The sequence below is a fragment of the Marmota monax genome, unplaced genomic scaffold (assembly GCF_021218885.2).
Source record: "Marmota monax isolate L192 unplaced genomic scaffold, Marmota_monax_Labrador192_F-V1.1 WCK01_AAM20220418_F8-fsc00045, whole genome shotgun sequence".
Classification (NCBI taxonomy): Eukaryota; Metazoa; Chordata; class Mammalia; order Rodentia; family Sciuridae; genus Marmota; species Marmota monax.
The window spans coordinates 704836-849014 of record NW_026692132.1 but is presented as its reverse complement, the minus strand read 5'-3'; the positions used below and the strand labels follow the sequence as shown (position 1 = coordinate 849014).

Sequence of the window (144179 nt, the reverse complement as noted above, 5' to 3'; positions counted from 1 at the left end):
TAAGAGAAGTAAGCCAAGTCCAAAAAAATCAAAGGCCAAATGTTCTCTCTGATTCACAATGGAGGGTGGAGTATGGAAAAAATGGAGGAAACTTTGGGTAAAAGGGAGGGAGGGTTGGGGAAGGGATATGGGAGCAGGAAAGATGGTAGAATGAGATGGACATCATTACCCTAGGTACATGTATAATTGCACATATGGGGCAAAGCTACATCATGTACAACCAAAGAAATGAAAAGTTGTGCTGTAATTATGCACAATGAAAAAAATGCATTCTGCTGTCATATATACCTAATTAAAATTAATTTTTAAAACTTAAACTTATGAAGTAAATACTCAGTTGAATACGGACCAAGAACAATTCCCTTCACAGTGAGTCAGTGGTGTCGATACTGGACACACAAAACATTAAGACCAAAGGAGCAGCAAAAAGTATTAATCACATGGGGTTGATTAAAATAAATTCCTAAACTTCTGCTCTAGGTCAGTAAAAGCTGTCTAACATTTTAAATCAATGCTTAATGACTAACTTGAGTAAAAACCCTTTGTGACTCAGAGAAAAAAATTCCCTTTCTCCATGTACAACTTCTTTGATACCCACTTTTTCCCTTCTCTGGTCTTTTCTCTCTCCTCCAAGACTGGCTTTCATCTAGCATCCCAGGTCTTATGGATGCTGACTGCACATAGTGCAGGGGGGGGCACTGTACAAAGTACTCCACTCTCTTGGAATTCACAGTCTTAACTCAGGATACACACAAGCAAAACACAGAAACAACAAAATACCCCAATAATATGTCATATGGTAAATACAACATAAACAAAATCATAATTTTCTTCATATTTATACTAGCTTGTGCAGAGATGGCTCCTTTGAAGTTAGTTTGGTGTTCACGGCCATCCTAAAAGGTAAGCTAACTAGAGGTTTCTATAACCATTTGATTAGCATCCATACTAAGAGCAGAGGGGCTGATTTGCCTAAGTTGATACTAGTCTGTAAATGACAAATGTGCAGTGTTCTGACTGCACATCTAGAGTTCTCACACCCTCTCTAGGACTCACCCCCACAGGCCTGAAAGAAGGATGGGAGACTTATAAGGGCAATGTTCCCAGGAACAAGAAAATGTAGGACTAGGATTTAGCAGGACACAGGGAGAGGTTTGAAAAACCACACCCATCTGGATGTGTTGGGTGCAAGAAGCTGGCAAATCCAGTGCATGGGCCGTGGAGATTTTGTGGTGAAGGGGATTCTCAGGAGCATTTTAAATTTGGGCAGAGCTGAGCTCATAAGTGCAAGATGAGGAAAGGGGTGTGAAGTGCAGAGCCTTGCCTTTTACTCTGAGTTCTTTGATTTTATAACAGGCATCCAGAATAGAAAATCCTAAATACCTCTTCAGTTTCCCTCTTTTCCTGCCAGAACAGGAACAAAGTTCCCAGACCTCGGGCTACTTCAGGAATGTCTGGAATCAAGACGTGCTCTGCTCTCTGCCAGTCCATGAATCAGTTACGAGGCAGCTGTTCCAGTAACTTGGCTAATTAAATTAGAGTCCACTGAACGCTCTATTGACCTGAAGCTCACTCCAGTGAGCAGGCCCACTTTGAAGGTGACTATATTCACAGCTGTTTGTTAACAGATTAAATAAAATGGACAGACACAATAAGGTGCTATAGGAAAATGTTTGTCGAAGTAAACAAGGTGTCTAAAGCACAGCTGTTAGAGTGACTTGTAGGAGACTTTTGTTTGGTGTCTGGAGTTGAGTTGTACCTCCTACCTTGCCAATTCATAAGTTAAAGTCCTAACTCCAATACCTCAAATTCGACCTTTTTTGGAGATAGGATCTTTACAGAAGTTATCAAGTTTAAAAAGATCATTTTGATGGGCCCTAATCCAATGTGATTTATAAAAAGGAGAAATTTAGACACAGATACACACAAAGGGAAGACCATGTGGAAAGAGAGAGGGAGATCATTCATAAGCCAAGAAGAAGCATCTGGAACACATCCTTCCCTCAGAGCCTCCAGAAGGAATCAAACTTGCAGACCTTGATTTTGATCTTGTAGCCTCCAGAACTATGAAACAATACTTTGTTTTTAAGCCACCTGACCTGTAATATTTTGTCATAGCAGCCTAAACATTTAGAGACATGAAAGGCAGAAAGACACCTGCATGAGGAGAACTTTTCACAAGAACACCAAAAAGAGCATCAGTTCTGAAGCAAACAAACCTGGGTTAGGACCCTGACTTTGCCATTACCTGTAATTTATCTTCAATCAAGACACTTAACCTCTCTGTACCTTGATTACTCATCTATGAAACATGAACAATGATATCACCTCACAGGAGTGTTGTTAGGATTAAGTAAGAAAACATAGTCTTTGGCTTATATAGGCCCAGGTCCCCCACAGTCTATCAGCAAGCAGTCACCAATGTAAATTCTAACTACCTATCAAATATCACTGATAAGAAGTATAAGCACTGTAACCTGATATTGCAACACCCTCTATGCTTCCATTCAGCTCTTTCTGCTCCACTTAGTTCATCACATATTTGATCTTTTCCTCTATCTCTGACTACAGACCTCAGCTTTATGCTCAGAAATCCCTCTCCTTCATTTCCCCTGCTGGACTTGGGCCAGAAGGGAGCTCTTTTAGCAGGCCCTAGGCCTGCCTCACACCACCTCACTCTCATGCTCACTCCTCTGGACAACCTAATACCGCCTTCAAGAAAAAAAAAAAAAAAATTTACTTGTGTTTTTATTGCCAGGTTTAAAAAGTAAATAAATGTTAGTTAAACCCTCCCAAATCTACTAAAGAAAATAATCACGATCATAATAAAACCAAATAGAACCCCCTCCACTAAAAGTAATAATAGTAATCATATAATAGAGCCCCATTGGTCCAGAAATGTTGATAAATTGCCTGTTCTAATTAACTGCCCGTTCCATTTTACAAGTTACCCTATCAAAACTGAACAGAAACTTTCAAAGAATTAGAATCTAAACCAAACATATCAAACACCAAATGCACTGGTGGCTACTGGTTCAAAAGTCTTGCAGATTTGGCAGTGTTTCAGAGACACTGTCAGAGCCTCAATTACTGATGAAGGACTCTAAAAACAAGTGGAGGCAATTTTTACCACCAAGTGGCATGAATTCAAAACAAGTTTTATATGTGCATAAAAACACAAATATCCATATAGCCAAGAAAAGTTCTTCTGGGACCCTAAATCAAATGCTTCTTATGGTAGAGGAGTCACTGGTTACTTAGGAGGCTACTCCAGCTCATACTGCAAAGGGACCACCTCCCTTCTTCTCCTTTGGGCTGCATCACTCATACATTCTGTGAAGTTGACCTGACATCACTCCTAAGTGTTAAGCTTTTCCACTCAGCTCTAAGAACACAAGAAGCATTAAACACTATTCCTGCCTTCAAAGGAGGCAATTTAGTTGGAAAACTGTCTAATGTTATAGAATTCTAAATTACGTACATTGATTTTGAAGTGCTTAACACTAAAAATAGATGTTCTATGATCATTACCCTTGCTGCATGTTGTACACAGATTACCAAATTTACTCTTCTCATATATTGGGTCATGGTATTATCCCCATTTTATAAATGAGAATTTTGAGTGTTAAGAGAGAAGTTTAACTGTCCCAGGACCATAAAACTAATTAAACACAGACTTGGGCATGAAACCCAGAGCCCACAGACACTACTGCTCCAATACTACCTTTTCTATCCTTCTTACCTAAGTCCCTGTTGACTAACAGGCCACAGCTGAAGTCCTGCAAAGGATCAGACATGCTCCCTTCTATCCTATTTTCTCCTTCTCCTTTTATCCCCATGTACTCTATCCATAGTTCCTACCCATCTCTCTTGAGATACAAAGAGATTTTAAAACCAGAATAAAGGCTTCTCTGGTGCCCTTTTCTTCTATTTTGAAGCTAACTTCAGGGAAAAGCAAAAAAGGTGGCGCTTGCTTTTGTAGGTTCATTGGAAGAATACTATTATTCTCAATGAGAGTGTGCTGCCTTTAGATCTGTTTCTCTTCTAACTAACCTAATCTTCGCTTTTGCTGCTTTGCTGATAGAAATTAGTAAAAAGACAAACAGAACCCAGAAAGTAAATATTCTGTTGAATTCTCAAAAATCCCCAGTTAAATTCTCATAGTTGTTGATAAAGTGAAACAACAGGCACTTGGGGTAAAGAGAAACAGAGAAAAAAATCAGAAATACAACTGCCACATGTATATACCACAGTACTATCCAGGAAAATGAAAGAGATGGCTGATATTTTTCTAACATGAACAATAAGTTGACACAAGAATGTAGGGGATCAGGTCTCCATAAGTCTGCTGAAAATCAGAATTTCCTATATTTTTTCTAATTGCCTTACACTTAAAAATCTAGTTGCCTCTGATTTTCATAAAGTTAAATATTCAAAGAAAAGAACTTTTGGACTGGGGTTGTGGCTCAGAGGTAGAGCACTCACCTAGCATGCATGAGGCACTGGGTTTAATCCTCAGCACTACATAAAAATAAAATAAAGGTATTGTGTCCACCTACAACTAAAAAATAAATATTAAAAAAAAAAAGAAAGGAACTTTTTATCCAAAACATCAGCTAGAAAGAATAATTGGTAATTTCACAATAGAATAAAAAAGAAATGGTACAGTCTAGGCACAGGCCCTGGTTTTAGGAAAAGTGTATTTCAAAGCGCACAGAAAAATACCAGAAATTATCTCATGGCTGTACCCTTTAAAATAAAGACATTATACTACTGTGGATAAAAAGGAATGTGGGGAGAGGGGCTTTCAAGATGAAAAACTTAACCTTATAATAAAATGATGACATAGTTTTTTTAAAAGTACAGTTATACAGCTGCAGATGGAAACCAGCAATAAATTCTATAACAAAAATCAAACCCCCCAATCTCAAAAAAAAAAAAAAAAAAATCTCAACAGGCTATTCATAAGCAAAACTGTAAAAATAGTTTCATTATGGAAAAAATAATATCAGGGAGGTCAAAGCCTAGAATGTGCTGATATTTATAAAAACCATTATTTCAAGAAACTTTGAGGGGAAGGGATTTGATCAGTGAGGGAGAAAAAAAGGGAAAAGAAAAGGGTTAACTGAAGCAAATAATTGGGGAAGAGGTCAGTTGTTTTTAAGGTATATAATACTTAATACTCAATATTCAGAGAATGGGAATGGAATTGATATAGGGTAAGCCTGAAGGGAGAACTGGGAAAGAAAGGGATACAGGAAGCTCCTGGGTACAGAAGTGAGGAGAAACACCAGAGATAATAATAAACAAAGTTCACAGACTACAGAATGAGTTCAAGTTTGAAATACACTATATGGCACTTGCTTCCGTGATCTAATGTGTTTACTTCTCTCCCCTCGTCACCTCTTTACCTCCTACTCACTCCCTTACTCTCCACTATTCTGAGCTCACAAGTATAGCACCTATCTTAAAGCCTTTGCAAGGCAGGCTTAATTGTCTCCAATATCCACATGGCTAGCTAACCTTCTCAAGATGGTACACTGAATTGCCACTCGCTCCTGCTCCTTCTCAGAGCTCCTAATCCTCAATCACCCCTACAGGTGCTCCCCCCCCCCCCAGCACTTACTACCTTTAAACATAGTATTTAATTTAAATTTTGTGTTTATAATTTGTCTTTCACTAAAATTTAAACTATAATAGGAGAAGGGAATTTCTGTTTTGGGCTTGTTATTGTCATCCAGTTCTTAGAACAGTGCCTGCCACCCAATAAATATTAAGTGAAATGAATACACAAAGTCTTAAGCCTGTGGCACAGGAGGACATTGGTATTTCTGGCCTTGGTACTACTTTCTTCAATAGCTAAGACCCATTTACTCCTTCCCTACTCTCTGCACTAAACAAAAAAACTAGGACACCTGATTTCTGAAGAGGAGTGAAGAACTTAAACATAGCTCATCAGAATTATTGCCCTCCTCCCCAACCTCTAGGCAGAGATTTCATAACTTGATTTGGAGACATCTAATGCTATTTCTAGTCATAGCTTGTGATATCACAAAATTCTTAACCAAACTTCTCCCAACAAAGTGAGGGATTTATCTAAATCATACAATAATTGAAATTCTCAAGCTGGGGCTTTGCAATTTTTAGGAATTTTTAGGCTTTGGCAAAATGCATATTTTTAGGACATAATTATTACAAAACAAAGGTTCAGAATCAGTATTAGGAAGAATATAGGCATCAAAACAACACACAACTCAGAAAGATCATTTTATATCAAGACTTTCTGCACAAGAAGTAATGGCCAACAAGCTAACCTTCTTGCATTTCTGGCTATCTCCCATCACTAAGAAGTCACTACTATACACATCATCACTTATCCCTAGCACAAAAAAAAAAAAAAAAAAGGCATGGAGCTTGGACAAAATACTTCTTTGGGCCAGATTTTTATGATCACAAAAATACTCTAAGGTGTGTGTCTGTATATTTGTGTGCCACTTAGTACTTTCAGAAGATAAAATCTTGGGAAATCAGATGATAGAATGAAATGCCACAAAAAAGCTAAGAATCACCTCCTTAAGTGATAATTATTAGCAAGCATGACAAAGGGATTATCCATCTCCCCTTAAATGTTAATCAAAGAAAACAGTTTGAGCTATCCCAAATGATTGTTCAGCAACATACTGAAGCTTACAGTATAAATGCTGCTCAGAGTCAAATGACCTTTCAAGAGCTGACCAAGACCAAAATATAAACTGAGGGTAAAATGGACAGGTTCTCTAGCTTCTGTTTCCACAGACCAGGCCTACATGCCTTGTGATACTTCCAGGCCTGAGGAAAGAGTGCCATCTGCAGGATCTCTGTTTCAAAAATTATTGGTCAGGTGACTAATTCAGCATTCACAGAGAAACAAGAACCACTATCAAATCCCCTCATGGATTTGGTTGTTTGCAGACTTGCCTTTTCAACAATTCTTTTTATTGCAATCTTGAGATACCTTTTTATGAATTTCATTTCTTAGTCACTTGTACAATCCTGACTGCTCTTAAAAAGGTTTCTTCTACTTGCCCCATAGATCCACTAAGTAAATTAACTCTTAAAATTCCCTAACTCCCATAATCGACATACTTTTTCTAAAAGGTTCTCTCCCATTCCAACTCAGGTTTCCAATCAGAACAAGTACCCTCAAGGACCCTGTAAGAGCTGCCAAACCCAGCTCCCATATGTTCAATCAGATAATCTGTCCCTAATCAGAATGAACATCATCTTAATCATCAGCTATAAGCTGTCTCAGCCAGAAAACAGATGAAGTCTACCTGCTCTGTACCATGCTCATAGACTATTCATCAGAGGAAACAGTTCCAAGATTGAGCCGACGTGGCCCAAGAACTTTAGTAATGCAGTTTTCCATGTTGCTGGGAGGAGGAAAGGAGTGAATAGCAAATAAGAGATCCCACCCCCAAATTGTTGTACCTGTCAAACAATAGGAATAGCATCTATGAACAAAAGAAATCTGTTGTTTTGTGTAACATCTTTGTGATACATTTATTTCAGTTCTGCCCTTAGTTCACCACTCCCAAAAATGTGGAGAAGAGAATGCTACCTGAAATTGTGTGAATTTTCAAAAACAGACATTTTCGTTTAAAATAGCCCCTTCTTCCTCTCTTAAGAAAGCCCACTTCTTTGTTCTCAAAAAACTGAAGCTGGTTCAGACCATTTTTTGTCTGTGAGTGCTCAGAGTAGGACCTGCAGAGTATAGACAAATAGCTTGTTTTTAACCCAGCTGAGTTCTATCATAAGAAATCTAGACTTCTTTGTTTAGTTCTTCTATGATACTTAAATGGGAAAAGAAAGACCAAGCAACCAGAATGACTTGATTAAAGATCTTGGCTGAATCAGAACTAAGTACAAGAAGGAGAAGGCAAAAGGAAAAATAATATATGTTTTTGGGAAAGGAGATTAGAAGACTGAGGACGAAGAAATCAGGCCAATTATATTGGGAATGTCCTTCAGACAGAAGCTGCCTCAAAAACATGTAAAGATCACACCCCTATTTCAGGAGGGGAAACTATTATTTAGTACCACGAGATATAATCCAGTGTCCTAGAGAGATCCGGGATAATACCTTAAACATAATACATATTGACAATGGGAACAAAGACTTAAAACAAAAATTGAGCTGACAAATCAGCTATGTCCACCAAATAAAGGTTTAGGCTATAAAGCCCAGCATGGGCATCTCACAGCATGCACATTCCAAAGGAACATGGGCAATGTAAAACCTTTGACATTTGCTAAGGTACAGAAACAGTAGAGTGTCAGAATGAGGCTGATGGAGGACCTAATAAGAAAATAAAAGTCAGTTGAAACAGCAAAACTTTCCAAAACTTAAAGTCCTAAGGGACTTAGGAATTCTGAAAAAGTGTCAGATAGTATTACAAAGAAAGGAAATGACAAGTCAGTACATCTGTGAGGGTCATATACGTCAATTTTTTAAAAGTACAGAAGAAACCTTTGTCTCTTTTGTCAAAGCCCCCTTGTTATCAAAGACACTCACCCTTTAACTCTGAAAGATATTATTTACTAGAAAGAAATATTATAGGAGGTCTCCCAATTCCTGCAAAACCAAATATGGTATCCCTATCCATCCCCCACAGACAAAAAAAATCTCCCATAAATTCTTCATTCTACGTCTTGGATTCTCTTGGATTCCTTTTTCCAGAATCAGGGCCTAAAATTACAATGTATACAGTTCCCAGAGAGTCCTGGAATCAGCATAAATACTGCCCCACTGTTTCTTATTTATCAAAGGAGAATGCCTAGAAAGTCAATGAATTGAGTTGCTTCACTTGACATCTTAATATCCAGTTTTTCAACAAAGTCTCATACAGGCCAAGAGGTAAGACATCCTTATATAAAGTCAAGCTTCCATGAAATTCTGGTTCACCAAAACCCTAGGGTGATTCCACGAAGTCTTGTGGAGTAACTACACCAAAGAAGGAATCCACATAGTCAAGTTATGGCTTTCTCAGGAAGATGGAGCTACTTAATCTTAGCAAGGGCAGCGGCTCTTCTTTCTGTGTTCTGGAACAAGGCACGAATTAAAGCTTTTACTTCACTGGAAGAGAATGCAGTTGCCAGCGGCCCTTTTCCATCTGCCCACCTGCAAAAAAGAAAGAATTTTGTCTTTGAAGTGTAATGATTTTAAATTTTATTTCATCCAAATATTTCGTTTTACATGGAAATAAAATAAATTCTAGGTATCTTTCTCTTCTTTACAGATTTACCCATCAGTACCTTAGATGTTCTGCTCATTGGCTGCATCTGTTAGCAGTACAGCTGGATAAAGAAACCAAGAGATAAAGACATGACTATTAGCTCTTTTACTCACTAAGCCTCCTCTGAACTTGATAATTATAACCACCATATTCTCTCAAGCCTTGGACTCTAACTACTTAAAGTGAACAACAGAGAAAACCTGTTTCAAATAAAAAAATATTGGTATTAAAAATATAAAAAGAATTCCCATGAATCAATAATGAAAAAACAACATAATAGAATAAAGGACAAAAAATATGAAGAAGCATTTTACAATACAAGAGATATAAATTACCAAGAAAAAGATGCTTAATCTCATTAGTATTTAGAAAAATTAAAATGACAATGAGCTATTATTTTACACTTGATTATCAAATCTGCTAATTCCAAACACTGGGGAAATGTGAAGAAACAGGATATATAACTATGAAATATGTATACCACAGGATATATGATGCAGCAATAAAAATAAAGTGTAGCTATATATGCCATTATGAATATATTTCAAAGATATGATATTGAACAAAAGGAGTAAGTTAAAAAGGATTCCACTTATATAAAGTTCAAAAGCTGACAAGTCTAATCTTTTTTATTGTTAAGACTATGTGTAAATGTAAAACTATAAAGAAAGGCAAGGGAATTATATAAAATTTAAGTGAGCAGTTACCTCTTAATGAAAAGCATTTGGAGAAGGACACATAGGGGTTTTCAAAGATACCATTTATATTTTTCTTTAGTTATGTAATAAACATATTAATATTTATTCTTTTTATTTAAACTGTGAAAATAATTATCCATGCTATATTACTTCATATGTATATTTTACAATTAAAATGTTTAAATTATACATGAACTAAAGGTGGGTTTTGTGTGTGTGTGAGTGTGTTGGTAAAAAAAGTTCCAATTAGTTACTAGCCTTACATTTACTGAACTCTCTAGGAAGGAAAAAAAAAAAAAAATCTTCCTAAACAGAAAAAAGAAGTTGAGATGTACCAGTACTATAGTTTTTCGCATTAATAAGGAACTAATGATTATTCTCAGGCTGCAAGAAAGCCATTTAAAAGCAGCAAAAAGAAAAATTCCACTGCTCTCTGGAGCATACTGCCTAAAGACATTTTTCTTACCCATTAAGGGTTTATAAATAAACAAATTAAAACTTTGTAATAAACGTAATTAAAAGTATCCTGATGTGATTTTTTTTTCCTAGTAGAAATCTCATTTATGTTATTTTAGAATGGACAATATGTGCTGCAAACTACTCAGACTCATCTAGGATAACTGGTCTAATATATCTGGATATCTGCAGTAAATTAAGCTAAAGTAGACAGACAAGTGACTACAGAGTTGGAGATGGATAACCTTATGTCCTCTAACGGAATTCTTTATGCAAGGTATACTTATTCATGAATCACTACCATCAACACAAAACCATTAATGCATGTGTAACTAAGTCACCAAGTGCAAATACTTGGGGTCCTTCATCTATCACTATTTTGCATAAGAAATACAGTTTATCACCATTTTAAGTAGAGATGTCCTAGTTCTGCACAAAGAAAACAACATATTCTGTAAGTATCATGCCCTCTGTACATTATGATATGATGTAACATACATTTATGGGGCATAGCCACATTAATCAATAGTGTTGGGCAAAAACATCATTCACTATATTTAAGAAAAGAATCCATTCCAGCATATAGCACTTAATCTCTAAAACTATTTACCCCCTGCAGAAAAACAACTGGTGAATCAAAAAGTGGTTTGATGCTGCATATTTCTTTAGTTACACATGGACACAATATTCTTTATTTTGTTTATTTATTTTTATGTAGTGCTGAGGATCAAACCCAGTGACTCACATGTGTGAGGCAAGCGCTCTGCCACTGAGCCACAACCCCAGCCCTGATGCTGAATATTAAAGACATAAAAGTAATTTCTCTATTCATATACCAAAAATCATTATATCCACTGTTGATCAAAGTGAATGAAAATTTCCGTTCAGGAGCCCAACGGAGTGGCACATGCCTATAATCCCAGAAGCTCAGGAGGCTGAGGCAGAAGAATCCCAAATTCAAAGCGAGCTTCAGCAACTTGGTGAGGCCTTAAGCAACTCAGCAAGACTCTGTCTCTAATTAAAATATTAAAAAGAGCTAGGAATGTGGCCCAGTGGTTAAGTACCCTGGGTTCAATTCCCAGTACCCCCCCAAAAATATTCCATTCAGGTATAAAAAAGTTGTACTTATTATAAATACCAGATCATTTGTATTGCATGCCAAAACCACGTTCATGATCCAAATAATATAAATGAGAAGTGTTTATATTTTATCAAATATGAGAAAGTAGTAATGAGATCTACATGATGAGAGCCCATAAAAAGGCCTCAACTACTGAAACTTTTCCCTGAATAATAATAAGATACAAAGAAAAGCACTGCTATTACTGGTGGCACTATTATTCTTTTGTGGCTGTGAAGATATACACGCCTCTATAGAAGGGTTACACGCACCGATCTCCAATTTCTTGCAAGCTAGCTTGTAGCATCATCATCAGTTCTTTGAAAGGCATCCATTTTGACACATAGATGGGAACCTCTTCTTGATATTTCTTGTTCTTGCTTTCTTCAGACAGAGGTGCAAATACTTGGGGTCCTTCATCTATCACTGTTTTGCATAAGGAATACAATTTATCACCATCTTCAGTAGAGATGTCCTAGTTTTGCACAAAGGGAACATAACAGAATTTGAACAATTCAGTAGTAGGGAAAGGGCAGAGCGATCTTCATTACAGGCTGTTCAGGTGGGTCACCTATAGCAATGTGCTTTCTACCCCATTTAATACACCTTACTAGATACTAGATTCCTTCAACTCTCTGAAAATATTCATGTAATCAGAATGACAAAAAACATGTTTCAACAGATTGTCAGTAATTTAGTTTGCCTACATGAAAGAGTTCATTTCTCTAGGAAAAAGTGGTATAGCATCTTGCAAAGCAGGGGATTTATTACAAATGAGGATGTTGTGAGTCTATGCTTTAGAGGCTTCAGCTGGCCAAGTCCAGGCAATTTTCCTTGTAGGATCATACATAAAATCCCAACTGCAACATTTTCCAAAAAAAGTGCTATCTGCCTAAGACTTTATTCACTTTACTAAATGAAGGTATTAACTTGCAAATGCCATACAATACATCTTGGGACTACTGCCCAGTTTCTTATTTCCTCACTCATAATTTGCAGATGCTAGACTTGAGAAGCAGTACAATCTTAGTTTCTTGACTAGGTATAAAAGAGATTACCAAGTCTCCAGCAAAACATAATTAAGACAAAACTGAAAAAAAATAACAGCATGAGTCACATATGAAACATGAACAATTTTTTCCACCATAGTGTTGATTAAAAATGAGATTTCAACATCACTTTTTTAATAGTCACAATTTAATAGTCACAATAGCACTGCATCTCAATTTATATCTGGGGAGGCATATAATGGTCCTTACCTCAAGGGCAGTGATTCTGCTAATGATCTCAGAAATTGCCGTATTTAGTAAAGTCCCCATAGCCTTGCAATATATATTCACTGGCAGGATATCTTGCCACACAGTTCCAAGTCTCTTTAGTTGGTGCAGTACCTGTCAGAAGAATAGAGCTATTTACATAGGAGAGAGATAGTTGCAACTCACATTTTCCAGATTTACATTTATCATTAATGTGTTTCTGGGGAAAGAGGTATATGCAAAGGTGAGGTAATCATATCTGCTTCTTGAATATTTAACCTTAATAATATCCCTGGTAGCTAAAACGTACTGGGAAACTGCAGTAAAAAGATAAAGCACTTAAGAGAGGAGCATGGATAAAAGCCTATATTTCAAACTTCTCCAGTACAAGTTCATGAGTCAACTACAGACTTACTTAATTGTCAACTTAGTGTGTCAATGGAGAGATTAGCTTCCTGTTGTCTCAGTAGGGCAAAAGAATATTTTTAAACATAACTGTGAAAGTTATCTAGATTATCTAGTGGAGGTTATAGGAAATCAAGAAAGCTACTTGTTAGGTACTCTGATGCTTAAAAAGGTATCTAAGGGTAGAGCACAAATTTCAGCGCTAGCAAGAGCCTCCCACCTGCCGGATTGCTTTACTTGCTGCAGAATAATTCTCTTCATCATCCATGTTTGAAAAGTTCCTAGCACTTGACAATCTTTCCAGAAGTTCACCTTTCTGTGCCCGCATTTGGGCCAAAAAGCACTCTGTCCCTATGATAGGAAACCAAAACACAGAATTCTAAAAGATATATTTTTACACACTGTAGAAAACCAGTAGAAAAGGAGAGACAAGCATAAACCATATATCTGTTCTATCCACATGAAAACAATTCTAGGTAACATCACAAAACTGTCCTAATAATACTAGAAAAAAAATCACTAACACAGTTAGCCAAACCCACTCTTAGGAAAATAGATAAATCCTTCTCAATAGTTTGCCTAGAGTCTGAGTCAGCTAAAAAATATTACTTACATGGAAAAAGCTACTTATTATTGTGATATATCTATACCACAGAAGGAAAAAGTCAAGAAGTGAAAAGCTAAGTGAATCATATAGATTCTCTGCTTTTCTCGGCCTATCATTATAGAAAACATATCAATTTAACCCACATTTCATTTCTTTTGACAATCGCAAGTAAAACTGAGGAAGATGTAAGGGGAGGGAGGCAAGGGAGAGCTGTCTTTGGTTTTGCAAAAAAAAAAAGCACTGGCATTAGTGAGCTATTACCAACAACTATCATAGTATAAATCTTATTGTGTCATTTCAACATAAATGATTTGGTGAATTCAATGCACATCAGCAATGAAGTCTGGAACTCTAATGTACCAGGAAATCATAAACCATGTCTTAAAAAAATAATGCTTCTAGAAAATCAAAAGGAAATCAGTAGAGGAAAGGGCCTAAGGGGAGGGAGGAGGGGAGAGAGGAGGGAAAAGAGGAGAGGAGAGAAGAGAGGAGGGGAGGGAGGAGAGGAGGGAGGAAGTCCTGAGAAGTATTGGCCAAATTACATTATGTATTGTGTGCATGTACGAATAAGTAACAACAAATCTCATCCATATGTACAACTATGATACCCAAATTTTAAAAAAAGTAATGCTTCCATAAAGACTGCATTCATTTATAAAATTAAATAACCAGAAACATATACAAATTAAATGCCCTCCCGCTTTCAAAAACAGTGCAGGAACACCACCTAATTTCTAACCCCCTCATTTATAAATTACAAAGATACTAGGCTGAGAAGCTGCATAATCCAAATTTAAGGTATCAGTTACCCAGTCTTCTGAAGCCAGGTACAAGATCCACAAAAGTAGTAGTGCCATCACAAAGAATGGAGGCAAGGCGTAATCTGAACTGATGCCCCAGGGTCAGCAAGTGGTGAGCAATATACATACAGTTATTATGGTGAATAGCAGCCAACTGGGGAAGTTTTTGAAGGTTCTCCCTAGGCAATGAGGAAGGGTAGAAAACAAACCATGTATTATTAAAGTCAAGGTTGATGACAAGTCACTACTCCTCTAAAGCTGTCATGTCTCTATGCTTTAATAATTATCTATTTTGTAGATGCTGAACATAACAAGATACAATCTCATCATTCCCACTCACATTCTGAGTTAGGTTGTTCTGCCTGTGTGACCTTATCCTATAAAACTATCCCAGTGATTAACAAACAAGAAAAACTGAGGGGATCAAAAGTTTACCTGAGTTAACTCTTTGTACTGGAAACCTAGCAAAGGTATGCATACTGCTCTTAAAATTTAATTCTGGTAAATGTAACCACAGGTTTACTTCTCCTTTCTCCAAATTCCTATTTCATTCAGGTAATGAAGCATTTAATATTTTCTAATTCACAAGTTTTTAAAGCCACCAAGAGATTAGGGTCACATGGGAAATAAAGTTAAGCCAGGCGCGGTAGCACACACCTACAATCCCAGAGCTTGGGAGGCTGAGGCAGGAAGATCATGAGTTCACAGCCAACCTGAGCAGCGGTGAAGTGCTAAGCAACTCAGTGAGACTCTGTCTCTAAATAAAATACAAAATAGGGCTGGGTATATAAAAAAAAGCTCAGTGGTGGAGTGACCCAGAGTTCATTCTTTAAAAAAAAAAAAAAAAAGGAATGCTTTAAAAAAAAATTTCAAATAATAAGGGGAGGGAGGCGAAAGCAGAGTCCTTGGCTATGAAATACCTTTCTTGACATTATTAAAAACATTTATGAAAAACATTCAAACTATTTCATTTAAATAACAGAACTTCTGAAGGCTTACAATTGAGTGACCTTTCAGAACATAAAAGAAACCTTTAAAGCCCAAGACATTAAGTGAATAAATACAGCCTAAGATGCTAGAGAGAGTGGCAAATCATACTACACAATTAAAAAGCATTCCCTTGGGACTGGGGTTGTGGCTTGGTGGTAGAGCGCTCACCTAGCATGTCGAGGCCTTGGGTTTGATCCTCAGCACCACATAAAAATAAGTAAATTAAATAAAGGTATTGTGTCCAACTACACCTAAAAAATATTGAAAACAAAATTCTCTTGTATCTTATGTCTGCAAAACTATGAATGCCAAGGGAAAATGTAGTATGTTTACTGGATAGCACTGTGAAATATTGACCTTTCTGGGTTTTCCTGGCACTGAGAATTGAACCCATCCTGAGCCACATCCCTAGCCCTTTCTATTTTTTATTCTGAGACAAGGTCTCACTAAGTTGCTTAGGGTCTTGCTAAGCTGCTGAGGTTGGCTTCAAATTTGTGATCCTCTTGCCTCCTCCTCCCAAGTGAGAGTACAGGCATGTGCTACCACATCCAGCATCTTTCTGTTTCTCAACCAAGATAAGTAAGGCAATTCTTAAAATGTGTAGGCATTAAAACAGGCAAGGCTCTTTTGAGTTTTTAAATTTGCATTATTTACTGTAAGATTCTGTACCCTTATTAATAGTAAATATCTAAGTCCTTTAAAATGGTTCACTGCATTTTATTGTGAATTTCAGTAACCAAAATATCTTTGGTGAAAATATTAAAATAGTAGTTTTAAATAAATAAATATTTTAGACATACAACTATTATACAGAACTGAGATAAAGTAGTACTTACTTATGATATGTTGGTACAACATCATGGAACAAATGAAAGATATTCCTCACTGAGTAGAAAAGTTGGACAGCACTAAAAGGAAAATTAAAATTTAAGAGATATACATAAGGATATACTATAAATGAGAAAAAAATTTCAAACTAAGTACACTTCTAGTGAAGGTCATCAATTAAAAGTACAGTTGCAGGGAAAATCTGCCTTGATCATTGCTGGAAAACACCACTCATCTAGATGGAAATATATTCTCAACCAGTATTTACTAACTAAATTGGAATTCTAAAAACTTGGATATATTAATAGTCTTTAGAACAGTAGCATTCAACCCAAAGCCTCTTTTCCATTTATCATTTTGTGTTCTGCAAGTACCCAGAGTATCCTTTTAGTTACAAATGGAGCTAAGCCTCAGGCAAATGTCACCTACTCACTGATACACACTGCAAAGGGCAAGGTATCAATAAAGGCACTCACTTGGTTCTTTTAGAATCAGCCTGACTTTCAGCTTTCACTTTTTTCTCTTTCTTTCCCAATGCAGAGAGATAAATCAACATTTTCTAGGGATAGAATCTAGCCCTCAAGACTTTTTGCCCTTTAAATTTGGTCTTTAAAACACCTCAAAATATTAAAATGCATTTTAAAAGAGCAAATATAAAACTTGTAACACTTCTCTCTATACAAGAGTGTTTTAACCTATATACCTTGAATAACACAAAGGAATTCCACAAATATTTAGGAAAACAGGTCATGGTTGCTATACTCCAAAACACCTTCACTACCAATTATCATGATAACTGGCTAAATTCATTCATTTTTGCTATATATATCATCTGAGGTTTGACAATGTAGAAAGAAAGGTATTGTACAGTAGGTGGTTTTTGTTTTATTGGCACAATTATACATAGTAGTGAAATTCATTATACCACATTCCTATATGCATAATTTATATCAATAATAGATAATTCAATCAATAAATAAGAGATAATTTGATCAATTTCATTCCCCAGTACCTTCTCTTTCTCTCCATTCTTTCTTCCCCATCTGCTTGCTCTATTCTACTGATGTCCCTTCTATTACTGTTATTTTAATTAGTGCATAATAATTATATATATAAATGGGATTCACTGTGGTATATTCGTACATGAACATAGCATAATATGATCAATTTCCTCTCCCAGTTACTTCCCCGTGTCCTCCCTTTCTTACTCCATCTCCACTCCCCTTCTACTATTCTGTTCAGTGGTTTCCCTTTATTTTCATAAGACCTCTTTTTTATTCCTTTTCTCTAGCTTCCACTTTTGAGAAAAAATATTGACCCTTGACTTTCCAAGTCTGGCTTATTTCACTTAGCATGATATTTTCCACTTCCATCCATTTATCAGCAAATGACACAATTTCACTCTTCTTTATGGCTGGATACAATTCCACTGTGTATATAAACCATATATATATAAGAATATATATATCCTTATCCATTCATCTACTGATGGACACATAGGCTGGTTCCATAACTCAAGTATTATAAACACTGGTATGAATGAATCATTGTTTTGGATAAATACTAAGGAAGGCGTGGGATAGCTGGGTCATACGGTAGTTTCATTCCTAGTTTTTTTTTTTTAATTTTTTAATATTTATTTTTTAGTTTTCGCTGGACACAACATCTTTATTTTATCTTTATGTGGTGCTGAGGATCGAACCCAGCGCCCCGCGCATGCCAGGCAAGCACGCTACCACTTCAGCCACATCCCCAGCCCTAATTCCTAGTTTTTAAAGGAATCTCCATACTGATTTCCAAAATAGTCAGACTAATTTGCAGTCCCTGTGTTTTTTTGTTTGTCCTATTAAAAACCATTTCTTTTAGTGGAATGAATGTCTATAAACATTCAGAATACAAAAATAGTGTTTTCTATCTGCTTTCTCAAAAATTTTTAAAAATATTGCCCTGTATCTCTACTTTCTGGCCTGATATATTTCAGGAGAAAGTCATGAAGAAATAGTTACTCCTGAACTTATTTATTTATTTTTTAAATATTTTATTTTTAGTTGTAGTTGGACACAATACCTTTATTTTATTTTTATGTGATGCTGAGGATAGAACCCAGGGCCTCACACATATTAGACAAGCACTCTACCCCTAAGCCACAACCCCAGCCCTCTCCTGTGTTTATTTTGCCAAAAGAGTATATACTTCCTTTATAAGCAAGCATGCATTTTTACTTCCTACATGTAATTAAAATTAAAAGGACTCATGAGTAGGATTCATTAAAGCCATGGAAGTACCTTGGTAAACATGTTCTTTCTAGAGCAAAATAAAATAAAGGAGTATGTTTTCATACAGAGATTATAAACTACAGATCAGAAAATATGATATGATTATATTATTGTTTTTTACTATGAGGACAAAAATTCAAAAAAAAAATGCTAAGTACAGATTCAAACTAAACAGGCTTTAGCCTTTTGTAAACCTGCTCTACAATCCACTTTGCCTATTCCCTATTTTTGTCTCAGTGGATTCTAGAACAAAGAGCTTATTAAATAAAAAGATCAGTACGAAGTGTAGAGTCGAGTCTAAGGTACCTTCAATACAATGTACATTAGAGGATACCTTGGAAGGTGAAGCCAGATTTGAGGTGTGTACATTCTTTTTCTTTTACTTTGACCAACTAACAAATTATTAGTGCTTTAAAAATAAACATTTTAAATGTAAATTTGATTAGGACCTAAATTTCAAAAGGTAAAAAACTAAAGAAAGAAAGCTGGAACATATGGTACAACTAATACTATTACCTCCACCACCTGTAATATTCAACATTTGAGTACTATTCATTTCTAGGTAATATTCTAGGTTCTTCACATGTACTTTCTCATGTAAAATTATTTCATTTTCATCATAAAAAGTAAAAATTAAATATTATAGTGTTTTATTAAGTGATTAACAATTTTCAGTGTGAGATAAACTTATATGTCCATCTACATACGCGCATCTATTTTTATACCTTGTTCTAACATCTATATTACTATAAATAAAAGTTAGAGGCTAATATATATCTATGTGCTACACTGCATCTTTTTAGAAAAAAATAAATAAATAATTTAAAAACCCCAAAGAATACCAGCTAATATTCTTAATAAATGTCTACTCAGATAAGCATTAACCAAAGCAATGCTATTTTCAGACAACTTGGAATTCATACCATTGGTCACTACTGGTTGTTGCCTCTAATAAAGTCTGATAAGCAAGTTCCATTAACTTCTTCACAGATTCACTGATTCGACATGTAGGCAAAGAAAAGGAATGTTGATCCAATGTATTTTCAGGTTCTAAATTCACTGCTTCATTGTACTCAGTTTTGGATACTTTTTGTACTAAAAGCTTGTTACCCTCATCAGGACTTGGTAAGTCTGGCACACTTATCTTAGAATCAGGAGTAATCTAAGATTAAAACAGAAATATAAAAAATGCATGTTTTCAGAATAATTCAAATGCAAGCACAAAGCAAAGAATAAGACAATGGTAACTTCCATGAAGATAAAGCTGTGGTTCTAAGGAATAACTAAAACATATCAGTAGATAAGGCATTATTTTAACAACTGCTCAATCTTGCGTGACAGCATGTGGTAAGAATAAGCAATCCCGGGGCTGGGGGGGTCGCTCAAGCGGTAGCGCGCTCGCCTGGCATGCGTGCGGCCTGGGTTCGATCCTCAGCACCACATACAAAGATGTTGTATCCACCGAAAACTAAAAAATAAATATTAAAATTCTCTCTCTCTCTCTCTTTTTTTTTTAAAAAAAAAAAGAAAGAAATAAGCAATCTCTCTAACTACAAAATTCTTTATGGAAAAGTAAAACTGTGCAACTGTGCAACTGGCTCAAGACTTCATGTCTACAGGTCTACAAAGTTGAGTATAGTGGCATGGACCTGTAGTCTCAACTACTCAGAAGGCTGAGGCAGAAGGATCACTTAAACCCAGAAGTTCAAGATCAGCCTGGGCAACATAGATTCTGTCTCAAAAGGACAAAATTTTTTAATTAATTAATTAAAATAAAAATAGATGCAGTCATGCATGGTATAATCCCAGTGACTCAGGAGGCTGAGGCAAGAAGATGACAAGACTGAGGACAGCACTGGCAACTTAGTGAGATTTTTGTCTCAAAAAATTTCAAAAAGGGGCTAGGGATGTAGCTTGGTGGTAGAGTATACCAGGGTTCAATCCCCAGTGCAAGAAGAAAGAAGAGAAAGAAGGGGAAAGGAAGAGAAGAAAAAAAAAAACCTTCAAAAATCATCTTTCAAGCTGGGGATATAGCTCAGTTGGTAGAGTGCTTGCCTTGCATGCACAAGGCTCTGGGGTTCGTTCCCCAAGCACCATAAAAAATAAAAAATCATCTTTCAGACTAGACTATTGATTATTAAGACCAGTATAATTCTGTGTTCCATTAACTACATTATGAGCACATATGTTAATTTAAGGAAAAACTAATTCAGATTACTGTATTCTACCCCTAAAAAACAAAACTCAAAATCAAAACTGAAGAAGCCTCCTTAACATTTACATGGAATGAGGATTACTAGACTTGGTTGGGACTAAACTGATGAAAAGCAACTGAGGTTGAAAGTCTGGAGACAGTGATATCTTGTTTTTGTTTTGGTACTAGGGTTGAATACAGAGGTGCTTTACCAGTTGAGTTACACCCCAACCCTTTTTATTTTTTGTTTTGAAGCAGGGTCTCACTAAGGTGATTTAGGCCTTGAAAAGTTGCTGATGTTGGCCTTAAACTTACAATCCTCCTGCCTCAGCCTTCTGAGTCACTGGGATTACAGATATTCACCACTGTGCCTAGTTTGAGACGGTGACAGTTTTTAATCTAACTTTCTGCAAAGTCATTTAATGTTTTTTTTTTCAATTTTCTCACAAAATATACTAATAATGGCTTTCAAACCTTGCTTCTCAAAGATGCCTCAGGAACCCCAAAAAAAAAAAAGAGGTAGAGAGAAAGAAAGATATTAAGTAGGTAGAGGTAGGAAGTTTCCCAGTTCCACTGTAGGAACAGGAAGCAGCTCTGCTCTGCACATACTGGACCTGTTGGGAAATTTTCTTTTTTCTTCTTTTTTTTTTTTTTTATTTTTTTTTAGTTATAGATGGACACAATACTTTTATTTAATTTATTTATTTTGAGTGTGGTGCTGAGGATCAAACCCAGTGCCTCATACTTGCAAGGCAAGGGCTCTGCCACTGAGCCACAATCCCAGCCCAGGAAATTTTCTGATAGAAAACAATCCAAGTTTAATAAAAATGTTTAAGTCAGCAAACCTGACTTCCAAATCCACAAAATGATATAATAATTTCCACTTCTGAGGGCTATTATCAAGCTTAAATGAGAATATACTGGGTGTGGTAAAGGAGGATCACAATTTCAAAGCCAGACTCAGCAATTTAGCAAGGCCCTAAGCAACTTAGGGAGACCCTGTCTCTAAATAAGATACAAAAAAAAAAGGCTGGGGATGTGGCTCAGTGGTTAACCGCTCAGAGACCCAATCCACAATGCCAAAAAAAAGTCACTTCACAAAAAGGGCAAAGGACTCAAAGATGGAATAATGTAAGAGCTAATACGGTTCTCTAAGGTCAAAATATAAAAACATCTTCAAAAATGAATTGTACTGGGCCAGGCGTGGTGGTGCATGGCCATAATCCTAGCAGCTCGGGAGGCTGAAACAAGAGGATCATGAGTTCAAAGCTAGCCTCAGCAAAAGCGAGGTGCTAATAAACAACTCAGTAAGACCCTGTCTCTAAATAAAATACAAAACATAGGGCTGGGGATGTGGCTCAGTGGTGGAGTGCCCCTGAGTTAGATCCCCAGTACCACCGCTGCCTCAAAAAAAAAAAAAAAAAAAAAAAAAAAATGAATATACTGTTTTATGAATATTGTGCTTTTCATGACAGGCCAAAATTAGTCCTTGTCTTTCATATTTTCCCTAAGGTTGTAAAGATGTACTAATTGATACATGAACTAATAGGAACACTGTGCCAATTTTGTAAGAATCTCAATGTTTGAATCATTTATTCAGTGATAGTATTTATCAGAAAGTATATCCAGCTTATTCAAAAAACCAAACAGTATAAAGCCACAAAAGCAAAGAAAAGTAGTAAAACTTTTGTTTGCATCTTCTGGTTAGAAAGGCCAAATTGAAATTATTGAGCTTCTTCATTAGACAGCCAAATGCAATACTACTCTGCCCCTTACTGATTTAGACTCAACAGTGGTACTTAATACCCTTCTTATAGCAACAAAGTGTATTAAGTTGAATGTTAGGATAATAATATTTACGTATGTGAACTGGGTCCTAATACTGATTCTTTAACTGCCTGAATTATTGTATGCAAATGATTCACTGGGAATATTCCCATATAATTTCAAAGTTGTTACATACCAAGGCAAAGCCTTAATTAGTACAGGCTTTAGCAAAGTGAGATTTCATTGCTTCTTGGATGATATTTAGTTTATATTTTGTTTAATATTATTTTCATAGGAAGCAAAATCTATGACTTACAAACCTAAATCATTTTTACATCAAAAAGCTACTCTGTCAGCATTAGAGTTATAAATAAATGTTATCTTTTGGGGAAAACAATCTAGTATTTAGCCATATGAGCTATGTTTATTATGAAGTTAATGTTCAACAGTTACTTTTGAATAATTTCTTCATCTTCTGTAATGCTATCCTAGTGGCAGAGCTCATTAATTCATTTATGCCCGGATATCTTACAGGATTTGTGGCTTCCAGCTAGTTAGTTCTTTGGGATTTTAAGTCTTCTGGGAGTGGGGGGTACAAGGGATTGATCTCAGAGCCATTCAACCACTGAGTCATATCCCCAGCCCCTTTTTTTCTTTTTTCTTTTGGTATTTTATTTAGAGACAGAGGCTTACTGAGTTGCTTAGTGTCTCACTTTTACTGAGGCTGGCTTTGAACTCAAGATCCTCCTGATTCAGACTCCCAAATCACTGAGATTATAGGTGTACACGACCACACCTGGCAAGATACTGATTTCTTAACCTAGGAATTCAAACACTGATCCTTTTGAGTGAAGAATTTGAAGTTTTTTTAAGACCTCTTTAGGAGCAGTCATCTCAAACTAATTATGAACTCCAAGCTCCCTTCCCAGGTAACTGTTGAAAGCAATGGCATCATAATACTCCCCTGGAATGGCTAGAAGTGATTATGATCTTTTGATTAAGAAAGCTGTCACTTAAAAAAAATTATACTGTTTGCCTGCTAGTCATGCATATCTTGAAATCATTTTGCTATGTTTATAATGAAGAATCTTCTTGGTAACAAATTATTAATTTTTTGAATATTACTAATTATCACTGCCACCTATTTCCTATGCCCTTTTCTTGCTTTGTTTTTCTTCATGTTATATAACAACCAGCATTTTGTATATTTACTATCTGTCCCTTTCTAAGAAGTTAAAGACTATTTTTTTTCTTTTGGGAAAATGAGAATATTTAGGGGACTATTTTAGAACTTATATATAAGACTATGAAAAGTAAACTGAAATTATTTTAGAAAAGCCAAAAAGAGCTTTTCAAAGTTGGAAAATTTATAGCTCAGTTGGTAGAAGGCTTGCCTCGCATGCACAAGGCCCTAGGTTCAATCCCCAGCATCACCAAAAAAAAGAAAATTCAAAGTTGGAAAATTTAGATTTCATTCCAGGGTCTAAATGCCAAGAGCAAGAACCAGGACAGAATTCTGGAGCAGTAGTTGTTAACCAGGGACAATTTTGGCAACATCTTGAGATACCAGCATCCAATCAATTGAAGACATAATTCAGGAATGCTGCTAAACATCTCACTAGACAGCCCTGGCCTAAAGGAAGCTACATATTAGTACATAGGTACAAAGGGAAAATGTAATTTCCTAGAATGGCAGAAAAAAACTGAATAGGGGGCTCAGAGATTATCTAGTTCAATTATATTACATTACACAAGAGGAAAAAGAAGTTCAAAAGGATTAAAAGATCAAGCCCAGGACAGGCATGGTGGGGTACACCTACAATCCAGGTTATTCATAGGCTGAGGCAGGAGAATCACAAGATTGAGGTCAGCCTGGGCAACTGAGTTAATACCGTATTTCAAATTTTTTTAAATAAATAAATAAAAAGAGTTGGAATGCAGCTCAGTGGTAGAGTACCCCTGGATTTAATCTCTAGTATCTCAAAAAAAAAAAAAAAAAAAAGTTCATCAAAACTAGAGTCACAGAGTAATGAGCAATTCATTAATAATACTGCTTACATCAAGAAGCTGTATAGGTTACTGAGATATACTAATTCACTTAACAAATATTGAGTGAATAGATTAGCAGTTAGTACACAGAGGTATGTGCCGGGAACTTTCACTGGAGATAATGGCAGTAAACAAACAAACAAACAAAAAAAGTCTCTCATGAAACATACTTCTTAGAAAGGGACAAATAATAAATATACAAAATACTGGCTGTAATGTAACATGAAGAAAAACAAAGCAAGAAAAGGGCTTAGGAAATAGGTGGCAGTGATAATTATTAAAAAACGAGTTAGAGCTGGGTGTGCTAATGCATGTCCATGTCTACAATCCCAACTACTCAGGATTAGGTAGGAAGATCACAACTTCAAGAATCTCTGGGCAACTTAGTGAGACCCTATCTCAAAAAGGGCTGGGGATAAAGCTCAGTGGTACAGCACTTGTCTATTATGCACAAGGCCCTGGGGTTTAATACTCAGTAGCTCCCCCTCAAAAAAAATAGTGGGGTCAGGAAGGACTTTAATAGAAAAGTCATGACAGGCATGATGGTACACTCCTGTAATCCCAGCAGCTCAGGAGGCTGAAGCAGGAGGATCAAGAGTCAAAGCCAGCCTCCGCAACAGTAGGCGCTATGCCACACCATGAGACTCTGTCTCTAAATAAAATACAAAATAGAGCTGGGGATGTGGTTCAGAGGTTGAGTGCCCCTGAGTTCAATCTCTGGTACCCCCGCTATCCCCCCCCAAAAAAATAGAAAAGTCATGTGGGTATCTCCAATAAAAATGTTACAAGCAGAGGGAACAGGAAATTCAAAAATTCTGCCACCAAGTAGAGACCTGGCACATTCAAGCATCCCTATGAATCCAAGTGCCTGGAACAGTGAAAGAAAAATGCATAACAGATGGAGTTAACCAGGTGTGGTAGCACACACCTGCAATCCTTGGGAGGCTGAAGCAGGAGGATAGCAAGTTCAAAGACAGCTTCAGCAAAAAGCAAGTGCTAAGCAACTCAGTGAGAATCTGTCTCTGGAAAAAGGGGCTGGGGATGTGGCTCAGTGTGGAGTGCCCCTGAGTTCAATACCCCATACCAAAAAAAAAAAAAAAAGAGAGATGGAGTCAGAGAAGACATGGATCACATAAGGCCTTGTAGGCCACTGGAAAGTAAGTGGGTCTTTTTCTAAATTAGATGGAAAGCCGCTGAATTTTGGTAAGAATGACATAATCAGGTACTATTTATTTTAAAAGAAACCCACAGCACAGTTACTAGCACTGAATAGTTTTCAGTTCTCATAACAAAATTACCTGAAAATGTGTTAACATCTGTGGACTTCATATGGCTAATTAAATAGTTCACTGAAACAAACATGAGAACAGGGTACCAGAAAATGTAGCATGGCAAAGAAGGGATTAATAACAAACCCAGTCCCCTTCAGCAGAAAAATGGCTGAGAATCTTTTATTAAGGAATTGCCTCAGTCTGTCTTAAATCAAGTAATAACTTGCATTTAACAAATATTATTTTATATAAAAACAAACAAAAAATGCATAGAAGTATCTAAGGCCAAAGGAATAAATTACTCTTACTGTAAATAAATTAGTCCACTGCCCTTGCAATTAATTACTTAAACCCTAATGTTTTTAATATTTATATAAAAAATATAAATTTTTAATTTTTATATATATACGTTTTTTTAAAAGTTGTTAATGGGCCTTTATTTTATTTATTTACTTACTTACTTATTTGTATGTGGTGCCGAGAATTGAACGCAGTACCTCACACATGCCAGGCTTATTCTAATGTTTTAACTGTTTTACTTCTTATCTTCAAAACTAGTTCCCCTCTATTAGTTTAAGAGATAAAGTCATCATTTTCACAATAGAATACAACCTCTGAACATAATAAAGTCTAAGTATATATGTCACAAAGCTGTGAACTTAACCCTGAAATAATAATCTACTAATTTCAACAAAACTAATCCATTACATTTATGTAGGCTTTTTCGGTTTATACAACACTTTCAAATGCATTATCTTTCTGGACCTCACAATTCCTGATGAAGAAGTAGATATCAGGACTACATTAAAGAGAATAAAACTCACACTCCAAAGATTAATAATTTGCCTCCATAAGCCCAGCAACTATCATACTTACTCTCTTCCACATTACCACAGTGTCTCAAAAATGAGCTGATTCCTAAATATAATGTAGTACAACCCTGGTACCTTCACAGTGTTGTGGATTTCAGAGGTCATCAGGTTTCTAGCTGCCACAATCACATCCTGGCACTTTTTGTTAGCAAAATGAGAATTGATATTACGAGCATATTTCAGCAAATCAGTAGAATCTCCTTTTAAAAATTTCATCTCCTTTAGGGCATTTTCAAATTCTTCAGTGGACTGTATGATCTGGAAGAAGAAAGCATAAGAAAAAGAAAAGAATTATATGTAGTCATCCCTCAGTATGTGTGGGAGATTGGTTCCAGGACCCTTATCAGATACTAAATTCTGTTGACATTAAAGTCCCATATATAAAAAGGGAACAGTATTTGCATATAACCCACACACATCCTCCTGTATACTTTAAGTCATCTCTAGATTACTTACAACAATACAACATAAATGCTATGTAAATAACGGCTATACTGTATTTAGGGAATAATAACAAGAAGAAAAGTTTGTACATATTCAGTAGCAATCGAAATTTTTTCCAAACATTTTCGATCTGTAGTTGGTTGAATCCATGGATGCAGAAACCATAGATACAAAGAGTCAACTGTACAAATATTCCATTTCAATGTTAAAATTTCAAACCCAACACACAGAAAAAATAAGAACCAAATGGTCATTTAGGTCTTAAAGCAAACCATCAGTCACCAGGTTTAAAAATATATAGTTTTCCAGTCTTAAATCTATTAGGAAGAATATCTTCAACAGAAATTTGACTCTGGTAAAGGTGTAAAAATCTTTAAAATAAATACACCTTTTTTAATTCAGGGAAACACTAAAAACAAGCCAACAAGTGTCACAAAAAAACCTACTATAAGTGAAACAAGTATAAAAAAAAAAAAACTTTAAAAATACACTTAAATAAGAAAACATACTTCCTCAAAGAGGCAAGAAGTCAGAAAAGAAACTGAGTTATAGAAAATTTGTTTCTACTCTGTATTTATAATTTTTTTCAAGATATAACCAAAGAATAAAAGATCTGAAAATAAAAACAAAGCCAACAGCAAACAATAGTGTCCCAAAACCTTCTATAATATCTCTGCTCTTTACCTCTTCATATTGCTGTAGCTTGCTGCTATTTGTTGGGATAGAATAAACCAAGCAGTTTTTGATGAGACACTCAGACAAATCCTCCCAGATTACATCACCAAGCATCTCAGCCAATATGATCGTAGATGGTTTTTCAATTTCTAAGTCAGTGTCAAGAGGCAAATCTAAATTCAAAAGAAAAAGGTTTTAAATGAGAAACCATTTACAATCCTCAAATATTCTTAAGCTGCCTAGTTTTCCACAAATCTTTCATTTTAAGATGATGGGAAAGAAAACAGTCCAGATAACTCTATGCCATCTCAACTATGTTGTACAATACATGACATACAATTATGATTTTTATTTTCACTGCTCAACTGAATTTTGTGTACTAAATCACTGCTTATACTCTTTAAAAAGGTACAAGCCATCTACATTGTAATCACCTACTTTTAAGCTACTGATCTAATTATATGACAAACAGAAGATCTGCACTCAAAAATTAAAACTAGAGTAAAATCCCACTTTACTAATGAATAAACATACTTTTTCATCTCTGCATAGGATCTGTTTACCTTAAATAAATTATCAACAAATACTTTAAAGTTACATCTAGTCTACTAAACATATTTCAATGCCTCCTCTATAATTATCTCATGGTAGTGTTATCCAACACATTTTGAAAATGTTATATTTAAAATATCCTATTAATTGCCAGGTGTGGTGGTGTACATCTACAATCCTAGCAACTCAAGAGGCTGAGTCAGGAAGATTGCAAGTTTGAGACCAGCCTCAGCAACTTAATGAGGCCCTAAGCAACTTAGCAAGACCCTGTCTCAAAATGAAAAATAAAAAGGACTGGGGATATGGCTCAGTGATTAAGTACCCCTGAATTCAATCCCCAGAACCGAAAAATAATAAATAATACTTAAGAATATTGGCTTTTGAGACAGTACAAAAGGCAGAGGAACAATAAATGGGAGCAGCTATTTTGGATCTAGTTCTGACTTGTCAAGAAAGACCTTAAGAAATAAAAATCTTAGAAGATGACCATATTACCTTCAATACTTTGTTATATCTAAAGTTTAGGCCTACACTGTCCAATACACTAATAACCAGTCACAATTTGCTACTGAGCACTTGAAATATGGCTAATATTACTGAGGAACTAATTTTTTAAAAAAACTTTAATTAATTTAAATTCAAGTTTTCAAATGGAACAGGGAGCCTTGTAGTAATGGAATAGTCTGTACCTTTTTTTTTTTTTTTTTTAGTACTGGGGCTTGAACCTGGGAGCACTTTACCACTCAGCTACATCCCTAGCCCTTTTTTTTTTTTTAAAGAGAGAGTGAGAGAGAGAGAGAATTTTTTAATATTTATTTTTTAAGTTTTCGGCGGACACAACATCTTTGTATGTGGTGCTGAGGATCGAACCCAGGCCGCACGCATGCCAGGCGAGCGCGCTACCGCTTGAGCCACATCCCCAGCCCCCATTCCCAGCCCTTTTTACTTTTTATTTTGAAACAGGGTTCCACTAAGTTGCTTAGGCTGGTCTTAAAACTTGTGATCCTCTTGCCTCAGCCCCCAACTCACTACGATTAGAGCCGTACATCCTCATGCTTGGCTTAAAGTGAACAATCTTAAGGAACATTTTCAGCAAAATTAGTCATTTAAAATCATAAGGATCAACAAAAAAATGTGATTTTTACCAAGATCTAAACTTTTTAACTTTGGCCAGTTACAAAACGACTTGGATTCTTATGCCAAAAGAAAATAATTTTCAGATGAAGAAATGACAAAAGAAACTATTATTTAAGTTTTCTTCTTTAATTATGAGGAAATATATTTTCAAACACGTGAAAGAGGGGCTAGGGATATAGCTCAATTGATAAAAGTGCTTGTCTCACATGCACAAGGCCCTGGATTCAATCCCCAGAACCTCCAAATAAAACCTAAGATTTTTTTGGGGGGAGGGAATACCAGGGATTGAAGTTGGGGGCACTCAACCACTGGGCTACATCCCCAGCCCCATTTTGTATTTTATTTAGAGACAGATCCCAATGAGTTGCTTAGTACCTCACTTTTGTTGAGGCTGGCTTTGAACTCGTGATCCTCCTGCCTCAGGCGTGCGCCACCATGCCCGGCATGAAAGATTTTTAATTAAGCCAGCATAAAATATTGCCCATAAAACATAAAATCTTTCTAATAATATCAAAGATCAACTGATTCAATTTGTGAAAAAATGCAAATACTTTTCTTTAGCTTTAGATGATACTTTATAGATAACATTTTGTCTAAAAGGACTTCCAAATATACAGAGAAATGCTGTCAATTCACAGCCAACATCAATCTTATGGCATATATTTTTTAAATCTTTCACATTTGTCAAAGAAAAATTTCAGTTAGACATGAAAAAATTAGTTTCTATCACAACAGTGTTCCAGTGCCATGTTGGGTTAAAAAAAATATCCAGATTTACTGGAATCTTAAAATAAGATACTGATGATTTCCTTATTATTTCATTCCACTGCATGATAAATATTTGTGTTGGAAGTTTTATTCTGAAACAGACTATATGAACCATGTAACAAATATAGCTGTTAAAATCATTCAGTTTATAAATATGCAAAGATTATAAATTATCCCTGGTTTATGGAAATGTCGAAAGAAACAGATCCTATGCTCTTTAATGCTTATTAGTTAAGTTTGCAAGAGATTTAGAAAGATTTATTGCACTATTATCTTCAATATTTTCTTAAAAGAAAAGGAATGCTTGCCAAACACTCAAATAATCTAAAATACAAAATGGCAATGTACTTGTTTTGCTACTGATATCACATTATATATAAATAAAGTATATGTAAATTTTCCAACTTATATATAAATACACAAAGACTTTCCAAGGACTGAACTGTCCCCACAAAATTCATATTTTGAAGTCCTAACACCCAATGTACAGTATTTGGAGTTTAGGGTCTTTAAAGGAGTAATGAAGGTTAAATTAGGTCATTATGGTAAATTCCTGATTCAATATTACTGGTGTCCTTAATAAGAAAGAGACACACCAGAGATGGGAGCACACTGAGAAAATGTCATGTGAGGCACAGCTAGAAGGCCACAAAACAAGGAAAGAGGCTTTAGGAAAAACCAAACCTGCCAACAACAGAAGAGAAATAATGATAAGGCCAACTTAAAACTATGTAATTAAAAAAAAACTAAAAATGTTTATATTGGTAATAAGATGTAGATGTATTGTAAAGAATATGAAAATCCAACTTATATCACAGGAATAAGACCTGATCTGGATGGTTCCATGTAAAATAAATAACATTCAGTAAAGCAGATACTACAGGGAAACATATTTTGAACAAATTTTTAAAGAACTACCCTGAAAATTAAATTTGCCTTTGGGTAATAGTATTTAGTACAGATGGGTGATGTACAGATTTTAAAAAACAAAACAGAACACTTCCAGGTACTCAGAGTTGCCCTCAAAGCAGAATGGAATACCTCAAAAGGAAGTGAGCTTCCTCTCACTAAAGATGCTCAGGGTACTATCAGACCAACTGAGGGAATCATAAAGAGGAGAGTAAAGCATCAGAGATATCTGGATTTAATCGGCTCTGATTCTTTCCAATTCTGGGGTGCTTTAAAACTCTGTTTATATCTAATAAAAAAGTTGTTTTTGTTTTATGGTACCAGGGGAATGAACCCAGGGGCATTTCACCACTCAGCTTCATCCTCAACACTTTTAATTTTTTATTTTTGAGAGACAGCCTGTTAAATTGCTGAAGTTGGCCTCAAACTTGCAATCCTCCTGTCCCAGCCTCCTAAGTCACTGGAATTAAAGATGTGCACTATCGTACCAGGCAAATAAATCTTAAATTGCATTTTTCCCCAAGTAAAGAACCTAGGAACAAGAAAACTACCTTGCAGTATTGCAGCTTATATAAGGCTTAGGATTTTTTTTTTTATTTCTTCCTGACAAAACTTTACAAAAGAAGCCAGGTGTGATGGCGCTACTCAGAAGTCTGAGGCAGGAGGACTACAAGTTTGAGACCAGCCTGGGCACCATGACAAGAACATTCTCAAATTTTTTAAAAAAAGGTGAGTGAAGATAGAGATTTTCTCAATGGTAGAGTGTCTCTGGGTTCAATCCCTAGTATTGCAAAACAACAATATAAACCATACAAAGACTTTCTTGCTTTACAAACGAATTACATATATATAACTAAACAGTATATGAGTGTCCGGAAAGCCTAAAAACAATAGCATTGTGTGTGTGTGTGTGTGTGTGTGTGTGCGCGCGCGCGCGCACACACACACCTTGGGGTTGAACACAGGAGCATTCTACCTCTGAGCCATACTCCCACATCACCACATCCCCACATCCCCAGTCCTTTTATTTATTTACTTATTTTCTCCTTTTATATTGAGATAAGAGTCTCACTAAGTTGCCCAGGCTGGCTTCAAACTTATGATCCTGTTGCCTCAGCCTCTAGAGTCACTGAGATTATAGGCATGTGCCACCATGCCCAGCTACAGCACTTTTTAATTTTCTCCAGAGTCAGAATGTTGGCTAAACTATTCAACAAGACAATGAGAAAAGCAAAATGAAGATAAGTCAAATTGATTTTAAAAAAAACAACAGTAATAAAATAAAACACCAAAGAAAACTTTATTTCTAATAGGATGATAAATAAAATAAACTGATTCAAAGCAACACAGAAACTGGTTATTCCTAATGTGAATAAACATCTAACCAATAGGCTAAGCTGAAATGTAACTTATTTTTTATGTTAAACCCAGTTTGTTTGTTTACATCAGATTAATGGGATTTTCCCACTGAAACTTGTAAAACATTTAGTTAATATCTCCTCCTGTAATTAATGCAAGATTCCCAAAATGTAATGTTACTAGAAGTTCAGTAAGAAAATTAGATCCTGGCATTTAACTAAATTACAAATACAGAATCTGGTGGTACCACTGATGACAAGACTTGTCAATATAGAGCAGGGAAGAAATGCAAAGTAGGCAAGAAATAAGAAGGTAATTACTTTGTTCCTTTGGCATCACTTACTTCTGATCCTCCCTTCATTCACATTACAGGCATTTCAACTTTAAAATAACATAATATTTACTTTATAAAACAATATTTGTTTTTCCAAAGTATAAAAGCACTATTTTGGGGATACACACCTAGAAGCTGTTTCTGAAGCACTTCTAGCACGAGTCGGATCTTTTCAAAAACTTCAGATGGTGATGGATGTTCCAAGTCAGACACGAGAGATTCGAAACGAACAATAACTATATTAGGCTGGCTTTCTATCACTGCATAAAGGGATGGGCAAGATGCCAAAGGCCTAAGGATATACTTCAGCAGCATCTGACCTAAAAATCATATGAATATTCACCAAAAATCATGAGGAAACTTCTAAAGAGTAAACGTGCAAAAAAAAAAAAAAAAAAAAATCTATTATCTATATAGTTCATCCTCACAACCAAAATACATATACTATGACTTTGTGCACTACAAGTATTCCCACTGAAATTTTCTGATTTTAAAAAACAAAATAAGTAAATAGAAACTATGTTTTTTCTAAAGGAAAAAAGAAAAAATACAAGCCCTTTTTCTCCTTTTGATGAATCATGAGGCAAAACACTGTCATAAATATTCTCCAGAATATACTTTATAATCTTGTCATCCTTTTAACACTAGGCCTCCTGTGCCTTTAATATGAATGAAACAAACCATATGCTTTACCGAATGATTTAAGCTTAGTGTGTAGTTCTCCAAGGATAGAAAATGCCAACAAGACAGAACTCATGGATGGCATAAGGGTCTTCTCCTCTTTCTGGGATTGTTCAGTACACAAATGAAGTTCTGTTTGCAGGCAAGATTTTAAACTGCTGGTATCTAAGAATAAAGGGAAAAAAATATCAGTTGCTTGAGCAATACACAATCTCACTTCTACTCCTCAGAGCCTATTCTCCACTGAGATTTCTAAGCATGTAGTTTCATTACAATATATTTTAATACAACCAAATATTAATTATGACATGCATGTCACTGGCATCACTTTAAAACAGGAAATGGTTTTTTTGGTATGTCCAGAGAAACAAATTAATTGTAAAAGATGACTGCCTAAAAGAAATGCTTACTAAATATATACTGAATGACAAACTGAAAGCAAAGGACAAAAAATGAGTTCCTAGTTCTATAGACCTCCTTTTCTATGTTCTTTTATTTTGGTACCAGGGCTTGAACTCAGGGGCACTTGACCACTGAACCACATCCCCAGTCCTATTTTGTATTTTATTTAGAAACAGGGTCTCACTGAGTTGCTTAGCACTTCACTTTTGCTGTGGCTGGCTTTGAACTCATGATCCTCCTGCCTCAGCCTCCCAAGCCACTGGGATTACAGGTGTGAGCCACTGCACCTGGCTTCTGTGTGCTTTTTTTTAACAAGAGATATATCTGCCTGGGCTGGGGTTGTATCTCAGTGGCAAAGCACTTGCCTCGCACCTGTGAAGCAATGGGTTTGATCCTCAGCACCACATAAAAATAAATAAATAAAACAAAGTTATTGGGCTAGGATCGTAGCTCAGGGGCAAAGCATTTGGCTCACACATGTGAAGCACTGGGTTTGATCCTCAGCACCACATAAAAATAAATAAAATAAAGGTATGCTGTCCATCTATAACTACAAAAAAAATTGTAAAAACAAAGTTACTGTGTCCATCTACAACTAAAAAAAGATACACCTGCCAAACAAGTTGTAATATTGTGACAAAAAGCCCAACACACCTGCCATCTTCTCTTCAGCCTACTTGTAAGCAGAATCCAAAATTGTTTTCCAAAATTACTTCCTTCAAAATACTCATATTTCCCCCAAGAACTGAAAAAGAACTGAGCCAAACCCATCTTCTACCCATAATCCCTCTTGCTCTGCCCCTCCTGCCTTCTTTCCTCAGCAAGAGAGAATGGCTAAATGGTTTCCTTAAGCTTTCCATCCAAGACAACTGCTGGGATTAGTTCTGTTGATACAGGTACATTCTATGAGGCTATAAGAAACTTCGCATGGTCTCAAACTACTACCTCCTTCTCCACCCCACCCTTACCATGTAGACCTTAACCACTAATCATCCATCCTCTCTTTCCTACAGAAGGGGAAAGAAAAAAAGGTGGAAGGAAAGTAAAGTGAGGTCACTTTAGGGACTCCTTGTTTATCATAAGGTTTCAACATAGACTTGGGGGACTAATAACTGAAACTTCATCTTCCAATACAAAATATTCAGAGTTCAAACTGGTTCTGGCAGATTAAGCAAAGCAGTCCACCTGAGGTCAGAAGCACCTTTTGATGATGGGAACTTCCATACAATCAACTTCTGCCACTCTTCTCCAAGGTGATAAAGTATGTTCTGTTTCTGTATTGTGAGCTCCATGCTGAGAGATTTCAATATTTTTAAATCAAAGCATTTTCTGGATTTTAATAACTTCAAACATTTCTGTGCCTGGTAGTGAAATGGAAGCATTGTTAAATACTCCACCTGGACTCAGAGAAATTAAGAATATATTTGTATAATAATAAAGAATACACAGAACACAACGTATACTAAGAACAAGGATAGCACTAATTGGTTATGTTTTACAGAAAGCTTTTAGTACCTCTTCCAGGTGCTGAGCAGCAATGACATATTTCTTCTCTGTTAACGCACAATTATATTCTTCAATAGCAGTAGAAAACTGAAAAGAGAAGTCCAAGTTATGAAGTATTTTATTGTATACGCCCTAGTATTTCAAGTCTGTTTTTTAAAAATATGAAAAAAGCAGGGCACAAAGGTGCTTGCCTAGAATCCCAGTGACTTGGGAGACTGAGACAGGAGGATCATGAGATTGAGGCCAGCTGTGGCAACTTAGTGAGACCCTGTCTCAAAAAGTAAAAAGAACTAGGGATGTAGCTCAGTGGTAAAGCACTTCCAGGTTCAATCCCAACTGAACCCATAAAATAAAATACGAAAAAAAATTTTGGTCAGGAAATATGCACTGAACAATGAGAACTGGAAAAAAATTACTTTCTCACCATCAAAACATTAACATTTGAGCTGAGTTTACCAACCTCTTGTAGCTGTTTAAGCAAACTCAGGACTACTGAGTCTCTTTCCAACTGTTGTTTCAAGTCTGAAAATTCAGCAGTCGATACATGAAGATCACGACGGACCTAATTCATACATACAAAATAAGTACTTTTAGTGGCAGATGTCATTCAAGGAAAAAGTTATTTTGTAATCAATAATATTAGCAAATTATTTTTAAAAATAAAAATAATCTCTCTAGTTTAAAAAACAAACAAACTTTTAAGCTATACCATACCTAAGAAATAAAACCTTTACAGCTAATCAATAAGCTAGTAGGTCAATATAATTCATGTTGAAATTTAAATACTAGTCTCAATTGCAGTAAAATCACAGAAGGTATTGAAAGAGAACTTAGAGGTCCACTTAGTCCAAACCTTTATCCTGTGTAAGAATACCCATGCCACATGATCCCAGTGGTGCATGCCTGTAATCCCAGCAACTAGGGAGGCTGAGGCAGGAGGACTGCAAGTTCAAGATCAGCCTCAGCAACTTAGCAAGGTCTTAACCAACACAGTGAGACTTTGTTTCAAAAATAAAAAATACAAACAGTGAGGATGAAGTTCAGTGGTAAAGTACCCTATCAACACAACTTCCTCATGAGATTTTCTATTCTTAAACAGTTATCTTTCAGCAGATTTCATCCACTTAAAATTACTAGTAAGGTATTCCCAGTTGCCAAAGTGATATCTGTAACTGAAGAGTTTTAACTATTAGAAAGATTGCTTTTTTTTTTTTTTCTTTTTTAATCTTGGGGACGATAGTGCACACCTATAACCCCAGAAGCTCAGGAGATTAAGGCAAGCTGATTACAAGTTTGAATTTAGCCTGGGCAAACTAGAGAGAATCTCTCTCAAAATAAAATAAAAAATTATCTATGTTGGCATAGACTATACTAGGGTAGCCAGACCTTAGGCTGTAGAATAAGTTTGCTAACCTAAACTAATATCATTTTTTTTAATATACCTTGTTTGAGTCATTGCATTTCAAAGTCTTTTTTTCTTTCTTTCATTTTTTTATAATACTCTAGCCTTCATTTTAATACAATCTAACTGTGCAAGTCCATCTGGACATCCTTCAGGTACCTTAAATTTAAACATCCCAAATCTTCAACAAACACCTACTCTTTCTCTATATTCTCTATTTCAGTGAATGGTATATCACTGAGCTAGTTCCCCAATTATTCTTAACCCCTGAACCTTGCCTTCACTTGCCATATCAATATATCCCAAAGATCCTAAATCTTAAACGTCACCAAGATTTGTCCATTTTTCTCATCTCCCTTACTAATGACTTTAGATCAACAAACTATTTTTCCTGAATTATTTTAACAGCATCTAACACTCTGCTTTCCCATTTCCCAAGCTCATTTCCCTCAAGTACTTTCTTCAAACTGCATGCTGAATGGGACTCCTAAAATTCAAATCTTAAATTCCTCCATGGCTTTGACGATGCCATCCATACTACTAACCTAATACAAAGTACTTGCTTACCTTTCTAATCTCTTCTCACATCCCTTCCAATGCAGTTCATAAACATCGGTCATATGGAATATTTGCAGCCCTCAAAAGTGACAACTCTTCATTACCTCCATACCTCTGCAATGTTATTCCTTATGCCTACCTAAAATTCCTTATGCCTTCCCTTGTGGCCTAACCACATAATATTCAGGCCTTGGTTTGGAGACTATTTCGGGTGGGAAGCCATTCTTGGCTACATCTCGTCTAACTAGATTACTCCTATTTACTACTGCATTACACTATTTTACTCATCTATATCTGAGACTTATCTGTGAAATAAAAACAATCTCATTAGCAATGATCACAGTTTCTTACACCTTGCAGGTACTTGATAATTACGCCAAATATCTGAACAATTTTTCTTTGCAACATTTACTTACTAAATTTAATTCTCCTTCTTAAGCCCTAAATATGTATCTTTTTCCCATATGATGGGGGTTTAAATATTAAAAATGTCTCTTCCTAAGGCTTACTATCTTCAGTTTCTTGCTTCTTTCATTGTTCTTCAATGGTAGTGTTCAGAACCTTCTCATCCAGACCAACCATCTTTCAAATTACAACAATCAGAAACGAACACATTTCACCAGCTATAATCTGCCCATAAAAGGTACACAGAGCCCCCCATTAATGTCTTCTTTTAGTCACTCCATCTTTTTTCGCTTTTTGGTACTAGGGGTTGAGTGGGGCAGTTGAATTGCTGGGCAGTTACATCCTCAGCCCTTTTTGGGACAAGATCTAAGATACTGAGACTGGCCTCAAACTTGTAATCTTACTGCCTTAGTCTTCCACGTCACTGGGATTACAGATGTCCACCACCATGCCTGACTAAGATACTTCACTTCTAACAGCATGGTCTAACATTGCATTACTGACTCACTGAACAAATAATCAATGAAGTACAAATACACTCTGGGAATATTCTTTCAAATGTGCCATGGTTGTAAAGTAACAGATCTGGGGTGAGCAGTGCTGGTGATTGAATCCAGGGGTGCTTTACCACTAAGCTATAGCCCCAAGCCTTTTTTATATTATTTTAAGACAGGTTCTCACTAAGTTGCAAAGGTTAGCTTTAAACTGCAATCCTCCTGACTAGGCCTCCTGAGTCACTGGGATTATGGGTGTCAGCCACTGTGCCCTGATTTATTTTTATTAAAAACACTAATTAGGATGATTAAAATGATCACGAGTGATTGTTAGGGCTTCTAACAGACTTTCTATGTAACCAACAGTTTTCTCATTTGTGAGTCAAGTTCTACATAGAACTTTAGAAGAAAACATTTGTTCTTTAATAACTATCACACAGGAAACAGTGTCCTGTTTCTTCTTGATGATAAAGACTTAGACAATACCTCAACATCATGATTTTGGTATCAAGATCCCTGAGAAATTATTTTATAGAGACACTTGAGGTTAGATTTTGTTTAAATATCTAGTATCAGCATGTTTTCTTCCAAATGCTATATTATTTATTTATTTATTTAGGTACTGGAATTGAACCCAGGGGTACTTAACCACTAAGCCACATTCCCAGCCTTTTTAATTTCTATTTGAGACAGGGTCTCACTAAGTTCCTTAGGAACTCTTTAAGTTGTTAAGGCTGGCTTTGAATTACAATCCTTCTGCCTCAGCCTCCAGAGCTAATGGGATTACAGGTGTGCACCACTGCCCCCAGCTATAATGCTTATTGTTTCTAAAAGAAAACTGCAGGGAAAAAAATCCTGGTGAGATAATATATGAGCAAATAAATACTTTAAAAAGTATACTTTAAAAAGTTTTATAATTATTATTTTTCTTGATGCATTATAATTATACATAATAGAGGGATTCATTGTTAAAGCAGATATTTGTTTCCAAATTGGCCTGCTTATATTTACTCCTGCTTACTAGAATGATGACAGGACCCCAGCAAACATGGTAAACATTTCTAAAATCTGCCAGACTCTACATAAGAATTATTTTAAGCACTAGGCCCACAAATTGATACTGTACAAGAAGGGCACAGATCCTGTTTGCTCAAGGAAAGTAGCTTGATGGCAGCAAGTAGAGTGACTATGGTAGGCAAACCAAACCAACTTTCCAAGAGACAGCCAAAGACAAGGAAGACTGTGCTGAAGCTTCAAAGTGTTGAGGCCAGATACAAATCTAAGAGAATACTGGCCATTAAAACACGCATGTGGGCTGGGGATCAGGCTCAAGCGGTAGCACGCTCGCCTGGCATGTGTGCAGCCGGGGTTCGATCCTTAGCACCACATACAAACAAAGATGTTGTGTCCGCCGAAAACTAAAAAAAATAAATATTAAAATTCTCTCTCCCCACCCCCCCCTTTAAAAAAAAATTAAAAATAAATAAATAAATAAAAATAAAACACGCATGTGGGGCTGGGCTGTAGCTCAGGGAAGAGGGCTTCCCTAACATGAGTGAGGCTCTGGGTTCAATCCTCGGCACCACATAAAAATAAACAAATAAAATAAAGGCATTCTGTCCATTTACAACAACTACAAAAAAAAAAAAAAAAAAAGATGCATGTTCTGGCTGTGGTGGCACACACCTGTAATCCAAGCAGCTTGGGAGACTAAAGCAGGGGACCACAAGCTAGAGGCCAACCTCAGCAACTTAGCAAGGCCCCGAAGCAACTTGTGAGACTCTGTCTCAAAATAAATAAATAAGTTCTCTCTACTTTCTGATTGTCATGTCCTGAGCTTCCTTCTTTTGCCACGCCCTTCTACCTTGATGTTCTACCTCACCTTGGGCCCAAAAGTATGGAGCTGGCTGTCTATGCACTAAGACCTCTGAAACCGTAACATCTCTACATTAGAATTCAACCACAGAGGAGAATTACTACCAACAGGGGACAGGGGTACAGGGGGTAACATTTCAACGAGAGCAAAATAGTAAAAATCAGGTTCACTGGGGGGGTTGTGGCTCAGTGATAGAGTGCTTACCTACCATGTGTGAGGCACTGGGTTCAATTCTCAGCACCACATATAAGTAAATAAATTAAAGGTCCATTGACAACTAAAAAAAAAATTTAAAAAAAATCAGGTTCATCATGGGGGTTAATACAATGTTCACAGCATGTTCCAGAGCCATGAACCCTAGAGCTTAATTACCTGAAGAGTTTAGAAATTGGTGGGGGGGGGGATCAATAAAATAAGATGGCTCCCTTGAAAAATAAATAAATAAATAGATGACAGATAGGGCTGTGGATATGGCTCAGTAGTTAAGCACACCTGTATTCAATTCCCAGTACAAAAAAAAAAAAGTTTATTATTTTACAAAATGTTTCAATTCGCCTATAATCATTTGGTTTACCTTCCATTTACCAATAAGGAAAGTGATGTCTTGAAAAGCTGTATAATGCCAGGCACGTGACACACACCTGTATTCCTACTGACTCAGGAGGCTGACATAGGAGGATCACAAGTTCAAGGCCAGCCTCAGCAACTGAGTGAGGTCCTAAGCAACTTAGTGAGACCCCGCCTCAAAATAAGCAATAAAAAGGGCTGGCTATGTAACTCAATAGTAAAGCATACCTGGGTTCAATCCCCAGTACAGGAAGGAAGGATGGAAGAAAGGAAGGGGGCAAGAAGAGAGGGATGGTAGGAAGGAAGAAGAGTTGTGTGGAACTAAGTTATCTTAGAAATCAGGAAGCTGAATTGCCTCCTTATAAACCTACCCAAAAAAAAAACTATTCTAGGAAAGTAGAGATATATGGTTCAATGGTAGAGCACCTGCCTAGCACATGCAAGGCCCAGAGTTCAATCCCCAATACTGCAAAAATTTTTTTAAATTGACAAAACATAGGCACAGTGGTTCATGCTTGTGATTCCTCCAGCCTCACCAGCGGCTGAGGCAGGAGAATCTCGCGCTTAAAACTAGCCTCAGCTAGCCTCAGCAACAGCGAGGCACTAAGCAACTGACTGAGACGCTGTCTATAAATAAAATACAAAACAGAGCTGGGAATGTGGCTCAGTGGTTAAGCATCCCTGAGTTCAATCCCCAGTGCCCCCCCAAAATTGCTAAAAACAAACTATTCTTACCTCACTCTCTATTCTGGATTTCAGCAGGTCAATATCATCAGATAGTTTATCCACCTGGGTAACAAGGTCCTGTGCACTCTGCATACTAGGCAGAAATTCACTGTACTTCTTGCTGATCATATTGCATACCTCACCCTATAATATTAAAAAAAAATCATAAACAGGGAGATGAGTAGGGAACTAACTCTGCTAACAATACATAGCTCATTTTCTAAGAGTCATCTTGCATGTGGGAGTTTTCTTAACAGTTAACTCACAGCATTCACCTTCCCTCCAAGCTAATGAGCTTCTTTCAAAAACATATTTCTCCCACCTTTAAGTGGCCCGCACATTACCAAATATCAACAGTGTCCAAAAATTGTACAAATGCTGGAAAAAAGAAAGGTGAAGCCAGAAGTTCTCATATTGAATATATCAGACTGTATCCACCAATTTTAATCAGATATCTAATAGAAAAGTAAATGGATAAATGAAATCAATTATATGTATACCTCAATCTATTTTTATCTTCTAGCCTATGAAATTTTAAGGCCTACTCTCAAAACCCAAAATAATGAGCTTCATTATCTCCTTTAATCGAGATTATCTTTATAAACAATTTACCCTGCATTGAATTATTTAATGCTTTGGACAATACAAAAATAAATATGCTTTTAACAAATTCCTTTTTTGCTAGGAAAGATTCTATACACTGCAGTAACCAAAAAAAAATGACTGAAATGTAATAGTCACAAAATCCTCCAGAAAAACAAATGAGAAAAATCACCTCTGGGATAAAATGAGGTTATTTTTAATGCAGGAGATTAATTTGAGATGGAAAATGAAAAATGGGTAGAATACATTGAAAAATGGCAGAAAGATAGACGTAAATAATATGAGCAAAATCTGGGAACTAGAAAAAACAAATTGGGCCTGAATGGACCATAGAAATTAATTTCAATTGGTTTAAGACTTAAGATGATAAAAAAAACTAGTCAAAGGAAATGTAGCTTAGGTCTAGAAAGGTAGGAGTCTTGAGTGTCATAAGGTAGCTTAAATAGGCCCTTTCCATAACATTAAACAGTGTTGAAAATCCCCAAAATCATGTAATGGAAATGTCAGTGATAGGTATACTTAAAATTTCAGAAACCACTTTTGTATGATCAAGAGTTGTTAAGAAGCGATCTATCTTTTGACTTTGTGGTGTGTGCCGAACTTGTTCCCTTAGTCTAGACTTAAGCAGGTACATAAAAGTTTTAATGAAAGTCACTGAAGATGTGGGCCAATACTGGCAAGGTAATATCAGTAGAAAATGAGACTGTGTGGCCAGAAGCGGCAGGTCCATGTATAATAATGGCATAACCTTCAGCACGGCCTCAAGTATTTGGGGATGAAGAACAGTTTTAAAAACATATTCAGAGTTCAAAAAGAAATTTCAGGGAGGAGGACGACGCAATCCTCCCAAAGCTATTATTTCCACCCACAAATGGAAGACTGGGTGGAGGAGATGGAACACTCACAGATGGGTGACTGGTCTGGTCCTCTGTCCATCTCAGACGCTCCCTCTTGGCGCTTCCAGCTCCACCTCCCGCTGTGCTGGTCTTCCCCAGCTCCTTCCCCCGGGTGCACCCGTCCCCAGCCTAACCACTCCCTGACCCTCGCCAAACACCACCCCTCCCTCCCGCAGTCCCAGTCCTCCTCTACGCCGGGCCGCCCCGGACTCCCGTCGGAGCGCTCTCCCCAACCCACACGCCTCTCCTCCCACGCAACTCCCCCAGCCGGACCTCCCCGGTTTGCCCCACTTCGGAGACACCTGCTGTCTGTCCGGCTCCTCTCTTGTCCCTAAACATCCACCCGGCGCCCCTTTCGGGTCAGAAGGCGCCAGCCCCCACTCACCTTGATCTCCTCCACCCTCCGGGTCAGGCGGCTGATCCGGGTGCCGAGATCCTCCTTCTCCAGGCTCCCCGAATGAGCCAAAACCTCCGTCACGAAGGAAGCCATCGCTAACACCGGAACCAAGGCCGACGGGTCACTTTCTCACAGCCACCGCGGCACTCCACTCCCGCCGGCAGCCTCCGCGCGCGGCCTGCCGGGAAACGCAGTCTGGTGGGGCCCCGGGCGCGGCGAGCCAGCGCGAGCCACACTACAGCTCCCAGCAGGCCCCGCGTCGCCCCGGGCGGGGCTTCCGCGGCATTCCGGAATTGGAAAACTGAGCTGACGCGGTTTCCTCCTCAGCTGCATTCAAACGCTTGGTCGCTTCCCGCCGCTTTTTTCCTTGACGAAATGATTTTTTTTTTTTTTTAATCTAAACCAGTCAAGTGAACCTTCCTCAACTTCACAACGTTTAGAGGTGAAATAATCTAGCGGGAAGACCCCAGGAGCCCATCTTGATCCTTCTCGTCAGATATTCCCTTTCAGTGCCCCCTGGAGCGGTGCGTGGAAGTGGAGTCGCCTCATTATAAATAAAAGGATATTTTGCAATTGTCCTCGGCATTTGTAGTTTATATTGTATCTATGCGCATTATATTGCATTTGTGTGACACATTACAAAATTATAATTACTTAGGTATAAATAACTCCAGTCTTTGTGCACTAGAACAAGATACTTCACTGTGTTTTGTTTTTTGTTTTGGTAGTGATGGAGATTGGACCCAGGGGCGCTTCACTGCTGAGCCACACGCCTGGCCATTTTTTTTTTTTTTTTTTTTTTTTTTTTGGAACGGAAGTCTAAGTTGCCGAGACTGGCCTCAAACCTGCCTTACCCTCCCCAGTCTCTGGAAATACTGGCATGCATGCGCCATAGCTGATAGTTAACGCTTTCTATCAGAGATTGCAAATCAATTTTATTAAAAGCTTTTGAAAATTAAGTTTCAGACTGGAAGTTGAGTATTGATTATTGCATACTGGAGGATGTTCTTTCACATTATACTATGTGTGTAAATGAGTTCTTTTTTAAAAAATATTGAAGACGGGCGCGGTGGCAGTGAAGCATGCCTGTAATTCCAGCGAGTGGGGAGACTGAGAAAAGAGGGTCCCAAATTTGAGGCCAACCTGGGCAAACTTAGTGAGACCCTGTCTCAAAAAAATAAAAAGTGCCGGGATAGAGTTCATTGGCAGACCACCCCTGGATGCAATTCCCTGTACCAACCCCCCCCCCCCGAAAAAAAAAATTGAGAGGCTGGGGTTATGGCTCAGCGGTAGAGTGCTCACCTCGCATGTGCAAGGCCCTGGGTTCGATCCTCAGCACCACATATAAATAAATAAATAAAGTTATAAAAAAATTTGATACAGATATATATATATATATATATGTGTGTGTGTGTGTGTGTGTGTGTGTAGCAGTAAATTATTTCTCTGGGTGGTGGGCTTATAGTGTTATTCTCTTTCCATGTTTTCAACAATAAACACGTACTGTTGGATTAAAATGTTATCCTTCTTGGGAAAAAAAAAAAAGATATCTTAGGAGAGCTAACCTCAAGTAGGCACTGACTCTAGGATTCCTGCCAATTTTATGTGTCTGTGGGACAATTTGCTTATCCTAGTGAAGCAAGGGCAGTTTTCTGTCCTGTATGCAAAGGAAAGGTAACCTGGATTGAGAAAAGTTGCTGAAGGACAGATGTAATATCTTGGGATGGGCCAATCAGCTTCCTTTTAGTAGACTTGTATGCCTTAATTTGAATTCTTTTTTTTTTTTTTTTTTTTTTTTGGTACTGGGAATTGAACTCAGGCTTTCGGCCACCGAGCCACATCCCTAGCCCTATTTTGTATTTTATTTAGAGACAGGGTTTCACTGAGTTGCTTAGCGCTTTGCTGTTGCTGAAGCTGGATTTGAACTCTAAATCCTCCTGCCTCAGCCTCCTGAGCTGCTGGGATTACAGGTGTGCTCCACCAGGCCTGGCCTTACTTTGAATTCTTAATGTCACTAATAATAAATGCCCAATGACATAGAAAGACCTACAGATAAAATTTCTGAAAACTTGTATTGCGTATTTATTGAGCAGTTACTATGTGGCAAACACTGTGCTAAGTATGGAAATCCAAAAACCATGAATAAATAATCAGAGGAAAATATGATATTTACTATTTTGAAGGTATATGAAGGGATGGATCCAGATTTCCTGGAACCTAAATCTTATACAGTTGCAGGGAGGGGGAGGACTCCTTAAGAAAAAGAATATAAAATAATATACAAAATTAGGTTCAGTCTTACTACCCCTTAGCAAGGTGCAAAAGGCAGAGGAAATATTGAAGGAAGAGTACCCAGTCTGGATGAATCAGGGAATTTTACAGAAAGGAGGAAGCTTTGAGAATCCAAATAAGCGCTACTTTGCAGTTGAGGTTCTCTGATCTTCTTTCAGGAGACCAATCAATATAGACCTACAAACAACAGCATAAGTTCATGCCTCTCCTCAGGTATAAAGACCACTTAAAGGTGAAGACTTTTTCAGAGTCCAAAGAAAAGAAGCCAGAGCCAGAGGAAGAACAAAAAGCACACAGAATGGATAAGGATTGCTATGCACCATCAGTGTATGCAGGAATAAATGAATGCTTGAATAAATAAAAAATAATAATAATAAATGAATGGGGTTTTTTTTCTGTCACCTTACTGTTATGGTTTGGGATACAAAGTGTCCCCCAAAGATTCATGTGTTCAAGTCTTGGTCCCCAATGCAGCAAAGTTTTGAAGTGGGACTTTTGGAAATAACTGGATCAATGGGGCTCTGGCCCCATCAGTGGGTTAATCCATTGATAGCTGAATGGACTATTGGGAAGTCATGAAAAGTGTAAGAGGTGGGACCTAGGAAAAGAGTAAGTCCTTGGGCATGCCCCCAGGGACTGTATCTTGTCCCTGTTCTCTCCTTCTCTCTCCATCTCCTTCCTGGGTGCCACTACTGAATAGCCTTTCTCCACCACATCCTTTTACCATGAAATTCTGCCTCACCTCAGGCCAAAGCAATGGAGCCAGCCAATCATGGCCTGAAATGATGAGCCAAAATCTTTCCTCATCTAAGTTGTTTCCTCATGTATTTGTCACAGTGGTGAAGATCTAACACACTGACTTCTTACTAGTTCACGTTTATCATGGGTTTATAGGTCTCCTTATTCACAAATTTTCACAGATCATCAGAAAACAGCAGAAAAATCAGGAGCAATGTTAGGATTCCTCCCAATCTATCATGGTTCACACATATGTGACTTATCTGTATTATGGAAGGAAAGTATCAAACAACTCTTGCCATGAATAGTACAAGCAGAGAACATTTCCAAGTTTGCACATGTTATTAAAAAAACAACAGAAGGAGGCTAAAATTTGAAAAGACATACTATGTATTTCAAAATAGTCACTTTGGGGGCTGGAGATATAGCTTAGTGGTAGAGTGCTTGCAGAGCATACATGAGACCCTGAGTTCAATCCCTAGCACCATACACATACAATTCTTTGGTGGGGAAGAGTGTGAATATGGATGAAACAAAACTGTTAAGAGCAGATAATTTTTGAGGCTGGGTAAGATATGGGATTTATCCATTTTTCTACTTTTGCATATGTTTTAAATTTTATGAAAACATAAAAAAGAGCACTCCAGATGCTGCTGCTTGCCTCCCTCCCCTGGGCCATTGACAATCACTGGCATACCAGACTACCTCAAGGCCTCAGTTAGGAAAAGTCAAAACCTTCCTTTCTCATGAGGTGCTTTCACTCTGCTGGCTGCCCACACCTGTGCTTTCACTCCATATTTAGTGTATTGTGTGAAGTAGGCTAAACCATGAGGGAAACACAATTGGTCAGACATTTGTGACTTCAGTAAAATAAATCCTGGTTTTCTTCTGTTTTGCCATAAAGACTAACACCAACATGCTGTTTCACCAGTAGGCAGGGGAAGGGCAGAAAAATCACCACTGCAACTGGAGACAAGAACATGAAACTTCCAAAGTCCAAGCCCTCTGCTTCAGGTGTGGTATCTTATTGCCTGCTAACCAGAATTTGCAGTTATCTAATGAGGCTATATGGTGGCAGTGTGAAAATGAAATACAGATAAAGCATCCAGACCTAAGTCTGGCATTTAGTCAAACTGAGTAAATGCATATTATTTCCTTTCCTCTTCAATCCTGCTACTTGGCAGCAACAACAAGCAAGAATGGAAGCTGGTATGATTACCATCTGTTTATAGCAGCCTTCCTAGCAGGAGCAGCTGCAGCTGCAGCCCCCTGGGAAGGAAGCACTTCCCTTCAGGTGTGTCTAGGTAGGTAACTTGAACTAGGAAAATTCTAATTTTTTTAAATGACAATATTTGTGGGCTTTCTGTTTACAAAAATATTAAATGAGTCAGGTATAATGGCTCAGTGGTCATGAGCTCCTGAGTTCAATCACCAGTACCAAAAATAAATAAATAAATAGATAAGAAGGGCTGGGAATGTGACTCAGTGGTTAAGTGCCCCTGGGTTCAATCACTAGTACAAAAAAAAATTAAATGATAAATTCATTAAATAATACATAGAAAAGCACAAATAAATAAAAAGCTATCCATAATCCTACTATCAATATAAGCAGGGTTAACTTTTTATCTGATAAACACACACATACATATCATGTGTCTTACATATACACATATACCCTTTTTATAAAAATGAAATTGCATTCTGTATGATTATATACTATTGGTCATCTGTTTTCCTCAGTTAACAACATGAATGGGTGATATGTCGAAATACATTCTGCAGTCATATATAACTAAAAAGAAAAAATGAAAAAATATTTTTTAAATAAAAACAAACAAACAAACAAAAAAACACAGTGATGCCACCAGATGGACTTCCATGGAGTTGCTGGTGCTGAGAGACCAAGCCAATTATAAAAAGCAATTGTTAGCACTACAGAAACCTATGTTACAAGTTTTCTTAATCACAAAATATCCATTTAATTAAAATGTGTAAAATAAAGAAAAACAACAACAACAACAACATTAAAAATCCTTTTCATGTCATTAAAATCTCTTTTATAGCATCACTTTAAAATGACTGCCTGGTATTAAAATTTACCATTATTAACAACCTTTCAACAGACATTTCATAATTATTTGTATATGTTCACCAAAAAAACTAGATAAATTCCTAGAGATAGGGTGCTGGATCAAAGTTTGCACATATTTAAAACTATAAAACATGAAGTCCTATTGCCTTCCAAAAAAGATTAAATCAATGTATATCCCCAGAACATTTTTCTTGAGATCTCAGAAATGGGGAGTGATTTTAAGTTTATGAACTATTGATGGCTTGCCATATGGCTTTTTACCTTTCATGAGACCCTCCGCCAGAATCCACACCTACATCCTATCTTGGACACACCCCCTAAACCCAAACATTGCCAAGTTCCTGACACCTGCCTCAGCTGCTGCCTAGAAAACTAATACAGGAACCCTCTACAAATGTGCAAGACTTTCCACCCCAAGTCTCCTAAAAATAGTCCCTGCCAAGGAGTCCCTGAGGCACTCATACTCCTCTGCCTCTGGAGAGGAAACAACTATGGCCTGGAGTTTCCGTGGGAGAGTCCAGCTTGGGGGACTGCTTCTCTCTTTCCTTGGCTGGGTCTGCTCCTGTGTCACCACAATCCTGCCCCAGTGGAAGACTCTCAATCTGGAATTGAACGAAATGGAGACCTGGATTATGGGGCTTTGGGAGGCCTGTGTGAATCAGGAGGAAGTTGGCATGGTGTGCAAAGGCTTTGAGTCCTTCTTGTCTCTGCCCCAAGAGCTCCAGGTATCCCGCATCCTCATGGTAGCCTCCCATGGGCTGGGACTGTTGGGCCTTCTGCTTTCTGGCTGTGGGTCTGAATGCTTCCAGTTTCACAGGATACATTGGATATTTAAGAGGCGGCTATGCCTCTTGGGAGGATCCTTGGAAGCATCAGCTTCAGCCACTACCCTTTTTCCAGTCTCCTGGGTGGCCTACGCCACAATCCGAGACTTCTGGGATGACAGTATCCCTGAGATTGTACCACGGTGGGAGTTTGGAGATGCCCTCTACCTGGGCTGGGCTGCTGGTATTTTCCTGGCTCTTGGTGGACTAATCCTCATCTTCTCCGTGTGCCTGGGAAAAGAAGATGTGCCTTCTCCGTGGATGGCCCATCCCACAGCCCCACCATCCTGCACTCTACCAGAGGAATTTGATGGCTCCTTCCACCTCACCCCAAGACCTATGAACCTGCTCATCTAGGACTGGCGTCTGCCAAGGAATCTCTGCAATAAAGAAATGTCAGTAGAAACCCTTCTCTTCCTTATCCTTTATCACTTCTTTTTTGCTCACCTACTTTTGGGGGAAGGTTGCCATCCCATCTGTTGAGAACTTGATTATCTTGGTGATACAGTGATCTTCATTTCAGAATGAAAAATTAAAGGTACAGTGTCTAACAAACATGTTTATCTCATTTTGAGAGTTTATTTATATGAAAGTGCTTTCAACAGAGCACAATGGCATATGCCTGTTATCCCAGCAATTTGGGATCCTGAAGCAGGAGGATTACAACTTTGAGGCCAGCTTCAGCAACTTAACCAGGCTCTCAACAATTTAGAGAGATCCTATCTCAAAAAGGGCTGGGGATGTGGCTCAATGGTAAAGTGCCCCAGGCTTCAATCCACGGTACCAAAAACTATGCTTTCAAATTCATTAATTATATGTTTGATCCTTTTATTACTAAAGAAAATATATTACAAAGTTACATCCATCACAGAAAAACCTAGTGTGAAGAGGCACGTGTATATAGTTTGAAAAGATGACAAAAGTGCTTTGACAAAGAAAAATAAATTTTTGACCCATATAGCACCTTAGGATAAAAATCTTTCTCAGGGCACAGTTTAAAAGGGATATTCACAATAGACTTTTGCTGTCTTATAGATTCTTAATATCCTAGAGGGGAGATGGTAGCCTCCCCTGGGCTGGGACTGTTGGGCCTTCTGCTTTCTGGCTGTGGGTCTGAATACTTCCAGTTTCACAGGATACAATGGATATTTAAGAGGCGGCTATGCCTCTTGGAAGGATCCTGGTTTCTGCTACATTGTGAAGCCTTTATGAGTATTCTGCTGTTATCCTCTCTTGAAGGTAATAATCAGAGTAAGTGAGAGACAGGGTGACCAATCCTTCTGATTTTCCTAGGACTTTGTAATTCCACTGCTAAAATGAGAAAAGTCTTGCGTACATTGGGACAAACTGTTTACCAGAGGGTGATTGTGCCCATTCCTAGCCAATGTGGATATGTATTATCACACATTTATCAGCTTCTTGAAAATATATTTAACATGTGCAAAATCACTTTATAAACCCCTTAAAATTTAACTCAATGTTAACAGACCTACCCAAGCTGTGGCTATAAATGAAGTCCCTTTCCTAACAATAATCCCAGTTCTTGTTCTTTCCCACCTGCACAGATGGGCTCTTTCCTGACTGCCCGACTCTGGGGCCTCCTGGAGTATTTCTGCAGGTCCTAGAGGAGGAGCCTCCTGTTGCTCCTAAACCTGTCTACTGCAATCACCCTGCATATCTACCCTGCTCCCCTCACTACCCCACTCCCACTCCCACTCCCATAATCAGATGAAGAAGAGTCACCAGTGACTCTGCCAACAATTTAGTTAAGGGTGATGATTCCCAAAGTCTCCAAATAGGTCATTTCTCTAGGTTCAGACACACACTGGATTCCATACAGAAATAGGAGACTTCCCTTCCCCAGCTGGAACTGAAGCGTCATGATGTCTCTTGCCTCTCAATAAAATAGCTTCAGCATCATGAGATAGCCACTACTCAAGAAGGAGTACACACACAAACAAATTTGCCTAAGTAGTCCACGTCAGTATCCTCCTTAGAAAAGTACCACCTTTTTCCCCCTGAGGAAATAGAGTCTGCAGAAGTACAACTTTATATTCAGCAATTTTTAACTTTCTACCCAGAGCAGGTTTCTCTGGGATTCATATTTTCTCCGGAAAGGTTTTTTTCCTTTAGTATGTTCATTGGTATGCATCCACTTGACATATACAAATCCAGAGCCAGGCATGGTGGCAAACACCAGTAATCCCAGCAACTCCAGAGGCTAAGGCAGGAGGATCATAAGTTCAAACCCAGCCTCAGCAATGTAGCAAGACCCTGTATCTAAATAAAAAATATAAAGGGCTAGTAATGTGGCTCAGCACCCCTGGGTTCAATGCCTGGTACCAAAAATAAATAAATAGATAGATAGATAGATAAATTTTTTCTTAAAAATCCAGATATCCCAGATAAATACACCTCTCAGGACAAAGGCCAGTCTGCATCAAGGATTATTCTGGCCTTCCCAGGTAAGTCAGAAAACTGCTTTTAATGCCTGTTTTTTTTTTAGCTACCCCTTCTCAATAGTGACAAAGCTCTTTGGGCCAAGTTTCAATGAGGAACGAGATTCAAATCTCCTTCTGTCCCTACAGTGTCTACAAGAAGGGACTATCACTCACCCATCTGATCATTTATTCTCTCATTTAATAAATGTGTATTCAGAATCTACCATGTACCAGGAACTATATTGGAAACCAAGAATGAAATAGTAAATAAGACAAAATGAATTTCTGCTCCTCATTTGGGCAATCAGGGGAGGCAGATGTTAATGTTAAATCACTCAAATAAGTGTAAATTATAACTGTTAACAAATTTCACAAAGTTCAAAAGGTATATGGTTCTATCAGATCATGTAATTGGAGGAACCAGACTTAGTCAGGGAATCATGAGCAAGCTCCCTAAGGAGGAGGTAATTTTTTTTTTAATTGCCCATGGACCTTTATTTTATTTATTTATATGTGGTGCTGAGGATCAAACCTCACACATGCTAGGCCAGCGTTCTACCACTGAGCCACAACCCCAGCCCAGGAAGAGGTAATTTTAAAAGGTAAAATAGTGGAGAGCAGTTCCGGATGAAGAGAAAAAAAAAAAAAAGTATAGGATGAGACTAGTGATGTAGGAAGGAGCCAGACCTTGTGGTGCCCTGTAGGCCACAATAAAGGATATGCTCATCTCTATTCTCAGGATCATAGGAAGACAAGCATGTGGCCTGGGAACAAAAGCTCAGCACCATTTGACTGCAGCAGTAATTTGCTCTGTTTGTTTTCCGGTACTAGGGATTGAGCCCAGAAGTGCTTAACTGCTGAGCAAAATCCCCAGTCCTTTTTAATATTTTATTTAGAAGCAAGGTCTCACTGAGTTGCTTCAGGCCTCAATAAATTGCTGAGACTGGCTCAAGATCCTCCTGTCTAAGCCTCCTGAGCTGCTGGGATTATAGGCTTGTGCCACAGATCTGGCTTGCTTCCTGTTTTCTAACAGCTTGTCCCTGTGCATTTCCCCAAAACAGACTTAGTTGTGTAGGGTTTAAAAGTGTTCAAATCACTTTTGTGAATCTTGGTCATCTTATGTAACATATCTTGAATTTTTTTTCATGCAAAGAAAGCAGCTATTACTACTGCATTTGTGTTGTCAATGAGGAAATTGAGATTCAGGATTTAGGCAACATGTTCATGGCAATTATTAGCTGGGTGAGGATTCAAACCCAGGTTTTGATGTCATGGCAGGCCATCTTTCTTCTCCCCAGCCGGCTGCTTTACAGGATAGGCTATCTAGACCATCCACAAGTACAAAGAAAAAACTAACACAGAAGCAGAAAGGAAAAAAAAATAAATAAAAAAGACCTACCAAGACAAACTTCCTTTGTGCTTATGTTTAGGTCCCATCAGGGTCTTTGTTGCCAGATGGCTCACCTGCTCCTGCTGGTGGCTTTCCCCAACATCCTTATCTCATTAATTCCATGTTCCCAGGTGCTGAGGACATTTTTTTCAACAGCATCTGATTACCGCTTTCTTTGTAAAGAAATGGACACAAACTAAAGATTTGTTAAGAAAATATTCTGTCTTCTCAACTATCCTTCTAAAGGACACAAAAGTTTTTGTGGTTGTTGTTTCTTTTTTTTTGGTTTTGTTTTGTTTTAATGGACATGTGGCTGGGACTGTTGAATCACAAGTGTTCAACAGCATTTTATCCCCAGGAGTGAATGTGATAAGCATTCTAGTGAGAATCTACTTTCAGACAAAAAGTCTGAGGAAGGAGACACTTTTCACCTAAAACTGCTACTTTTTTTGGCGAGGGGGGAGGAGGCAGGTACTGGGGATTGAAGCCAGGGGTACTTAACCACTGAGCCACACCACAGCACTTTTTATATTTTATTTAGAGACAGGGTCTTCCTGAGTTGTTTAGGGCCTCACTAAATTGCTGAGGCTAGCTTTGAACTCACAATGATCCTCTGCCTCACTCCTGAGCTGTTGGGATTCCAGGCATGCACCATCGCACCAGGCAAAATGCTACTGTTTTTATCCATCTGCACTGAAGGTGAAAATAATGAGAAATAAAAATAAAACTAATTCAATCTTTAGCACAACCTTTTCTCATTTAGATCTGTGACAAATTATCTAAGGTTGAAAATATTTATCGTGATTATACATAAAAGATATGTAGTTATGTGTATGATAAAAATAAGGGAACATGAATCAATCAGCATTTCAAATCAAAGCTTTTATTATGTGCAAAATATTGTTTAAAAAAAAGCAACCACAAACAACTCAGGGATTAACCAATTTAATGCAGTTAGAATTCTGTGTGATTTGGTGCTGTCTTCTCTACCATCCTATCTATGGGCCTGAAAATTTCACCATTAGTAGTTAAGGTATGTCCCAAGATCCCTATTAAAATATTCATATGTTACCCCTCTGGGCCTCTGAGACCAGCTCCAGGGAAAGCACCGTAAGAAGGAAACTGATGTGGGTTAGATACACATGGGATGAGAGGAAATTTGGAAATGGTTTCACAGGCTTCTGGTCAGGAAGTGTTTTGTATTAACCAGGGTTAGCACAGTTAGAAAATTGGTCAGGAAAATGTCGGATTGCAGGCACTAGCCTTTAACAGGAAACTGAAAGAAGCTGGAGTTTATTTTCCATTCTACCATTGATTGATGTATTTTCCCAAGCAAGTCATTATCCTCATCTCATCTGCATTTATAAGATGTAGAATAGACTTTTCAGTTGCCTACATTTTGAATAAAGTCTCAAAGTCACATGCCATGGGTGATTTGCATCTCAAGAAAGGCTCAATACATTGCCACTTAGAGGTGTCCAAGTGGCCAGCCTTAAACCCAATAGCCTATGGAAGAAATGCATCCAGGTTCATTAAGGGAGAATTATAGGAGGGGATTCATAAGAGTTGAGAGTATTATGATGTTCTCTGCCCTCCCCATGAGGAATGGGGTAGACATACCTCAAAAGAATTACCTGAATAAGTGTTGTTCCCAGGAAGGAAGCCTGATACCCCATCCCACTGCCACCAAGCTGCAGAAACTCTGGGCCCATTCCTACTACCACCAGAATGGAGTTCACCAAAGTTCTTGGGAACGCCTGACTTGAGATGTAAAGGCCCAGAAATGGGTGCCTGAGCACCACTGACCACCACAGCAGGCTGGCTGGAGCAGGATAGTGGCTCTGCCTCTTACTGAGGTGAGGAGGTGAGCATTCCACAGCCTAAGTGGACTCTGAGGAAGGGAGTTCCAGCAATATTGTCCTAGGGGACTATGGAAGAGAAGGGGACTAGAGCTGAGAGACAATGTAAGACCAGCCAGAAAGCCCCAAAGATGCAGGGAATGGAGTGTGGAAGTTTTCTACAGGGTTCTCTGAAGCGTCCTCAAAACATCCTATACTACAAGAGTTAATCACTGGCTTCCTACCAAAGGACACTGGATCAAGGGTTAATCATAAAGTTTTTGAAAAAAAATTTTAAAAAAATTTTGGTAGTTGTAGATGGACAGAATGCCTTTATTTTGTTTATTTTTATGTGGTGTTAAGGATGGAATCCAATGCCTCATGCATGGTAGGCAAGTACTCTGCCACTGAGCTACAGCCTCAGCCCTGAAAAAGTTTTTTTAAAGTCCTTTGCCTTCTTCTCCCATAAACTCTTCTCCCCCAGGTCTAGGGGAACCAAATTGGGGGTAAGAAGAGGGAATGGAGGAAAGTGGGAGAGAGCTTATGACTCCTTCCTTACTGCTCTTGCCTCAACTTCAGGGTAAGGCCTAGACTAGAGACGGGAAGCTCTAAAACAAATGGGTGAGAGTGAACTTTGGATGTACCCTGGTCTAAACTTTATAATACACAAAAATAATCATTTTCATACTCACACATGAAGATAAAGCTATGAGACCTTCTTGAGATGCTGTCAAAGGAAATAGAAGGTAAATCCAAAAGACAATCTTGAAGGTAGCAGTGATGCATCATATTCTATCAAGTCCAGGCCATTCAATTAAATGATTAAAGAAAAATATATCTAAAGTAGGAAAGGAATCCAACGATATTCCATAATATTTATATCCAGCATGATCCCCAAACCCTTCAATAATAACCCTTTCAGTCAGGTTGACTAATATGAACACATCCATTCTCCAGAGGCCCATAATCTTGTGGACATCTACATTATGCCCCAATCATTCATGCATAATGTCCTATGCAGGTCAGGACAACCCTTAAAATTCTTGCCCCATGATGAATTTCCCTGTGAGGATTGCACCTGGAGCTCTACTTTACATTGAGTCATTGTTATTTCTGTTCTTTCCTTTAACCCTACAAAAACAAAAACAACTTGGTAAGTATTTTACTGTTTGATAGACCAGAAAAACAGTTTTAGCCAGTATTTAAACTAAGCTGTCTCAGATTCTAATGTCACTATACTTGCCATAGAACCACATCTTAAAACAAACATGGATCCTGTAGTTTTATAAAGGAAAGCTATAAAACTGCTTAATTCATGAATGAGTTCTGTCTGTTCCTTAAGTAGAGTCAACATGACTTCATAGCTGGGTAGAATGGCTCATACCTGTACTGCCAGCTACTCAGGAGGCTGACACAGGAGGATAACTTGAAACCAGAAGTTCAGGGCCAGCTTGGGCAGCATAGCAAGACCCTGTCTCAAGATGGTGGAACAAGAAGGACATCATTACCCTAGGTACATGTATGACTGCACATATGGTGCGACACTACATCATGTACAACCAGAGAAATGAAAAGTTGTGCTGCAACTGTGTACAATGAATCAAAATGCATTCTGCTGTCATATATACCTAATTAAAATAAATTAAATAAAAAAACACATAAAACAAGAAGATGACTTAAGACTGTACTACTTTCAGGTCATCACTGGTATTCTCTTTGTTAAAAATCTAAATACTAATCTAGAAAGATTACATTCAGCAAGCAGTGATACTTCCAGCCCACCATCAGGACTAGATAGAAAAACTGGCCATTCATGAATGCTATTAATACCAGGACCAACATATTTAATTTTCAAAGCTCACTTCAGGCAGCTTCTGGGTACTTTTGTGACCACTTATCAATTCCAAGTAACCTAAAATCTTTAGACTGCTTCTATCTCCTAATGGTATTCAGAGTTAATTTACTCTTCATTATTTATCATCACAACTTCTTGTCCTGCTGGTATAACAGGGGCAATCCAGGTTTACTTATTTTATTTTGAAGAAGGAAGAGACCAGGTTTTGCCATGCGGGACCTGGAGTTCTTAAACAGATTCTATTGGCCTAACGGTCAACTGAGAGAGCTTAAGTGTTATCATGACCAGCTGACAACCTAATAGGCAATGCAGCAATCAAGTGTGCTCAAAAAAGACACAGAAATGCCCTTAAAATATCTCTTAAGCCAGCTCTACTCTCTCTTGTAGATTCCTATGTCACTTGATTGTTCAACTATTTAAAAAAGAATGCAGGATGGGAGGTGAAGGGGCAGAGAATGTAGAGAATTACTTTCTAGGCTCAGGAAAAAGTAATATCATGACTGAATAGTTTAGACTTTGAACCTAAGGAACTGTACACTTATGACAATTATAAAGTTTAATTATATGCAAAATGATACATTTTTCTGTTTCCATCAAAGTCAAGTTTAACATTAAGAATGTGCAGAAGATAAAATACATCAAGTCAAAAACTATAAAACTTGAAGGGGCCAGGCATGGTGGCACACTTCTGTAATTCCAACTACTCTGAAGGCAGAGGTAGGAGGACCACAAGTTCAAGGCCAGTCTCAGCAATGCAGTGAGACTCCTTCACAAAACGGAAAATACAAAGGGCTGGGGATGTAGCTCAGTGGTAAAATGCCACTGGGATCAATTCCCAGTACCCGCCCCCAATATATTTTCACTTTTTATTTTAAGACAGGGTCTCTAAGTTGCTGAGGCTGACCTCAAACTTGGCATCCTCCTGCCTCAGCCTCCCAAGTTTCTAGGACCTTTTATAAAACCACAGAATTCAGTGAGGATGACAACACAAAAGTCACTTTCTTAGTGGGCAAAAAAGTTCTACGAAGGAGTGGTTCTCAATTGTGTATCAGAATCACCAGTGACTTTTTTTTTTTTTAACTTAACAGCATAGCAATTGGACACAGTGGCACACGCCTATAATCCCAGGGGCTCAGGAAGCTAAAACAGGAGGATGCCAGCCTCAGCAATGGCGAGGCGCTAAGCAACTCGGTGAGACCCTGTCTCTAAATAAAATACAAAGTAGGGCTGGGGATGTGGCTCAGTGTTCAATCAAGTACCAAAAAATAAATAAACATACAAATAACTTAACAGTGTTAAGGGCCCAGTCCAAATCTAAGACATATCCAAATCTGTAGGGTCGAGACCTTGGCAGCTGTGTTTTTAAAGTGACACAGCTGATTCTACATTGGCAGCCAAGATTAAAAACAAGTGCTGAAGAGTTTTGGATTAAAAAAGCAGGATTGTATTCAAGAGAAAAATAAACAAAGCAATACGTGGTTATTTGAAAAGATTAATAAACCCCTAAAAATACTAACCAAAAAGAAAAGCAAGAAGATATTAATCACCCAGTATCAGCAATGAAAGAGAAACATCACAAAAACCCTAGTCATTGGGCTGGGGTTGTGGCTCAGCAGTAGAGCGCTCACCCAGCACATGTGAGGTACTGGGTTTGATCCTCAGCACCACATAAAAATGAAATAAAGATATTGTGTGTCCACCAACAACTAAAAACCAAAATATTTTAAAAAACCCCTAGTTCTTAAAACACACATAAAAACACATATGCACACACACACTCCATGCTATTATAAACTTTGTTAATTTTAATTTTGGATGAAATGAATGCATTTCTAAAAAATTTTCCAAAACAGATTCAAGAGGAATTTAAAAAAATCAAAAACCCAATATATGTGTGTGTGTATAAATATTAAAGAAACTGAATCCATAATTTTGCATTCCCACAAAACACACAATGACAATTATTGTAGGCTGAGCTGGCTTCAGCCTATAATAATAATAATGAATGCTCCCAGACACTGAAGAAAGAACCCCTATTTTATCCAAACTCACCCAACTCATTCAGTAAGGCCAAAATAATCTTGATACCAAAACCATGACAAGAACATTATGAGAATAAAATGAAAGGCCACTCTCTCTCAAGAATATATAGAAGTCCTAAGCAAAATTCTACCTACATATAAAAACAATCATGATCAAATCCAGATCATTCTGACAATGCATGGTTGATTTAAATTTGAAATCAATAAATATAATTCAAATAGTAACAAAATATTGCAAAATTAATTCTATCTATATGTACATAAAGCATTTGACAAAATTCAAGACTTTTTTTCAACTTTTTAAAAAACTTAAGATTGAAAAAACACTCTCAGCAAACTAGGAATAGATGGATCTTTCTTTACCCAGCAAGTGGAATTTACAGCAATCCTACTTAATGTTGAACAGGGCAAAGATCATCACCATTTCTATTCAGCATTGTACCAAAGTGTGATCAGGCAAGAAAAATAAATAAAGAGTTGTAAGAATTCAAAATAAATATCACCATTCACAGATAACACAGTTGTGTATAAAAGAAATATCTAAAAATCTACAGAAAAATTATTAGAGTAACTTAATTTATCAAGATCATTGGATGAGCCAAAATAAACATTTATTTCTCAAAAAAAAAAAAAAAAAAAAGATCATTGGATGCAGAGATGATACAGTAACATCAATTTGTTTCTAGATACCAGCAAGAAATAATAAATAACACAATTTTGAGGCTGGGGATGTGGCTCAGTGGTGGAGCACTTGCCTAGAATGTGTGAGGCACAGGGTTCGTTTGATCCTCAACACTGCTTATAAATAAATTATTAAAATAAAGAATGCAATTTTTGCCTGTAATTCCAGCTGCTTGGCAGGAGAATTTCAAGTTCAAGGCCAGCCTCAGCAATTCAGTGAGACCCTAAGCAACTTAGCGAGATCCAATTTCAAAATAAAAAGGGTTGGGGATGTAGCTCAGTGGCAAAGAACCCCTGGATTCAGTCCCCTGGACCAAAAAAAAAAAAAAAAGTAATTTAAAAATTTGAAGCACTAGACCACCAGAAAAAGAAATGTTTTTGTTGTTTTTGAGTTCCAGGAATTGAATTCAGGGGCACTCAACCACTAAGCCACAGCCACAGCTCTATTTTTGGTATTTTATTTATACACAAGGTCTCATTTAGTTGCTTAGTGCCCTGCTTTTGCTGAGGATGGCTTTGAATTTACTACCCTCCTGCCTCAGCCAACCCAGCCTCTGGAATTACAGGAGTACATCACCATGCCCAGCAAGAATTTAATTTTTAAAATGACATTTACAAAAGCTTGAAAATCATCAAAAGCCTAAGAATAAGTCTGTTGGAAGATGTGGAAGCCCTTTATGTAGAAATTAAGAAAACCAAGCCAGGCATAGCAGCATACACCTAAAACTCTAGTGACTTGGGAGACTGAGCAAGAAGGATCACAAGTTCGAGGTCAGCCTAGGCAATTTAGTGAGCTCAGTGGTACAGCACACCTGGGTTCAAATCTCCAATCCCCAGTCTCTCTCTCTCTCTCTCTCTCTCTCTCTCTCTCACACACACACACACACACACACACACAAATATATCAGCAGACATCAACACCAGAATCTCAATTCTCCCCACATTATCTAATCATCATAAACCTTATCAAAATCTCTAGATATTTGAGTGTGCTGTTGTGAAACCAATCCTAAAATTTATATGGAAATGTAAAGGACCAACATTAGTCAAGACAATCTTGAAAAAGTAAAAAACTGGAGAATTTATGATATTGGAAATCAAAACTTATTGTATTGGTACAGTAGACAAATTGGCTAATGGAATAGATGGCTAATGGAATAGATAAAAGAACTCAAAAAAAGAACAAAGACTTTAGACTTACGATAAAGATGGCAGTGTAGAGCACTGGGAAAAGGAAAGTGTTTTCATGCGGGGTCAATCAATTAAACGTGAAAAGCAAAAAGTGAAATTTCAAAATGAAAACCCAGAATATCTTCATGACCTTGAGCAATAATTTCTTCAACATGACAAGATAAGCACCAATCATGAAGCAAAAGACAAGTGGCTGGGGTTGTGGCTCAGTGGTAGAGTGCTTGCCTAGCATGCATGTTCGATCCCGAGCACCACATAAAAAAACAAAACCTAAATAAACAAAATAAAGATATTGTGTCCATCTACAACTAAGAATATTTTTTAAAAAAAGACTATAAAGTGGGCTACATTAATATCAAAATTATTTTAATCAAAAGACACCAAGAGCTAAAAGCCACAGAGTGGGAGATAATACATGCAACATATACAACCATTAAAATTTCTGCAACCAGAAGAATGCATGCAGCTAGGCATGGTGGCATGCACCTGCAATCCCAGTGTCTAAGGAGGCTGAGACAGGAAAATCTCAAGTTCAAAGTCTCAGCAACTGCAAGATACTAAGCAAGTCAGTGAGAGCCCGTCTCTAAATAAAATACGAAACAGAACTGGGAATGTGGCTCAGTGGCTGCGTGCCTCTGAGTTAAAATAAAATAGAAAAAGAATACTATAAAAAAAAAGACAAACAACAAGAGACAAACAAACAAACAAACAAACAAAAACCACTAGGTACTTCACAAGATAATGACCAAAGGACAATAAAAAAATAAAGAAATGCACAAGATCATTGGTATGTAGGAAAGTTCAAAATAAAGCCACGAGACATCACAGAACATCAGAATTGCTAAACTTAAAAATTCTGACAAAATGTTGACAAGGATATGGAACAACTGGAAATCATGAACTGCTGGTGGGAACTTAATTTGGTATACTCACTTTGAAAAATTGGCAGTACCTAATAAAGATATATCTGTATCCAGATATTCCTATGAACAAGTAATTCCACTCCTAATTTTGTACCAACAGAAATACATTTTTGTGTGCATCAAAAGATATATATGAATGGTTTTTGGTAGCATCATGCATAATAACCAAAATCTGGTAATAACACAAATGACAATTTGTACAAATTTGAGATGTACTCATATAATAAAATACAATATATTGAACAATGAAAATTAATCAACTATAGTTTTATGAATTCTGATACAATTAATTCCCCCTTCTATCCCTGCTACATTCACAGTTCTCTATATAATTCCCTTTTTGCTTTCTATGGTACAGAAATTCAAACCCAGGGGTACTCTACCTCTGAGCTGTATCCCCAATCCTTTTTTTTTTTTAATTTTAATACTGGGTCTAAGTTGCTGAGGTTGGCCTAGAACTTGTGATCCTCCTGCTTCAGCCCCCCCACCCCGCCCACCCCCAAGTCACTGGGATTACAAGTCTGCACTTACATGCCTGGCTTTACATCCAATTTCTGCCTCTTGTTCACTTATTGTTTTGCTGAAAATTCTTGCATGCTCTTTAGGGGTTACCACATATCTAAACCAAAATAGCTATTATGTATCTACCTGGATTTCTTTCCTGAAGTGAGCAAGTTAAAAATTTGTTTAAATGCTTCCCACTTCTTGAAGATAGCAAAATCAAACAAGAGGATTGTAATCCCAGTTAACTGTGGAAAATGCAAACCTAGTCTAAAGGGGATCTATGTTGCAGTCCAATATCCTCCTCAAACTCTTCAATTTTAGGTTAAGGGCTTGTAAACTGCTTCTTCATTCTCCTCATGCTCTCCTTCCCCTTGCCCTTTTTTCTAATGCTTAAAAAAATGTAAAAGTTGTGTGAGGACGGTAAAAAACTATCTGAGACTTTAATTTGTGGAGCCCTGTAAGAAATGATGCTCTACCCAAAGGCAGTCAGCTATGTGGGGGAAAAAAATGGTGTCAGCACTCCCTCTGGTGGTCTGAGTGGATCCAAAGAAAACAGAGGGAGCAACAGAAAAAACACCATCTATGTGTTCCTTTCTTGGCCAAATGTAGATTTTCAACAGCTGACCAGGAAATAATTAACAAACAAAAAGGACAAAACAAAGTATTTTACAGCATGCACAACTAACAGTCATTAAAAGAACAGATGATGAAGACAGACACACCAAGGATTAGTATTCTAACCTTGGAAAACCATGGTACCTACCTACCATCATCACAAGGTTGTTGTTTTATGTATACATTTATGAATTTATGGTACTGGAGATTGAACCCAGGGTGGCTGCTACTGAGCTATATGCCAAGGATTTGCATATTTTATTCTGAGGCTGAGTCTCATTAAAATTGCCCAGACTAGCCTTTAACTTGTAATTCTCCTGCCTCAGTCCCTGAATGACTGGGATTACTGGTGTGTACCACCATGCCTACCATGCTAATATCATTGAAGCACTTTGCATACAGTACTTCATAATGACAGGGATTAATAAGTGAAAGGCAAAGGGTGGCAAATAGGATTTCAAATAATAAAATGGGTAAGATAACTTCCCTTGAAACAACCTTTATGAGGAATTGGAAAACACAAAAGCTCTTCTGAATATCTATAAAAGATGGGCCACTACTAAGAAATTCAGGTTTTTTTTTTTTTTTGAACTATAGATTGAACACAAGGGTATTTAACCATTGAATCACATCCCCAGTCCTTTTTGAGACAGGATCTTACTAAGTTGTTTAGGATCTTGCCAAGTTGCTGAGGCTGGCTTTGAACTTGAGATGCTAATGAGCCAAAATGTCACGCACAAGAAATTCAGTTTTAAGAAAAAAATTGTTTTTTCATTCTAGAACTTGACAAATTACAAAGTGAATATGCTTACACATTCATTTGCAATGCAAATGGGCAAATGACATGAGAAGGTTCTGCTCAGGAACTGAATGCATTTGCTCTTTCAAATGCTGGCACCTCCTGACCCATCAAGTTTCTCAACTCTATTATGTTTTTTAATATTTATTTTTTTTACTTATAGGTGGACACAATATTTTATTTTTATGGGGTGCTGAGGATCAAACCCAGTGCCTCACGCATGGTAGGCAAGTGCTCTACCTCTGAGCCACAACCTCAGCCCGAGTTTCTCAACTTTTTAATCTGCCCTTTTCTTTTAAAGAAGAAAAATTGAAATGTTTACGGAGTCCATCCATTTTCAAAATGGAAAAGCGTATTTAAATAAGGGTCATACTGCACACCAAAGGTAAAACAAATACTTTATTGCACATTTATAAAATCTGCATAGTTGTATTAAGTGTTCTTCCCTCCCATGATTCCTCCCTTAATTTTTAAAATTTGTTAAAACATAATTCCCAATTAAAAGTCCTTTAAAAACAGTTTTCTCTCTACATATACATATATATAGATAGATAGATATTCTTTTTCTTTTTACAAATCCACATCCCTTAGTTTTTAAAAGCAAAAAAAGAGAGGAATCAAACAAAGTGTTCTATTATAGTCTTAGGCAGCAGCCTTAGACAATCCTTCTTGACAATTTTCAGATACCAGAAAACTCTGCCTAAATGTTTAACAACTATTAAAAACGCTATCAAGCTTCACAATGCTATTCTGTCAAAGTCCTCAATTGCTTTTCTTTCATTCTCTCAGGACTGAGTATGAGGTTTTCTGGTTTATTTAAAAATTTAAAAGACAGAGAAGAAAGGAAGGAGAGGCAGTTTTCCTTTGACTTTTTGGCATCTTACTGCCATGTGACCTTATATTCTACCCACATGTAAAAGGGTAGAGAGGTTCATCAGCAACACATTTTATCATCCCCTGTCAAAAGCCAAGCAACATTACTACTTTCTTGTAGTTTAGCATTTTTAAATGTCATTTGGATTTGATAAAATAGTAGCTGTTCATTTGGTTTGGGGGTCTGATGAGTCACTCTTATGTTCTGCTGTCAAAAATATTTAGGCCTTTAGAATAATTTGAAAAGAGACAAGAGGCTTAGAAAAGCCCAATCATTATAGTTCAAAGGCATTTCAGGTCTTCAGGCATAATTCAATACTTTAATACCTGGTTCCTGTCTTATCTTGGTGAAATAGCTTTCATGATTCTGTACCTAAAAAGTGCAATTTTATCTTTAATCCTTCTTTAAATGCACAACATGGGTGGGGTGTGAAACCGAATATTACTCGACCACTTAATCCCTTTCCCCAGGTGAAGAGTGTGACTCTGACCATAATAGGTAGGCAGCCAGAGACCACAGCAAGCCTTGAACATAAGTGAGCTTATTTCACAGTCACAGCTGAAACTCCTTGAATTGACTCCATGACAGCTGCAAATCGGCTACAAAGGTCATAAGGAGAATTGGGTCGAATAGTTGGAGGCTCCTTCAAGACGATGATTTCTGTAGAAGGATCCAGAAGCCTAGGCAGAAACTCCCCTAAGCACAGCTGCAGATTTTCTGTAAAATAGATGGTCACACATAGAGTTAACTACATCTCCAAGTAAAAAATAATAAGCCTACAACTATATGGTAAGGTCTTCAGACAGCTCATTACCCAATCTCAAAGTTCAAAGCTAACAACAAACATTGATTCCTTTAGAACAATCAGGAACAAAGATCTACCTGCCAAATATACCAAATATATTGCTGTAAGCTATGTGTTGTTGGCAGTTATACCACATATTCACTTTATTGTGGACAGGTCTTCTAATCAAGTGCACTTTTAAAATTTGAGAAAGTGGATATGATACCCTGTACCATACAGATAATGGTGCTATTTTCTTTCAAATGCTTAAAATACACCATTGTGTATACACTACATTAAGTAAAGCTTACACATGGCCTAAGTAAACTGCAAATATTAAAAGGATGTTCTGCATACTAATTTATTAGTCTTGAGGTCATCACAGTTTGTGATATTCTTATAACTTCAAGCCACAGGAAAAATTAAGAGCCCAGACTCACACCTCGTATTTCCATACAGCAGATCCACTAAACTCACATGCTGGTGAGTTCCAACATCCTAAAGGGCTTAACACCCCCAGTGCTAAAACCTGACCATAGAAATTTGTAGAATTCCTAAAACCATAGAAATTATTACAGGTGCCAACACACCTGCAATATCTTGTCCAAGGTAAGAACACCAATGATTTCTCATGACTTCAATAGCATCCAGATCATCCTTGGAGATGTCATTATTAATAATAAGATGAATGCAGGGAATTATCAACTCATTCATCACATTAATGCCTTCTGTTACAGAGTGGTCGTCATTTGTTTCAAAGAGAGAAGCCGCTCTGGCGTTCAGCTCCTACAGATAAAATACAGAGTAGGGGGAGATAAAGTCTGAAAAAGATAAATATCTATTTAGTAAGAGTTTAAACAAGTAGTTCCCACATTTTACTGCACAATGGAATCACCTAGGGATCTTTAAAAAACACTGATGCTGCCATGCACAGTGGCACATGTCTGTAATCCCAGCTACTGGGAAGGCTGAGACAGGAGGATCCCAAGTTTGAGGCCAGCCTGGGAGACTGAGCAAGATCATGTTTCAAAATAAAATTTAAAAAGGCTAGAGATGTAGCTCTGTGGTAGAGCATTCCTAGGTTCAATCCCTAGTACCAGGGAAGAAGGACCACTGATGCCTGGTTCCCAGGCCAAACATGCTGATTTAATTAGCATGTGAGTGACTGGGGCATCAGGATTTTATAATAAAAGTTCCCCAAGTGATTCTAATGCAATCTAGTTAGTGATCTGCTGACCTAAACTTATATGTCAAGGTCATGCTTAATATCTGCTTATACCAAGACTAATTTAATAGTTCTCAATCTCCACTGAGCATCAGAATCATCTGCAGAAGACACACCAATGAGCAGGCCCCTCCCTAGAATTCTGGTTTAACTGTTTGGGGAGGGACCTGAATCATAACTACATATGAAAGCTCCCTATGTGATTCTGATATATTTAGGGGTTGAAAGCCAGTAATGAATAAGACTAAATCCCTGTTACTGTGCTACTCTGTAAGCTGCATAGGATGTTTAAGATGTTAATCTGTGTTACAAAAGCATTGGCTCTAATAAAATTCAGATCTGTCAAATTTTCGTGCCCCCTTTTCCAGTTTCAAAGTAGCATGTCACACCTATAACTGATACAGAAAACAAAGTATAAATCAGAAAATGAAACTGGTGAGATGAACATGTCATGATTTAGCATCCTCCGCTTGTTATTAAGAAGATCAGACAGTGGTAGGAATGATGGCCTACTTGTCAAGGGCCAAGCTCCTGGGTATTAGGGAAAATGAACATGAGCACACAATCAGAGGGCAAGACCCTCAATAGTTCTCTGAAGGATGAGCAGGGTATGCACCCTTGGGTAGGCAGAGGGTATTGATTAGATCTGCCTTTCTGTGTTGCTGAATGCAAAACAGGCCAGAGTAGGTTTAGTTTTAACTGGTATATCACAATGATGCCAGCATGACAGTAGGACTAATTATTATGCTTCTTACCTTAAAAAAAAGAAAAAACAAAAACAAAACAAACAAACAAAAAACCCCTGTGGAGTCCCTAAAACTTTCATCTGTTAGCTTAGTAGGGAACAGTAGAAAAAAATACCACACATGCACTCTATGTGTCAGTCTCGAGGAAAACAGCTGAATAAGTCTCTCTGCTCAGTGAACTTACCATGTAGCAGGGAAGTAAGGCCATCAAAACCACAATGCAGGCACACAGGAAGGGCACAAAAAGGGACATCTGGCTCTCATCTTAACTTCTCTTACAGGTTGAAGAATGATATTCACTTAAGGTATTATAAAAGAACCTGTCCCAATGTAAAACTGCTCACAAGAATTGGACAAAAAAATCCAAAATCTGCTAGAGATAATTCTTGTTTAAGTTATATCTCACCATGGTTCCAACAGCAGAGATAAACACACACACACATTCACACATCTTCTTAAGGCTTCACAAAGAGTACAAACCAGAAGGCATTTTCTTCGGTACAAAGCAATCACTGACTCCTTCACCCCCCTGCGGGGCCCCTTCATTAGCAGAGCAGCATTGCTCTGGTAGGCGTACACCAGGTAGGACAGTGCTTCTTGGTACCTTAGAAAACAGGAGATAAACCACAGCTGAGTTCTTCTCCACCAAAATTTAGGGATTAGACCCAACTGTTTCTTAATACAAGAATCTACTTGGTTGCAATTATAGAAAAATCTTAAAGATGAGCTCAGTTTGATATACTAAGAGGAGCCTCTGGGCCAAGAACCATGGCCATCCTCAGCTCTTCTAAAAATTTGTCAAGAAACCCAAGGCAAATCTGGAAACTTCTCTAGGTCTCAGTTTTTCCTCTTTCTAAATCAAAGAAGGGAACTAGATGCTCACTGGGGTACATGACAACTTCAAAAATTCATTAATGTTCTGAGTACATTCTTATTTGTCACAGAGAAAGTCTGGGAAGCTGGGGATGTGACTCAATGGTAAGCATTTGGCCACATGCAGGGGCTCTGGGTTCAATCCCCAGCACCACCAAAACAAAATGGCACTATGTATCACTTTACTAGTAAACTTATGTTTATTTGAAGAATGAAATTAAATGTGTGATGTTCACAGCAAAACTGAAGTGAAGCACCGGAAAAAGTGATGCAGTGCATTAATGTGTGACGAGGAAGGTCATGGCTGTGACTCTAGGTGAGCATCAGCAAGTAACAGTGTCCTGACCAAGTTTTTAATAAAATCAAAGGCCAACAACATACTTTCCTTTTTGATAGAGTTCCAGTCCTGTTAGGAGATACACAGACACCTTTCGAAACAAACTATAATCTTCATGCCACTTCTGAAAAGGAATGACAGTTAGTAATGAATTTGATCTCAGTACTCTACTGCTGCATTTCCCACACTGAGTTTTAAATTCAGTACAAATATTTATTGAGCACATTTGGCCACATCCAAAACAACAAATACAACTTTTATATAAAATCCTATTCAAGGCTGGGCACAATGACACACTCTTATAAGTCCAGCCACCCAGGAGGCTGAGGCAGAAGAAATGCAAGTTTGATGACAGCCTGGGCAACTTACAGACACCTGTTTCAAAATTAAAAAAAAAAAAAAAGGACTGGGGTTATAGCTCAATGGTAGAGCACCCCTGGGTTAACTCCTCAGTACTGCAAAGAAATAAAGAAAAAGAGAAAACTACTCAACATTTAGAATAAAAGTCTACCACTGACCTTAGTTTTAAACGTTCTATTTCTTTCACTGAGGAACAGAAATATTTCACATGAGCTTTAGAATTTATTTTTTGAATTTCCAACAATTGTATCAAAAAGTCCTGACAAGACCATCCAGGGAGGATGAAAGTACAAGGCTATTGCACATCACACAGAAGCACCTCATGCTTAGTGTGAGACAAGCATACTTTGGTGGTAGAATAGTTTCTTAGAATACAATGACTTTTTAAAAAATTATAGCTGTATGTATTTTAATACATATTAGAAAACAGCATCATTTTTTAAAATCCAAAAGCGTCTTTTCAAGAAATTTTATTGCCTACAAGGCTCAAGTAGGTACTTAAAAGGAAATGAAACTGCATCATTCTAAAAGGAGTATGGAAAAAGAGAGACCTCTATTCTGAGGGTAAGTAAAGACTGTTTATCCATTCTTTCCTGATTCTATGGTGGAGAGAGAAACAAGTCCAGTCTGTGATAATACAAAATTGTTAATTTTGCCTCAGGTACCATTTTCCTTCAGAATAAATAGTTTTGCTGTAATGGTGAAATAAAAAAAAAGACTTCACCTTATATTCATCCATGTTCATGTCATCAGGACCAATTTCCTTTAGTTTAGCCTGAGCCACCTTCATAATACTGATTGATCTGCATGGGAGAAAGTTAACCAAGTAATGAATGGGTGCCAGGCCAAATCTCTTCCTAATATGGATGGAGGCTGAATCACCTGAGTACACCCTTCTCACCTTTCATCATAGCTAAGATTTTTATCTGCAAACTGTTCCAAAAGGGTTCGTTCTACTACTCTTTTGGGTGCTTCATTTTGGAAAAAGTAGACAAGGACATGCTGGAGTCGAGGGTCACTGTGTGAGGTAGGTGTCTCTTTAGAAAGCTGGTAGAGCCTCGAGTATTCTTCATGGAATGCCTATTAAAGACAGAATTTATAGTTAGAAAAGGGTATATCTGCAGACTTCTGCACACAAAAATTGATGCCCAAGGTCTGGAGAATCTCATAACTCCATGATAATGCTAAGGAATTCTTCTCATCGAGGAATTATAAAAGCAATTAGGGAACCTTTTAAGTTGTCTGCATATCATAAAGGATGAAACTGGCATCACAAATTATAAGAGAAATTTTTTTTCAAGTTCTTAAAAAATAAAAAATAATGAGTTGATTTTTTTGTTTTTAGAAATCCATACAAATGTAACCTAATTCAAGAATCTTAAATTTTATTCAAATACCTTAACACTGTGACATACTTTCTTATAATAAGGCCCCCAAATCACAAAGGCAACAGTATCACCTACAGTTTTAGTAATGGACATCTACTAACAAAAGCAACAGCCCCTGTAGGCTAGATGTAACAGACAGTGGCACTGCTAACAGGCTGGGTGAGTGCCAAGAGGAGAGGAGCCAATAGTATTGTGGGACAGCTTGCTCATTAGTTGGACATGAAGGGAAGGTTTATATTTCACTTGAATGATGTAAATTAAAAAACACATTTCTCCACATTTATAATTACTGCCCCAATATTAGGATAGCTGGTTTAAATATTACAATTTTGAAAACAGAGATACCTTAATAAGCCCTGCTTCAGACCCATCTCGGTCAAAGGTCTGACGGGCTTTAGCTATGGCCAGGATGACCCCTTGCATGGCAGGGCTCAGCATCACCTACCACAAGAGGGCACAAAACAGAGAGAAAAAGGAAAGAAAGGTTCAAAAGAAGACTGTATGAAAGCAAGGTAAAGAAAGTGCTAAAAGAAAGTAGAGCAGTGTGCTCCTTGGCCAGCACTGACACAAGTTTCAATACTCTAGTCCTATGTGCATGCATAGCCTCTGCCCCCTTATAGAACATAAACACAGCGCCCATGATGAGCTATTCCTCTATTATACATTTCTAACTGAGCAAGATGAAGATGTATGTCCAAAATTATCTCCAATATGGCACTGCTGAAGAATTGAATTAAACTATAGCTCTTGAGGGGAACTGTCTAAGACCCAACTGTAATTTAGTTCTGTAACTTTGGGCACACAGCTTAAATACACAAGTACTTTAGAGCTGTAATTGGATAAATGGCATATTAAAACAGTCTGGAAACTAGGAGCTACACAAATATGACTATAAAATGAAAACCTTCCAATGATGATTTAGGGGAAAAAATAAAATAACAAAACAAAACAAAACACCCATAGGAAAAAATGGAAATCTGAGAGATAGGATTCATGACTATTTTATGTGTAGTAAAAATGAATACCTTGGGATTCTACAGCTGCTTCAATAAAACTTTGAAAATAGCTTTATTGATAAAGAATTGAAAGCAAAAACAACTTTAATCCAGATTTGTTTTGCTCATTGGACAAATTTCTATTTGGAGGAAAAACAATTGACTAATATAAACCATAAAAATTCCCTAGAAGGAAATTCTTATTCATAATACCAAAATAAGAATTAAATTCTACCTTTCTGAGCCATCTAGATTCTGAAGTGGTTCCCCTAAGTATAATCCTGAATAAATATATATACACATACAGAAAGAAACAGTGCACAGTAGAAATAAAATTATCTTTTAAAAAGTAGCAATTAAGGTCAAAACCATATAGGACTTCTTGTCAATTATTTGTTTCAATGAAAAATATTAGCTATATTACCAGATACTTTTTTTTGGTACCAGGGATTGAACCCAGGGATGCTTAACCACTGAGCCACATCCCCAGTGTTTTTTATTTTTTACTTTGAGACAGGGTCTCGCCAAGTTGCTTAGGGCCTCACTGAGTTGCTCAGGCTAGCCTTGAACTTGCGATCCTCCTGCCTCAACCTCCTGAGCTACTGGGATTACCAGGCATGTGCCACCATGCCTGGCTGCCAGACACCTTTTAAAAGTATACTGTCACATGAGAAGGAAATATAAGACTGACAACAAACAGCTAATTCCTACACTCATCTTTGTACCTCCTCATCATATCCATCTGCATCAGATCTAACCAGAATCCTTCCCACAGTGGGAATTTCGACTTCAGAGACCTCAGAATTAGGCTGGGCAGCAGACTCTGCATCATTAGCCTTTGGGGGCTGCTCTGACTGCTCTGCAAGGTTTGTTTCCTGGGGCATGGGCTTCTTGGGTTCAGCTTCCTTAAGCTGTGGCAGCAGAATGGAAAAAAAGAGTAAGAAAAAAAAAAAAACAGGAGAAATAAAGAGGGGTTGGTTAAATGCAGAAGAGACACGGAATAACAGAAATGTGAGACAGTTGGCATTTACTGTTGAAAGTCAGACACTCTTGAATCTCGGCCTCCTAGTCAGTCTTACCTCACTCAGTGCTGCTTCTACACCACTCTTCTCATAGGCATGTGCTGTGTTTGCAATTGCCTGGGCTGTTTGTTCCTTCACAATCACAGCATGCTCAGATGACAAGCAGCGAGCCCCATGAGAAGAGGCTGCTGGAGGGTCTAACAAAGAACCACACAAAGACATTAGCTTCCACTGATAAATAATGACTAGGACACTCAGATATCTGGCAAGCACAATGATACACTTGCTTGATACACAGTTTAATTCACAACACTTCTAACACACCTTTTAAAGAGAAACTAGTGTTAACAAGAAATGGCTATTTCAGCAAAAACCCACTGATGATTCTGTTAAATTATGCTCTCAACTTTGTCATATTTCTTTACGCCCAGAAGACTCCCCGCAAAATCCTTCTGTAAGGAAGATCTTCTTTGGAGGACAGCTTTCATAAAGTCTACCTATCAATCTATTATAGTTTCCCTTACAACCTGAGAAATTAGCAAAACTATATGTACAAAGGACAGGTAGTCTTCTGATATTATTTGTATTCATCAGAAATCACATTCTGAAGTCACAAATTTACTCTATCTGGTTATGCAAAGCCAATTATAAATGAAACATTGTAAAGATAAAAGTATTGCTTGATCAGCTGGGGTACATAGGGCTGTCTGGTGTGCAACTTACATGCTATTAAAACACGGACATATGCCCTTCTCAGATACCTTGTGAGGTAGAGAAATCCTGTGATGTGGAGCTGGTGGAGGATTCCATTTGAGGAATTTTGCAAGACTGTTCTTCTTCCCACTCTTCTACTTCCTGCTCAAACCGCCAATTATCTTCTTGAATGTAATGTTTGAGTTCAACAGACAGTGCTTCTACTTCTCCTAACATCCGATCTGCTTCATTTGGGGCTGCCTCTGAGAAAAACCAAAGACAGAATTAAATGGAGTAAGATCCAGAAAACATCTCTTAAGAATCAAAAGTTCCTTTCCAGAAAGGAAGAAAGCAGAACATTTCATCTTTTGACTTGCCCCTAATTAAAAACACATACATACATGTACAATTAATCAGAAATACAGATAATAATAATAAATTCTGCAGAGGATGTGGAAGAAAAGGAACACTATTAAGCTGTTGGGAGCATTGTAAATTAGTACAACCACTATAGAAATCAGTATAGAGATTCCTCAAAAGAATAGTTACGGTACCACCATATGATCCAGCTATACAACTCCTTGGTATTCATCCTAAAGAATTAAACCATATTACAGTGATACATGCATACCCATGTTTAAAGCAGCACAATTCACAACAGCCAAACTATGGAACCAGCCTAGGTGTCCATCAATGCATGAACAGACAAGGAAAATGTGGTCTATATACAACAATGGAGTTTAATTCAACCATAAAGAAAAATGAAATTATATCATCTGCAGGAAAATGGAACTAAACACCATTATGATAAGTCAAACTCAGAAGAAAAAGGATCGTTATGTTTTCTCTCATATGTGAAAGCTACAAAGGAATATGGAAAAGAAAGGTTGGGGGTGGGGATCTCATAAAAATCAAAGGGAAATCAGTAGAGAAAAGGGGTGAGGGGGGAGGAGGAGTAAGTGCTGGGAAGTGATACTGGTCAAATTGTATTATTATACTGTGTGCTTGGATGCACGTGTAACAACAAATCCTATCTTTTATGTACAATTATAATGCACCAGTAAAAACGTGGAAGGAAAGAAATACTGACAATATAAGGTCAAAAAGCACAGCATATCAGTAACAGTGCCTGGCATAGTAGTAGGTAGGCACTTATTAAATACACGCTAAATGAATGAAAGAATAAATGATACAGAGTAAAAAGGATTTGGAATCATGATCAATCACTGGGTATACCAAACATTTCTTGGAAATTAAAAAAAAAATCAAGATACAATGGAAACATTAAGCTAAAAAGTTTTATCAATTGAGCCATTGTACTTATTTATAAGAATGTCCATTAGGAGGAGGGTTAAATAGAAATTTCAAGGCATTTCTATTTCCTCAAGTTTCACACAACCAAAGCCCTATTATAAAGCAATATGCAGCAATGGTTCAGATGGTCTATAATATCTGGCTCATCAAAAGCTATGATGAAAAACTGCAAGCTTATCAAGGACACATTAAATTTCTTTCTAATCCTGTGACCAAACTGAAACAAAACCTACAGCAGAACAACACATTCACTTATTGATTGGTATCAACTAGCCTTTTCACTAAGCAAACAAAAGTTTCTACTTGTTTGTTTCTACAATATAAAAAGGAATAATGCAAGGAATAGCAAGGCTCCTACATATAACCAACAGCTAGTATAGTCATTTGCACAATAACTCCAACAAGCAGCTATTTGTTCCTTTACACTGTAAACATGTGATTTTGAACACTGGTTATTACTAAATTAACATTATCTTCATCCCATATTCCTAAACCACACTAGCGTATCAGGAAGATAATATGCTGCCTGGACAAAATGCCTTGCATGTTTGTTTGTTTTGGGGGAATACTGGGGATTGAATTCAGGGGCACTCAACCACTGAACCACATCCCCATCCCTATTTTGTATTTTATTTAGAGACAGGGTCTCACTGAGTGCTTAGTGCCTCACTTTTGTTGAGGTTGGCTTTGAACTAGTGATCCTCCTGTCTTAGCCTCTAGAGCCACTGAGGCATTGAGATTTTCAGGCATGCGCCACTGAGCCCTGGCTCATGTTTTTTTCTTTTCTAAAAAAAATTTATTTATTTATGTATCTTTAGTTTTAGGTGGATACATTAGTTTGTTTTTATGTGGTGCCGAGGATCGAACCCAGTGCCTCATGCAGGCTAGGCGAGCACTCTACCACTAAGCCACCATCCCAGCCCCCTGGCTCATGTTTTCTTACTTCTGCACACTAACAGAGTTTCAGTACTAAAAGAACGAGCGCCTCCCTCCACCCCGGTCCCCTCACTCCCCCATTCCCCTGGTGGTACAGGGTTTGAATCTAGGGACTTGCACATGCTAGGCAAGCACTCTGAGCTATAATCCCCTTTTTATTTTGAGACAGGGTCTTTCTCAGTCTCCGAGAAAAAAAGCCTTCTATTATTTTACACATAAAATGCTGGTCACAAAGGTCACTCACAGAAGACTGAAAGGAAGAGAGAATAATGTAAATAGAATTAGGAGTCAGATCTGAATTTAAATCTATGGCCTGACATTTATTTAATGGCTATAGAATCTAGACAATTGTAGACTCCTTGAAAGCTTGCTACCTAGCTGGAAAATGAGGATTATAAGGATTTCTACCCTGCCTACCTCCCTTTTAGAGTTATAACATATTATAGATATAAATTTGAAAGAATGTATTAAGGAATAAAATACAAATAAATAATAATTATCATTGCTCTTAGTATTATGAGAAATGAGACTGTTTGGGAAAATATGCCTTTAAAATTTAGCTGTCCTAAAGGTGCAAAACTGTATGTGTAAGAATATCACTAAGCCAGGCACAGTGGTATAATCCCAGTGGCTCGGGAAGCAGGAAGATCGTGAGTTCAAAGACCACTTCAGCAAAAGCGAGGGCTAAGCACCTCAGTGAGACCTGTCTCTGAATAAAATACAGAATAGGGCTGGGGATGTGGTTCAGTGGCCAAGTGCCTCTTGAGTTCAATCCTTGGTACAAAAACAACAACAACAAAAAAGGATCTCACTAACAAGACACGGAGGAACTAGAGATAATTAAAAACTCTATCAATGGGAAGCTGATCAAATAAACTGTGTCAGATACAATGGAATTATTATACAGTTGTTCAAAAAAATGAGGACCTATTTTTGAAATTACAGAGATCATTAAACACTCTATTAATGAAACAGGTGCAGAACTGAACAGAAAAATATCCCTTGGCAGGGTCAATGAGGGAGAGAGGATAGATAAATACAATCTAGCATAAACAGAGAACATTTCTTAAAGACTATATACTGTATACTTGCCGAAGAGCAGGACCACTTGTCAAGGATGGAAGTAGAAAAGCAAATTCATTTTTCCTTTTTATCCTCTTTTCTACTGCTTTTATCTTTTAAGTGAAATGTTAATTACATAACAATAAATTTATGCAAAAGAAATGAGACCATCCTCCTCCCCGGGTGGTACAGATTTCCCCCAGTCTCTGGGTTCTGTTAAAGATCTTTTTACCTGCATTAAAGTGGGGTAGCTTGTCATTAATATACATCAGACAGTAAGCACTAACATTTCTCAGGCCACCATAGGAATCTCTTTCAAGTTCTTCCCAGGAAGATTCAGTAACAGATATATCATTGTACTTCAGCCAGATCTGCCGGGGTTGATTATAGATATAGGCCCAGTAGTGTCCAGCATTTGCTTGTCCTTCATGAACAAGAACTGCATGTAAGCGATAAGGCACCTGCAAATCAGAAAGGAAATTCCTCAGTTAGATTAAGCAAAGTAATCTGATAAAGTTTAGGTTATTCAAATGCAAAAACTGTTTCCAATTATCAGATTAATGAAAAATGACCATTCATGCATGTATATGATATAGGGGTTCATTTCAAACATCTTATTAATTCAAGATGAACTAACAAAAACTCAGCCTTGGAATCTTTCAAGGATACCTCAGTTCCAGAATCTTTAAAACCAGACAGCTGAATTAGATAACCTCTCTGAAAGCTCTTTTAACTCAAAACTACTCTATTATGATTAAAGATCTAAAACCAAAGATAATGTAGGTTTACTTACCCTTCCAACTCAAAAGTCAGGTTTTTAAAAATTTTTTATTTTTGGTACCAGGGACTTAACTCAGGGGCACTCGACCACTGAGCCTCATCCCCACCCCTATTATGTATTTTATTTAGAGACAGGGTCTCACTGAGTTGCTTAGCACCTCGCTTTTGCTGAGGCTGGCTTTGAACTCATGATCCTTCTGCCTCAGCCTCCCGAGTACTGAGATTACAGGCATGTGCCACCATGTCCAGCTCAAAAGTCAGTTTGTTTAAAAATAGAATAGCCTTAGCTATTTACATTGAGAAAATGTTTACCATATTTGGGACTTAAACACAAGTTAGCAGCTATCTTGTTTTAGTCCTATTTTATTGGTACCAAAATTTAAGTTAGCATATTTCATTATAAATTAGTCACATGCTCCTTATATTTCTTCTTGTGAGTGAATACTGGGTAAGCCCATTTATTGTTTCAACATTTGAAAAGTGCTTTTTTTTCCCCCAATATGGAAAAAATAGAACAATGCTTAAATTCTAAGTATTGGTGAAAGAAAGAAAAGTTAGTTATAGAATCAAATTAAACTTACACTTAATCAGTACCTTGACATGTTTTCATTGGTGGTGAAGATTTTGGAAATAACACAAAAGAGACAACGGGGAACCCCCGAGATTCACATGGTACATTCCTGTTACGCAACAGAATTGGGCTCACTGCCGTTCTAGAAGCAGAGCTCTCCTCCTGCAGCCATTCTGCCCGTGGTCCATTCACACAGATGCCTCTGCAAGGCCATGCCCAGAATGCTATTCTGAACAAAAATTTGTGTGGACAATAAGAATTTCTGTCCTTCCTGGCTTCCATTTGAAGTTTAAGTTATTCAAGATACAAAGCTTGAAAGCACACTGCTAAAAAAGGTTCTCAAAGGACCATGGCACTCTTAAAATTGATGGATAATTGGTCCCTAAGTCATTTTCCCCCCACTGAACTCCTTAAATTACAATTTTGTGAGAAATGTGTATTAATATTTGAAAGTAAACCTTTCTACAAGATGAAAAGATACCACATGGCAGAATCAAAACAATGATGTTTTAGGTTCTACTGCAGGCAAAAGATACATTGCTTTCTTTAACCTAATCAAAGGAATCAGTATCTATCTTGTTCATTCCTTTTTTGAGTGTGTGGTGCTAAGGACTGAACCTAGGGCACTGTAGCACTGAGTCACACGCCAAGTCCTTTTTATTTTTAGACAGCATCTTGCTAAGTTACCCAGGCAGGCCTAAAACTTGCAATCCTCCTGTCTTAGCCTCTTGAGTAGCAGGGATTATAGTTGTGTGCCACCACACTGGCTCAAGTTTATTCTCATATTTCAGGAAAAGTCCTATTTGTTTAAAAGAAAAACATCATATTTTCCTGTTGCATCTATGATTAGCACATGCCATGACTCTTTTCCCACCATTTTTATTCTAACCTGCTGAAGGAGAGGATCACAGTACATCTGCTCAATAGTCTGGGTGGCGCTTGCAATACAACTCTTTAAATCTGTTAAAAAAGAACACTTTGTTAAAATCAACTCACTCAGCTAATCAGACAGTATTGCTTAAGTGTACACAAAGTTCTTATGATTTCGATTTCCTGCTGTGAACCACAAAGTAGTAACAGTTTTAAAGCAGCTCATGTTTTAGGTTATGAAGGGTTTTTTAAATTAGTTTTTAAAACTGATACCAATATTCCTTTTCTTTTCTTTTAGTACTGAGGACTGAACCCAGAGGTATTTAACCACTAAGCCACATCCCCCACTTTCAACTTTTTATTTTGAGACAGGGTCTTGCTAAGTTTCTTAGGGCCTCACTAAGTCACTAAGCTTGGCCTTAAACTTGAATCTTCCTTCCTCAGCCTCCCTAGTCACTAGAATTACAGATGTGTGCCACTGTGCCCAGCTAAAATGTTTAAAAGAGGAAACTTTATTAGGAAATTAAGTTGGGCATAAAATACTATGTCTCAGTGATAGGATCTGAAAAAAAAGGACAAAAAAGGTAGGGCTATATTTCTCTGAATAAGAACTTGGGAGGAATTTCAAGTTTTACTTGTCTCTTTGCTCCTTAAATAAAAGGGGAAAGAAAGGGAAGGGATAATCTGAGCAATAAGGCAATGAGACCAAAGGAATTTTAAAAACAAAATGATGAATAATTCAATTTTACATCGTGTGCAACACCTAAATATTCATTGCCCCATTAAACTTCAGTACAGCATGCTTTACATGGAAAAGACTTAAAAGAAGAAATCCAAAAATTCTAAGATTGGATCAACTGAAACCAAGGTCTGAAAAACTACTGTAGGAACAAAAATGAATAAACAGAAAATTATGGACTTGGGATTTAGCTTAGTAGCACAGCATGTGCACAGCATGCAGGAAGCCCTGGGTTTGATGCCCAGTACTCTGAGAAAGATGGAAAACATGCAAGAAAGCAAGCAAGCAAACAAAGAAGGGAAGGGAAGGGAAGGGAAGAGAGACAAGGAAAAAACTGAGGGAGGGAAGAAGGAAGGGTGGAAAAAGGGAAAGAAGAATGGAGAAGAGATAGGAGGGATAGAGGAAGAAGGAAAGGTAATTAGACCTGAGCAAAAATAATCATGAGTGTGTAAGTTTCTACAGATTACCAGAAATTTTGAAGAGGGAATCTTGGAGTCATCTTTCCACAGCTATATAATGGGGGAGTGAACCAATCTTATAGGGCATAAAAGGTGAAAAAGAAATCACAATTACTGAGTCAAAATTCAACAGCCTGTATGGTAATGGCAGGAAGTGCATCCAGGGTACCCAGCTTCCAAATATTCAACCAAGAAAAGGCAAAGAGTAGTTGACAAGTTTTAAAAATGCCAACCTTGTATATCTTGTTCAATCTCATTCCTCCATCTCTGAAGACAGGTTTTAACAAAGTTCTTTTCCTCATCCGTGACTGTTCGAGGAGCTGGGTGTGCAGGCATTCCCAGGGAAGACCGAGGGGAAGTTAGGGGCCTACTTGCTACCTCAGACTTGTGTAGAGAGTCTTCAGGAGAAGAAAAGGTACTTTCAACATCCTGAGAAGAGCATTCTGGACTTGTACTAAAGGAAGACAAAAATCATGCTCATATGATAATTTCCAAAATATATCTTAGCCTAAATTAATGTGCTTTGGAAAACAAGCTGATAAATGGAAAAGCACAGCTAGTATTTAATTTATTTTAGTTTATTTAGTATTTAGTATTAACCTTATAAAGATATTAAGCCAAAATTTTTCTTACATGAATCATCCCCCCCTCCTTTTTGGTACCAGAACTTAAACCCAGGGCTCTTAACCTCTGAACCACATTCCCAGCCCTTTTTATATTTTTATTTTGGTGGTGGTGGTGGTGGGTAACCAGGGATTGAACTCAGGAACACTCGGCCACTGAGCCACATCCCCAGCCCTATTTTGTATTTTATTTAGAGACAGGGTCTCACTGAGTCACTTAGTGCCTTGCTTTTTCTGAGGCTGGCTTTGAACCCACGATCCTCCTGCCTCAGCCTCCTAAGCTTCTGGAATTACAGGCATGCGCCATCAGCTCCTTTTTTATTTAAGACAGAGTCTTGACAGGTTGCTTATGGTGGCTTTGAACTTGTAATCCTACTGCCTTAGCCTCCCAAATCACTGGGATTACAGGCATGTGCCACTGTGACCAGCTGAATCATCTCATTGAACACAACTTGGTTATGAAGCAGATACTATCACTTCTCCCTATTTTATTAAGCATAAACCTAATGTTTAAAGAAATTAAGCAATTTAACAATGATGGAAAAGCATTAAGCCCGTTTTTGCCTGAGTTTATGGTTAATGTTCTTTAATCACAAATTACAATGCTCCTCATGAAGAAAGAACCAGAAGGAAGATGGAAAGAGAAGGCTAGGACTAGAAGGAGCAAGGAATCAATGACAGTTTCCAAAATGTAACTGAGTAAAGTGAAACACCTGTCTAGGAACAAAATTCACAAAAACAAGAAAAATGAAGAACATACACTAGGTGGCTGGCCACTTGGGAGAACTCAGAGAACAGGGCCTCATGTCAAGAATTCCAGCTCTCCTACTCCTAAGCTAAATGCCCAAGGAAAAGGGATCAGCCTCAAATAAAAATCTCTCATTTAAAGAACTTTTTTAAATTTAATTTACTTGCTAATCAATTATCATCAGAGTAAAACTACATATAGACATACCAGTAGGAATACAAAGTAATATTTCATAGGTTACTTGAAACTACAGTTCCTTTAGTTTTGATTTAAAAGGAAGCCTGTTTCCCCTGAGGACCCATATATACATAAATATAGAAAACTAAGCCCCACATAAGCAAGAAAGCAGATGTTTCAATTCCAGACAAGGTCTTACACATGCACACATCCCTATAAATTTAAAATCAAATAACATACTAATATTTATTAATATGGAGGGTTAGGGAGAATGATTAGTTTTTTTTATATTAAAGTCATTTTTGGAAAAAATGAATACTAATATTTTAATTAGCCATGACACACACATATCAAATGTGATCCAGGCTGACCCTACTGGCTCCTTTAAATTATAAAGATTATTATACAATCAGAAGGCCATTCTGACATGGCCTCCCTGTTTCTTCAATATATACACACACACGACCCGCTAGTCTGTCCTCTTCAATTCCTTCCTTCCTCCCTCCCTCCTTTCCTCCCTCCCTTCCTTCCTTTCTCTTTCTTTTTGAGGGGGATAGGGCAGTACTAGGGATTGAATCCAGAGGTATTCTACCACGGAGCTACATCCTCAGCCCTTGTGAGATAGGGTCTTGCTAAATTGTGGAAACATGACTCAAATTTTTGATCTTCTGGCTTTGGCCTCTGGAGATGCAGAGATTACAGGCACACACCACTGCATTTAGCTGTCCTCTTCAATTCCTAACCAGTCTGTCTCATGTTTTAATTCTATACTCATGAATACATCTCTTTCCTTGATGTTTACTTAGCCCTACTAACTTCACAGTAGATGGGAAAATAAGAGATTTTGGAAGAACAGAGGTTAACCTTCGGGAGAAAGGTCTTTAGTGGCAGCTGGCTCACAGCAAGATAGTCTTTGAAGAGTACGAACATATTCCCAGATAGGAAGAAACTTCTGGAACTATCCCACCCATCCTGGGGCAAGATAAGTGCACTGGAGGGAATTACGAACACTGTCACTCAAGCAACAGTAGGGAAAATCTTACAGCTCCTTGAGCTCTGGTGGAGTGAGTTGCTCATTAGATGGAAAGCTGGTGCATAGTTAAATTAAACCAGAAAAATCAATACATACCATTTTTAAAAATTTGTTTTCATTACCTTTCCTTAGATGTCAGGTCAGAAACCGGGCAGTGCATTGAAGGAAGTGGTAACCTCATACATGTGTCATTTTGCAATGGACAGCTCTCTGAAGCAGGTTTTGTACTGGCAAATTCAATAACGTATTTCAGCATGTCTGGAAGTGGAAACCGAGTGGGGCCCGAGCCATATTTCACATACCTAAGAGGCAAAGACAATGGTACTCCACTGCCCAAGTTTTGTGTTTTTAAGACTTGCTGCCAAAAGGTCTATCATGTGGAGGGTCAGTAGAAAAGTTTATTCCTATAGGCATACAATATTTCATAGGTTACTTGAACAATCTATAGAGTTAAATTTTCAATGAAAGTAAAAATGTAACAATTGAATGTTTTCTATCTGGTAGGAAACATTTCAAATCATAATCAAAATCACGCCAAATATGCCTTTTCTTGCTGTCATTTTGCATTTAAGATCTGGTCATAAAAATAAATCATTTTTTAACAGAAAATATATATGTTACTAGATAATCTGATAATAGCAGAAGTGATGGCAAGGAAATATGTCTAAGAAATAGAGCAGTTCTCCAAGGATCTTCTACCTTTACATATTTGAGATCCTTTTCAATTAAAGCAGTATTTCTCTTTGGCAGGCAGATTTTATTTCTTCTTTAAATTAGTGAAGATGAAGAGGTATGACATATTTCCTTGCCATCACTTCTGCTATTATCAGATTATCTAGTAACTATACATTTGAGTACTAGTTACTAGTACTCAAATCTGAAAAATAATTCTAGTGAACTATCACTCAAGGGTTTTTTTCTTTGTTGCCCTTTGGACCAACTATTTCACAATTGAGAAAAATACAAGAAAGAAGTCTAGAAATTAGAAATGATGTACTGATAAAGACCAGAGACTAAGAAAACTGGCAAATGGCTCTTATGTAGCATCTTAAGTACCCTATTATTCATACACTCATTCAATGGCACAGGCCAGGCTAAATTATTGAAGATTTCTATATAAATAATAATTTTCGCAAGTATGTGAGCAAAATAATAAATACATTAATATCTAATATTCTACCATTATTAGCATATTACTTTAGACTCACTAAAGAGATATAGTTTAATGAATTCTTAAGTTCACTAAAGTAGATAAGAGTTTGAATGGTATGATAATCAACCTGACTGGTTCCCATAGGTAATCTTCATAACTCTGGGTTTCCATTTTACAAAAGAATAGTCACTTCACAGTTTTCTTCTCTAAATACAGTAGAAGAAAGTAACAAGTACGAAACAGGTAGAAAACTGTCTGTTTCTAAACCCAAATTGGACATTATAAAATGAAAATACTACTGGAAAATAAAGGACAGTGCAACTCAAAGTCAACCACATATTAGAGGACAGACTGCAAAGGCTATCTTAGCAAAGGCAGAAAGAGATCAATCATACCTCTTCATCTTCACTAATTATAATCTGCTTGAATCAAATGTATGAAATATGATACGTCGAGAGCTTTGTAATGTTTTGAACAACTAAAAATAATAAAAAAAACATCAAAAAAAAAAAAAAAAGAAGAAATAGAATCTGCCTGCCAAAGAGAAATACTGCTTTAATTGAAAAGGATCTCAAATATGTAAAGGTAGAAGATCCTTGGAGAACTGCTCTATTTCTTAGACATATTTCCTTGCCATCACTTCTGCTATTATCAGATTCTCTAAACTCTGCTTGTCTTCTGAACTTCATATACAATACAGCATTAGTAATCATTATAAAATTATAAGCCATCATTTTACATCTTTAATTCTTCCTAAATTTGTTGCTTTTTCTTTTCTTCTTTTTGGGTGGTACTGGGCATTGTACCAGGGGCAACCCTGGATACAACCCCATCCCTTTTTATTTTTTATTTTTAGACAGGGCCACACCAAATTGCTGAGGTGGCCTTGAACTTGAGATCCTCCTGCCTCAGCCTCCCAAGTCACTGGGATTACAGGTGTGTAATTACAGTACTTATATAACACACCAGTGAAAAATCTTCTCTAAGAAATTGTTTTTAATTTTATGACATAATTATTTTTATGTTCTTCTACTATATTCCTTTAGACAATTTTTAGGGCCAACTTCATACAATGCAGTACCTGTTCTGGTTAGCAGAATCAGAGCAAAAGTTACCTTGTATACCAGGAATCTTATTTTCAATATTATATCAAGATAATCTTAGAGAAAAATGGTAAACGTGTGTGTGTGTGTGTGGTGCTGGGGATTGAATCTAGGGTCCTGTGCATGTGAGAAAAGCACTCTACCTACAGAACTATATCCCCAGCCCTAAAATTTTTACTCTTCAACAATAAAAGTAATCTATACCCCTGGTTTTAAAAAATGCAAATATAAAAAAGTACACAACAAACCTTAAAAGTCATAGACCTCTAATACAATTATTACAATAATAATAATAATAATAATAATACATTGTAATAACGAAATTATCTAGCCAGACACAGTGGTGAACACCTATAACCCCAGAAACTCAGAAAGCTAAGGTAGGAGACCTCAAGTTCAAGGCCAGCAACTTGGTGAGACACTGTCTTAAAAAATAAAAAGGGGCTGGGGATGTAGTTCAGTGGTAGAGTGTTCCTACACTTAATCCCCAGTTCTGCCAAGAAAAACAAAAACAAAAACAAAACAAAACCCTGAAATTGAAAGTCTATTTTAATAGTAATATTATACTAAGAAAACAATAGTAATATTATATTAAGAAAAATGTTCCTGTACTCTATTTTAAAATCTAAATAATTCAGGGATGGCACCAGTGAGAAATGACTATCTCCCAAATTAACAAGTGAATTACAACTTTGGATACGGAACACGTGAAATCACTTCTTTAAAAACCCCTTCTTCCCTCTAATGGGCAGAATCACAGACTCTCTGACAGAAGTCCTCTGTTTCTTCTTTGCAAGCAAAGCAATAAGACTCCTTTTTATTTAAAAAGAAAAAAAAATCGGAATAAACCAGATGCTTTATCAGTTCCTGGTTCCTCCTATGTTATAAAATATCAAGCATATTTTGTCCTATAAAAATAATTTTAAGGGTTGGGGTTGTGGCTCAGCAGTAGAGTGCTTGCCTAGCACATGCAAGGCCCTGGGTTCGATTCTCAGCACCACATAAAAATAAATAAATAAAATAAAGGTATTGTGTCCAACTACAACAAAAAATAAATATTTAAAAAAATGATAATTTTTAAAAACTATTAGTATTGCAGAGTATCATTAACACACTAAAATAAATTACTGCCATACTTGAAGTCCTATAAATCAAAAACTACCAGGACAGTATTTGAGGAGGAGGTAATATTCAGTGTAAGTCTCTATTCAGACAAATACATACTGGAAAAGTTCTTCCTGGATGAAAGGAAGGTGAGGGGTGCAGAATCTGCTGTGGGCCTGGGATAAAAAGTGCTACCTCTCAGGGAAAGGAATGCTTAATCAATGAAGTGAGTAGAAGTAGGACAGTGGGAGGAGACAAATGGTTAAATAGATGAAGGGGGAAAGCCACTAACAGTGTATGGGATTTCCTTTGAAAATACAAAGACAATGGAATCTACCTAGACTAGAAGGAAACTGCATTCAATACTCATAAGAAAATCAGGGTGATTCCACTAAAAGTCAATACTAAATAAAAAAAAGCAAAGATTCCTCCATAAAGGAAAGAACCTTGTATGAATCATAAATTTATATTAGCCCTTTTAATCAGCACCACTCTAGGTAAAACAGCATTATTTTTCCTTTTTTGGATACTTTAGAAACTGCTGTCCCTAGACAAGTGAAATGGAGCAATGTGACAGTTGCTTCTCTTATGTTTGTAAAGACAGCAGAGGGAGTAGAAAAAGTGGAAAGCTATATATACATAAAATGAGAACATGGGTTGCCCTAAGTATACTACCAATAACTAACTTGTGACTTTTGGTCATTTAAGTCCTCTGGAACGATATTTTACCCATGGATAATATTAGTGGGTCCAAAAGGTTTACTTCACCCTTAGAGGGGAAAAGAATCTTAGCTATTTTATGGAATACCTAGTTATTACTTAAATTCTAAATTAACTTTCAAATATAAACAATTACCCTATCTTCATATTCTACTCTTCAATATTTATTTCCAAGCACAAAAGTATCACAAACTTACCTTTCCAATTTTTGCTGCAGAACTTTTATTTCCTCCTTCAACTTTCGAATACTCTCTCTCTTATTTCGAATAAGCTCCTTGCTCCTGTACATGTACCTAAGCAAATGATAATCCCACAAACACAATTAATGACACAAACCCTCTGTAATGTTAAGAAATGAAAGGAAATCTACCAAATAGTACTATGTCCATGTATGGATATACCACAATAAATCCCACATATATATAAAGTTATGATGCACTAATTAAAATAATAATACCAGAAGGGAGATCAGTAAGTAGAGCAAGCAGATAAGAGGAGGATGAATGACAGGGAAAAGGAAGGTACCAGGGATTCAGACTGATCAAATTACGTTATATGCATGCACAAAAATGACACAATGAATCCCACTACTGTGTATAATTATAACACAACAATAAACAAATACTCGAGAAACAAGAAAACTCCTTTAATAAGATAAAGGACATCTATGAAAAATGTACAACTAACCAGGCATTGTGGCACACAACTGTAATCTCAGCAGTTCAGGAGGCTGAGATAGGAGGATTGAGGTTCAAAGATAGCCTCAGCAACTCAGCAAGACCCAGTCTCAAAATAAAAGATAAAAAGGGCTAGGGATGTGGCTCAGTGGCTAAGCAACCCTGGTACAAAATAAGAAAAAGAAAAACGCATAGCTAATACCATGCTTAATAGTGAAAGACAGGCACATCTGCCCTAAGATTAGGCACAAGGCAAGGATGACCACTCTCATCACATCTATTCAATTTATTTACTGAGGAAATAGCCAGTATAATAAAGTAAGAGAAAGAAATAAAAGTATAAATAGTAAAGAAAGAAGTAAAGCTGCCTTTATTTGCAGATGACATAACTGTCTATGTAAAATATTTCAAGGAATTTTTAAAAATCAGAATAGTGAGTTTACTAAGGCCAAAGAATACAATGTCCATTTAATTAAAAAATATAAAAAACTCAACTGCATTTCAGTATGCTCATGAAGAACAAATGGGGGACTGAGGCTGTAGCTCAGTGGCAGAGCACTTGCCTAGCATGTGTGAGGCAATGGGTTTGATCCTCAGCACTACATAAAAAATAAACAAATAAAGGCATGCTGTCCATATACAATGACAAAAATAAATAAATAAATGAAGAAAGAAAGAACAAATAGAAGGCAGTCATGGCAGCACATGCCTGTAATCTCAGTGACTAAGGAGGCAGGAAGACACTAAGTTCAAGGCCAACCCCAGCAACTCGGCAAGACCCTGTCTCAAAAATAAAAAGAACCAGGGATGTAGCTCAGTAGGAGAGCATCCCTGGATCCAATCCCTAGTACTGGGGGTGAGGAGGGGACAAATAAAAAGTGAAATTAAAAAATATATGTATTATCACAACATCAAAAGCATGATTTATTTAGGGGTAAATTTAACTGTTGAGCTAAATGGAGCTAACTATGTCATGTTTATGAATTGAAGGACTTAATGTTATTTATTTATCTTCAAATATATCCATAGGTGCAATACAATCCAAATGAAAATCCTAATAATAATTAGGTAGAAACTGACAGGCTGAAAAAGCTTATACAGAAATACAGTCAGAACAGGCAAAACTACTTTGATACTACCTAATATCAAGATTTAAAACATGGATCTGGAGACCATCATGCTAAGTAAAATAAGCCAATCCCAAAGAATCAAAGGTCGAATGTTCTCTCTGATATGTGGGTGCTAACATACAACAGAAGTTCAGTGAATTAGACAAAGGGGAATGTGGGGAAGGAAGGGATGAAGGGAACAGGAAAGACAGTAGAATGAATAGGACGTAACTTTCCTATGTTCATATATGAACTCCACATTATGTACAACCACAGAATAGGATCCTAATTAGAATAATTAATTTGACATATTGTACATGTCACTCTACTGTCATGAATATCTAAAAAGAACAAATTAAAAAAAGATTTAAAACAGAACCTCTTGAACAAAATTTTTTTAAAAACCAGAAAAAAACAAACAAAACCACAGAGCTACTTTAATCAAGACAATGTTGCATTGAAATAAGATCAAACCGTAGACAAAACAGACATCAGAAATACATGCTTCCATCCCTCTCCAAAACCCCCTTATCTCATAATATATATATAAAAATAAAATCTAAATGAGCTGTAGACATCATATGAAAGCTAAAACAAAATTCCTAGGAGAAAAAAAATCAGACCATCTTTGTGACCTTGCAAGAATTTCTTGAACATAAAGAGTACTAACTTTAAAAAAAAAAAAAATGATACACTAGACTACATCAAAATCCTAACTTCCACTCTTCAAGACACTGGTAATAAAACAGACGAGCAGAGAGAAAAAAATATTTGGATTTCTAACCAAAATAGTAAAGAACTCTTACAATTCAGTACTAAGACAACTGACCCAACTGTAAAGTAGACAAAAGATGTGAAGACATCACAAACAAACAAACAAACAAACAAAAAAACCCAAACCACACATATACATGACTATTAATTAAGCACAACAAAATGCTCAACATCTGGGGATATAGCTCAGTTGGTAAAGTGCTTGCCTCACATGCACAAAGGCCTGAGTTCAATCCCCAGCACCCCCCCAACAATGCTCAATATAATTACTTACAAGGAAATTATAAAGCAAATGAAAAATACAATATTTCTACACATCTAGAATAGCTAGAATTAAAAAGACTTAATTCCAAGCACTGGTGAAGATTTGGCAAATTGGAGCTCTCATAGTCTACTGGTGGGAACATGAAATTACATAATCACTTTAGGAAACAGTACAATAATTTCTTAAAAAGAGAAATGTACACTTTACATATAACCCATCAACATCCACGCCTAGATATTTTATTCAAGATAATTAAAAACTACACTAAAGCCTGTATGTTAATGCTCATGGCAGCTTTATTCATAATAGCCTAAAACTGCATACATTTGAAATATCAACCAATATATCTGGTGAATAGAAAAAAATTGTGGTGCATATATACAATAGAACATTATTAAACAGGGGCTGGGGGTGTATCTCAGAGGAAGAGCATATACTTGGCTGTGCAAGGCCCTGAGTTCAATCCCTAGCACTAAAAAATTAACAAATAAAAAAGTACTGTTCAACAAAAGGAATGAACTATTGGTATATGCAACATAGGTAAATCCAAAAGCATTATCCTAAGGAAAAGAATATAGCCATAATAGAGTACATACTAAATATTAATGTCACTAACACAACACTCTGGAAATGGCAAAATTATAGCTTCAGAAAAAAAGTGGTTGACAAAGCCTGGAGGTGGGAGAAAGGAACTGACTACAAAGGGGCAGAGGGGATATTCTAAGTTATAGAAAGGTTGTCTATCATGATTATGATGGTGGTTATTTGAGTATTTATATTTGTCAAAACATATTGGTGGGGCTGGGGATATAGCTCAGTTGATAGAGTGCTCACCTTGCATCCATAAGACCCTGGGTTCAATCCTCAGCACCACAAAAACAAAAACAAAAATATACTGGAAATACGCCAAAGAATGGGGACTTTGGGGATGTCAACTGTACCTCATTAAATCAGACTGTAAAGAGATTAAAACTGTAATTTAAGTTTCTCTAGGAGTCCCTCTATCACCACTCCAGGAATACAGATAGTATTCAGAAGAAAAAGAACTATACTATGGCTACTCCATATAAGGTTCCTTACTGCCAAAACAGTAGGACTTTCACCTGCAGTCTAGCAACTCAAATCTTGGTCCAGAGATCAGAACCATTATTTACATTACCTTGGAAGCTTGTTAGAAATGAAAATGCCTAGGCCCCAACCCAGATCCACCACATCCAAATTTGCAAATTATCAAGACCACAAAAGACTACATGCTCATTTCTACTGTTGCATTACATCAGGAGACAATCAACCAGAAACTTACCTGTCCATATAAATAATCTGAGGAAATTCCAGCTTATTATGAATTTTCTCTGGCTGCCCAAGGGACTGATTGAACTCAAATCTGGAAAGTTCAAAGGTCAACACTGGAGGTAGTTTTGTAAACCAACGCTATGTTCCGGGGTGGAATATGAGAAAAAGTAACACTAATTTTAGGCAACAGCAATAAATTTAAAATATCCCTAATCAAACTTTATTCTTGTGATATAGAATTATTCAAATCAAGCTCTTACTAACATTTTTTATCCCCAATATTAAAGGAAAATAAACACTTAGAATCATGCTCTAAGAGAATATGATTAAACAGTTCTCAAGATTCCAAACACTAGCCAGTCAACAGCATTTTATTCAACCAACACTCTTAGAAATAACTGCCCTGAGTATATGAATTGACCAAGCATCTATACAATTCTTTCATTAAATGAGTCAATCAATATTAAAAAACAAGGTTCAAAAGCTGAAGAAAACAGCCTAATCAAAGAATTGGAAATAATGATCTAAACAGCATACAACTAAGGAGATAACTGCAGGAATCATCTAAGAAGACTAATATTATACATATATTAAACACTATTTATACTCTATTATCCATAATTTGAATTCCCTTTATGTCTAAAAAGGAAACTTGAAATAGCTTCATGATTTTGATTCCTCAAGATTCTGAAGGGGAAAAAACAACTCTAAATTCCAATGTACAGATGTCTCATAAGAAAGCAAGTGAAGGGTTGGGAATGTAACTTAGTGGTGGAGTGCTTGCTTTTAGTATGTTCAAGGATCTGGGTTCAATTCTAGTAACACACACACACACACACACACACACACACACACAATCAAGTTGATCTAAAATGGTAGGGTAGCTGTTACCTAGAGTTTCAAGGAAGAAAAACACTGACTTAAAAAGTTCAACTATCACTAATCCTAGGGAGGAAAGGCATTTCTGTTTAATTCACCTATATGGCAAAGGTTCCTATGAACAGCTTAAAAACCATCATTTTGTTAATGGTACAAACAGTGTTCCCCCTTCAGTTGCTCTGTTGGCACTACAAGGTGCATCCAGACAAGACTGACTACCTCAGGGTTAAATCTAAAAATAAATAAGCATAATATTTCAGGTCTTGAATATTGAGGCCTGAGTAGCTAGTGGCCACTCCCTCTCTTGTGTAAGAAAATGCATCAGGCTTACAAAGATGCTAGGCCTCCGGTAGAACTTCTTTCCTTTGAAGGCTGGAGAGACAGTGCTTTCTCAAGAGTTTCAACGCAGCTTAATGAGAATACGTGAAGGCTAATGTTAGGTTCCCTAGAGTTCAAGAAAGTGCCTTCTTTTCCCTACAGTAATTCCTGAGTTGGACTCTTGTACAAGCCACAATTTTGCCTCACAATTTTTGGAGGCAAACTATGTTGTGTTGACAATCATGCTACAAATAATTCTTACTCCATTGGAAATGTAAAATATTAATTACTCTTGCTCCCACTTTCTTTCCAACCCACCAAAAAACAAAAACAAAAACCCCACATAAATAAATAAAAGTTAAATTTAAAAAATTGTAAACGCAAAGGCAGAATTTACAATTGAGAACAATAAATACCATAATAGGGAAAATATTCTAAATGGCATACCATAGGAGTTAATCACTGTACTTTTACCCTCCGAAAATATGGAGGCAGTGGGTTCTCCCTACTCAGGTACAGGTAGGCTTCAACAAAAAGAGAGAAACTTGATCATACTTAAAATATCAGAAGCAGCATATAACCTTTACATGATTAACTCAAATTCATAGTTTTAGTGAAGAATTTATTTATCAAAGCACTGAGAATCACTGACTCACATCAATGATGAGAGACTTAAGACAAATTCAAACTCTATTCAGTGTAAAGTTACTTAATATGTGATAGGAAACTAGCTTGCCTACATGTTCAGTCCTACAATTAATTGGTTTTGTCATCAACAAAGCAAGTAAAACTATGCACCTTACCTCTTGTCCATACTTCACAGAATGCTCAGAAGGAAGAAGCTCAATGTCACCCTCCACCATGGCCCCTTCCAAACATTCGTGTAAGTTGTGATAACCGTTTACCTGGAGGGGATACTGGCCAAAGGTCTCATTGTTACAAAAGGGCTTTCCTAGGCAAAAAGAGAAACAGCTTTTTAAACGCCATCACGGACAACTAGGTAAAAACTACTTTCTGGCTCCAGACAGACAGTAATTTCTTAAATTTAGCAGCCTTCCAAGTTCTGGTTAGTAGTGCACTTCAGCCTGGTGGGCAACCTCTAATGTGCCAGTGGACCTAGACCTGGACAATCAACAATTGCTGCCAAGGCAAAAACGAACAGATATGCCTATCTATATCAAAGACTATCCCACCACTTGTGAATTAAGTCTTGCCAGGAGTACCCTTACCTGACCGAGTCCAAAGATCTAGATCCAACTATCAATTTACAAGAGTAAAAGACAGTGTTAAGTGTATCAAGGGAGGAAACTGATTCATAGTGGGCTAGGGAGGGGGAGTATGGGAGGAATAGAGGAACTCTAGATAAGGCAGAGGGGTGGGAGGGAAAAGAAGAGGGCAAGGGATTAGAAAGGATGGTGAAAATGTGATAGACATCACCATCCAAAGTACATGTATGAAAACACGAATTGGTGTCAACATACTTTATGTACAACCAGAGATATGAAAAATTGTGCTGTATATGTGTAATAAGAATTATAATGCATTCCGCTGATATTTATTTTTTTAAAAAATCAATCAATCAATCAATCAATCAATGTATCACGGGAATGCAAACAGTAAAATTTCAGGCTCTGGGAAAAATTATATGCCAACAAGTTTCTCCAAAACATATATTTCAAGGAAAAAAAAAATGGAGGCAGTCTATAGATATTGAAAGGAGACTTAAGACATCCAATGAATCACATTTGGATCTTGACTGAACAAAAACAAATATAAACTTTTCTTAAAAAATTATGCAATGAAAGCCAAGAGTGGTTGCTCACATTTGTAATCCCAGAGATTCAGATTTAGGCAGGAGGATTGCAAGCTCAAGGCCAGCATGGGCAACTTAGTGAGATCCTGTCTCAAAAAATAAAAAGGGTACAAGAGCAGTAGTGCACACCAGTAATCCCAGCTCCTTTGGAGGCTAATGAGGATCACAAGTTCAAAGCCAGCCTCAGCAATTACAAGGCACCAAGGAACTCAGTGAGACTAGTTTCTAATTAAAATACAAAACAGAGCTGGGGATGTGGCTCAGGGGTTGAGTGCCCCCTGAGTTAAATTCCCAGTACTGACTTCCCAAAATAAAATTAAAAAATAAAAAGGGGTAGGGGGTACAGCTCAGTGGTAGAGTGTCTTAGTTCAATCCCCAGTACCACAATCAATCAATAAATGAATAAATTGGGAATTTAAATACTGACTAGATATCTGATATTTTTTAAAATGCTACTTTTGGGAGAAGTAAATGGGTTCTATTTTAAAACATTATCAAGGGCTAGAGGTAACTCAGTGACTGAGTGCACACTTACCAAGCATAAAGTTTCTGGGTTCAATTCCAAATAAATAGATAGATTGATTGACTGATTGATTTAAAAATAAAAAGACTATCAGAGTAAAAGTAGAAAGGGGTTAGATGTAGAATGACTAGCTGTGGGCTAATGCAGCTATTGAATTCAAGGGGCTTTTTGATACTGCTCTATTTGTATGCCTTTAAAGTTCTCCCTGGTTAAAAAAAAAAAAGAATAAACATTATGTGTCCAGCATGCAGCAGGCAAGCCTCCAGAGCTGATGAGTATTTCTGGAAGTTTAACTTAATATAACTTTTTGAGATTAAATATTATATCAGAAATATCAACAGAGAAAATGGAATTAAGATCACTGTGCATCTGATATTAATGCTAAATTGGACTGTGCAAATATTAAACAATTTAATATAACAACTATAAGGATTGTGCCCGCTTTACAGTTAAAGAGATTGAGGAACCAGGAGCTCACATAATTCCATAATTCCATAGACACTAAGAGGCAAAACCAATATGCAGACCTAGGTTTCTCTGACTTTCAAGTCTATTTATTACACTACCTCCTTAAGAGGACAGAATTATAAGGATATGGTAACAGGTCTAGAATTAACATCTGAGGCAGAAAATTTACCTTCACGAACCCCTTCAGTCAGGAAAGTACCATAGAATAGCTGCACCATGGGATTTTCAGATTTGTTCCTAGGGTTGCTGCTTTTTAAAAAGGAAGACAATTCTGAATTATTGTGCTACATAAAACCCAAGCATCATTCAAAAACAAAAGTAGTGCATTTTTATCAATCACAAAGAACCAGCCCAGGTATATTCTACAATAAATAATGAATTAGCTCAGCTGAAACATTTATTGAACAATATGCTTGGCACTGCACTGAAGACACAAAGACAATAAGGCACGATCCCTGGCCTTAAGGAGCTTTAAAAAAGTCTATTAAGGGAGTCACACATGCAGACAAATATATGTATTTGTATGCACTATGTGTGTGTGTGTGTATACATATGTATACACACATATATATCTGTACCTATGTTCAACGACAGATGTATACAAAGTACAGAAGTAGTATAGAGTAAGAATGAGCTCCTATGCAGCATGGTTTACCTTTTTTGAGATACATTTTATAGGCACAGGTTATAACTGTGCCTATAAAAGGTATCAGTTAGGGCCCTTTAGTAAAAAAGTTGTAGGTTAATGGGATTGTCTATATTCACAGAGGAGGAAAGCCTAAGCGATAGGGATACGTAAGAAAAAGTTCAGCGGTTATCCTATGAGGTTTGGTAAAAACAAAAACAAAACAACAGCAGCGATTTCTACTTGAAAAGAATGATTTTTCCCCCATATCAGTATTCTCAGTGGCCACTGTGAGTTGGAAGGATGTACAGACCCTCAACACTCACTTAACATTAACAGCCAGCTGGAATGCGTCCTCCAACCAATCCAGGAGCTTGTGTGTGAATTCACTCACATCTTGCTATAAGAGAGGCACAAATTGCATAAGCGTTAGATGCAACAGTATACTTAGGGAAATGAAAGCTTGCCCTTAATCCCCCCAATGAATTAAGATTCTACTACTAGGAAGACATTTATTTTTTAGGGCCAAATGTCACAAAAATATAGAAATAAGGAGAACCCAGCGACCAGAGACAAAACAGAAGATGCATGAAGCAACCTCTGACTAAACTGTGCCTAGGATACTGGAATTCTACCACTTCCAGCGGCATCTGATTTTGACAAAGAAAAAACAAACGAAATCTTCTAACTAGGCTTTTTTTTAAAGGCTCAAAGAACAGACTGTAGTATTCCAGAACAACGTGAGATTGGAACAGAGAAAGGCAACTTTTATACAATGTTTTGAGAATGCTATGTAGCTGCAGGAAAAAAAGTTTTTAAATGTATGTGACGAAGAAGCTGATCAAATAGTGACAGTTCTGCTTTTTATTAGGAGGTGTGAAAGGAAAATATTAATATCTTAAAAAAAAAGAGTGCTCAGAAAAGCTACTAACCTCAGGTGTAGATGATTTTAAAAATAGCATTTCTATCTGGGGCATCCTAAAACAAAGGTACAGGGTCACTTTTCTCAGTCACCCTTTGCTATCGCTCACTTTTAGATATTTTTCAACCTCCTTCCTTTTGCTTCAATCTCTGAGTAAGTCTACTATTCTTTTTTTTACTTCTTTTTCCCTTAAGAACTGCAAACAACCCCCTACATAAAACACATTCTCTTCATCTTTCTGTCTCCCAGGTGCATTCTTACCACCTGTTCTGTGAGCAAAATAAATACAAAAACTAGCACCCATAGTGCTGCTTAGTCATGTTCACAACTTGTCACACATTTGAAATAAGCAATGTCATGGTAACAGTAATAGGACATGACTTCTAACTGGAGATCTTCAGATAAAATGAGAACAAGGTTCCTAGTTAGTACCTGTTGTTCCTCTGAGGATCGGAATGCTCCCTTTAGCAGATCCAGGGCAGCAGAAGGGTCTACAAATTTTCGATTTGATCCCATCATCAGAGCAAACAAATACTGAAGCTCTTGCATAAAGACGATATTTCTCTTTTCCTACAGAAAATACAGCCATAGGTATCTTTCTTGGAAAATTAAAAAATATAAAGAAAAGAGTTCTAAATAACCTCTAATTAGTATTTACCTAGTTCTAGGTCAGAGTCTCAGGCCTCAAACTACGTCACAGAGATTCTAATAAGGACTTGCCTACAGGTTTAACTCGAAACTGAAGAATAATCATATACAAGCCAAAGAGATAATATTGTTGGAAAGACAGATACATCCATTTTCTGAAGCTTCTGCTTTCCCTCTGTCAGAAGACTGGATTACACTAAGGAGAAATCCAGGCAAGGTTTTTAGATGGCTGGGAGGAGACTACGCCCTATGGCAAGAGCAGACTAAAATCTATTCTAAGAAGGTCCAAGCCTCTTCACTGGGTTGTCTATTCTGCATTGTTTGACCTGAGCAGTCAATGGCAGAGGGAAGGACACTACACATAAAATAGGTGTTCTGAGTGTCCCCATCCCAGGAAGCACTGCTGAGGCTAGCAGGTGGCTTACCACACTTTCCTGGAAGTGTTTCTAACTTCATTCCTACTTAATTTACTATTTTTGCAAATCCTTATTTCTTATTACAAATAAGGAAAACAGTCACTTAGAAATGAAAACAAATATTAGCAAGAGCCAAAGAGAATTATGGTCATCATCTTTAGTCAAAAATTTAAAAGGCTTTAGGATGAAAGGAGCTAAATGAGATAAGGAAACTCCTCAGGAGAAGCTTACCGTGTGGCTTCGGCATTTTTCAAGAACATTTTGTGGAAGATTATAGCTGAGAACAAGTCTTCGAAATTCAGGCAACTGAAAGAGAGACTAAAAGAAAGAAGGAAATGAATCCATAGCCTTTCATTCAAAATAACTGCTGCAGCCAGGCACGGAGGTGCATATCTGTAATCCCAGCGTCTCAGAAGGTTGAGGCAGAAGGATTGCAAGTTTAAAGCCAGCCTCAGCAAAAAGTGAGGCACTAAGCAACTCGGTGAGACCCTGTATCTAAACAAAATACAAAATAGGACTGGGGAGGGCTGGAGTTGTATCTCAGTGGTAGAGCACTTGCCTAGCAAGTGTAAGGCACTGGGTTCGATCCTCAGCAGCACATAAAAATAAATAAATAAAATAAAGATATTGTGTCCATCTACAGCTTAAAAGAAAAAAAACTTGGGCTGGGGATGTGATTCAGTGGTCAAGTGCCCCTGAGTTCAATTCCTGGTAGCCCCTTTGTACCCCCCACCAAAAAATCAAAATAACTGCTGCAAAAATAAATATATAAATAAAATACACCTATTTCTTTCATTTATAAAACTTTCATATATAAAACTATGTATAAGTGTCAACCTAACAAATCTTATTCTGTTATTTCTAAGGAAACAATAAAATATACACAAAAATTAATAAGAATGTTAACCCTTAAAGGTTAAAAAAAATATAGAAACAACCTAAGGCCTATAAGGAGGAATAGATTAAATAAATTATACTACATTTATACAACAAATGATTAAGTAGTCATTAAAATATTGTAGTACTGGGCATGGTGGTGCCCACCTATAATCCCAGCGGCTCAGGAGGCTGAGGCAGCAAGATGGCAAGGTCAAAGCCAGCCTCAGCAATTTAGCGAAGCCTTGGGTCAACTCAGCAACACTCTGTTTCTAGATAAAATAAAAAAGAGAGCTGGGGATGTGGCTCAGTGGCTAAGCATCCCTGGGTTTAATTCCTAGTAACACACACACACACACACACACACCAAAAAAAAGCAAAAAACTGTAGAAGCTGACCACAGTGGCACATACTTGTTAATCCCAGAAGCTCAGGAGGCTGAAATAGGAGGATTGCAAGTTTGAGGCCCTTAGCTACTTAATGAGACCCTGTCTCAGAATAAAAAATTTTAAAAAAAGTTGGGGGGACTGGAGCTATAATTCAGGGGTGCCCCTAGGTTCAACCCCCAGCACCAAAATAAATAAACATTTAGAAAATTGTTTTCATGAAATGGACTATAGAGCAGTAAAACTAATGAACAAGAGCTATGTGTATCAACATGGATAAATCTCAGAAATATATTTTGTGTGAAAGAGTAACAGAAAAATGTATAATACTGCTTATGTGAAGTTTAATTACACAAAACAATACTATAGGGGCTGGACTTGTGGCTCAGGGGTAGAGCGCTTGCCTAGCATGTGTGAGGAACTGGGTTCAATCGCCAGCACCACATAAAAATAAAATAAAGGTATTGTGTCCATCTACAACTGAAAAAAAAAATTAAAAACAAAAACCAAAAACAATACTATATATTTTTTGTGGCTACATACATGCATGGTTATGTCTGTGAGGGAGGGAGGTTGTGGCAATTGGGACTCAATAACACAGGGATCTATAATACTCATCTCTACAGTAGGGTGATGAGTACAGCAGAATTTGCTACTTTCTGCTTTGTTAAGAATATTATATTTTTTATTTTTTTTATTTTTTTTTAATATTTATTTATTTATTTTAGTTTTCGGTGGACACAACATCTTTGTTTGTATGTGGTGTTGAGGATCGAACCCGGGCCGCACGCATGCCAGGCGAGCGCGCTACCGCTTGAGCCACATCCCCAGCCGAATATTATATTTTTTAAAGTTTAACATTAGACATGTCTGGCTGACAGGACTGAGGAAAGGAATTCTCTTTTTATTATTTGTAAATCACATATTCTTCTATTTTTTTAAGTTAATTTTAAAAATTCCCTTGTGTGAATGTAATCTCTAACTCCAGCATACTCTTCAAATGAAAACCCCTCCAGCCTGCAACACTGAAACTCTTGAAGCAGCATCCTGGCAGATAGTAAGGAAACTTTGGAATCAGAACTAAATAAGATATTTTTCAGTATGCCAAAACCTCAGGTGTGCTTCCTAATGTCAGACAAAGAATCAAAACTGCACATCTAACTGGAGCCCACCAACTAGCTCTCTGTCTGCCCTCACCCTCTTACCATCCTCATGGGCGGCAGCCAAAATAATGCAGGCACATTTGAGCCCTGCTGCTCCAGCACAGTTCCACCTGGGGCCAGGCCAGCTGTGTGGTTCTAGCTAGCCTCACCACGCTGTTTCTCTCTTCTTTCCACCTCACCCTCCACACACACATCTCCATCCCTATTGTATATATCCCTACTGTGCCAGCGACCCTACCACACTCACCAGAGTTTCTGTTCTACATGAGGAAAATGGCTTTACAGTCTCAGCTACCTCACTCTACCTCATCATCATCACCAAACCTCATCATCATCACCAATATCTGGCTTTCCCTAAAGAGGCTATCATTATTCCCCACTGTCTCCCCCAACCCCCTCTTTTCAGTACTGGGGCTAAAACTCTGGGGAATTTTACCATAAAGCTACATCCCCAGCCCTTTGTTTAAAAATTTTTATTTTGATACAGAGTCTCATTAAGTTGCCCAGGTTGGCCTGAAACTTGAGATTCTCCCGATTCAGCCTCCCTAGTCACGGAGATTACAGGCATGTACCACCAAGCTCAGCTAAATGACCACTCCAAACTTCTACTGCTCCAAACTACTAAGAGATTTGAACCATCAATTTTCTGATCTGAAGTCTGATGCCTTATCCATAGGCCACATGGTTCCACATCATCACTACTCTTTAAAAACCCACAAAACTATGAGCTAATATGACCCATTATCAATACAGTTCTCTCTCCAACATCGGTTTACTCTCCTGTGTTTTTTGCATCATTTACATTCTTCTCCTCCTCCAGTCTTTGATTCTTTGTCTTTTCTTAAGCATTCACATCCAATAAGTCCCAAGGCCGCTGGACTCTACCTTAGGATACTATTTATAACCACTTCTAATGAAACCCCATGGCTGCTCACCTGAATCTGTGTAGTCTGCCTCTAGAACTTCCCCTCCACCAACTCAATGCCACATAGATTCCTCTGATTACCTCTAATGACAAAAATTAAGTTGATTTACTGAAGACTGACATCTGGTAACAGTTTTCCTTGTTACTCCAAGTCCTGCATTTTCCTAGGCAACTTCAGTCAATATCCACTCCATGGGGACATCTGAAGCCCTGCCTTCAGATGATATACCAATAATCCAAGCCATTTTCTAATTCCATGGCTGCTAGCCTGATCCATGCTATCATTACCTCTCAATGGAGGAATGCAATGGATCTCTGTCCTAGCATCCTTGCTGACTTCACTCTGCTCTCACCACAGTAGCCAGAGTAGGCCTTTCAACACTTGAGTCAGAGTTAACCACTCTTCTGTTCAGGACCTTCCTATCTTACCATATATCATCTGGTAAGATTCACCCCTTTGTTCTTAGCATCCAGTAACTTGGGATTCTTGGATGGTGCATGAACACACCAAGCCCACTTCCACCTTAGGGCTATTGCTGTATGGATTCCCTTACCTGGAATGTTTTTATCCTGATCACACATGACTCTCTCCCTCACCTCCTATGTATCTAGCATTAGCTCCAATCTCATCCCCTCAGTGAGACCTACCTAACAAGTTACTATTTTTCCTTCCTCTTCTGCAACAATTCCAATCTCCTTTATTCTGCTCTTCTATTGCACCAGCCACAATCTAACACATTATAGGCATTTATTTAACTAGTTGATCATTCGGCTACTTTTTAGTCTGTTCATCTTACCTCATGAGAATTGAAATTCAATAAAGGCACAACTATTTTTTATTTTGTTTCCTTCCTATTATCTTAAGAGCCTAGAATAGTGCTGGACATAAGGTAGGATGTTCTACTATTTGTGAAGGGAAATCATGTACATTCACACAGCCCAGAGATCTCTAGGTTTCATGAGAATCTTATCAATAGGGACATATTCCTCCACTCCAGTTTTACTTCCACATTCAAGGCCACACACCAGGATATGTCAACATCTGAAAATGTGCAATTCTTAGATCAGATATTCAGAAAATCCCCAAAACTCTCCGTCCACAACGCATCTTCTTACTCATTTGTTCAATTACCCACAGGACACCTATTCCTTGCTTTTACTAGGGATCCATGCAAACTGATCTTGTCCTTGCTCCTTAACCATTAGTTCTTTATTTAGTGTCTTTATTTCTCCCTCAATCTAACTTTGATCCCATGCTTTTTAATAACCTCATTAAATTCTCAGACTGGCCCACCACAGTCCTTTCATCAGGCACCCAGTAAGTCCTTCAACCTAAATGAATTGAATTTTCCACTTAAAAGCTTCGTAGTGTTGCTAAGGCAAAATCCTGATAAAAATAGGACACAGTGATATCACTGTTTGTTTAAAGTCAACAACTTCAAACAAACTCTCAAATTTCTTAAAATTCTACCACAGGCTGAGTATCAATTATGCCTGGGATCAGAAGTGTTCCAGATTTTTAGGTTTTCTGAATTCTGGAACATCTGCAGACTTTGTATTTAGGCTGAAGGATCTACAATCCCAAAATCTGCAATCTAAAATGTCCTGAAATGCTCAAAAAGTTTTGAATTTTGGATTTTGAATTTTTGGATTAGGGATACTCAATCCATATTGTACTCTAGTGCCAACTGGTTTTCACATCATCTCCAACAACTATTTCAAATTTTCACTCCTTTTAAAATCTGACCATGATAGGACACAGTGCAGTATGCCTGCAACCCCAGCTGTTCAGGAAGCTAAGACAGGAGGACTGCAAATTCCAGGTGAGCCTCAGCAACTTAGAACCTATGTTAAAATAAAAAAGGCAGGGTCTGTTACTCAGTGGTGAAGCATCCCTGGGTTCATTTTCTAGTACCTCTGCACCAACCATGCCACATACAAGCCATTTCACACATGAATAAATTTAATATAAACTACTTTAATTCAATTTAATTTGTAGACATCTTTCTTCCTTCTTCCTTCCCCTATTACTCCCTTGACCTAATCCATTGTAAGAACAATCTTTTCCTGTCTACTCTCAATCTTGGAGCTCTCATGCTTTCTTAGAAGCCTTACTCTGTTATCCCCTGTGTCTACTGGCTCTTTTTAATATTTCTCACAGGAGTGAAGGCTGACTCCAGGCTGGGGATATAGCTCAGTTGGTAGAGTTGGTTAGTTAGTCTCTCCCTCACTGCCCCCCTCCACAAGAACTCACCGATGTTCCTAATTTCACATTATATTTGGGCAGTCTATTCTCAACACAGATGCCCATGATCCTTTTAAAGCAGAAATAGGTTTGTATCAGTCCTCTATGTCAACCTTCCAAAACTTTCCCATCTCATACACAATTCTCAAGTCCTCCTCATGATCCCAAGCTCCTGACCGCCCCTCTTCCTGACCTCATTACTTCCTCTACTAACCACCAGTTCTAGCTCTTCCTCACATGTTAAACAAGCCCCTGAGCCTGTGTTACTTTACTTGCTGTACCCTCCATGTGAATGTTCTTTAGGTAAGCAGCCCATTCCCCCACCACCTTCAGACTACTACTCAAACACCCATCCAAACAGAAAAGCCATCCCTGTCCACTTCACTTAAACAGTACCTCTTCCCTGGTATCTGAACCTTCTCTCAAACCCTCACCTCATCCTGTGTCTTTATAGCACTTAAAACCATTTGACACATGCTTTATTTGTGGTCTCTTGCTGTTTTTTGTTTCTGCAGTACTGGGGATTGAACCCAGAGTTTGGCGCATGCTAGGCAAGTGCTCTGCCATTGAGGTATATCCCCACATCCTCACTTTTTAAATTTTTATTTATTTTGTAGTACTGGGAATTGAACGCAGGGGTACTCTACCACTAAGTTACATCACCAGTCCTTTTATTTTTTGAAATAGTCTTGCTAGATTTTTGAGGGAGGCCTCAAACCTATGATTCTCCTGCCTCATTTGCTAAGATTACAGGCATGTGCCACCACACACAACTTCCAACTCTTTTTTGGGGGGAGGGGGGCGGTCCCACTCTTTTTTTCCCCCCTTAAAGAAATTGATTGATTGATTGTATTGTTGGGGATTGAACCCATGGCCTTGCACATGTGAGAGAAGTACTCTACCAACTGAGCTATATTCCCAGCCCGGAGTCCCACTCTTTTAAAAGTAAACTCCATAAGAGTAGGGACTATTGTTTTATTCAATGTTATTTCCTCAGTGCCTAAAACAAGGCTAGGTGTACTGTAAGAAAAATGTACTATGTAAAAGCAGAACAAAAAGATTCTATTTTTCTGACTTGAGCAGCTAGATAGATACCATGTACCATGATGGAGACAACTGCAGACAGGTATCAGGAGTAGCTATGTTAAGTTTAATATGCCCATGAGATACTTCTGAAGAGCCTCTACTCTCTAGGTGCATGCATCTACTCCCTTGGTTTTACTATAATCTATAAGGCATTGATTCCCAAAACTCTATCTGCAACCTACAGTTTTTTTCTCAACTAGAGTTCACAGTTAACTGCCAACATGGTATCTCCCTATGGATGTCTTACAGGAATACCTCAAACTCAGCATGTCTAAACCAAAACTGAAATTCACTTTTTGTGTGTGTGTGTGTGTGTGTCTGTGTGTGGTGCTAGGGATTGAACCCAAGGCCTTGTGCATGTTAGGCAAGCACTGTACCAACTGAGCTATATCCCCAGCCCTGAAATCCACTCTTAACACACAAATCATTTCTCCTCTAGTGTCAAATGGCACTATTTATCCACTGGCTTACTCAAGCTAGAAACCCAACTCTCTCTTCCAGATATTGCTCACCAAAGCATACAGATATGACCACTTCAAAGATGTTTTACTTCAATTCTCTCACAACTTCTGCCAGTTCCCTTCTCTAATCTGCCTTCATCTCCTCTCTGGTTACCCAAGACAGCCTCTCAATAACTTATTTCTCCTTGTTTATGCTCACTCTGCTGTAATACAGTAGCCACTTATTACTGACCCAAAACACTTATTCAATACATGTTCAACCATTTTTTTCTTTCTTGTTATTTTTATTTTTTTCCAAAGTTTGAACTGATCCTAAGGGTGCTTTACCACTGACCTATAGCTACATGCCCTTTTAAGATTTTGAGACAAGTGTCTCAATAAGTTGCCCAGACTGCCCTCAAACCTATGATCCTCCTGCCTCAGACTTCCCAGTTGCTCGGATTACAGGTGTGTAGCACCATTCCTGGTTAGATTTCATTTTTAGTATTGCCCAGTTTAGACTTAGAGCATCTAAATTCAAAACACATGAAAGCAACCAAAACACAATAATAACACAGGAAAAACTATCCAGTTTTACATACCTGCTTTAATTTTTTTTTCAAGTTATATCTCACATTTCAGTTTAATAAATCATAAAAGTATTGCCAGAAGACACAGCTGTCTTCTAAAAATATCATACCTGAATGACAGCACTGAACCAGCATGTATTGCCAACATTTTTCAGCCCAACTGGCCAACCATCAGCTCTCCTCCAGTCATTGGGATTGGGGTTTTCTCCCCAGACTTCACAGCGTTTTCTCTTTGAGCGTTTAATTTCTGCAGAGATTGCCTCATGCATCCTATATTGTGTCAACATACCACACATCAAAAAAGAAAATACTTAAAAGAATAATATAGTATATGGAGGATGCTGGTGACCTTTCATAAATCATTCAAAATGCCCGAAAAATTACTTATTGGGTAATTATCAGCTATATAGTATCTATGGGAACTACAAAATGTAGGCGAAAAGCAAGGATTAAACAGAAACTTCAATCCTTCCATCACAGGGACTATGACTAATAAGGTCCATATGGTTACTATTAAACGTTTTCCATTTTAATCACAGCACCCTAAGTGCTTGCCATTGAAAGAGGAAAGAGAGAAGTGTGGTACAGCTAAGAGCCACCAAACTGCCCAGCACACAACACCCTGCGGTATGTTTCTCTGAAAGAAACAACTCAGCAGTGCAAGAAGGTAAGCATGTTCAGAAATGACAGTCCACCACTGGAAAAGGATGTCTGTAAACAGCACCAAGCAATCATCAAATTAATACCAATTCACACAATATATACCCCAGTCACTTCTGAAGCAGGATAGTTGAGTACTAAGTTTCATTTATTTCTTTTCTTTCTTTTTTCTTTTTTTTGTTTGAGACAGGGTCTTACTAAATTGCTGAGGTTGCCTCGAATTTGTGATTCTTCTGCTTCAACCTCCTAAGCACCTAGGATTACAGGTGTGCACCATGATATACGGCTGATAACTTTCAACTGGAGTATAAAAACCCTCCTCACATTTGGTTTTAAATGTAAACCAAACGGTAAAGCACGCTAATGTGCACTGCTTCTCCTAAAAGCAATTTGACTCAAGTGCCATTAAAGGAATTTGGTGGAATTATTCCTGAGTGGCACGCACAGAGCTGTTTGCCTCTGACCTACACATAAATGCGGGGAGCATAGAATATAAATTAAAGCAATAACCTGTTAAGCTCTCTTTCATCCGCTTGAATTTTCGGGGACTCCAGCAGACTCAAAGCAATGGCAGCCTGAAGATCATCTTTGTTATCATGAGTAAGGTCTATCACTTCTATAAAATAAATAGAAATTTAATTAGTCCACACTACTCAGAAAACTGCCCTTCTGTCTGCAGTATTAAAAAAAAAAAAGGTAAAAACACTCCCCAAACAGATATACTCTCTAGCTGTCCCTACAATGGCTCATCTGTGTAAGAACAATTTCATTACTCTGTCCAGAGTCAAATGAATAACTTAAATGCTACACTGTAACCTTACACTAGCCAACAGTACAGAAATAAGCTATTAAAATGTAGGAATCAAATACCCTCTTCTAAAGTGTCTTTCCACATAGTGAGAAATAAATCCCACACCTGTAAGTTAAACACATAGTCTCTATTTATCATCATAAAAAATTCAATAAATATAAAACATTCAAGGAAAAGATTTTCAATGTCACACTATTTCAATTCATACTAACTATTCAGAATGGAAAAAATATTCAACTCATTTTAGGAAGTTAGCATAATAGTATACACATAAAAACCTGTCAACAACAGTAAGAAAAAAAATTACAAACTCATAAATGACCACAGAGACAAAAAAACCAAAATATTAGAAACAGAATTCAATAATTCGATTATCACTCCTTTTTCGTGGGATCAGGGATTGAATCCAGTATACTTTACCACTGAGCTACATCCTGAGCCCTTTTCATTTTTTAATTTGAGATAGTGTCTTGTTAAGTTATTTAGGCCTCACTAAGTTGCTGAGGCTGGCCTTGAACTTGTAATCCTGGAAGTATAGGGGTGCACCCAAGCATGCCCATCTGTTATGGCACTTTTTATCATGGCTTTAGAAGTCCTAATTAGTACAAAAGGAACTTAGAGACTGAACCAAGTGCAGTGGCACATACCTGTAATTCCAGCTATTTAGGAATCTGAAATGGGACTGCTTTGAGATAAGGAGTTTAAGACCAGTCTTAAACAATGTAGTGAGACATCTTAACTAACTAAATACATACATACATACATACTGGATAATAAGCAAAGCAATAATCATTCACAGATGATAATAATCTACAAGGGAAACCCAAAATTATCTATAAAAAATAGTTCTAATTAGTGACTAAATTTAGCTCAGTGGTAGAGTGGTTACCTGGCATGAACAATACTTTAGGTTTAATCCCCAGCACCACAAAAAATAGGTGAATAACAGACCAATGTATAAAAGGTTAAATTAATTTCTATACACCAGCAATGAAGAACATTTAATCTAAAATGAAAGACAGTACATATAGATACACAAAACTGCACTAATCAAAACTGTGCCAGGCACAGTGGTGCACACCTGTATCCCAGCTTCTTAACGAAGAAAGTTCACAAGTTCAAGGCCAGCCTGGACAACTCAGTGAGGCCCTGTCTCACAAAAAAAGGGGGCTGGGGATATAGGTCAGTACCACACACACACACACACACACACACAAACACAAAAGATCATGCTACCTGGCATACAATAAACATAAAGATCATCAGTAAAGTAGCAGAAGGGAAGAGGGAAAGGGAACTTGGGCACACTGAGGACTAAAATGGAGTAAATCAAATTCCATGCATGTATGATTTTGTCCAAATGAACTTATTATGTATAATATAATGCTCTAATTAAAAAAAAATGCCAGGCATGATGGCATATGCTTGTTGGAGAGTGCTTGTCTAGCATGCACAAGGCCCTGGGTTCAATCCCCAGGCCCAATAAAAACATAAAAAACTTTTGGGGGCTGGGGAGTGACTCAGTGGTGGAGCGCCCGCCTAGCATGCTCAAAGCTCTGGGTTCAATACAAAAAATTTAAAGAAAATTAAAAATAAAAAATAAAACCTTTAGGCTTCAAAGGACACCATGAAGAAAGTGCAGTCAACCCACAGGAGAAATTTTTGCAAAACATGTCCCTGAAAAGGTACAAATGCACATTTGAGGTCAGCCTCAGCATCTTGGAGAGACCGTGTCTCAAAATAAACAATAGCGAGGGCTGGGATGTGGAGCTTAGTGGTTAAGCACCCCTGGGTTCAATCCCCAGGACCCAAAAGAAAGAAAAAGAACAAAGAAAATAAAAAAAGAATGGGGTTATCAGAGGCTAGGAGGAGGAAGGAAAGAGGTTGTTTAATTGGTATGGAGTTTCACATTTTTTTAAAATTTTTTTGTTTTAATTAGTTACACATGATAGTACAATGATCTTGACATATCATACATTTGAATCAGATGGGGTATAATTTCTCATTTTTCTGAGTGTACAGGTTTACAGTTTAAGGCTAGCCTGGACAACTTAGGAAGATCCTGTCTCAAAATAATAAATAAAAAGAGCTAAAGACATAGCTTAGTGGCAAAGTAACCCTGGGTTCAATGCCCCGTACCACCAAAAAATACATGTTTTGTATACACATACGTATTATATGTTATAGATATTATACGTAATATATGCTGTGAGTTGAAAATTATTATATGTAGGGCTGGGGATGTGGCTCAAGCGGTAGTGCGCTCGCCTGGCACGCGTGCGGCCCGGGTTCGATCCTCAGCACCACATACAAACAAAGATGTTGTGTCCGCCGAAAACTAAAAAATAAATATTAAAATTCTCTCTCTCTCTCTCTCTCTCTCCCCCTCTCTTTAAAAAAAAAATTATTATATGCATATATACACATACATACATATATAGATGTACATATATATATCCACACATACACACAGCAGCATTATTCAGAATAGCTCAAAATTTCAAACAGGCCAAATGTCCACTTACACCATCTGACTCAGCTGGTGGTTCCTTCTTCCCAGAAGCCTCCTTGGCTTTCAGAGTACACCCTCCAGGTTTTCCCTCAATACTCATCACCTCCCTAGACTGGGAACATTCAGCTGCTGAACTTTTTACCTTTTCTACACCACTTCCTTGGAGACTTGGCTCATTAATCACACACCTTTACATAGCATTTCCTGATTCCATGCTTACCTAGCTCTAGTCAGGATCTCTCCCCTGAACTTCACACCTGGGTCTCCTTACTTTCTGGACATCTCCATCTGAATATCAGGTATTTCAAACTTAGTATTATCAAAAGTGATCCCTTCATCTTCGTCCTAAACCTGTTTCACCAGTGATTATCCCTCTTAGATAAGTGCAGCTCTATCTTTTCAGTGATGCTCAGGAAAAAAACAAAAAACAAAAAAACCTTTCTCTCACAATCCTTATCTCTGCAGTAAGCAAATTCTATGGATTTTATCTAAAAAGCACCAGACAGCTGTTAGAATGCAAGCACTTCTCACCCATCCACAACTGCCTGCTGGCCCAAGCCTCCATCACCTGAACAGCCTCCCGAATGGTCCTGGGCTCTCTGACCTGACTCATGGCTCCTTACTACCCTCTCCTCCACATTCTGTTCTTAACACTGCAGTCAGAATGGCCTCTAGAAAATGGAAACCAGCTCACCTCACTCTTTGTTCTAAACTCTCAAGGGCTGTCCACTTAACTGGGAGTATCAGCCAGCACTTACAAAGGATGCACATGACTCACCTCCAGTTCCTCCACTGTTCTTTTTATAGTGGGAACTGAACTCAGGGGTGCTTTACCACTAATCTAGATCCCTAGTATTTTTTATTTTGAGACAGAGTCTCATTAAGTTGCTTAGGGCCTGGCTAAATTGCTAAGGCTGGGCTCAAACTCGGGATCCTCCTGCCTCAGCCTCCAGAATTGCTGGGATTACAGGTGTGCACCACCACATTTGGATACTCCACAGTTCTTAGTGCCCTCCCAACTCACTCAGCCTCAGCTTGGCCTTCTTGTGGACTTAATCCCCAGGACCACCAGAGTGTCTCGCACATAGCTAGTGCTCACTGATTAAGTACTAAATAATGAATGAATTCAAAAAAAATTTTAGGGGCTGGGGTTGTGGCTCAGCGGTAGAGTGCTTGCCTGGCACGTGCAGGACCCTGGGATCGATCCTCATCACCACATGAAAATAAATAAGTGAAATAAAGGGCTGGGGATGTGGCTCAAGTGGTAGCGCGCTCGCCTGGCAAGCGTGCGGCCCAGGTTCAATCCTCAGCACCAAAAAAAAAAAAAAAAAAAAAGTGAAATAAAGGTATTGTGTCCAACTACAACTAAAAAATAAATATTTTTTTAAAAATTTTAAGCTCACAATTATGCCTGCTACATAGCAATGACTCAAGAGTTAGCTATTCAAAGGGTTGACAGGCTTTGTAGAGAACTCATACACACAAATTTTGTGCAAATTCATAGAAAGAGAGACCTACTTGCTAATACTTCTTTGTTGGCAGCACTCCCCTCTACTTCAGATGGTTCTGTAGCAACAGTGTCTTGACTGGGCTCCTTAACTCTCTCATCAGTGAGCAGGCTGACAGCCTGAGTGATGTCACCATTACTGGCCTAAGGGGAGAAAAACAAAAAACATTTCAAAAGTAAAGAATCAAAGTGTAAGGTAAGTAGAAAGACAGTTTTGGGGTTATACCTCCCTACTACCATGGTGACAATGAGTAAAGTCTAGGTGTAACTCTAGGTATAAGGTAGACAAAGCAAATATGAGCCAGGTGTGGTGGTGCAAATCTGTAAGAGGCTGAGGCAGGAGAATCACAAGTTCAAGACCACCCTGGGCATTTTAGTGAGATCTGTCTCAAAAAGAATGAGGAATGTAGCTAAGTAGTAAAGTGTTTGTTTAGCATGTAGGATGCTCTGGGCTAAATCCTCAGTGACAACAAAAAAAGAAAAGAAGAGAAAAAGTATGGTAGAGTACAATGAGTCTAATTTGCTTGAAGGTATAATCAACACCCAAGTTACAGGAGTTAAGTTTCTATGCTCTGATTCCCACAACATGCAAACAAAAGCAAAATCTTGCTGTATATTTGTCTTTGTTTCAAATCTTATTATTCCTGATTTCACAAAATAGTTCAAATTCAATGTGTCAAATGAGAGCCGACAAGTAACAGAGATTCTGAAGAGTCAGCCTCTAAAATAATAAGCAGTTACCATATTTTATAATAGATATAATATTGGTTTTTGAGATAGAAGGATTGCAAGTTTAAGGCCAGCCTCAGCAACTTAGTGAGGCCCTAAGCAACTTAACAAAACCCTGTTGCAAAATAAAAAAATAAAAAGCATTGGGTATATGGCTCAGTGGTAATCCTAGGTTCAATGTCCAGTACACCCCCAGACATATATGTATATGCAAATTATTTATAGCACACACGTATACATATGGGTTTGGAATTTTCCATTAGAAAAAATTTCTGGGGGTTGTAGCTCAGTGGTAGAGTGCTTGCCTCACATGCATGAGGCCCCGGGTTCGATCCTTAGCACCACATAAATAAAAATAAAGATAATGTGTCCATCTATAAATAAAAACAATTAAAAAAAAAAAAGAAAAAACTTCTAAGGGCTGGAATGTAGCTCAGTGGCAAAGCATCTACCTTGCATTCACAAAGCCCTGGGTTTGACCCCCAGTTCCAAAAAAAAGAACCCCACCAAAAAAAAAAAAAAAAAAGATTTAAAAAAAGAAAAGAAAAAATGTCTAAAATTTACCACAGTATAGTGAAAAAACACGTACTCATCACTTTGCTTCAACAATTATCAAGTCATGATCAATCTTGTTTTATCTATACTGCCTACCCCTTCCCAGGCATTCTGAAGCAAAGTCTAAGCATCTTATCATTTCACTGGTCAACATTTTAGATTGCATCTTTTTAAAAATACAGGCCACAAAGTCTAAGAGTAATGGTATTGTCAGGTGCTTTGGTGCAGGCCTATAATCAGTTTGTAATCCCAGCAACTCCAGAGGATGAGACAGGGGGATTGCAAGTACAAACCCAGCCTTGGCAAATTAGCAAGGCCCTAAGCAATTTAGCGAAACACTGTCTCAAAATAAAAAATACAAAGGGCTAGGGATTTGGCTCAGTGGTTAAGTGCCCTGGGTTTAATCCCCAGTACCAGAGGGGATGGAGGTGGGGGGTATTTCCTTGTCTCAAATATTATTTGGTTTGCCGGTTTCAATCAGGACCTATATAAGGTTTGTACAATGTAACTGGTTGATATGACTCTTAAATCTCTTTGACTTTGTAGGGTTTCTCCAAAAGTGTCCCCCATCCCTTTACAATTAACATACTGAAGAAACTGGGCCATTTACCTGTTCAATTTCTGTCCCTTATATGTATTTTTATTTTGGCATAAAGATAGCTTGAACTGACACAAGTATTATACAGACAACTATTTTAAAGGCTGTTGGCTAAAAGGGGTCTACAAACCAACCTTTAAAGCTTCATGAAGAAAGGAAGGATCTTGAATGCCTGTGATTTCTCTCAGTTGATTTAACAGCATTTGGCAGCTCTATATTTGAGATGGGGGAAAAAAAGACATGTCAAACAGAAAATAAAACTGGGCACATCTTGGATAGATAGGCCTGAGACATGCATTTTTTTACTCTGAAGAACTGACAAGATCCATCTAACAAGGAACTGACTGCCAAATCTATTAATTTTTTAAAAGCCTAATCAAGGCAAATGCCATGGGCACTTACAAAATATGAAGAAAAAAAAGTAAAACTACCAATAAATAAAACATTTAAAAATGTAGTAGTTTAGCCGAATGGATGCTTAGGTTTTGCTTTCTGTAAGTGTGCATAAATAGGTCATATAAGGAGTCCAGGGAATTTGCATGGATGTGAGGAGCAGCTATTTTAAACTTGACTGCACATGCCACTTGTGTGTGTCATTTTTCACTGACAATGTTTCCAATCATATAACTTACAAATGATTAGTACCACCAACATCATATTTAAAACTTCAGAGCTGATTAAACAGAAGTATAGCTAAAGTTAGAGTTTTCTAAATGATGAAATATTTATTCCAAAAGAATGAACTATGGTTAAGCTCAACAGCTTTTCTTTTAAAAAAGAAAAACATGACAAAGAAAAAAAATGACCTATGAAATGTGTTCTCTTCTGATATGCATCATGGAAAAACCTAACTAGGGGGCTGAGGTTGTGGCTTAGTGGTATGCCCGGCATGTGTGAGGCACTGGGTTCGATCCTCAGCACCATATAAAATTAAATAAATAAAATAAAGGTATGTGTCTATCTACAACCAAAATAAAAAATTAAAAAAACACCTAACTGGTTAACTTTCAGCTATAAGATCCGTTATTAACTCCTTTTTAGCCTTAAAGTCTTTCAAACTATCGATTTATGTTTCTCACAGTCAAAACTTCACACAAAATACTTATTTACAAGTATAGCTTGATTTAAATAACTTGAGACATAATGATCTTTTAGATGAATATTAAAAACAATCAAGTTCAAAATTAATTCAGTGAGAAGAAATCTAATTTATACCACAACTAAGGTAATACCAGAATAAAGTTCTGACTCAAAACTCTATGCTTCAACATTATATTAACTTCAATTAGTAATAGAACTCAAAGAGAGTCTATGGTTACTGCCAGCTGTAACAGAAACAGTATCCTGCCTTCTTCAACAGCTGAGGGCTCAACAATGCAACACTTAAGTATCACACAACTAGAAATAACTAACTGAAACATCCCTCCACAGTCCTTGAAAAAGCATCAACGGCCTTTCTGTTCTCGTCATAGGCCACAGTCAGAGGCTAGAAATGGAACCCTATCCTGCTATGGTCAGCAGTCTTTGAGGCCATGGGTCTTGTTAAAGCCAGTCATTGTACACAAGGGAGGGTGATTATCAGACTAAAAGGTGTTATTTAGCCTTGGCAGAAGTTGAAAACCACCATGTGATTTTCACAACAATAAGGTATTAAAACTTTTTTCCAAACTAATTCTAATTTCATTTGATTTTACTGTGTAAAAGTATGTGAATCTAGATATCCCAATCAAATGCAAATTTATAAAAGACCAAAATCAACATACCCTCAAAAGGGTTTGGGGACATAAGTAGCATATTAATACCAAAGTGACTAAGAAGGTAACAATGGAATAGATAATCACATTTTCATATGAAATTCTTGATTTACAGAAAATAATCCCAGTAAAAACTAATATATAAACTGGGCATGGTGGCATGTGCCTGTAATCCTAGCCACCTGGGGGGCTGAAGCAGGAGGATCACAATTTAGAGGCCAGTTTCAACAACTTAGTAAGATACAGTCTCAAAATAAAAAATAAAAAGGGCTGAGGATGTAGATCAGTGTAGAGTACCCCTGGGTTCAATACCCAGTATCAAAAAAAATATATATAACATATGCTGCTTACTTCTAGACAGGTGCCATTCTAAACACTTTGCATGCATGTAGTAAATTTAGAAACAAATTCCTTTATTCACTTACTTTTATGTGTTGCTGAGGATCAACCCAGTGCCTCACACATATTAGGCAAGCACTCTACTACTGATCTACAACTACAGCCACGTATTAACTCATGTAACCATTTAGCTCTTATATAACAAATCTGTGAGATGTGAATTATGACCATTTGACAGAGAACTGAGGCACACAGAGTAGGTCAAGTAACTTACACAGGATATTGCTAGCTAAGAATTAGGCTTTTTTTTTTTTTTTTTTTTTTTGTTGTTGTTTGGTACTGGGGATTGAACTCAGGGATACCCGACCACTGAGCCACATCCCCAGCCCTATTTTGTATTTTATTTACAGACAGGGTCTCACCGAGTTGCTTAGTGTGCCTCGCTTTTTGCTGAGCCTGGCTTTGAACTCATGATCCTCCTGTCTCAGCCTCCCAAACTTCTGGGATTACAGGCATGTACCATAGTGCCTGGCTCAGGCTGGGATTTGAACCCAGGCTGCCTGACTCCATATCCGGCACTTACACCATATCATGCTGTGCTTCCAACAGCACCAATGGCTAGGAACCAATCCTTCAACAAGGGTTTTGGAGGACATTCAAGATCCAAATTACAGCAGGTCTTATAATGTTGCTCCTATTATCTCTAGTAACACCTCTTCCATTGGTGAACTATAGAAGACAACCTACAGTCAAGGGTTTACTTCACCTTAGTTCCTTCACACAGTCCTTTCAAAAACTCTGGCCCACACTATTCTTTCTCTTTTCTAAGCCCCCATATTGAGGAAACAATGCGCCTGTAAATGAATGGGGCTTTTAGTTCAATTGTTTTACATATGAAGTTCTTTTCTCTAGTAAAGCAATAATCATACAACATAACTGCCCAATTTGAATTTATCCTTAAGTTAGTGCTGATAATGATTGCAACTAGCATTTACTGAAACCCAGGTGCCTTATATAATGTATAATCCTTGTAACAATCCTAAAAGTCAGGCAATATGTAAATTAAGATTTATAAAACCTATTTATGAGCTGGGTGCAGTAGCACATGCCTATAATCCCAGCAACTGGAGAGACTGAGACAGAAGAATGGTAAATGAGGCCAGTCTTTAGAATTTAGTAAGATCCTGTCTCAAAATAAAAAATAAAAAGGGCTGGGGGTGGAGGTGTAGCTCAGTGGTAAGAGCATTCCTGGGTTCCACCCCCAGTACAGGGGGGGAAAAAACTATCATCAGATGTTTTGAGTTAAAATATAAATCAAAGATGGCCATTAACCAAGTGCAGGCCCATCTGTAATCCAAGTGGCTTGAGAGGCTGAGTCAGGAGGATCTCGAGTTTAGAGTCAGCCTTAGCAATGATGAGGCACCAAGCAACTCAGTGAGACCCTGTGTCTAAATAAAATACAAAATAGGGCTGGGGGTATGGCTCAGTGGTTGACTGCCCCTGAGTGCAATCCTTGCAAAAACACCACACTTCGGGGAAAAAAAAAAAGACAGATATTAAGAGAGTGAATTTAAAAAAAGTGTGAATCATAGATTTCACAAGGCTTATTCTATGCTATTGATACACATACCCAACTGCTTGATTGCACTGACTTGATTCCATCCTGTAAATATTTAACTAAACTTAAATTCTCAGCAAGTACCTACCTTCAAAATCCTAATGACTATTAAATGCTGACTTTATAGTAACAGACAAACTAAATTCATCAGGATTCTACTGTACTAAAAGTTCTATTTTTTCTGGAACTTTAAAGAAAGCAGATATAAATGTTACCTTCCCTCTAACTACACTGCTATATATAAAGTACACACCCAACAGGAGACAAGACAAAGCCTGTGCTCCTGTCACAATGAAGCCAAAGGTTAGCAAGAACCAACAGGTTTGCATTTCCTTGACTAAGTTCACACTGTTTTCACAAACAAGTACTCTTTTTTTCCTGCCCAGAGGCAGGAAAAATAGGAGAGTGCACACACACACCCTTCTCAACTTTCAGACCTCAACTACTCAATGGCTTTAGGGCAATTCAGTCTACAGTTCATAACCGAGAGATTTTCTTAAAAGCAATAAACCACTTCGCAATAAGCAACAAACAGGATTTTATTAATAGAAAAAAAATTAAGCTATTAAGTTTCTGTCACAAACAATTGGTCTAATCCTACTGCAACTAAGTTAAAACTCTGATCAAATAAAGAAACACTACTAATTACTAATATAGAGTCATTTTCTAAATTATTTCAAACAGGGATGCCACTTCATCATTCTGATAAACACATTTTCTGATTTTAATTGTGTAGTCTTACAAAGACTTCTAAATTTTATGTATGTTCCTTTACACAAAAGAACAACGAAGGTGTATCTAATAAAATTCCCTCCAAAGTTAACCAACTGGTTTTCTAATTTTAAAATAAAACTTCAGTACCCAATGCAAGAAAACAAAACAAAACAAAAAAAACCCTAAATAGGAGTCAAAGAAAAAAAAATAAAATAAAGCAAAAATAAAATAGTATTGTCTTAACAACAGTTTCTTAACAATGCACTCTAAGAATGCTGTTAACCTTTTTGACTTTGACAAAAAATGCCACAAAGCCCTGGCATTTTTTTCAGTTTTTCTCCCAGCAACAACCCTATGTTGTGCAACTTATTCACTGGGAAGAACCTAATGTAGTCATAACAACATGACTTGTAAAAATGACAAATAGCAGCTTTTTGTGGATGATAAAATTCCCTGACCTGGACTATTTAATAATTTACTTGACTGATAAAAATACCAGTTTCAGTTCATCAACTGGCTTAAAAATTTCAAAGGCATTTAAATAATTTTAGCATTTAGCTGCTCTTATATGATGTAGGTTGGTTTAAACTAAAACCTTAAAAAATGAGAATAATAAATCATTATTTACTTGTAAAAAATTTTTACCTTTTTTCACATCCACTGATTAAGAAATTCCAAAAGTACAAAAGGATATAAAGTGAAAAAGAAAGTATCTCCTCCCTCGAGTTCCATTTCTAAAGGGATAAACACTACTCATGGTTTCTATCTTTCCAGAAACCGTCTATACCCATGAGTATATTTTTTATACTATACATAATGTTCTGCACTGCTTCTTTCTTGCTTTAGAATTCATTAAGACAATATTTTCTCATTTCCTTGAATACATGACCCAACCAAATATAGAAAATGAGTCTGGGAAGTCATTACAGTGGAATGAATCTCCAAAAATTAAGGAAAATACCATTATCACAAAATTTTGCTAGAGATGAAAGTAGGAAAATATCAGAGGAAAGTAAGAAATCAAATTTTCATGATTATAGTTTTAGAAATCTAACAATTAAATTTTAAGTTACTATTAGGTTGGTCTCTGCGGAATTTGTTTTTTATAAATAGCAGCAATCAGGGAGGTGATGTGACACTGGATTATGAAAGGAACTAAATGTCAGGATGAGTTTAGATTTAATGTGATGAACAATGGATAATCATAAGAAGAGATATGGGGGGGCAGTGTTTAAGCAGATTAATCTAGCATACGTGAACAACTAGTTCAAAGTAAGGATGAGATCAGGGAAAGAAAGCTTAACTACTGTAAGCCAAAGGGATAATACCCAAATCATTTGTGATGAGAGGCAGGATGCTAATAGGAAAAAGAGAAAGGTAGACTACACTTTGAATAACTCAAAGAATGAAGAAATAAAGCTTAGGCAAATATTTGTAAGTGGATGCCTATGAGAATGCTATTGCCAATAACCTAAAAGGAAACAAACAGAGAAAACAGCATGATCATTTTTTCTTTTTTGGTACTGGGGATTGAACTCAGAGGCACTCCACCACTGAGCCACATCCCCACCTATTCTGTATTTTATTTAGAGACAGGGTCTCACTGAGTTGTTAGTGCATCACCTGGTCATTGCTAAGGCACTGTCTCAGCCTCTTGAGCCACTTGGATTACAGGCATGCCGGCAGCATGATCATTTTGATTGCTAGAGAAAAGCACTGGACAGCATCCAACACCGTTCATGACAAAAGATCCAGAAAACTAGGGATTGAAGGGAATTTCCTAACATAATAAAGGGTCTTAAACAAACTAAACAAACAAACAAAAACCCCAAACACAGGTGCTTAGCACAATGGCACACACCTGAAATCCCAGCAATTCAGGAGGTAGAGGCAGGAGGATCCCAAGTTTGAGGCCAGCCTCAGCATCTCAGAAAGGCCCTAAGTAACTTAGCAAAATCTTATGTCAAAGTAAAGGGTCAGTGGTAGAAACTCTCCAGGTTCAAGCATCAGTATCAAAACAAACAACAAAAACCCACAGGTAACATCGTATTCAATAGTGAAAGACAAAGTTTTACCCTTGAAATCAGGGACAAGACAAAGATGCCCACTTTTACCATTACTATACCACATTTTACTGAAAGTTCTAGACAGAGCAATGGGCAAGAAAAAAAATAATAATTAAGGTTACTAGAAGTAAGAATTAATAAATTAAGCAAAATTGCAGGATATAAAATGACATGCAAAAATTAAATGTTCTTCCTCTATACAGCAGCAATGTACAACCCAAAAGGAAATCAAGAAAATGATTTCATTTATAATAATATCATAAAATATCTAGGAATAAATTTAACCACAGAGGTGAAAGATTTGTGCAAACTACGAAACATTGCTCAAAGAAGTTATATAAGACTTAAATAATTTAAAAAGATACCCATCTTCATTAACTGGAAGACTGTACTAGTGTTCTTCAAAGTAAAAGAACCAATAGGGGATACGTGTGTATGCAGAGAGAGAGTTAAGGAATTGGTTCACATGACTATTCATTCAAGCTGAAGAATTGGGAGACCAGTGGTATTGTTCTAGCCCAAGTCTGAGGCTCAGAATCAGGAGAACTGAAAATGCAAATTTCAGTGGAAATCTAAAGGCCTGAGAAATAGGAAAGCTAAAAGATGTAAGTTCCAGGTTGAGTGTGAAGCTTGAAGAACAAGGAGAATTGATTGTGGAAGTTGAAGTACAAGGACAAAAGACTAAAGTCTCTGCTCCAGCAGTCAGGCAGGGAAAATGTCGTCATCGTCATCATCATCATCATCATCATCATCCTACCAGGAACTGAAACCACGGGTGCTAACCACTGAGTCACATCCCCAGTCCCTTTTATTTATTTTGAGATAGGGTCTCACTAAGTTGCTTCAGGCCTAAATTTCAGAAGCTGGGTTTGAACTTGTGATCCTCCTGCCTCAACCTCCCTCAGCCTCCCAAGTCGCTGGGACTACAGGTGTGTGCCACCTCCTAGCCTCAAAGTTTCCTCTTAATCAGAATTTCTGTGCTACTTAGGTCTTCAATCAATCGGATAGGGCCCACCCACATTAGAGAAAGCAATTTGCTTTATCCAGTCTACTGATTCAATCTCATTCTCATCCCAAAATACCCTCACATATACACCTAAAATAATACCTGGACAAATGTCTGGGCACCCCAAAGCCCAATAAAATTAGCACATAATATTAACCATCAGAACAACTTATTACCAAAATAGCAACACCACCAAAATGATCTACAAATTCAATGCAATTCTATCAAAATTCCAATGGCCTCTTGGAGAAATGGAAAAGGTGATCCTCAGATTCACACAGAATTCCAACAGACCCTGAAAGGCCAATACAATATTGAAAAAAAAAAAAAGTCAGAGGACTCACACTTCCTAGTTTTTTGAAATTTTTCTAAAAAGCTACACTGATCATAATACTCTAGTATGGCATAAGAACGGACATACAGAAAAATGAAATGAAAGTTGAGAGTCCAGAAAGTTCATTCATCTATGGTCAACTGATTTTCAACAAGGGTATCAATATCATTTAATGGGAAAAAACAGTCTCATCAACAAACGGTTCTGGGCAACGGAATATCTATCTACAAGCAAAAGAATGACACTGAACCCATGTCACATACAATAAACAGAAATTAATTCAAAATGCATCAATGACCTAAATTTAAGAGTTAAAAGTATAAAACTTTTGAAAGAAAACATAGAGGCAAATCTTCATAACCTTGGATTTGATAATGGATTCTTAATATGACACCAAAAGCATGAGCAACAAAAGGGGAAAACATACTGAATCTGGGTATGGTATTGTAGTTCAGTGGGAGAGTACTTGCCCAGCACATGAGGCCCTGGTCCAATACCCAGTATTATACACACACAAAAATAGCAAATTAGATTTCATCAAAATTAAACACTTTTGTGCACTAGAGGACATTATTAAGAAAGCAAAATGAGCCGGGTTCCATAGCACATAGACTCAGCAGCACATGCCTGTAATCTCAAGAGGATCAGGAGACTGAGGCAGGAAGATCACAAGTTCAAAGCCAGCCTCAGTAATTTAACAAGGCCCTAATCAAGTTGGCGAGATACTGTCTCAAAATAAAAAATAAAAAGGGCTTGGGAAGCTGGATGTGGTGGCTCACGCTTGTAATCCCAGTGGCTTGGGAGGCTGAGGAAGGAGGATCAGGAGTTCAAAGCCTCACCAACAGCGAGGCACTAAGTAACTCAGTGAGACCCTGCCTCTAAATAAAATACAAAAAAGGGCTTGGGAAGTGATTAAGCACCCCTCAGTTCAATCCCTAGTACCAATAAATCAATAAACAAATAAATAAATAGGGCATAATGCAGCTCAGGGTGCAGTACTACTAGGTTCAAGACCCAGTGTGTGGGAATGGGTGGGGGTGTTGGGAGGGGAGGGGGAAAAATGGAATGAGCAAAAATTTGAAAAGACATTTTAAGAAGATAAACAGATGGACAATAAATTTGTGAAAAGATGTTAACAACATAAGTCATGTGAGAAATACAAATCAAAACCACAATGATTGGGAGGGCTGGGGTTGTGGCTCAGGGTAGAGCGCTCGCCTAGTTCATGTGAGGCCCTGGGTTTGATCCTCAGCACCACAAATAAATAAATAAATAAATAAAGGTATTGTGTCAACTACAACTAAAAAAATATTTATTAATTAAAAAAAACAATGATTTACCATTTCACACTTATAAGGATGGCTATTATCAAACAAAAAAGAACAAAAACAGAAAACAGCAAAGTGTTTTTTGGTTTTTGTTTGTTTTTGGTACTAGGGATTGAATCCAGGGGTGCTTTACCTCTGAGCTATATCTCAGTCCAATTTTATTTTGACACAGAATCTCACTAAATTGCTTAGGAACTTCCTAAGTTAGCGAGTCTGGCCTTAAACTTGCAATCCCTCAATCTCAGCCTCCTGAGTGACTGAGATTACATGTGTGTACCTATATGCCCAGTTAATAAAGTTTGGTGAAGATATAGAGAAACTACAATCCTGTGCATTACTGGTGGGAATGTAAAATGGAACAGCTGCTATGGAAAACAGCTTGGCAGTTTCCCAAAAAGTTAAACATAGAATGACCATATGTCTCAGGAATTCCACTTCTAGGTATGTATCCCAAAGAACTGAAAAAAGGTATTTAAATACTCATATACAAATATTCATAGCACTTGCTGGGTGTAGTGGCATGTACCTGTAATCCCACCACTCAGGAAGCTGAGGCAGAAGGATTACAAATTCAAAGCCAGCATCAACAATTTAGGGAGGCCATAAATGACTTAGTAAGACCTGCAATTTACATATGTGTATATGTATGTGTATACATGTATACCTATATATATTTACATATACATGCACATACACGTTTGTGTGCATGTGAGTGCATGTATGTATGTGAACCTGAGGCACTTTACCCATTGCGCTACATCCCCAGGAGACAAGTTTGAGGTCAGCCTCAGCAACTTAGTGAGACCCTGTTTCAAAATTAAAAAATAAAAGGGCTGAGGATGCTCAGTAGTAAAGCATCCCTGAGTTCAATCTCCACCACCACACACACAAAAAAAATTGTAAAAAATATACACACAGGGCTGGGGCACAGCAGCAGAGCACTTGCCTAGCATGCGTGAGGCACTGGGTTTGATCCTCTGCAACACATAAAAAATAAACAAATAAAATAAAGGCATTCTGTCCACCTACAACTACAAAAAAAAAAAAATTAAATACACACAGGAAGTTTTTAGGAGAAAGAAAATAACAGATAAGAATAAAACCAAACTCCAAAATAAATACCAATTAAAAAGTGCTAAGGGCTGGGGTTGTGGGTCAGCAGTAGAGCACTCGCCTAGCATTTTGGGTTTGATCCTCAGCATCACATAAAAATAAATAAATAAAATAAAGGAATTGTGTCTAACTACAACTAAAAAATAAATATTTTTTTAAAAAGTGGTAATAAGGGATCATAAAAACAAAATAATAATTAAAACACCACCACAAGGCTGGGGATGTGGCTCAAGCGGTAGCACGCTCATCTGGCATGCGTGCGGCCCAGGTTCGATCCTCAGCACCTCATACAAACAAAGATGTTGTGTCCGCTGAAAACTAAAAAATAAATATTAAAATTAAAAAAAAAAAAAAACCACCACACACAGATAAATAATTAAAGCATGAGAATGAGACTGGATATTCAACCAAGGGAAAATGGCATGAATTACTACTGCTACTGAAAGGCCACAGATGCACTGATTTGATCAGAAAGTGGTTAATCACTGGTTACTTTACTTTTATTTTTTTGGTACTAGGGATTGAACTCAGGGGTGCTCTACCACTGAGCTATACCCCCAGGCCTTTATTATTATTTTTCCACCAATTTTGAGGCAGTCTTCCTAAATTGCCCAGGCTGGCTTTGAACTTATAATCCTTCTGCCTCAGATTCCCAAGTAATAATTGGGTTTACAGGCATGCACCTGGATACCATTTTAATGACAGGTTACTTCTCTGAGATCTGTTTCATTCAAGAATAACAAATTCTTACTAAAGCCTACTTTGGCAAGACTCACCATTAGCCTAGCTGGATGCTGATTATGTAAAACCACTGATTTCCCTACTACTCAATCATATGCTACTGGATCAGCCTCTCTGCAGGCCTCTAGGCAATCAGCCTTCTCCTTGTTGAACTCCAGACTGATCCCCAAAGCCATTTGCAAGTGTTGTTGCCACCTCAATCTCTATGGTACTATAGGAACTAAACTAACCTGGCTTTGTCTCCCATCAGCTAAGACTTAATCCTGCGCAGGTGTCTCCCTCCCCCCCACCCTCTCTCTCTCTTTGGCAGTACTGGGAATTGAACCCAGGGTGCAAGCAGTCTAGTACTCAGCTATGCCCCTAATCCTTGGGTCTCTATTTTCCAAATCCTTGGGTCTCTATTTTCCAAGTTTTCTACATAAAGTCTGAATTATATTGTCACTGGAAAAATGTTTTAAAAAAGAAACAGGTAAATTTTTCTTCTTGTGTTTTAGAATAGAATTATCATATTCATTGTCTCACTTTCAGGTTTTGAACATGTTATCAAGAATAATGGATTTTATGTTTGTGTTCTGAGAGATGAATTATTGAAATAAATACTACAAATGCATCAATTATCCTCCTGTACTGACATATAAATTTCTTTCATTGGTTGTACCCAAGGGGGGGGAAAAAAAAGGAAAAGAAATGAAAGACACAGTTTGGAAACTGAGTTCCAAAGGTAACCACCCCCCCCAAAAAAAAAGAAGTGAACAAAACAACAGGTGGAGAGGGCAACAGAGAATTTTGTTGTTTCAGGATTGAGGACATGTGTGCACAACAAAATGGGAATTAAACCCATCCATAGCTTTTTCAAAATTTAATGCGCAAATGAATCATGCAGGAATCTTGTCAAAAGACAGAATCTAATCAATAGATCCAGAGTGAAGGTCCAAGCAATGGTGTGCCAATCTCAGCGTGTGCTTATTTCCCTGGCCATTAATATTCTCACCCTTGTGGTCTCAAACTATCAATACGAGGTCACTAAACACAGGAGAGACATACACAATCTGCTGGAAAAGCAGTACAAGCTGGCTCTAGCACATCCAACATTCAGCATTTCTGTCCTAAGTAATGCAGATGCCTCTGGTCCATTTAAGTAGCAAAGGAGTAGACAGTAAAGTTTCTGGGTGGTAGGCTAGAATAAAGGAGAATAATAAAGGAAAAATTACATAAAAGAATAAACAGAGACATCTACATGAGGATTTCTCAAGCTCCGCACAATTTACATTTTGGGCCTGTTGTTGGGGCTATCCTATACATTCTAGGATGTTTAGCAGCATTCCTGACTTTTACCCACTAGATGCCAGTAGCCTCTTCCCATAGCAATTACAATCAAAATCACCTCCAAACATTGTCAAACATCTCCTGGAGTGCAAAAATCTCACTCTACTACACATTACTAATCTAGGTTTATTTCTAAGAAATGATGGAATAAGAAGGGAAATATAATTCTTCTTATCTCTAAAATTAGAGATAATCAATGAGATGCTGGGGGAAAGGCATTTGGACAAAACATGAAACTACTTAGACATCAGGGAGCTCAGTCAAACATAGGAAAGAAAATTATGTTTAGAAAGAGTGCAAGGGAAAAGCCAAGCCTGGTGGCGCATGCCTGTAATCCCAGCCACTCAGGAGGGGAGAATCACAAGTTCAAGGCCAACCAAACAACTAGAAGTGAGGACCTCAGCAATTCAGAGAAACCCTGTCTCACAATAAAAGAACAAAAAGGGCTGGGGATGTGGCTCAGTGGTTGAGTGCCCCTGGGTTCAATCCCCAGTGCCAAAAGAAAAAGAAAAGAAAGAGTGCAAGTGAAAGATTAGGAGTTTAAAACATTAGGAGGAAATTCACAGAGAAGACATTAAGAGATTAATGGGAAGGTTCTGGCCTAGGACAATGGCTCCATCAACTAAGAGATAGAACCAGAGATATCTCGGGCTCTTGGACTCAATTGCCTGGGTTCGATCTGGCTGTACAATTTCTGAGCTGGGTGACCTTAGATATTTTAAAAAGTATAAGCCTTCTCATAGAATTTCCATAAATATTAGTTACAGTGGCAGACGTCTGTAATCCTAGCAGCTCAGGAGGCTGAGGCAGGAGGATCGTTAGTTCAAAGCCAGCCTCAGCGAAATCGAGGTACTAAGCAACTCAATGTGACCCTGTCTCAAAATAAAAAACAAAATAGGGGGCTGGAGATGTGGCTCAATGGTTGAGTGCCCCTCAGTTCAATCCCCAGCACCACCAAAAAAATAAAAGAATTTCTATAAATATTGAGACAAAAATTTATTAAGTTCTAAGCACAGGGTCTAGCACACAATAAATGCTCAATTACTGGTATTAACTATTACAGGTATCAGCATCATAATTTTTCTTGGAAGGCACTTGCTTCCACTTTGCTATTGGTTTAAATTTCTTTAAAGAAACAAAACACATAGAAAGACCTTGCCTGGATGGGCTGGGGCTGTAGCTCCGTGGTAGAGCACTTGCCTAGCATATGTGAGGCACTGGGTTCAATTCTCAGCACCGCACATAAATACATAAATAAATAAATGTCCATTGACATATTTTTAAAAAAAGAAAGAAAGAGTGCCTGGTAAGAGCCTATCTGTCAACATGTCTTATAAATACTGTTGTTACTGAGTGAACAATAACTGTAGCTGAGTATGAGAGTTGTGAAGCCAACCAATCATTGACCTACTGATGTTCCAAAAGTCACAATTAATGAGACAATGCAAAAGGAAATGAAAACTTAATAAATGAAGAAAAAGCATAAAAGGGTATTACATTCACTAAAATTAACACATTTTAAAAGGGCTTGAGCTATCCTAAAGAATGTGTAATGTCAGCCTGCTAGACACCCTACAACTCAAAAGGCTGAGGCAGGAAGATAGATTCAAGTTCAAGGCAAGCCTTGGCAACTCGGCAATACCCTATCTCAAAATAAAAAATAAAAAGGACTGATGATGTAGCCCAGTGGTGGAGTCCCCTGGGTTCAATCCCCAGTACCATCCCTGCCCCCCACAAAAAGTGTGATGTCAACCCTTAGTACTGCTGCCACGGATGAGAGGTTTATAAGAACCAAACTGGGGGTAGGGGTGACTCAGTTATAGAGCGCTTGCCTAGCACATGTGAGACACTGGGTTCAATCCTCAGGACCACATAAAAATAAATAAGATAAAGGTACTGTGTCCATCTACAACTAAAAAAATTAAAAATAAATAAATAAAAAGGAACCAAACTGATTTCAAGTTGTTTACACTACAATTTGTTTACACTGTAACAAGTAAACTTTCTGCTGGTTTTTATGTACATCAACAACTAATTAATATATAGGAATCTGTCAATAAGTAACCTTTTAGAAATAATCAGTCTATAATCTGGGGATTTAGTAATATCACAAAGTGGCCACTCTGAGATTTCAGTACACACTGAGAGTGTATTTCAAGAGAATTACATTTTTCTCTCACTAAAATTCTTGGGGGGCTATAAAGGGTTTTGTCTTCTTAACTGACCAATAAGGGAAGGGAAGGATTGTAGGTTTTAAATAGCCTTTCAGTGTCAGGGGAGGATAGCTCTTCTCAACTATAACAATTAAATATCTTTTAACAGAAAGGTAGAATGCCTCAGAATTCAAAATAAAAGAATCTATTCTAGGGAAGAAATTATTAAAATCTTCCAAGATGTAAAAAGGTAAAAGTTCCTTCAAACTAAACTGGTAACTTCAAGAATTCACATTAGGAAAAAAAAAGCGGGGGGGGGGGGGGGCAAAAATTATCAAGCATTCCAAGCTTATCATCTGTCAGTATTGGGCGAATCACTGGGAAGAACAGTAAATGTCATCACTCTGCAGGCCGCCAAAGATCAGGACGCTGTAGCCAGTAGCCACTACAGTGCCAAGCCTTCCCAAAATAACTATGACTTATATACAAATGCTCATCAAACACCCCACATACAAACTCTCAAATGGTGAGTGCTGAAACAGGGGTCACTTCTCAAACTATGGCAAAGATAAATGAAGATGCCACTGATTAACAGGCACATGACATGGTCTTACATGACAGTCCCAACAAATTTAAATATGACTTGCTCTCCCTTAAAATAGTCTATTATCTAAATCAATATAACTGTCTAGAAACCAACATTTTCCTACCTGTTTTTAAGTCACTGTCCTAAAAAACAAATAGAACTGATCTCTGAAACCAAACAAGAGAAAAATCCTGGTTGAAATTCCAAAGGCACTGAGCATCTAACAATAATATTTCCATTAGAAGTCAGCACATAAAACACCATTCACATACTTTCACTTTGGAGCCCAGGACCTGGAGATATCTTTTTCTACGTAAGTTTTAAAAAGTGTGTGCATGTTATATACTCCAGGTTTTCTGAGTGCATCAGAAGAATAAAAAGGCACAAAAGGTTTCTCCTTCAGCACTTTATGACACCTCTGTATTACATTTTACAAAACTTCTCACTTCTCACTTCCAAACTTGTATTTGAATATTTGTCACAGATTTCCCATTCTGTCTTGAACCAAAAGTAGTACTGAGGGGTGAGGAGGTGGTTAAGTTATAACATTCCAAAGTAACATTAGAAGATATTCTTAAATTCCCCACTTCCCAAGTTTCCTCATAGCCTTTTGATTTGCTCTCAAACCACTGTTCTTTTACTCTCACCATCTTATCCCAGAAATCCTTGTACTGATTTCAAACTTAGATATGAAGTAGGTAGAGCAAAATCAGTATAACTTCTGTTCCATCACCCTATTCCTCCACCCTCCTTCAAAATCTAGAAATGAATGCAATAATTAGGGAGGCTGCTCTGTTTCAAAAAAAGAAAAGGAGAGGGAATTAAGAAAGAAAAGCGAGCTGGAAAGGAGGAAGCTAATGTATTAGGATCCCTAGTTTTCTACACTTCTTTGAACCTCGGCTTTAAGCGAGATAACTTCGGTCTTCTTTACACTCTTTAAAACAACACTGCCATAAAACTGACTTGAGTAAAAACAAAAACAACCCATGCCGCCCCTTTCAGAAGTTTCTCACTCCTGATCGGGCCCAGGAGCACTCTCCTTAGTGACCCTGATGCATACAACCCCACGTGCAGTCCTTTATATTAGGTTTTCCAAAATAACCTAATTACCTTCACCATCATCAGCCTGCTCACAGACCCAAAAATGAAGTCCTCAACCCGAGTCTCGCAAGGACCGCAACCTAGCCCAAAGGCCAGTCCCGACGCAGCCTGCGGACCCCTGCCCGCCCGCGTGGCGCACCCCGCGGCCCCCAGCCCCGCACCCTGCAGGCCTCGCCTGCCCCGTCGGGCCTCCAGCGCGCCAGCGCCCGCCGTCGCTGGCGTCCCGTCCCACGCTCCCCTCCCGGGCCACGGGGCGGCCCCCAGGCTCCCAGTCGCGTCGCTGGCCCACCGAGCCGTGGCCGTCCGCCGCTCCGGCCGCATCGTCCTGTTGCAGCTCCGCAGTCATGGTTGAGGCACCCCTCCGCGGGTCACCGGGATCCCACCGCCACCGCTGCTAGTCCAGGAGCACAGAAGGCCCCGCCCCCGCGCCCGCCCGCGCCCGGAGCCCTGCGGGGTCCAGGTCCCGCCCCCGCCCGCAGCGCGCGCCGGAGGCCCAACCCACACGCCCCGCCCCCGGCCTGCGCGCGCACCCAAGGCGCGCGGCCGAGGCCGGAGTCTCGGCGTGTTCTCACGCACGCCGGGTTCTGACCCCGCGCCGACCACGTGATCCAGGCCCCGCCCTCCTGATAACGGTCGGCAAACGCCTCAGGGTCTTAGGGTATGCGGGGGACGTGGGGGAGGAATGGTTTGGGGCTTTTAGGACCCTGCGTTCCGATGTCACGATCTCTTCCCTCTGCGGGGAGAACCTACTCATTTCTCAGACTGAGCTTTGGCTCCAGCCTCCCCTCAGAAGAGTTACTGTGGGCAGTTGCCCAGGAACACATTAAAGAGGCTCTCCCACAAGGCCTTGTAGCTATTTCCCAGTCCACTGACACAAAAAAATTGTTCACAGTCTTTAAGAGAAAGAGAGGTGGAGGCGGAGCGCGGTGCTTTGTCTAAAACCAACAGCCTCATTCACGGATGCCCAGCATGGTTTCCTTAACCCTGACCTGACCATGGTGAGCAAGAATTGTCAAGTGTCCCATTTCAGATCTTCAAATTTCATTCAAACTGAAATTTTGTTGCATTGTAAGTTTGAGCCAGGTATTTATCATGTTGGTTAAAAGCTCAGATGCCTTAGTTGAATTGTAGATTCAACAACTTGGGGGAGATCGCATCTATTAAACCATCTTCCACATTTTCAAATACAAAAGTCTGGTGGTTGCCACACTTACTGTCTCCACATCTGTGTGGAGGCTGGATGTGAAAGAGCCACTGTTAACAGTGCTGCTTATACCATTGCTTTAGGCTGGTCCTGAAGTGGCACTTTCAGTGCAAATTGTATTTGAATAGTAGTGAAGCCAGAATGAACACAAGCATATTGATAGGTAAATCGGGTCAGGTCAGATCAGATCAAGGAGGCAAATTACGGCCTGGGAAGATGGAGCAAGATTAAAATGTTAATGCCTTCAGAGCCCTTCCTCCACCTTTATGCAGAAAACCTGCCCCAGGGGCAACCTGTTGCTAGGGTAACCTGTCCCAGGGATTGTCCCTCTCCACAGGGAGTTAACAAGTTAATGCACAGTGGGCCCTCTTCCTGCTTGGCGCCTCCAGCCCATCTGCTTCTCACCTTTTGGCAATTCCATGTGAGCATCTCCTAGGCCTAGTCAGTACACAGGAAGGAGAGAGATAAGGGGAAGAGACCCTGAGAACAAAAGAAGCCTAAAACAAAACAAAAAAAGCAGAACACCCTCACTTTTTAGGATACCAGCTATGGCCTCCTTCTCCCTCTTGGGAGAAGTCTATGTTACTTCCTTCTAAATAAACCCTGCTTTATATGCTTGCCTCCGTGCTTCTCTAATGTTATACTTCAATATGTGAGGAAGCAGGACTCGTCACAGATAACCAACCAGTGGAATTGGTAGCCTTTCCTGTGTTTCTGGCATTGTTGTCCCTGTGCTTATGATGTTCTACCTGTAAACCTACAGTCTGCATATGAGCACAGCTTGTGGCTTAAGGAAATAGATAACAGGTCAGCTACAGCCTCATTACTCCTAGGACTGTGGACTGGGACTGCTGGCTACTCCCATCACAGGAGATACAGGGATCACCTGTCCCTAGCAAATAAATAGCAAATTAGCATTGATATTCGTGATGCTACCTTAGAATCTTCCCTGATTGACAGTCATCCTATGGTCATGCATAATGGTGGTAGAACTTTTCACGCGTGGCTTTGTCCAATTCCTCCCACTCTGTGAGTAATAAAAACCATGTTCATGGACTGGACCTGGCTATCACTGAAGAACAAGTAGATTTCTGAGTCCAGTTTATTTGCAGCATTATGTATTTCTACACTGTCTTTGGAACAACCCTTATTGATTTTTGTACTTGCATTTTTGGATTGCTTATTTAATGTGTGTATATTGTGTCAACAATTCCTAGGCATAGCCAGGCGCAGTGGTGCAAGCCTGTAATCCCAGCAGTTTGGGAAGCAGAGGCAGGAAGATTGCGAGTTCAAAGCCAGCCTCAGCAAAAGTGAGGGCTAAGCAACTCTGTGAGACATTGTCTCTAAATAAAATACAAAATAGGGGTGGGGATGTGGCTTCGTGGTTTAGTGCCTGTCATGACTAGTTATCTAGCAGCGTTGCTGCCACCATCCTTCTCCTCTCTGGGGGTTTTCTTGTCTCCTGGAGGGTGGATTTTGGAAATTTCTTATTGCTTGCCCTCTGGTCTGGTTGTCCCTTCCCTGCAGGTTTCTGTTTCTCTGATTTCTCCACTGTGGGTTGGGTTGTGAACCCGAGCCTAGTGAGGTCCAGGGCTGAGTGGTGTTTTTTGGAAAACTTTCATTGTCATTTTGTATTCTATAGCCCTTTTGTGGCCTATTATTAAATTGTGGCCTAGTATTAGTAAATGAGATCCTGTTCTGTAGCCTCCACTGTCCTCGAGGTTTCCTAGTTATCAGGAAGGTAGATTTAGGCATTTTTGATATTCTGAGTTTCTAATTGTAATAAAGGTTAATTGTTTACATCCCTGTCCCTGTAGCTCTCTAGCTTGTTTAAAATATTCTAGTCTCAATTATGAACTGACGGCCTGAAAGCACCGCTGTTAATGTGAGCTCTTGAGGAGTGCCCTTAATTATTATCCTTTTAATTGCCACAGTCATAGGGCATCTGAGTGGGGTGGTGCAACTGCCATATATCATAAATATAATGCCTATTTTTCTACAGAGTTGGATAGCTTCGTTTACTATCCTCAAATTGGACTGTGTCTCGAAAGACTATAAATCTACTTGTGAGAAGGCCATCCTCCAAGTGGCCCCCACCCACTCAAAAAGCGAGCGGTTTCTATTAGGACCTGCAAATCATCCTGTATTACTGGATGTTCTAAAATGTCCATTAAATTCTGCATTTCTTCCCCAGATAATGTAATAGAATTGGCTCCCTTATTCCATAATTTTGCTAAAACATCTCCATCTTTACTTTCTCTCTCAAAATCTTGCCTATACTGTTGGATTTCACTCCAGTTGAGGGCGCGCACCTCAGTTGAGCTTTGTACTCTATTCTCCTGTGACAGAGAGTCTAGAGGGAGTTGACTTACTCACTGGGAAATTATATCGGGCTTTGTCTTCAATATCCCGCAAAAACGGATTATTTCTGTTTCCGGCTGTAGCCTTTCTTACTAGTCACTTCCCATTCAGTCTATCTTCATCAACATCATTTATGACCTTACAACAGGATTTCAGGAACTTCCTTTTTCGCAGCTTGCACTAAAATGGGTTCCCTGGGCAGTCATTGGTATGGTAATTGTAGTCCCCCTCTGATATTTTGGCATCTTTTCCTGTACTAATTTCTCGCACGTTCTTCAATCCGACTGGGGTTTCAATTCCTTTTTCCCTTCGCTTCTTAATTTTTTTCAATAAACCTGGTAGCTTTAAACATTTTTTCTTTTTTAGATTATCAAATCTAAAATAAATTTATTGAATGTCTTGTTCATATGTCAACGAATCCTTCCCCATTTATCTATATTTTGTCTCTGCGTCTCTATTCTTCATTCTACTAAGTTATATAGTCTTTTACACACCCATCTACTCATCACCCTCGGGGCATCCTCGCTCTCAGTCGGCTTTAAGCTCTTGATCTTAGCAGGTTCCCCTCAGCGATTGACTGCCCAGATGTGGCTTCAACTGGTTTTGCCTCACTTAGGCCTCCCCTTTGGCTCCGCTGGCCTTTGGTTTGTTTGTCCCAGTCCAGCTCCTCCTACGCGATTTTAGGACTTTGCAGCCGGTGCCTTTGTAGGAATGTCCCACTTGTGGAATTTCCCCAAAGGCTGGATTATAATCTGTCGTCTGTTACTACCTGCCCAGCTCTTGTGATCTTTACAAAGACAAAATATTCTTAAAATCCTCCCAACTATGCCAACTGTCAGGATCAGTTACTACAGACTCAGCCTGGGGCGTAATTAGATTCAATCAAATCTACTTTATTGATGCTAATCACACTTCAGACACACATCCTAATTCTAAATCCCGACTGAGTATATATACCCAAGGGTCCTAGGTGCTCACCTGTGGGTACTTTCAGAAAAGTCTTTTTTTTGGGCGGGGGGGGGGGGGGGGGTGGGGATTTAACTCAGGAGCGTTTGACCACTAAGCCACATCCCTAGCCCTATTTTGTATTTTATTTAGAGTACAGGGTTTCACTGAGTTGCTTAGCACCTTTTGTTGAAGCTGTCTTTGAATTTGCCATCCTCCTGCCTCAGCCTCCCTCCGCTGGGATTACAGGCATGCACCATAGCACCCAGCCCAGAAGAGTCTTTTTTGTTGGTTAAAAAATAAATGGATTTCTGACCTTCCTGAAGTGTGTACTATAGTTAATGAACTTGGTTGAGAATTGAAATAACTTTCAGTAAAGTTAATGAGTTCATTTTAGAAGTATTTGATTTGGTAATCAAAATAGTCTCTTGTTTCTCTAAAACATGTATAGAAATGCTAAAAGCTCTTAAATCATAAATTATGATTTGTGAAAACCTTCAGTTTTGGTGATCTGATTTTCTTTTTATAAGACTGCAAAAATGGGGTTGGGATTGTGGCTCAGTGATAGAGTGCTCTCCTAACACAATGAGGCTCTGAGTTTGATCCTCAACACCACATAAAAATAAATAAATAAAATAAAGTCATTGTGTCCATCTACAACTAAAGAAAAATATTTTTTAAAAAAACTGCAAAAATGATGCTAGGTGTGGTGATGCAAACCTGTAAACCCAGAGAGAGACTCAGGAGACTGAGGCAAGAGGATTGCAAGTTGAAAGCCAGCCTCAGCAACTTGGTGAGACTTGTCTCAAGAAAAAGGTGCGGGGGCGGGGGGGGGGTTGCACTGGAGATTTAGCTCAGTAGTAAAGCACCCCTGGGTTCAGTCCCCATTCTAATTAAAAAATAAATAAAAGGCAAGAAAAAAAAAATAAAGCCTTTAGATAAAGAGTTAATACTAAAATGGAGAATCAGAAATAAGCCCATAAACCAGGATTTGTGGCACACAAGTTCAAGTCCAGCATCTTAGACCCTATGTCCAAATTATTTTAATCTATTCTAAACTGAGTTCCCAGAGCTTCTGTTTTTACTTATTTATTTGTTTGTTTGTTTATTATTATTTTTAAAATTTTTTTAGCAGCAGTGGGGATTGAGCCCAGTGGCTATAATCCCAGTGGCGCAAGAGGATCATGAGTTCAAAGCCAGGCTCAGCAACTTAGCAAGACTGTAAGCAACTCAGCGAGACCCTGTCTCTAAATAAAATATTAAAAAGGGCTGGAGATGTGGCTCAGCGGTTAAGCATTCCTGGGTTCCATCCCCAGCAGCAAAAAAAAAAAAAAAAAAAAAAGAGAGAGAGAGAGAGAAGAAAAAAAAAAGTTGCAGGGCTGTGGGGATATAGGGATGTAGCTCAATGATAGAGTGACCCTTGATTCCATCCTTAATAATGTTACAGGAGTCCTAGACCAGAGGCCTGATTCTGGTGATCCAATAAATCAGGTCCAGCAACTCACCACACAAACCTAACAGAAAATGATGAAAAACATGAAAGGAACTTCAATCAGTGTGGCAACATCAGGAAAACAAGGGGACCCACAGTCTTATCCCTGTCTTCAAGGGGCTGACAATGACTTTGAGGTTTTATAGAGAAAGGGAAAGAGGGCAGGGATTGGGCATTTCGGAGGATTTTCATAGTTGCCAAAGCAGGTGGTCTTGATTAGGTGTGGTCTATCCATCTTTAGCTCAGGATTGGTCAGGTGGGGACTTCAAGTGGGATAAGAAAGTTGCTATTGCCAGGAGGATATCTTCAGCTCATCAGAAGATGTTTATCAAGTGGACCTGTTGTTGTTCATGGAATCCCAGGGGACTCAGAGCAATTGAGAAGATGCAAAATGGAGGCAGAGATGCCAAGTCTTTAATTCTAGCCAACTATCCACATTTAAAGACAAAACCAAATCTAAGACCTTGTCAGTACTGCAAACAAACAAACCATAAATTTCTGCACACTTGGTTTCTGCAAATGACCCAGAATTGAAGACCAGTGGGGATAAGAGGGCGTTTTAATAAATAATGTTCACACAGTTGTTCATACTTTAAAACTTCATTTTGGATTCCTATTTTGCATCATAAACAAATCAATTTTGGATTAATGACTTAAATGTAAAAATAAAAATTTAAAATTTTTTCAGTGCTCTATTGGAAAATGGCTATGCTTTGGGGATAAAGGAGGTTTTCTTTAATCAGACATACACATTCTCTCTCTCTCTCTCTCTCTCTCTCTCACACACACACACACACACACACACACACACACACCACGATTTACAAAAAGAAAGTAATTAAAATTTTTCTAGGGCTGGGGTTGTGGCTCAGCAGTGGAGTGCTCCCCTCCTATGTTCAGGGCCCAGGGTTCGATTCTCGGCACCACATAAAAATAAATAAACAAAATAGAAGTATTGTGTCCAACTACAACTAAAAAATAAATATTTAAAACAATTTTTTTTCTACTTCTTTTTTTTTCCCCTTTGTTGCAGTGTGGGGATGGAACCCAGGGCCTTGCACATAGTAGGCAAATGCTCTACCACTGAGCTACATCCCCAGCCCTAATTATCCTAAATTCAAGAATTTCTCAGCCAAATGCAATGCGCTTTACACCTATAATTCCAGCAATTTAGGAAGCTAAGGCAAGTGGATCCTAAATTTGAAGTGAACCTCAGCAACTTAGACCCTGTTTCAAAAAAAAAAAGAAGAGCTGGGGATGTGGGGATGTAGCTCAGTGAATGTAGTCCCTGGGTTCAATCTGCAGTACAAAGAGAATAATTTCTCTTCATCAAAAGGTACAATGAAGCTGGGCATGGTGGCACATGCCTATAATCCCAGTGGCTCAGGAGGCTGAGGCAGGATGATCACAAGTTCAAAGTCAGCTTCAGCAACTTTTTGAGGCCCTAAACAACTCAGTGAGACACTGTCTCTAAATAAAATTTAAAAAGAACTGAATGTGACTCAGTGGTTAAGTGCCACTTAAGTTCAATCCCCAGTACCAAAAAAAGGAAAAAAAAGTACTATGAAGACAGCTAAACCATTCACAAACTGGGAGAAAATATAACACAAAAACTGATAAAAATAGTAATATCTAGAACAAAGTTGCTCAACCTTGTTACTATAAACATATTGGACCAGCTAATTCTTTGTTATATGGAGTCGTCCTTTGTCTTGTAGGTTCCCTGGCCTCTACCTAAGTAGATGCCATTTGTGGTTACCAAAAATATCTTTTTTGGTAACCACAAATTATATTAATATAATTAATATAATATAATTAATATAATATAAATTATATTAATTATAATTAATAAATATTTTTTAGTTGTAGTTGGACACAATACCTTTATTTTATTTATTTATTTTTATGTGGTGCTGAGGATAGAACCCAGAGCCTCGCAAGTGCTAGGTGAGCGCTCTACCGCTGAACCACAACCCCAGCCCCTGCCAACTGCATTTTGAAATGAGAACTCTCCTTCAGCTGAGAACTACTGATCTAAAATAGTGGGAGGGGCTGGGGATACAGCTCAGTTGGTAGAGTGCTTGCCTTCCATGCACAAGACCCTGGGTTCAATCCCCAGCACCACAAAAAATAAATAAAATGAAATAGGTGGGAAACCATTACAGTTAAAATGATAATGGAAGAGAAAAAAAGGACTTAACAGAATAGCAAACCCAATCATATGAAGATGCTGAATTTTTTGGTAAATCATGAGTTAAAATACAAAGATACCATTTCATGCTTACAATTGGCAAAAATTTTTAAATGCCACAATAACAAGTGCTTATTCGGTTGTAGAATGTTTACTGAACATGTATGAGGCCTGGTGTTAAATCCCCAGTATCACACACACACCCATACAACACCACAGAATTTGAAATTATGTATGCCTCATAGCCAGTAATTTCTCTCTTAAGTGTCCTAGAAAACTTTGCACATTTGTACCAGGATATATGTGCAAAAAATGTTCATAGCACTTTTAAAACAAAACAGGAAACCAATGTATGTGAACAGTGAAATTCATAAATTGTATAGATATCGGATAGCAGTAAGAGTGACTACTATACAGCTATGTAACATCTTGGAGGAATCTCAGGAACACAGTGTTGTGGGGCAAAAAAAAACTTTCAGAAGATGATATGTAATATGATTCAATTTATATAAATCATAAAACAATATGTTGTCTAGGGAGATAAACACATGAGTAAACTACAAATAATAGCAAAAACATTATAAACACAAAATTTGGAATAGTAGCCAGGTGCAATGGCCCACACCTGGAATCCCAGTGACTTAGGAGGCTGAGTAGGAGGATCGCAAGTTTGAAGCCAGACTCAGCAACTTAGTGAAGCCCTAAGCAACTTAGGGAGACCCTTGATGCTGGTGATGAGAATTAATTAGGGCCAAGTTCTGTTACCCCAGATGTGAAGATTTAACATCCCAGAAATGCCGAGACAAGTGTAGAAAGCAAAGGACAGAACAGAGATAGACTTCTCCTCTGGGGAGGAAGAAGGGAATCCAGAGCTGGTATCCAAAGAAGTGGGGTGTCTTGCCCCTTTTATATTTTCTTAGATTTCCTTGGTTCTCATGGCTTCTCCTCCCTGAATCCTGCATAGATGACCAACAGGTGGGTCAAAGGTGGGCAGGAAGGGAGCAGCCCAGAAGGCCTTAATTTACAACTCCTACAATTCCTTGCAGTTAGGAACAATCCCCTGCAAACAGGTCACCTTGGCAACTAGTGGAGAAGAAGGGGGAAGGGCTTTGGAGATATTAACATTTGGTTTTCTTTCCTGAATAGCCACCATCTTCTGATCAGGCCCAATTTTTATTGCCTACAATGATTGTTTTTTTTTTTTTTTTTTGTCCCCCAGGTTTCCCTGACACAGGGTTCAATCCCCAGTACCAAAACCAAACAAACAAAAAGATAGATTGATTCAGAATAGTCGATTCAAGGGAAGGGAAGGAATGGAATGGGGAAAGGGCATAAACAGAACCTCACAGATTAATGATACTCTTAGGTCAGTTTGAGGTGATTAAGCAATGCATGCGCAAAAAGAACCACCAATCAGGCGCCAACAGAACCGCCTGTAGGGTCTCCTGGCCAATCGTGGATCTTAGCCAGCTCCCCAGACCAATCCCAGTAGGACAAGGGACTCTGAAAACCCCATTTTTCTGTCCCAAGCTCTCCCTTCCTGCCCTAAGCCCAATAAAAATTCCATTCTGTGGAGCCCCTGCACCTCTCCCCAGACCCACCCTGTTGGTCTGAGGGTCTCATCTGTCAGATCAGACGGGCAGGCAATGGCCAAAGGAGGCAGATTTAAAAGGACCGCTGAACAGGCTTTATTGAGATATCACTCCGGGTGGAACTCGATCAGACCCACAGAGAAGGGTCTGAGGAGAAACCGACTGGAAGCTCGACCGGACTGGACTTTTATGGGGCTTACAGCAGGAAGGGAAGGGCTTGGGACAGGAAAAGGTGTTTCTAGGGTCCCTTGCCCCCTTGAAGTTGGTCAGGGGAGTTGGCTGAACTCCAGGATTGGCCAGGGGGTCCTGCTGATTGACAGGCATTAGTCAGGAGATCTGGCTGATTGACAGGCGTTTCCGCCGGTATCTGATTGATGTTCTTTTCCCAGCGCGGGCTGCTTTGTTCTAAGTTGCCACTAAGTCGCCACCAAGTCGCCGCCACTGACCTAACATCGTCCAGGAGTGAAATCTCAATAAAGCCTTGTGCTGCAGCCTTTTTAAATCTACCTCCTTTTGATCATCGCTGCCTGTCCTTATACTGTTCAATTTTCATAACCAGGTTGTAGATATGTGGGTGTTTATTATGTCATTTTACATACATTTTATAACAACTTAAAAATAAGCCAGGCCCAATGGCATACAACTGTAATCCCAGTGGCTCAGGAGGCAGAAGATGGAGGATTGCAAGTTCAAGGGCAGCCTTGGCAATTTAGTGAGACCCTGTTTCTAAATAAATAAATAGGGTTGGGTGCCGCGTCCGGCCAAGGGAGCCGAGTCCGGCGAGGGACGGCGAGGTTAAAAGACACACAGGACACCAAGGTTCTTCATCCAGGAGTCAATAATCTTTATTGCTAACACACCTTTTTTTATACCCCAAGCAGCAGAAGTGGAAAACTACCCAAAAGCAGGAGGGAGGGGGGAGAAATTTAGTTTCAACATCTATTATTGTCAGGTACCGAAACCTCCCTTAACAATAAGTCCATCAGACCAGAAAAGGTCAAGGCATTCCCGTGGGATACATATGTCTCAGACGGATAAGCAGGAACAGAAAAACCGCAAGTTCGCCATGGCCTTGTGAGCTGGCCACACTGGCATGCAGAACAAACTAGTGGAGGTAGGGCTCCAGGGGCCAGGGTGGACCTGCTGCCAACAAGTCCCCCTCTTTTGTTTTTTGCATGCCAGTGGGAATCAAGTAGCCCCTGTCTTAGGTCGTTCACAGCCCTTGCGATGCTTACCCGTCTCTGGGAAGGCCCCGATTCCCTGTCTTAGGTCGCACAGCAAGCGTGAAAGTTGCCCGTCACTGGGTACTACAAGATCAGCTCAAGGTGTTATGACCTATCAAGACATTATTGCGGTAAACGCTTAACCGTCTCCACCTACGGGACCCACGACCGTCACCGCCGAATGGCAGATGTGATTGGACCGAGAGATTAGACAGCAAAGATCCTAGTACAGGAAAGCAAGAGGGAGAGGTATGCATAGAGAAAAGATATGGCAGGAGTTCTTCTTTTAAGGAGGACACTCATCTTCGGATCGGTCTGAAGTATATCTCAGAGAGGCGATCATCCATCTTTAAGCGTTGATAGTGAACCTGTATTGGCTTAGAGGCTAAGATATTAATTTGATCCTTAATGAATTGTACTATCTTATTTACAATGCAGGGTCCTATTGCCACTACTAGAAGGAGGCCTAACAATGGCCCCAATAAGGGAAGAAGATAAGGCAAAAATCCATTAAGTCCAGTCCAGAGAGGGTTCTCAAATAATTCCCTCCTCCTTTTTTCTAGGTCTTCTTGGAGTTGTTTAATTTTTGTGCGAACTATGCCAGATTTGTTAGCATAAAAACAGCACCTCTCCCCAAGGGCTAAACAAATTCCCCCTTGATTGGCAGTAAGCAAGTCTAAACCCCGCCTGTTCTGAAGAACTACTTTTGCTAGGGAGTCTATCTGGTCTTGTAAGTCTTTAATGGTTCCCGACAGGGTTTGCACATCATCTATAAGCTGTTGAGATAGGCGGCGGTAAGAATGTATAGCCATACCCAATCCCGCCGTGCCTGTACCCACAGCAGCGGTTATTCCAAGGCCAACAAGGAGTGGTAAGGCCTGAACAGCTCTCTTGTGTCTTCTAACTAAGATGTCTAGGCTAGGAATGGGTAGGGGTTCATCTCCTGAAATAATTGTGATATCAGGAAGCAGTAATGCCAGAACGCAACCACCAGTCCAATTTGCTGGGAGCCTGGGAAAAGCTAAATTTCCACCACACATAAAAACTGTACCATTAGGGGGACAAATGGGCGCAGTAGGTGAGGAGTAATTCTTTACTAATGAGCAGTTTCCAAAGGAAGAGATTCCAACATCAACATCATAGGTATTATTTTGCATCATGCCTAGAAGGCATGACATAAAACCACCTAGAGGCTGCACCTTAAAGGGTAGCCCAGATTGACATGTGTTGTCATCATCAATGGTATAATTGATGGGAACCGCCAATGGCATGACTGCACCTGCCGTCATGCAGAGCCAGCAATCACCAGCAAGGGTAGGATTGGAACTATTAAGTAAAGAAAAGGTAGTTTCTAGGATATCTAATGTATTGGCATCTAAATCAGGAAACTGGGATTTGGGCAATATCAAGGGGTGGTATGTAGGCTTAGGGATCTCCGGCTTTAAAAGCTTAATCACCTGAAGGTGTTTGATAGCATCAGTGGGTCCCCCTCCATCAGAGACTCCGATGGGGGCCTGCATGGGCCAGCAGGAAGGTTTACCCACGACGCCCTCACATCCCACCTCTGTTAACTGAGTCGTGATGCCTTCCCCTCCCCGGTCACCAAGAAAAGGAATATAATTATAAGTGGTCCCCCATTCTCCACGGGTGTTAGTTAGGATGGCCTCAAAATACTGTTTTCCTTGATTATTAACACAAATTGAGGCCGATGTATAACAGGAGATGTGCATTGCCGGAGTGTAATGACAAGTGGCGGGACAGCTTCCAAGAGTCTCGGTTGGATTAGGGACAACAAGTCCGGGCTTATTAACACATACCCATTTTGGTTGCTTAAATCCTCCGATGTTTTCATTGAGTTCAGCCGCCATGTAGGCTACTTTAGTCCCACAATCAATGCTCTGGATATAACCAGAGGGGGCCGAGTGCCGGGGCCCTCCCTTACACTCACAAGGGGCTCCAAAAAGATATTCATGAATATTCCCAGGTGGGGGGTCAAGCCCTCCTTCAGCAAACCTGTCCAGAAGGAATGCCACAAGCGGGGTCCAGCTCATGAGGTGTGTCTCGGCACTCACTTGAAGGGGTGAGAACAACAGTGGCAGGATCAGCCATCTTGGGAACTTCATTTTGTCTTGAATTTTCATTCACCGGTCTGGGCTTCTCAGTTCCTGGGGGAAAAACACATACAGCTCCCCTCACTCTAGCTAAGAGTGGAGCCGGGGGTTGCCACTTTCCGGTGGATAAATCTTTCCACCTTATTTGAGCATCTTGTACAGTGGGAGGGGAAAAGTGGCGTTGTGCAGCCGTGCGCCCTCCAGTGTCAGTGAGTAAAAAATTTAAAGTAAATAAGGTTATGCTTAGAAGTGCTTGTGGTCCCTGACAATTCTGGTATATCTCCCCCTCTTTTGTTTTTTGCAAATAAGTTTTTAAATGTTGATGGGCTCGTTCCACGATAGCTTGTCCCTGTGGATTATAAGGGATTCCAGTCTTATGATTAATTTCCCATTGGGTGCAAAACCGTTGAACCGCCTGACTTACATATGCGGGACCATTATCGGTTTTGAGGCATCGTGGGGTGCCCATGGAGGAAAAGGCTTTTAGAAGATGACTGATTACGTCCTTAGCCTTCTCTCCAGTATGTAAGGTGGCAAAAATGAAGCCAGAATATGTGTCAGTGGAAACATGTATAAAGGAGAGCTTACCAAAGCTAGGGAAGTGTGTAACATCAGTTTGCCAGACATCATTAGGTTGTAGTCCTCTTGGATTAACCCCAAGGGAAGGAGAATGAATAAATGGTGCACAGGTTGGACATAATGAGACAATCTGTAAAGCTTGGTCTCGTGAACATCCTGTGTGGAAGTGTAAAGACTGTGCATTTAAATGAAATTTGTTATGGAATTGTAAGGCCTTATCATATTCGGTCGTCACACAGGAAAGGCCAACAGCATGAGTAGCAGCGTCTGCTTTTGCGTTGCCCTCTGACAAAGGTCCAGGGAGCCCTGAATGGCTTCTGATGTGGCCAATGTATAAAGGATCTTGTCTAGCCCAAATGAGAAGCTGTACTACCTGTAGTTGTTCTGTGATGGTGGATTGCTTTCCAATATATGATGCTGTTTCTATGACTAGAGCCAGATTGGCTACATACAAGCTGTCAGTATATACATTAAGAGGAATAGAACTATAGACTTTGAGAGCTATGATTAAAGCTTCAACTTCCGCCTTTTGGGCCGACTGACCTGACACAGGTTGTCGGAGAATTTGAGATCCATCAAAAACGAAGGCAAATCCATTTTTGGCCCCATCTGTATATACAGTTTGGGCCTTTGGAATAGGTTCCCTTTTCATAATCTTTGGGAAGATAATGGGACACCTTTTAAAGCCCTCCAAAAGTCTATGTTTAGGGAAGTGATTATCAATCTGACCCTTGAAGCTGCACAGGAAAAGACACCAAAGGTCATGTTCTTGTTGTAACTTGTGTATCATATCTTGAGTCTAAGGTTGAATAAGTATGTCAAAGGTTTTTCCAAACAATGCATCACCCAAATATTTAGCCTTCCAAATTAAGTTAATAACTAGCTCATAAAAGGGAGTCAGTACCCGGGGGTTAGAAGCCTGCAAGTGGACCCAATAAATGGGACCCGTTTGCCAGAACACTCCTGTGGGAGTAATTTTAGAAGGTAGAACTATAAATGACAAGGGCAGAGAATAATCTATCTGCGTAATCTGCATGTCCTGCAGAGCCTCTTCTATTAGCCTCAGTGCTCGTAAGGCTTCTGGTGTAGGTACTCTACACGATGTAGGAGAAGGATCTCCTCGCAAGAGTTCATACAGGGGTTTGAGCTCTCCGGTTGGAATATGAAAGGACGGGCGCAGCCACTGTATTTCTCCGAGGAATGTCTGCCACTGATGTAAAGTTTTGAGCTGATTTATCTGGAACTGGGGTCTCTGGGGAAAGATTTCTATGTTATTAATGATGTATCCCAAGTAATTATAAGGGTGTTGAAACTGCACCTTTTCGGGTGCTATGACCAGCCCTGCCCCTTTTAGAAGGGATTGGAGGACTTCATAAGATTGAAGAAGCCTTTCTTTCTTGGGCCCTGCCAGTAAGATGTCATCCATATAATGAATGAGGTAGAGCTGTGGGAACTGCTGTCGAAAGGGTCGCAAAACCTCAGCTGCAAAATATTGGCACATTGTAGGACTATTAGTCATCTCTTGAGGTAGGACGGTCCATTCATACCGTTGGTAAGGTTCCCTAAAGTTTGTGGAAGGCAAGGAAAAAGCAAAACGCTTTTGGTCTCGTGGGTCTAAGGGGATAGAGAAGAAACAATCTTTTAAATCTATAACAATAAGATGCCAATCCTTTGGGATGGCAGTAGGAAAGGGTAGCCCTGGCTGTAAGGGTCCCATGGGTTGCATAGTTTTATTAATAGCCCGTAGGTCCTGAAGAAGTCTCCACTTCCCAGACCCCTTTTGTATAACAAAAATAGGAGTATTCCAAGGGGAGGTAGAGGGCACCACGTGTCCTAACTCAAGCTGGTCTTGAACTAATAGGGAAGCGGCCTGTAATTTGTCCTTAGTTAGGGGCCACTGTTCTACCCACACAGGGTCATCTGATAACCAAGTAATGGACAGTGGAGGTGGCCGCACTTCAGTGGCCCCTAGGATAAATTTCCCAGTCCTCTCCCATCTCTTCCCCGCCGGGTAACCTGTT

General features: G+C 38.3%; 3 protein-coding genes across 14 annotated transcripts; 1 reads left to right on the top strand and 2 right to left on the bottom strand.

The window, feature by feature from the left end:
• Positions 1-8556: 8556 nt before the first annotated feature.
• On the bottom strand, positions 8557-43731 carry Zw10 (zw10 kinetochore protein). Of its 2 annotated transcripts, XM_046465409.2 has the most exons (16): positions 43544-43729; positions 41669-41803; positions 36092-36193; positions 35641-35718; positions 35327-35486; positions 33736-33888; positions 33171-33362; positions 27993-28156; positions 26940-27122; positions 19635-19873; positions 16444-16515; positions 14627-14796; positions 13431-13561; positions 12809-12940; positions 11822-12024; positions 8557-9160 (listed from the first exon to the last, which is right to left on the bottom strand). In XM_046465409.2, the coding sequence occupies exons 1-16, from the start codon at positions 43646-43648 to the stop codon at positions 9040-9042; spliced, it is 2340 nt and encodes a 779-aa protein (XP_046321365.1). In that variant the 5' UTR covers positions 43649-43729; the 3' UTR covers positions 8557-9039. The 2 variants fall into 2 exon arrangements, with proteins under 2 accessions (XP_046321365.1, XP_046321375.1); XM_046465419.2 differs by lacking the exon at positions 33171-33362 and having other exon boundaries at positions 43544-43731.
• A 5437-nt stretch (positions 43732-49168) lies between these two features.
• Cldn25 (claudin 25) lies at positions 49169-49858 on the top strand. The gene has a single exon (XM_046465245.1). The coding sequence runs from the start codon at positions 49169-49171 to the stop codon at positions 49856-49858; it is 690 nt and encodes a 229-aa protein (XP_046321201.1).
• A 14303-nt stretch (positions 49859-64161) lies between these two features.
• Positions 64162-128882, bottom strand: Usp28 (ubiquitin specific peptidase 28). Of its 11 annotated transcripts, none has more exons than XM_046465343.2 (26): positions 128750-128882; positions 112416-112493; positions 110411-110543; positions 106080-106185; positions 105020-105179; positions 97430-97516; positions 96567-96704; positions 95539-95612; positions 94757-94836; positions 92587-92735; positions 90597-90724; positions 86666-86761; positions 82511-82690; positions 80041-80261; positions 78630-78700; positions 76622-76850; positions 73146-73340; positions 72442-72581; positions 72088-72273; positions 70713-70808; positions 69881-70059; positions 69704-69782; positions 68664-68743; positions 67890-68013; positions 66029-66224; positions 64162-65371 (listed from the first exon to the last, which is right to left on the bottom strand). In XM_046465343.2, exons 1-26 carry the CDS (start codon positions 128804-128806, stop codon positions 65196-65198), a joined length of 3438 nt encoding a protein of 1145 aa, XP_046321299.1. In that variant the 5' UTR covers positions 128807-128882; the 3' UTR covers positions 64162-65195. The 11 variants fall into 11 exon arrangements, with proteins under 11 accessions (XP_046321299.1, XP_046321316.1, XP_046321310.1 ...); XM_046465360.2 differs by having other exon boundaries at positions 72160-72273; XM_046465354.2 differs by having other exon boundaries at positions 94757-94833.
• Between the last annotated feature and the right edge of the window lie 15297 nt (positions 128883-144179).

Bases quoted from the DNA above. Each gene is read 5' to 3' on its own strand.
- Zw10 (XM_046465409.2), bottom strand. From the start codon at position 43,648: ATGGCTTCCTTCGTGACGGAGGTTTTGGCTCATTCGGGGAGCCTGGAG. The intron at 36,194-41,668 runs GTAAGAATAGTT...TGTATGAATTAG, and splicing joins AATCCAGAATAGAGAGTGAG to GTCCGTCGTGATCTTCATGT. The intron at 35,719-36,091 runs GTTGGTAAACTC...TTCTCTTTTCAG, and splicing joins TGCTTAAACAGCTACAAGAG to TTTTCTACTGCTATTGAAGA.
- Cldn25 (XM_046465245.1), top strand. From the start codon at position 49,169: ATGGCCTGGAGTTTCCGTGGGAGAGTCCAGCTTGGGGGACTGCTTCTC.
- Usp28 (XM_046465343.2), bottom strand. From the start codon at position 128,806: ATGACTGCGGAGCTGCAACAGGACGATGCGGCCGGAGCGGCGGACGGC. The intron at 112,494-128,749 runs GTGGGCCAGCGA...TCTCAAATATAG, and splicing joins CGGCGGACGGCCACGGCTCG to AGCTGCCAAATGCTGTTAAA. The intron at 73,341-76,621 runs GTAAAAAGATCT...GGTTTTTCTCAG, and splicing joins GCTACCCCACTTTAATGCAG to AGGCAGCCCCAAATGAAGCA.